Source organism: the organism of the source record quoted next, unplaced genomic scaffold (genome assembly GCF_019419815.1).
Source record: "Pyrus x bretschneideri cultivar Hongxiangsu unplaced genomic scaffold, Pyrus_bretschneideri_v1 Contig4, whole genome shotgun sequence".
NCBI lineage: Eukaryota > Viridiplantae > Streptophyta > Magnoliopsida > Rosales > Rosaceae > Pyrus > Pyrus x bretschneideri.
Genome location: NW_025999723.1, coordinates 7,886,207 through 8,029,098, shown reverse-complemented (window position 1 = coordinate 8,029,098; position 142,892 = coordinate 7,886,207). Strand labels below are relative to the sequence as shown.

The following is a 142,892-nucleotide window of genomic DNA, read 5'->3' as shown; positions in this document are numbered from 1 at the left end:
TTGTCAATTGCTACCTCAGGTATGCGTTACACTATGCTTGGGGAAATGCCCTGGTCATCTTCAAAATCTTAATGTGAATGATCATGCAATTCACTACTGCAAACTTGGTTGCTCGGTTGAGCAATGTTCCAAATATGCCAACGGTAATATTGTTTGTGTTAGCTTTAATTTACCAAATAGTGATTAAATTAATAGAGTGCTAACTATACCAAGTGTTTTATCACCTCAGATAAAGAAAAACTTCAAAGGTGTGTGGAACACTGCTCGAACAATCACTGCGCCATACCTCTTCCATGATGCTCCAACAAATGCTTCTCAAACATCAAAGCTCCTATCCCCCTAAAGGGGGCCCCATATCAATGTGGTTCCTCTATTAGCCTATGATTAAATAAAAGTGGGGGTTTTTATACAAAACGACATGAATAATATAAAAGTGGGGGTTTTCGTGTTAAATATATACTAGCCCTTTGGCAACTGAACTTTTTAATGTTAAGTTATATGCTTAGTTTTAGCTATGTCGTATGGAATTCCATTTTTATCTCATTTTGCCCATCCCTCACACCCTCCGTAATTCAAAAGTCATCATTTTATTTCTTGAAACTCAAAATTCGTTCTATTTTTCCTTGTGGACTATCTCTTTTCCTTGAAACTTACAAGTCATCTCCTAAAACATATGTGGGGCCCAACAACAATAAGACTACGCCACATGTACAACAAATTTGATTATAAATATCCATTATGTGTCAAAATTCAACAATAAATAAACTATTAAGTTTAAAAGAAATTGAAAAGATGAAAAAAAAATAAAAAATAAAATGATTAGCCTAGCTCACTCAAATCAAACCCATATAAGAAATTAGGAGATCTAAGGCAATGCAGAGCAAATTTTAAGTTTTATAGAGATGACTTTCAAGTTTTAGTAGGCAAACTGGGATCAAAATCGAGTCCAATGGGGTAAAATGAGCAAATTTTGATTTTTATGGAGTAAAATGACGATTTTTGAGTTACAGAGAGTAAAGAGAGATTAAAATCAAGTTCCATGAAGTGTAGCGAAAAATAAGCCTAAGTTATATATTTTATTTTAAAATAAAAGTATTAAACTAAGCAAATGAAAGTAACCACACACAAAGACCATTTATAATGGTGAGGTTTATTTATTTATTTATTTTTTTTTTTTGAGCAAATGATATTATCTATATTAAGAGGAGGGGATAAGCTTAACCTCACAATGGGCTAGCATAATGTAGTTCAAACCTCTCACTTACACATGATGAGAAATATCATTAGATCATAGTACTAAGTGGCAATGGTGAGGTTAAAACGCAAATTTTAGATTTTAAAGCCCCCTCCCAAAATTTCCTTCAACAATTGTGGCTAAAATTTGGGTTTGGGATATAACCTAAAATTGGGCTAGATTATGGCCAAAAAATAAACCAAGAATAAGTGGGAGCCCCACGAATGCGCATGAACATGCTCGAAAAAATCCCAAGGGTTGCGTTTTGACCTGCGCCACGCCCTTCACGTGAGGACCCCCGACAAGACAATCAGTGTTGGGACCTAGCGGGCTAACGCCTTTCAGACGGCTGCAACTAATGGATCATTGGTTGATCCAACAGTCTAGATTTAAAATTTTAAAATCTAACTTATAAATACAAGAAATCCAGTGGTTGAGATCGAATATGAAAAAAAGCTAATGGTAAAAAAAAAAAAAAAATTAATGATCCAAAATTAAATCCAACACTAAAACAATTTAAAAAAAAATTATTTAAATCAAATTTCACACAAACTCACTTATTTTATTTTTATTTTTAACAAAGAAAAACCAATACTGTAGCACACTTCATCTTAAGTTGTAAATAGTGAGTTTTTCCTATATATGACTAGTTAGTATAACTTTGCCCCTATACAATTAACTTACATGGATTGTCTACCAAAATTAATTCCATTGTGTATATTTAAAGGTGTAGATAGTGAGTTTTTCCTATATATAATTGGTTTGGATTTAGTTTAATCATGTCTAGTACCAATTTTCCTTGCTTCTGGAGGAATATCGACTTCAGTTTAAGTCCGTTCTAAAGTAAATTATTATCAAATTCCTTTTTCTGACCTTAGGACATTCCAACAAACACTAGTTCCCAGATTTTCTTTCGATGTTGTACTCGTCATTTCGATGAGTATAGGCATGAGAGTATGAGTTGTTATACCTTCGACTAGCAGAAATCCCAAAAGCAGTAATCAATTTCTCCTAGGATCAATGAAACCACCTCACTTGACCATTTCCTTACCAATCATCTGAAACCATCTACCCAAGCGGGCTCTAACCTCTAATCATTATACGGTGGCACTACTAATTAACAATACTATCTGATATCCAGGAACTGTCAACCAGTATTCAAGTGGTATGCTAGTATCTGGGAGTGATACCTTTATGCCGGAACGACAGTTCAAAGTTTTAGGGTAGCGAACAATATAAAAATATCATATGTGCGTTATTTAGCGGCACGATTGATAGATTGATTAACAGTCACTATCTGAGCCGAAGAAATTAAAATGTGGAAACTTCAGGGCAAGCCTTGTAGGAAAATAGTACACTCGTAGTTGTTTTAACCACATTACCCATTTAGGTAACCCAAACATTCTTGACCAGTCATCCCTGAGGTCACTTTCACAGACAAACATTAGAATTGGGGCACGAGTTAATTTCCACTATAAGAGCGAATTGAGTAGCTTGAAAGTTGTGAAGACCTATTAGTACATGTCGTAGAGAAAAGAAGTAGTATTGTACGTTCCCGTGACGTATACCTTTGGCGTCATTTCTCAAAATTTTACAAGGGATATCACCAAATGGTGAAGTAAAGTACACCATCAATCATCTTTCTTGTACTACACCAGTTTTTCTTGCGCCTTTTCAAACAATTCCTACATCATTGAGAGAACTTAGTTACAAAAACTTACCGATTAGGAATTTACCCAACCAAACACTTTATCTTAGGGAACCTTAAACCTAGTCATGCAGACGATAGACTGAACCTTAGGATCGTATCTAGATTTTAGCAACTCCATCAGGTGACAATTAAAACTATTAACCCCAACTTTGAATTGATGGTCTACCCGACCAACCTTTAGAGTTCGAGTTTTCTTCCATAGCCTGACAAATTTATAGTAGTCTTACAGATGATTTTCTGACATACTTCAGCAATGAGATAAAATTTTCTAAACACCTACAGTGAGCTTTATACCAAGTTCCCCAAATGTTAGCTTTGTTAGATTAGGTATCTTTTTTGGGAGACGTGATCTTAGCAGACGACATTCTTGTCAAATTCCAAAAAGGTTGCAAATGTAGAAAATTTCATATTCCCACAAATTGTTGTGAAATATGCAATATCCTTGGCCTTGTTGATTTTATCAGCAATTTGTTAGTGACTTTTCAGCAGTGGTGTTTTCCTTCCATGTCGGCCGAGGAAAATTAGTTTAGTTGAGACATGGAATATAATTAAAGTTGTGACAACTGAGATGACGTCGATTTCCTACCATTGTTCGTACGCTTTCCGATGACATCAATTATTTCAAAATCCAAGATGACGTTTCTCTGGATTTTTTGGCTGTGTAGATGTAGCATGACAACGTATCACTTATGTTTCCCCAGGGTTTAGATCCGTACAAAATGAACCACATTACTCATAACCTAGAGTCAACAATTATCATCTTTATTTGAAATATCGGATGACACTTCTCGGGAAGCATGTCTAGAACCTTTACCAACTTTAGACTTCTCAAATACATCCTCATTTAAAACAAGCTAAATTTATGACAGCGACAATGAAAGAACCAAATCAACGTCTACGATTGCACTATCGTGTATCGCCTCGATTGTGCAAAATACATATTTACCTTTGAACACTTTCAGCCTGTCCTACCTCATTTCAATTGGAATTCATGTGTATTGATATTGAGGTATCTTGCACATGTGGAAATTATGGTGATGTTTTGGTGATTATCGATTGACTTGACAAGCTAACTCATTTTTTCTTGGTCCAGAAGGACTACATTTTAGACCACTTGGTGAAATTTCTCATTTGTGAATTTATTGGATTTTATGGCATTTTGATCGACATCTACTTTAACCATGATTCCATAGTCACTTCCTTGAGCCTGAAGGCATTCCAGTCAACCTTGAGTACATGTATACCCTATTAGACATCGTATTGTTTCTAAAGTAGACAAATCATTTAGGAAAATTGCTCTGACATCTAATTTTTAGTTGTGACTATTCATTCTTCAATCACCCAACAAATACTCTACCGAACGAATATTTACCATCGGTGATTGAATATTCTGAAAGTTACCATTGCAGCGAGATGTTATGCATTCGATCAAGTTATCTTATGCTCTAGATTTGATGGACTTGTTTTGACCCTCAAATTCTTGAGTGTTCTTTTAGCCTTCTTGACATAGTTTTTCACTAAATCCAAGTGAAATTCAATATGAATATGCTCGCTAAGGCATTGTGAACTACATTGTTCGATTACATGGTATGCATGTCACTGTTGTACCTCATCATGATGCGCATTTCACTTCCAAGTTTTGGGAATGTAAACACGAATATTCTATAGGGAAGCCTTCTTGAAGGCTATGAGTACAAAGTTGTTATCTGATACCACACTTCATCCTAAGAGAGACAAATCCCATAAAATGCATGAGAGCTTACCCAACATAATTGCTCTATGGAACTCAAATGGGGTTATGCATCAATATCACCTAAAGAGAGATGGAGTAAAATGGTAAAGTAATATTTCTCAATTAGATTGTTGTGTGTTATCCATACTATATATTATGATAATATAATACAATTTTGGCTACTAACAATTTGATTAGTGTTGCAAATATAATACAATTTTAGCTACTAATTGTTTAATTAGTGTTGCAGATGTTATAGAGCATGTGATTATTGATATTCTTGTTACATGGAATATACATAAGCATTCTTGTAAAGTAAGAAAGAGAGTTGAGTTGTGTAAAGTGTTTGACTTATGAGGATATTCAAGGGCTGAAGTTTACCTTGAATATAAAATAAAGAACCTTGTATATATCAGGCGTCGGGGGAAGGGCTTGAATATACAATTAGGCGTCAGGGGAAATGTCTATATAAATAAAGTGGAAGTGGAGAAATAAATTTTGAAAATTGGGCTTAAGGGATGAACGAGAGTTAATTCATATTCTAAGGTATTCGGAGCCAAGTAGTATAAGCATGTGCTACTATTGTTTTTCTGCTGCGTATTTGATAAATTTTATGCAAGATTTTGTTATATGATGTATGGTATTTAATTTTATTTTCCACCATATCTTGGTTGTAGAAATTATTTCTATAACTAAGATATAGTTCACACCCTAGCTCGTGAATAGTTCTTGTTCGTGGGTTGGGGCGTGACATACATGGAGTAGGCTTCAGGATTTCAAAGCTCCAAATATCCATCCAATTATGTTTGTAGACTTCAAAAGTTACTTTATGGGCTTAACAAGCTCCAAGAGCATGGAATGAAAGGTTCACTAGCTTTTTACCAGGTTTGGATTTGATCCATCCTTGTTTATTCAACACTCTTCACAAGGCATCATAATGTTGCTTCTCTATGTTGATGATGCGATTTTAACTGGTAGTTCATCTCAGTTGATATCCCAGGTAATTAAAGAACTCACTACAGAGTTTGAAATGAAGGATTTAGGTACCCTGCATTATTTTTTAGGCCTGCAAATTAACTACACATCAAAAGGCTTATTTGTGTTATAGTCAAAATATATGAATGAGTTAGTTGACATAGTTGATTTGCAGGATTGTAAACCATGTGCTACTCCATGTCTTCCATATTGCAAATTGCTTAAAAATGATGGCAAACCATATCATAGCCTTGATCAATATCGAAGTGTAGTTGGAGCCCTACAATATCTCACCTTCACAAGGCTTGACTTAGCCTTCTCTGTAAAGAATGAGTCGGCACAAACAGGCCAAGCCTCGAATCCAACTTGTAGAAATCGGCTTGACTCTAAGTAAGCAAAGCCTCGAATCCAGCCTTCTTACCCTTCAACTGCTCATTCTCCTCGAGCAGATCAACACGAACGCGTTGCAGTTCCTTCACTTCCTTATTCAGAATTTCGTTGATCCTCAAAGCACCTTAGAGTTCCAACACTTAGGTTTCAAGCTTGTCAACGACCTTTTTGAAGTGGATCACTTGATTATAAGCAGCAATCAGATCTTCCTCCTTTGCATAAGTAGCGGAGTGAAGCTCATAGCACACTCAAGGTCTTAAATATGAGGTATATAACATATGATCTCCTTCTATGTACTTTCATACTTAACTTGGATAACGTCAAGCCTAGTCTTCAAATTCAAGATCTCTTGGCGAATGGTCTCAAGCTGCAGAGAAGTAGGGGCATAGATATTAGGCCCCTTCAAAGTAGCAAGCTCAAATTCCACCCCTTTCATCTTCTCAGTCGAGGAGTAAGCTTTGGCTGCCATAATCTTTACCACCTCCTTGGTAGCCTTGGTATCCTTTTGATCAAGGAGCATAAACTATGTTGCTAGAATCACAGTTTTTTACATCATGGTAAGCAGAACAATCTTCTTATACTCAATCGTATGCTTCGCAAAGGAACTTGGGCAAACAACCCCTTTAACGCCATCAACAAACTTGGCACACACATCCATGTCTTCAAGCTGATCTGGTTTCAAGAGCACACAAACCTCAGCAGCTTCCCCAGAAGTAGGCTTGGTTTATTTCTCACAGCTGCCCACACGAGCAGTCTCCTTACTCTCAGCAGACGAATCAGTCTCAGCAGTAAGGGGAATGAGTTTTGGCACCACTTTAGTAGGCGAGGGCACCTTGTTGCTCTTCATAATAACGAGTCTTTCCAAAGCTGAACCAAACTTAGCCTCAGATAAACGTTTTGGTACAAACTTCGGCATTGAGGGCACGACGGAACTTCTATGCTGAGCAATTTTATCAGCAATCGAACTAGCCACCTTTGGAACGGCAGACGTCACTAACACAGATCTAGCAGCCTAATCTTTCTCGCCCTTGGAAGAAGTCAAGTCAATCACAAGTCTAGGGACAGCCAGCGATCCCTCGCCAGCAGCAGAATAAGTTTTTGGCTTTTTCTCAACCGCATCTCTTGAGCAGACGAATAATATCTCTTTTTCCCACCTTCATTTGCAGCAGGCTTCACAACGACGATTGGATGAGCTAGTGTCTTCGCCTTGATCTGTTTTACCTCGTCTCTTGGGGACAACCCACCTTTATCCTGACGAAGAGGACTAAGCAACCAACGCCATTCACGGTACTTAGAAGGGATACCTAGTGCAACATGCACCTTCTTCATATCGAGAGAAGTCTTAGGAGTCGAGCTGAATTCCAAATCTACAAGAGCAGAGGAAGACAATCAGTAAATCAGAAGGCCGCTTAGCGAAAGTACAAAGCAGCCGAGGGATTGAGTAGTCTACTTACCGGGGATGAAAACTGTTGGAACACACAGCTGTGATTGCAAGAGCTATACTCATTCTTTGTGGATGATCTAGACATAATATGTTGCTTCTTTGATGAGTATAGAGCTCTTGCAATCACAGCAGCAGAACTTGCTTGGATAAGACAGTTGTTTTGTGACTTGTTTATCCCTTTCTTTTAACCACCATTGATTCACTATGATAATATCTCAGCCATAGCCCTTTCTACTAATCCTGTGTTTCATGCAAAGTCTAAACACATTAAGATTAACTATCATTTTGTAAGAGATAAATTAAGTAACAATGGGGTATCTCCAAGTGCAACATGTCTCATCTGCAGATCAATCAGCTGACATACTTACAAAGGGCTTATATACACCTTTGTTTCATCAATATTGTGGCAATCTGATGCTTAGTTCACTCGAGCATGAGATTGAGGTGGTATGTAATAGTATAAACAAGCATAAAGATGAGGATCGAAGTAGAGTGAACAAACACAAGGATAAGGATCCAAGTGAAAGAGAATCAAGGTCTAAATGTTGATAGATGTCACAAGTTGCAAGGGGAGTTATAAGGGTTGTTAAAACTGTTAGAATATGTTGTTAGTTAGTCAAGATATTATCTATATCTTAACTTATATTACAAGCTATGTAATAATATCAAAACATATAGATAAAGTGTAATACATTACTTCTCACTCAAGAAATACAAAAGAATCATCTTCCAAAACTCTCAATTTCTCTCTCTTCTGCAACTCATAGTTTCTTTGACTACTTCAACAGGGGCTTTGTCTTCAATCTTCACACAAACCCGCCCCATTCATTTACACTTGTCCATAACTATCTAATTAGAGTCAGATATCTACAGGGAACCAAACTCGGTCGTGGGACTTTTTCTAATCCTATTAACCGTTATCAACTTATCAAAGATGTCAATGAGGGTATGTTAAGTTGGTAAAGATCATTCGCTTCGCTAGAGTAAGGCTTAGAAATATGTATATTTATGTTGCATGCATTAATGGCACATGTATATACGTACATAATAGAAATATGTATATTTATGACTGTATACAAAGTAATAAGCACTTTTGTTTCCCAATTATACAGTGGCTGGTATTGAAAGGAAGAATAATATTTGTATTTTCCTTTAATTTGGGGATGAGCTTGTCCCTTTATATGCAAATAATGTATCTTCACCATGTAAATTTCATAATAAAATGCTAGGAAAACGAAAATTTTAGACTATATTTTGTAAACCAGATGACTTGGCAGTTAGTGGTTGGATTCCATTTTCAATGATTTAAAGAAGGATTCTAACAATCAACTGCCACATTATGTGATATACAAAATATAGTCTCTCTAACATCACCCAATTTCATTAATGAAACCCTTCAATTTCTTAATCTTCACTTGAAGATAATCCCTACACAATTCGCCCAGTTGCAAATGGCTTATATTCACCATAAAAATTTCGTAATCGGTATTTTTAGTTTCTTAATCTTCATTTGAAGATCATCCCTACAAAAAATTATTCGAATCAAATATCATTTACTCATTCAAATGTATCAAATAAATTAACAGTGTAAATGCCCAGTAACTTTTTAATAGAAAAATCAAAGTCAGCAATATACTATTGGAGAAAGAATTTTCATCCAAGAATTTCAGATTTTGGGTTGTTAAAACTACTTCCATAAAACATTTCTTACATTAGTACACGAGTGGCTGGAAAATAATCAATAAAGCAAATAAGCATTTAGCAAGGAACAAGTTCTCTGTAAATGCGTAGATTTAGTCGCTAAATGGTTTCACTGAAGAACACTAGGCATTGCGGGTTTCTCGCTATATCTTTGCCAGTGAATGTCCCCAACGAGAAATACCATTTCCTCACTGTAGCTAAACCCTTTAGTGAGGTAATGTTTACGTCTAAGAGCTGAAATGCTAGCTAGCTATAACCGGTTTCAATACAAATTGCATACATGATTTGGTTTCTATTAACAGTACTAATGGTGTAAATTTGTTGTTGATGACGAAGATGTCAATTATCTGGCTCCGAAGTATGTAATCACCGGACATCTAACGCTATACTCATACGTACACTGTTTTAGGGTGTTGATTTTTGAAATAGTCAGTGACGATGGATGGTTGAGATTGATATGGGACTTGGAGAACACAATCTTGTCAGAAAAGGTATGATTTTATATACGAATTCTACAAACACTAGTGCTAGTCGTATGCATGACTTTTTCTATTTGGAAATTAATTTTGCACTTTTAAAATCTCTAAATATTATCCAGGATTTATCATAAAACTTTGTATCGATGATGGATTGAGTAGACCATGAATAGTTTTCTGAAGAAAATTAAATCCTCACCCACTTCATGAAATAATTGATAGACCTTTCTTAAGCTCTTCTTCGCAACAGTATCCCAATGATCCAACGCTTATTTAAAATGATTATGCATATACAAGCTTTTCAAAACTCTTAATCTAGAATCGAAACTTGATCTATATATTATGCAGAAGTAAATTTTTTTTAACCATTTGAGTTACAAGAGCTTATTATATAACAAATCGATCGTATGATTAACTCTAGTTTTCCGACAAGAAAGTGATACATACACATATATGCATACATGCATGTATTCTCAAGAAAGTGACAAATTGGTATGGTAGGCACATTTCAAATCACAATTACGTACACGTATACCCAGAAAAGAGAAATAAATCACAAAGAACTGGCATTAAATTTGGATCCTAATTTAACTATATGTAGTATTAACCACACTTGAATTAGTGTAATTGCAATCAATTTGGCAAATCAATCAATTAATTTGGTAATTAATCAATTAACTTGTCAATTAATTCCAATTTGAAAAGAATAATTGGAAGTTACCTTATGGGGAGGATTTGATGAGGATTGTTGAGAGGGTTTTGAATAAATACCATTTCGATCACCTTTGACCTTGATTGAGCTGTTATTGTCCGTTGCATGTGCGTGGGAATCCGGATGTGCCTCAAGGGTAATTTTGTCTTTTTCACCCAAAAGTCCTATGTGTTGCCTCCATAATTTTCTTAATTATTTTTTGCTCTACAAATGCCCCCACACCAATTGGGCTACTCACAAGAAAAGGCAGCAGGTGTAGAGATCTTCCCTTGCTTTAGGAAACATAGTATTGTTTCCTATTTTGATGTAGATTCCCTCGTTAATAGGAAATTAGATCTTTCTAGGAAAGGGAAATAAATTACTTCTAAAGTCTATTTAAGTCTACCTTAAGTAGATTATTAAATCAACTTTAGAAAGCTAAGTAGATTATTAAATCAACTTTAGAAAGCAATTTATTCAACCCTACAAGAGAGAGAAAGCTAGAGGATATTTGTTCCCCTCCCTTAGCAATCTTCTACACTTGCCCGTGCAAATGACCGTCTTTCGTTGCTTTCTTCGTCTTCACGCCACACCAAGGTAAGAAAGAATTAATTTTCCTTATCTTCTTAATTTTTGGGAGCCTCGGGGCTTGAAATTTGGCTCGACAGGGGTCGAGGATGTGTGAAAAGTTGGTTGGAGAAGGACATGGCATGGCTGCAGTGGAGTTGTTTGGCGCGGTAATGGCTGGCTAGGCCAGCAGCAACTCAGCTCGGATCAAGCTGATAGGAGAACAGGGGCATTGAGCTAGGCCTGGCGCTGGCCAGGCTGGTAAAGTAGGTCTGGGCCTCGGCCCATGCAAGAAAAGAAAAGAGAAGGGACGCGGGGTGCCAGCCTTTTTCTATTTGATTTGGGTTGTGAGGCCTGCAGGCCGAGACGGTATCAAGCCAGGCCGTGGGGCCTAGTTCGGTTGCTGGGTTCCTACGACTTGGGCCGTGAGTTTTCTCTTTTTATTTTATTTTGCTGGCTCGGGCCCATGCACTTAAAAGAAAGAAAGAGAAATGCCTTGGGCCTTTGGTCTTGGCCTGTTTGTGCCGACTACTTCCTTTTTTTTTTTTTTTTGGGCAGCTGTTTAATGAATTTTCCTTGCGTCTTTGTAGAATTTCTTCTCGCATGTCTTCCTCGAGCAACAAGAGTGATGATGGTGTTCCACCATTGTATCGTCAAGGCGGGTCCTTGAGCAAGGTGGGTTACTTTAAGGCTGCTTACTTCAAAATTAGCTTCGATGATTCGTTTAGAGACTTCCTTAAGGCTTATAGGCATGTCATTCCGTCGGGGGTGCGTGTGAAATGTGTTAAGGAAAGTAGCAGCTGTGAACCATGCAGTGTGGGCTTGGAGAGCCATCAAGTTTCATCCTTATTACTTCGTGTTGGGATTTACTTTTCCCATGCCGCGTCACTTCCAAGATGTACTTTGCTCCATGAAGTGTGTCATTGCTCAATGTTTTCCCAATGCGGTCCATGTAATGGTGGGGTTCTTCAATCTAAGCCAATTCTTTGACTTGGATTTAACCGTTAACGAGTTTTGGTACTTCTTCGACATAGGCTACATTGAAGGAGTTGGCCAGTTGCATTCTCGTCATAGGCTCTTTAACCACTCGAGCAAGGGAAATCATGACTGGGCCAAGGAGACTTTGGAGATAAGTGGAGAATAGGAGTATGATTCTTCCCCCGAGCTGTGTGTTCCAACAGTTTTCATCCCCGGTAAGTAGACTACTCAGTCCCTCGGCTGCTTTGTACTTTCACTAAGCTGCCTTCTGATTTACTGATTGTCTTCCTCTGCTCTTGTAGATTTGGAATTCAGCTCAACTCCTAAGACTTCTCTCGATATGAAGAAGGTGCATGTTGCACTAGGTATCCTTTCTAAGTACCATGAATGGCGTTGGTTAGTTAGTCCTCTTTGTCAGGAGAAAGGTGGGTTGTCCCCAAGAGACGAGGTAAAGCAGATCAAGGCGAAGGCACTAGCTCATCCAATCGTCGTTGTGAAGCCTGCTGCAAATGAAGGTGGGAAAAAGAGATATTCTTCGTCTGCTCAAGAGATGCGGTTGAGAAAAAGCCAAAAACTTATTCTGCTGTTGGCGAGGGTTCGCTGGCTGTCCCTAGGCTTGTGATTGACTTGACTTCTTCCAAGGGCAAGAAAGATTAGGCTGCTAGATCTGTGTTAGTGACGTCTGCCGTTCCAAAGGTGGCTAGTTCGATTGCTGATAAAATTGCTCAGCTTAGAAGTTCGGTCGTGCCCTCAATGCCGAAGTTTGTACCAAAACGTTTATCTGAGGCTAAGTTTGGTTCAGCTTTGGAAAGACACGTTATTATGAAGAGCAACAAGGTGCCCTCGCCTACTAAAGTGGTGCCAAAACTCATTCCCCTTACTGCTGAGACTGATTCGTCTGCTGAGAGTAAGGAGACTGCTCGTGTGGGCAGCTGTGAGAAATAAACCAAGCCTACTTCTGGGGAAGCTGCTGAGGTTTGTGTGCTCTTGAAACTAGATCAGCTTGAAGACATGGATGTGTGTGCCAAGTTTGTTGATGGCGTTAAAGGGGTTGTTTGCCCAAGTTCCTTTGCGAAGCATACGATTGAGTATAAGAAGACTGTTCTGCTTGCCATGATGTAAAAAACTGTGATTCTAGCAACAGAGTCTATGCTCATTGAAGCTTACTCCTCGACCGAGAAGATGAAAGGGGTGGAATCTGAGCTTGCTACTTTGAAGGGGCCTAATATCTATGCCCCCACTTCTCTGCAGCTTGAGACCATTCGCCAAGAGATCTTGAATTTGAAGACTAGGCTTGACGCTATCCAAGTTAAGTATAAAAGTACATAGAAGGAGATCATATGTTATATACCTCATATTTAAGACCTTGAGTGTGTTATGAGCTTTACTCCGCTACTTATGCAAAGGAGGAAGATTTGATTGCTGCTTATAATCAAGTGATCCACTTCAAAAAGGTCGTTGACAAGCTTGAAACCTAAGTGTTGGAACTCTAAGGTGCTTTGAGGATCAACGAAATTCTGAATAAGGAAGTGAAGGAACTGCAACGCGTTCGTGTTGATCTGCTCGAGGAGAATGAGCAGTTGAAGGGTAAGAAGGCTGGATTCGAGGCTTTGCTTACTTAGAGTCAAGCCGATTTCTACAAGCTAGGTTATGTAGACCATCTCTTTCGTAGGCCATCTAACTTTGAGTTTGTTGAGAAAGACTTTGAGGCCTCTCTATTTCTCCAGAAAACTTGCTTGACCTTTACTTTTGAGGCTTTTATTGGTGAAGTAGTCGGAGAGGTTGATGCCCAAGCTGGAGCAGCCAGGGGTGCAACGTCGGATGATGCCGCTGTTAAGAACGTTGCGACTGCTGAAGGTGTGGCGACCAAGCAGTCATGGGATGTCCAAGCTGCTAAAGAGTAGTCTTCTAGGTATTCTTTAGGATTTTCTTTGTTTCCCTTGTTTCTTTTTGCTTTGCTTGAACTATTTCGGCCTTTTGCCTATTGTTTATCAATTTTGCTAGAAAATTTAATAAACTTGTCTCCTTTGCTTTTCTTCATCTTCGTTTCTTTTGTTCATGCCCAACCTTTAACTTCCAAACTAGCGGCATGCATGCTACTTTTTAATAAGAAGACAGGCCTGTGTAGCTTATGCAGAGGGTGTTGGTGTAGAACTTTGCAAAGTTGTTAGCCATAGGGTCGACAACTGGATGCCTTACTTACAGAAGTAGACAAATCCACATGACCACTAGGCTGTTAACCTTGGCTTTCTTCAATCCCTTGAGTTGTGTGGCCTCATCACAGCGTACTAAAGATTTTTGGGTTATGAAATTCACAAACCTTTCGTATCAAAAGTATACGGTTGTATGGAATTTCATAAGTAAAGGTTCGAGAAAACTCCTTGATTTTATGTAACCAATTTCGTAGGTTATGTAGCAAGTATCACAACACTTTAGGAATTAATGTAGATCCAAATTATCATTCCGCGCTTGGCAGAGGTGAAGCTTATTGACTGAGTAGCATGTCAGCGGTGGATAAAGCTTTGTATATGCATGCTAACTTGTTTAACCTTTCACAAAAATGTGCAGTTATGTAAGTTTAATGCGGCTTACTGCTTGAAGGGTAAGTCATAGGTAGTCTTTTGGAAACCATAGGCTACCGTAGTGCATTTGGTAGCAACTTTAGGGTTCCAGGACAGCTATCCATTAGGCGTACTGCGTAATGTGCCACATCCGTCTCTAGGGCCCGGTTCCCTGCGGATTAGGCCAAGAGACCTAATATCCTTCAGTTAGCTAAGCATTGAAAAAAAACCATTGTGGCTACTTCTAAGAATCCCGACGCAAGCCATCGTGCATCTAGTTATATTAAGGTAGCCTGACTCATCCACATCTGGATATTCAAAATATAGAGTTTATCCTCTCGCATTGGAGAGCGGACCCATGTGGGTGTCAGGGAATTGGTTTACCCTCTCACACTGGAGAGCATGGTTGGTCTATCGGGGGGGGGTGCAATTCCTACAATGAGTCCCTAAGAAGGACACGGTATTCTTTTGAAGTGCATAAGTGATCAGTTGTAAGCATGCAGTCAAGCCAAGTTGTAAATTACTTATAAATTCCTCATTGAAAAACAAGTAAACGAACGAAAACTTAGCTGTAAAGTAGAAAGTGCATAAAACTGGATAGTCCTCGGCTCGAGAGGTGGCGCCCGTTAAGCTGCTTGAGTCTTCGGGCTTTGGTGTAGCGGGAGGTCATGCATGGTACTTCATCAGATTGTAAGCGTTCTATAGCTTTTCGATCTCTTTGTTGTTCATGGTGGCGAGGTGTAGCTACCCTTGCAGTCTACTCTGTTGATCTTGTACGGACCTTACCAGATGAGATCCATCTTTTTAGAACCTTCTCTTCAGGCAATGATACCGAAACTACCAAACCGAATTTGGCTGGTTCGGTTTCGATTTTTGAGGTTTGGAAACCGAACCGGACTAAACCGAACCGAAAAAAAAATCATATATAAATACTAAAAAATACATGTTGCCGTCAAGGTTTGAACCATTTCCCTGCGGGTTGGGGTTGGTTTTTACAAGCCAACTTGACTGTAGGCTTTGTGTTGTTATAATTGTACCAGTAATTTATTTATAGGTTTCTTATGTTTAATGCTTTATAAAATTTCTTAACTTTACAAACCCTAGCCGTCTCACTCCCATTTCATTTCAGATCTCAAACATCTCTCTGTTCCGTCCGCTGCTTCCTCTTTGCCTTTGCTTCATCTCTCTCTCTCTCTCCCTCCCTCTCCCTCTCCTTCCTCTCTTCCTCCAAATCACTCTCTCCAGTCCTCTCTTGTCCTCCTCGTGGATTCCTTCTTCCAAACCATGATTTTCCCTCACCCTTTTCGAGATCCGACGAAAAGAGGAATTGAAAGAGCTTGCGACGATCATGGCGATATCGCTGCAACAAAGGTTGTGGTTTTATTTATTCGTCAGTTCATAGGTTTTTAATTGTATGGTTACCCATTTGAAATTTATGTAATTTAAGGTGAAAAAGTTTGTATTTTTCTCTGAATATGTTTTGGAATTTTCTAGATCTATTATGGACTTGACTATGAATTTGAATGTGGGCACTGGGCATGTGCTATTGAAGTCTGATTATGGTATTTAGAAGAACCCAATTGCTTTTTTTTTTTTTTTTTTGATTTGCATCGATCGGTTAATTTGTTGAGTTATTTCATGATTTTGTAAATTTTAAAGTTTTTGAATTTTGAATCCTGGATATGTACATTTCCTTGAAGAATATATGTTTATGTATTTGCTTAACTTTTGAAAATTTGAATTCGTTCTGCTTGATCACAAGTAGTTGAATTACTTGAATATATTCAGGATTTTGAGGCTCTTAATTATCTGATATATGAGAACTGGGAGGTTGATAGGTAGGTTCCTTCCATTTACATCATTTAAAAATAAAAATAAAAAACCGAAAAAAAAACAAAACCGAACCCGAAAAAATCGAAACCGAAAAAAATCGAACCGAAAAAAAATCGAAAAAAAATGAACCGAACCGAAATTTCGGTTCGGTTTCGGTTTTGGCAAAAAACCAATCCGTTTTGAACCGAACCAAGCCCTAGTTGGAATTATCAGATTTTAGCCTTTTTGTTGTAGCTAGAGAGTAGCTGCTGCTAGTAAGTTATGATACGAGTGATGACCTTCTCACGTTTCTCCTCTGCCAGATCTAGATTTATGGCCATCTCCTTTCCATTTTGCTCGATGCTTGGCAGTAGAGTGTTGATACTTGGCATGATAACATTGGGATAAATGATTGCTTCTTAACCAAATGCCAAAAACAAAGGAGTCTCACTGGTTGTTTGTCATTTGGTGGTGAGATACGCCCATATACATCCCGGGAGTTTGTCTGGCCATTTTCCCTTCTTGGCAGAGAGGGACTTATTGAGGTAGTCGAGAATCATCTTGTTGGATGCTTCGGTCTGCCCATTGCCTTAAGGATACCTTGGCGTGGACATGCACTGCTTGATGCCATATTTTTGGAAAAACTTCACCAAATATTTGCCTACGAATTGCAGGTCATTCTCTGTGACGATGGATTGAAGGATGCTAAATCAGCAAATGATGTCCCTTAATATGAAGCGCTCTATGTCCGTCTGAGTTGTGGTTGTCATGGGCTTTACTTCTACCTATTTGGTGAAGTAATCGGTTGCTATGATCATCATGCATCTGCCCCCAGTAGCGGGCGGCATTGGCCCTAGCAAGTCGATTCCCTACTGCATAAACGGCCAAGGACTCGTCTGTGGATGTAGTTCATTAGCAGGTAGTTTTGGTACCGGCTTGTAGCGTTGGCAGCGGTCGCACTTTTGTACTAACTCTTTATCATCTTGATGCATAGTAGGCTAATAGTAGCCTACGTTAAGAGCCTTCTATGCTAAGGATCAACCTCTATAGTGATTTCCATAAACGTCTTCGTGGATTGAGCTTAAAACCTTTAGGTCGTCAGGAGGCGCCAGGCAGCAGAGATGTGAACCAGTGTAGGATCTTCAGACAAGAATGCCATTCCACATGTAGAAGTGTGCTGCCTTTATTTGGAGCTTTCTTGACTCCAACCTTTCTATGGGGAGTGTGCCATTGACCAGGTAGTCTATAATGGAACTTTGCCAGTTTGGAGTTGTATTAACCTGTAACACTTCGGCTACTGGCTCCGCCTATATGCTTGGCTTGTCTAGATACTCCACCGAAATAAAGCGTTTGAGTTGGTGGTCAAGGGCAGAGATTAGGCCAGCTAGCGCGTCCGTGTGAGCGTTGTCTGCTCGCTGTACTTGAGTGAGAGTATAAGTCTGAAATGCCTCAAGCTGCTTTCGTACCTTTTCTAGGTATTGCGCCATCCTTGGATGTTTTGTCTTGTATTCCCCAATAGTCTGGCTGGTGATTAGCTAGGAATCGAAATGAATTACGAGCTTTTTCACCGCTAAGTCTTTTGCCATTCGGAGGTTTGCTGATATTGCCAAGTCTTTTGCGAGCTTTTTCACCACCAAATCTTTTGCCCCTCATACTCTGCTTCGTTGTTTGATACTTTGAAGCCTATAATGATCGCCTACTCAAGCATTGAACCGTTTGGGGTGCCAAGGACCATGCCTGCTCCCAAGCCTTTGTAGTTGAATAAGCCATCGACATGCAAATGCCAAAAGTCACATTAAGGTGGAGTAGGTGCATATAGGACGTGCTCGGTTACCTCCGGGACATGGTTGAGCTGTTATGTTGCGTCCCCTAAGCTAGCGTGAGTTCTGCTATGAAGTCTGCCAAGGCTTGGGCCTTTATCGCCGTGCGGGGTCGGAAAACTAAACAGTATTGGCCAAGTTCCAACGCTCATTTCATCATTCGTTGAGAAGCATCTGAACCATATAAGATTGATCGTAAACGATACTGAGTCGTGACGATGACTATGTGAGCTTGAAAATATGGTATGAGTTTTTGAGTCGTAACAACTAGCGCCAAAATTAATTTCTCAATCTTTGGATATCTAATTTCTGTATTGAGAAAAGTTTTAGAAATGTAGAATACCAATAATTGGGCCCCCAGCTTTTCTCGTATGAAGGGAGAGCTCACTGCTACTTTTGAGACTGCAAAGTAGATGTATAAGTCATCCGCCGCTTCTGGCTTGGATAGTAAGGGAGGTGATGTGAAATACTTCTTCAGGTCTTAGAAAGCTCTTTCGTACTCATCATCTCATTTGTCTCGTTGTGCCCTTTTGATGGCCTTGAAAAAAGGTTTGCATCGATCAATGGAGAAAAAGTGGTTAAGGACGGTTGCTCATCTAGTCAAGCCTTAGATCTTCTTCAAGGTAGTTGGAGATTTCATCTTTAGAATTGCTCGGATTTGCTTAGGATGTGCTTCGATTCCTTATTGGGTTTCTAGGTACCCAAAGAATCTTCCTGAAGATACTCCAAATGTGCATTTGGCAAGATTGAGCTTCATCTTGTATCTTCTAAGGATGTTGAAAGTTTTTGCCAAGTTATCGATATGGTCTGATCGCTGCTTGCCCTTCACCATGATATCATCGACATAGACTTCCTTGGTTACTCTAGTTTGCTTCTTGAACATCATGTTTACTAACCTTTGGTACGTGGCTCCCGTGTTCTTTAGGCCAAAAAGCATGACCTTGTAGCAGTAGGTGCCTCGCTCAATCACAAACGCAGTTTCTTGTCAGACTCATACATAGTTATTTGGTTATAGCCGGAGTATGCGTCCAAGAAACTGAGCAGCTGGTTCCCAGAAGTTGAATCTACTAGTAGATCGATTCGGGGAAGTGGATAAAGATCATTTGGGCATGCTTTGTTGAAGTCGGTGTAGTCTACGTAAACCCTCTATTTGCCACTCTTTCTTCTTTACTAGCACGACGTTGGCAAACCATGCTGAATGTGCTACATCTTCTACGATCGCCACCCTCTAATAGCTTGTCAATTTTCATTTCGATGGTCGTCACTCGCTCGAGTGCAAAATGTCTTATCTTTTGGATTACCAATTTAGTAAACGTGCAGCTTGTGGCAAGCTATCTCGAGGTCGATGTCAGGCATGTCAGAAGGTGACCACACGAAGATGTCATGATTTTCCTTTAGAAAAATCGTAAATTCTTCATTTTCCTTCGGGCTCAGGCATGAGCCTATTCTAGCAGTCTTCTCCGCCTATTGAGGATCAAAAATGATGTGTTCGACATCCTTTTACTGTTTTCATCCTGTCTCGTTTGTTGGCGCGTTGGTTTGGACACTATCTTTTTGATCCGCTTGCTGTAATTACTATTTGGTAGCTTCATCGTCCATTTGGACCTCAGTAGCCTCTACGAGGGTAAAGGTTTTCTTTCTTGACTCTTTGAGTACTTGCACAATGCATCGTCGAGATGTGGCCTAATCAAGCTTGATTTCTCCGACTCCTCGTCTTGGGATGCAGAATCAGATGTTTTAGTACTTGACGGAAGTGATGGCGTCCAACTTTATCAGCCAAGGTTAACCTATAATCCCATTGTGGAGAGATGGGTCGCTTACTATCGTGAACGTTTACTTTTAGACAACCGACGGTGTTTTCACGTCAAGTGAGATATGGCCGATGGCAATCGAGGTATGTCCATTGAATCCGGTGAATACCTCTGCTCGGTGTATGATTTTGTTTTCCAAGCCAATTTTCTAAATTACTAAGAGCTCAAGTAGGTTGACTGCACTTCCGTTATCAACCATCATTATGTCGGTTATGGCATGAGTCAATTGGACAGATACTATTAGCGCATCGTAGTTTGGGAAATCAACGCCTTAGGTATCCTGCTCGGTAAAGCTAACGATGGGTCTAGGTTGGGTATCTACTACCTGGACCTATAAGACTAGTAAAGCCTATTGGATCTTCCTCTTCTTTAAATTATTGGTGGCCCCCTATTGCTTAGATTTGGCGAAGATGTTGTTAATCTGAATCGTCTTGTTGGGCGATTCTTTGTCGCCATCCGCATTCCTTCTAAGTTGCGCAGTCGGCTTGTCCAAGTATCTGTCGACTTTGCCTTCGTTCATAAGCTTCTTTAGGTAGTTCTTCCAATGCAGCAGTCGTCAGTTGTGTGACCGGGACTTCGGTGGAATGCGCAGTACTTGGTGTGGTCCAACTTGGAAGTATCTTCATTTGATTGCTTCTGCAACTTAAACCATGGTTCGTTCTTGATATTGCGGAAGATTTGGTGAATCGGGATCGAGAACTTAGAGTAGTTCTTGGATGCTAAGCCTTCTTTAGCCGTGGGTCAATCCCTACGCTTAGCCTCCTGCTTACTTTTGTTGTACTGCTTCATGTACTCCTTATTTTGAGCCACTGCCAACTCTTTTCAAGGCTGCTCAGGCGTCTTGTTTGCTGGTCAAGCCTCGTCCTAAAGTGCATTCTTTTCTACCAGAGCAAAAGAGTCTGCCAGAGTTAAATCTTCTTTCATGATTAATTCTCCTAATAATGGGTGGTCTGCTAGAAGTCCTTTTTGGAAAGCTACACTCGCTATCGAGTCGTTTCATCCGATTATCTTTGCTTTCTCTGCTTTGAACCTCTTCACGTAGTCGCGGAACGACTCATTTGGGTTCTTCTTCACGTTGAACAAGCGGTCAGATTTTTTCTTGATCGAGCGGTAGGACGAATATTCTTTGGTGAAAAGCAAAGAAAGATCATCGAAACTCTAGATGGACCGTGGCGGCAAGGTGTGGAACCAATCTTGCGTTTCGCCTTGTAAAGTGGTGGCGAATATCTTGCACATAAGGGCATCTTTGTTCCGATAAATGACCATCGTGCTTCGATAGTGCTTCAAGTGTCTCTTCGAATCTTCATCTTCTTTGAAATATGTGAAATGTGGCATGCTGAACTTGCGTGGAGGCTCTACCTCCTTGATCTTATCCGTGAACGCTAACTTGCTCATGTTGGTCATGTCCCGTCATAACGCCTCATCGATGATCTCGTTGCGTTGGAAATCACGCAATCGCTCGGTCAAGAGCCTTTTTACTTCTTCTTGAATTTGCCTTTGTTGGGGGTAGCAGAGCTCTCGGCTATCCCTGGTCTTGACCTGTCGATCTAGGCTACTTTTCTATATGTTCGGCTCATCTTTGCTACCATTGCGGTGCATGTGGTATGTTCCTAGCAGGTGAGCGATTTCCTCGTAAGATGCCAGTTGAACTTGAGCCGAATTAAGTGACTACTTCTTTCCGTCCTTTATATTGCCTATTCAGAAATGAGGTGGATGACGCTCTTTACGGGTCTAGCCGCGAATAGACACTTCGCCTGGAAGGCTGCTCATGTTGATTGTCAGAGTATGGTCCTAACCGTAAGTGTATGCTCGTCCGTGGGCCTAATCGAGAGTGCACGGTTCTTCACGAACTAAGACGGGAGTATACGCTATCTTGGGGGCCTAGTCTGGAGTGTGCACTGCTGGAACGCTCGGTTCGTGGTTGGTCGAATGGCTGCTTACCGGGACATTGCTGGAGAGGTTCCTTGTCTGCTCTTGTCTTACTTTGGGACACCTCGTTAGGGGCACATTGCATCTTGGTGCCCTCCAAAAGTTGATTCACTAAGGTTGTCTGGTGTGGAAGGGCGCTTGTCAACTTTATGACTTTTCAAGACAAGTTTTGTTCTCTATTTGGGTTGGAAAAGCTTGGACAAAATGTGTCTTCTTGAGTAGTGGAAGTGTGGTACACTTCGGCCGCGAGATTTGAGTTGGGAAATGTCAAATCTGTAGAGAAATATGATGAAAATACCTCTGGTTCAATTGTCGGCCCAAAAATTTAGAGCCAGAATGGTTGAATCGGTTTTAGACCGGTTTGGGCTACTTGGGACACCACGGGAGTGGGTTAGGCCATAGGAATGGGTTGCGATGCACATGGAAGCTGGGTCTAGGCTCGGCTCGAGAGCGTACTAGGCTCGCGCTGGGTCGCGACTTGGGCTGATTCGCCTTGGGCTTGAGCCCGTGTAGGTTGGAATGGCACGGCTTGGGCTTGTGGGCCTTAGGTCGTTGTCTTGGCACCATGGGTATGGGCTTTGCCGAGGGTGGTCATGGCGGCTGCTGCCATGGTGGCTACTATGGTGGCACCATGTGGTGGTGGTGCTTCTCCACTTATTGTTGCATTGAGCCTTGTGGATCGTCGTGGTCCTAATTCTTGAACGTTGGAATTTTTGTTCGTCATGGTTTTCGAGTTTCTAGTCATTGTGCTTTTCTTTTACATTTTATCAAAGAATTTTTATAAATAAATAAAAATTCTTAACAATAAGAACGTACAAAAAATCTACAAATGAACAAGAAAACAAAAACCTTGAATGCAAGAGTCTTTTGTGAGCGTTTGAATCAAGACTCTCAATGAAAGCACTAATTTGTGGATGCAAATTTCTTCTTCTTGGACCAAATACACTTGCAAAACAATTAACACTTAAGGTTAAGGCCAAGAGCCTCACGCGCCCACAATGATTTTTTTTTGGGGGGGGGGGGGCCTTTGGCCGAAGAACCTCCGATGCCAAAGTTAGAATTTGAGGGGAGAAAGTGTTTAGAGAAATTTGGAGAATTTTAGAAGAGAATTGGACTTAGGTCTTTGGAGGAAATGAGGCTATATATAGGGGTGTGGCCAGCCCTATTTGGAGAAATAGGGACCGGTCACTTATGGTGGTGATTTGAGTGTAATTGCAATCAATTTGGCAAAAATAAATTTTATTTGAACCCATATAACCTCTTTCTATACCCAACTTAAATTTTAAATGTGAATTGTCTTTTTTACCCTATAACATAATTACCATTAAGTACAAGGTTAAGTTAACAATAAACTAAAATTTATGTATAAACTGACACCCAATAATCAAACACTCCACAATGTTTATCCTACATTCACCCCCTCATCAAACTGGTTGCGCGGCAAATGCAACCCCTAAACGCTTGGAAGATGTTGGCATATATTGTCTGGTAAACTACCACTTAAGTTGTTTAGGGCTAGAGCCAAAACTGTTAAAACATGACATGTTGAAGATAGCAGAAAGATGACCTGTTAAAAGATCATTAGCCTGCACAAACAACCACTCCACCTGATCTTTATTGCCAATCAAGTTTGGAATTCCTGAAAAATCAACACATACGTATATGTATTGGAATGGTTCCATTAAAGATTCAAGTCGTTGAACTAAAGCTAATCAACTTCAACATGTGTAGATGAGACAATTCCAGTGGCAAGGTACCACCAAAATTGTTGTTTTTGAATTCCAACTCAACAAGAAATGACAGGTTGCCTAGGTGGGGATTTGAGAGCAAGAAGAGCAGACTAGTTTATGCTGAAGTTGGCTTGTGCTGCTACTGAATCTATTCTTAAGATGGGTACTTATATACAGAAATATTGGACTAGTAGCAACAACATCGTCAACGAGGAGAAACAAGTTGTCACCAATATTCTGCTCTGTGAACCAAGAAATAAAAAGAAATAGGAACTCAAAGGTAGATCTTTGGCGGCAATGACATATTGTCAACCCGGTAAGTTTAAAAGTGTATTGAATTTTACGTGATTTTTAACGCTTTGAATGAGTGTAAAATAAATTTACATATTGAATTTGGTTGTGAGGGTGATTTAGGTAGTAAATTTGGGTTTAAAGAGATATCAATAGTTTAATTAAAAATAATATGGGTGTAGAAAGTAAGTTTGGTGTATAAAGAGGTTATATGAGTTCAAATAAAATTTCCCTTTGGCAAATCAATTAATTAATTTGCCAATTAATCCCAACTTGAAAAGAATAATTGGGAGTTACCTTGTAGGGAGAATTTGATGAGGATTGATGAGAGAGTTTTGAATAAATACCATTTTGATCACCTTTGACCTTAATTGAGTTGTTATTGTTTGTTGCATGTGCGTGGGAATCCTTATGTGCCTCGAGAGTAATTTTGCCTTTTTCACCCAAAAGTTCACATATCGCCTCTATAATTTTTTTTTATTATTTTTTGCTCCACATTTAATAACCCAAAGGACTGAGAGAAGCTCGCCGCTTAGCATAATCGCCAGCATCAAGCCCCCAACTACACTCTTTTAATTAGAAATTTAGATTAAGTGTAGGCTTAACGTGTATGATAACCATTTCATTGTTGATATTTGGTTTCTATTTTTTGTGCTCGAGAATTTGAGGAACGTATGTATTAATTAGAAAAGATGGATAAAGAATGATGATGAAAGAGAGGGTGATGTGTTGTATCGTTCGTTATAAGCCTAGCAACTACTAGTAGTGGTGCAGTTACATATAGTCATAGACATGAAGAATCTAACAGAATACGATCTCACATCTCGTAACATGGTGTAATAGGGTTTTTGCAGAGCCATCCAATCAATAAGCTCAGATATAGAAGCTTTTCCTATCCACCCCTCTCTAAATCTCATTTAAGTACTAATTGTTTTTGCTCGTGTGTGTGTGTGTGTGTATTTATATCATATCAGATCTTGTGTCTATGCTACATACGAAATCGGGAAAATATTAATAAATAAAAAAATCAACATTTTTAATGATACAAATTCATAATCGGATAACATATACATGTGTTAATGTTGTCAAACAATATCACGACAATAACATTTTTTATTTTATTTTATATGAATAAGTTGTTTCTCAATTACCTTGGAGCTAGCTGATAGAATCAATTTTAAAGGTTAAAAAAAAAAAAAATTAATTAATTAATCACTATTAGCATATATTTTGGGTTTTGACCAGTCCAAAAAGTATAGGTTTCTTTTTTCTGGTTTATGAACATGATATATATACACACACCTATAGAAAAAATTAGTATTTAGTCCCTACCTTTTAATGTGCATTGACTGAGACCTTCAGTGTTTAGATTTTGATTAAAGTTCCTAACATTAATGTATTAGTGAATTACATGTCGGTTACATAATTTTTGAAAATAAAAATTAGTAATTGATTTAGGATTTTAATACTCACACCCTTATTAAATTCGTAATTAATTTTCAATTTAAAACATTTCCAAAATATGAAAGATAAAATTAGAATAAGTTTGTATCCATTAATTCATATGTACCCATTCATATAATTTTTCAATTTTTTTTCTAATTTTAAATGTACCCATTCTTAAATATACCAATTCGTTATATGTAAAATGTACCCTTTTTCAATATAAAATGTACCCATTTTTTATATAAAATTCATTCAATCTTTTTTCTAATCCATTTTTTAAACTTAAATGGGTACATTCTATTTCGTTAATTTGATAATGTATTCATGTCATGTTTAATAGAAGATAATTAATAATGTTACTAAGCCTAATATCTTTTTTTTTTTTTTTTTTTTTGTGTTTTTGAAAATTGTATCCATGTTTTGGTACAACAATTTTTTGGTTAGTTTTGATGAACGTACCATGTATATACACACACATATACAATATATTGGAGAGTATAACTTATCTTTAATATTTTTAATCCCATAAATTATGGGTTTTATTTAAAATCTTATTAATATAAATAACTACAAATTTCATTTTTAATATAAAATTATAATAATCTATATAGAATACATTATTACATTAATGTTAGGGATTTCGATCAAAAATTAAAACCTACAAAGGTTTCAATCAAAGAACATTAGTAATTAGTATAGCAACCGTATCCAAAAGTCCCCCATATATGTATATGCATGAAATTATACTAATTAACCGATGCAATTAATTGGAGTTTTGGTCACCAATTCCATAAAAAGATAAAACATTGACCCCAAAGAAATAAAAAAGCCTCTGGAAAAAAAATAAATAAATAATCCAAAGATAATGATTAATCAACTGTGAGTTGGTTGCTCAGTGGTAAATGGCGGACTGCGAGGCTTCCTTCAATCATTACAAAAAATGTGTGGAGGTCTCGAGTTCGAAACCCGTTGCTGGTGTGGAAGTCAGACTTTATGATCAATGTGAGTCTTCATAACCCCTGAAAAGAGTGAATAACCGTGGTTTACCACTCATTACCCCTCATTTTGAAAAAAATAAAAAAAAACAGGGAGAGAGAAAATAAAGATAATGATCAATCAGAAGTTGGGAAAGAATCTTATTCCTGAGTTCCAGCGTACAACATATACACACATGCAACCCGGAAGGTAACCATGTAGGTGTCCACTAACCAATTCATGATGATGTACAAGTTAAAAATATATATACAAGTTAAAAATTTACTATTTTATTTCACATTTAAGCAACGGGCCCTGTGCCTCTGGGCTGGCCAATCCCAGAAGAATGTCGGTTGTGTAAAATTTAGGAGGGAGGGCATGGCACGGCAATGGCATGCGGTGAAATTTAAAATTAAAAAAAAAAAAAATATAGGAATCCAAGTAATTGATTTTGGTTTTGCGTTTCCCAGTAGAAAGCTCATCACGGTGGTCCACTCGAAATGTCCTTTTTCTTCTTGACCTGCTCTGACCTTATGCTGTATGTTAGATGCTACCCAATTATATATATATGGGGATCCCCTTCTTTTGTAAAAAATGGAGATTAGTTGTGGCGCTTACTCTATGTCGTACTTTAACAATTTGATTATTTTGTAAGTATCGATTTATAAATTATTTTTGAAAAAATTCAATCCAATGCAAAGTCATTTGTACAATTAATTATCATGATGAAATATGTCAATTTTTTAAATTGGATGCCTCATTATCTGGTTAATGTTTTATAAAGATGATTTATGAGATACAACTTAAAAAATAAATGGTTTAAATCGTTAAAGTTCAATGTGGTGTAGGCCCCACAACACTTCCATTTTTAAAAGTAAATAAAAACCCATCCCCCTTAAGGCTATATATTTTCACAAGAGAGAGGGGAGGAGGAGAGATAAGTGGTCCAGTCACCAGTGCTTGCAGTATGTATGAGATTCCCAGATTCCCAGACTCCCAGCTAATAGCATTATGATAATCCTCCCTGCTGCAGAAAACACTTTTGCTTTTCCTGTATCCTACATGCATACATTTCTTTCTTCAGGCCCCGGTCAGTCGTACATTTGTTTGTGTCTTGTGTTACTCTTTGGGTTTACAACTTTTGAGAGTGAGAGAGAGAGAGAGAGAGAGAGATAGAGATAGAGATAGAGATAGAGAGAGTAGCTGGATACATACAAGGCAGATGAGCCTAAACTTATATTCTCTTTTCTTCTCCTCTATACGTTCGTTCATTGTATAGCGCAGATGGGAAAATGAGCTCACTGATCCACTAGTTAACTGTGCGCATGCAGGACAAGGAATATTATTATTCTGATCATACTGTCTAGGAATTAGGAAAATCTTATGTATATAATCGGAAAATCTGGAGTACTCCACATTAATTATTGAAGAAGCAGCCACTTAAGAGTCTTTAGATCCAATTTAATAACTATCGACGAAAATTTATCACATATCTATTTTTTTTAAAAAGAAGATTACGATATTTCATTTATTGGTAAAATAGCATTACAAAAACATATCATGAAGAACTAGATTCGAAAGGGGTCCTTGCAAACTATAACTGAAATTATTACAATAAAGCATCACTAATCGCAAAGCAATGAGTAAACTTCAAGCACTCGTCCGAACTCATCAAGAACCGCACAATTGCACAGATCAATAAAATTGTTAAACTTCATATTACAAGGAGATCATGTGAGAACAAAATCTCCAACCATAAATTAGGATAGGGAGTACAATATATACGGGTCAATCACATCACCTAATAATCGACATGATCTTAGAACACCAAATGAAGCAGATCCAGCAAATCAAATAGCTCCACTATTCACACAAAGATCCAAAAGAGGTAGCTAGCACACCAAAACAAAAATCAAGTTCATGCACTCTTCTATAGAAGCAATCAAACTAGCAAACTCTTGTACAGAGAAAAATCAAACCAAACTCCAAGACAATTCTTGAAAATTATTAAACATAAACAAAATAAAAAGATAAAATTATGTCGCCACTCCATATCTTTTGGACATCAGAAAGTCATATCACTGAACTGGTTAAACCCAAAGTGACTAAACTCGATCCTGACACAATTGAACAACTTTTATGGCTTCCCGCTTCAACCCTATATCAAAGGTGTTAACTGAATCCAAAACCTTGTGTTAACTGTATGCGTGGGCCAAAAAATGATTACTATCACAGTGACTCCAGCGTTTCACGAAGACAATTCAACACCAAATAAAGTAAACATAAAGTGAAAGGGAAGAGAGAAATAATGATTTTCATTTTCAAGAAGACTATCGAGGATCCCAAAGCCAAAGACAGGAACCAACGGCAAAAAATATTTCCTTTGTTTTTTCGCTAAACGGCTAGGGTAAAAAACAAAAAAAAAAAAAAAAAACAAAACAAAAACAATCACATATCTATTTAGTTATATTATTGTTAGTTTTTTGGTTTCTTCAAAGTTTTTTCAATTTTTTGGTTTTTTTTTTCTTTTTTTTGTTTTTTTTTGGCATTTTTTACTTAATCTTTACTCATTTGATTTGTCATCTTAAAGAATCAAAGAAATAAAATCTCTAATTGTCTTGAAACTCTATGTTTTTACTTTGTCGAAAAAGAGAATTGATAATGGATAATGTTATGCAATCAAATCGCCAAGACCACAACTAAAAATTTAGGAAGCCCTAAATTTGTGTTAGATTTATGAACCAACGGTCTAAATTAAAATGTAATTTTGTCCGAATGGTTAGACAAACCATATGAGATATTCAACAGATGCTAGCTAGATTGGAATAATGGGATTTATCTGCAGGATTAAATATATATTAAAAAAATAAAAAAATAAAAAATAAGTTTCTTATTGTTTAAAGAATGTTTAAGCTTAGAAATTAGAAAATAATCATATAACTTCATGAATCTCTTGTGATAACAAAACGTAAGCGAATTAAAAGACAAAACACAGAGAAAAGAAATTATTCTAGCTCCTTTTGGGGTTATTAACCAGAGATCATGAGAAATATCCATGAGACAAGCGTGGAACAAGATGGATGGATTTTGGTGTCATGTGTCACGACTCATGAGAGAGCCGATGTTGTGTCAGGCTTCGACCTTCTTTTTAACCAGATCCAGCATCTAATTTTACCGTAATTTGGGCCAAAGCTATTTGCCACGGTTTGTTTTTTTCCAGTGCCCCTCGTTATATGTGTTATGGTGAAATGATTAAAGTCTCATGGAAAATAATACATGTGACAACCAGTAAAATGACAGAAACGCCATAATTAATCTCTCTGCAAAAGTAGAAGCATCTTATCTCATCACATCCATGTAGAATAAAAACCCTAAAACATCCACATGAAGAAGAAGAGAGAAAAAGATAAAGTACCTTTACAGATCAGAAACATCAGCCTCCATACTTTGTAAATTACAATGCTGCCCCTGTGGAATATGATTATAATTACCCAACATGACCATAATACCCTAGCTAGCTAGTTCTAGCTAAAATCTTTGGAAATGAGAAAAAACTAAAGCTTTGAAACTATCTGCAAAATTGAAGAGGATGAAGAAATAGAACAAGATGACGAGACGCAGGCATGGACATGGGTTTTATATGCTTGGCTCCTCATACGCCATCCACAGAGGCCATCGATGTTCGGTGGGACTCTGCAAATGGCATACAGGGAGCCAGGCACATATATATACATATATGCATATGTATGCATGCGTGAATCATGCTAGCTAGCTATAAATATATGCCACTAATTAACAAAACCTACATGGGTCAATTGATGAGGTATTTCTTACATATCTACCAGCTAGGGTTTTTAGAAAATATTCAATCCTAAAACCTAATCTAATGCTAACCCAACATCCTACCCTCCTTGAATATGAATACTATGCATATGTATGCTATAAAAATGAGTTATTTTGTATGCGACATGGGTTTTTGAGGGAGAGCAAATTATGCATGGACTTGGAGTGAAAAAGATTTTGTAGGGAAAGCTAGATCGGAGAAGCTTTGCCATGGCTATAGAGGGTAAGACAAGGAGAGGTTGCAGTGGTGGAGATTGAGAGAGAAGAGAGAGAAGAGAGAGAGAGAGAGAGAGAGAGAGAGAGAGAGAGAGGGTCATATATTGAGGAGAGAGAAGAGGGGAGCGAAAAATGGGATAATGATGGGAACTGGGTCATAATCAAAATGGAGTTTCAAAGCCCCACAGGCATAGAGGAAGACCCATTTGAATGGGCATAAAACAAGCAAACCAGACTCCAGAGGGTTAAACTTAGGGATTTAAAGGGGTAAAGCCTAATACTTTGTGGGGTTTTCTTTTTCTTTTTTTCTTGTGTGTGTGGGATTTTCAGAGTGGAAGGAGGAGAATGTGGGGTTGGACTTGCACCCCCAGCTATTGCCCTCTAAATATAGGCACCAAACCAACCAGGAGAGAGCAACAAAGACATGGGACCGAGAGAGAGAGAGAGAGAGAGAGAGAGAGAGAATAGGGTGGGTTGGGTTAATAACCACGCAATTTCCTAAGCTAGGCCTTATGCTGTTTGAAATCTCCTTTTCTGGGTCGTAAAGCAAACTTTACTTTTCTCTTCTCTGAAGCTCACTTTGTCTGGGAGTGCTTGGAAGACATGGATTCCTTCATCCCTCGCCCTACTTTCATTTCCTTTTTAAATAAAAAAAGATAAAGTGACCTAAAAGAGAAAAAGGAAAGAATACCATAATTTTATCATCTTTTTCTTTTTGTACCATCACCTCTTTAATCTTTATATTCCTTTTTCCTTTTTCATACCCTTCACACATATTTTATTACTAAATTTCATTATATAATACTATTTTGCTTCACCAACAGATATTTGTACTTAACCTCACCTTTTGTTAGATATTAAAATTAGAATAATCCATGACATGTTGCTGGCTTTACCTAATTCGACCTTACTTCCGTCTGATGTCCATACAGGTTGCATCCCACAGTCAACACTTTGAAGAACAATATTGGGCTAAAGGTTTTGAAGAAGTATCCTCGAAGCTATACCAAAATTCATGTTTATATGATTGGAACTATTCGTATTATAAATTACTATGTAAAGATTATCATAATAAAAAAAAATCAATAAAATATAAGATAGTTTAGTCACTAAAGTATATAAAAACAGATGGTCGACACCGGTAAAATATTACGGGTGTTCTATCTATTTGCTACAACTAATTGATTAAACAATCATACCTTTAATTAATCTTTTGCATAATAATTTATAATACGATTAATTTCAATTATAAATACGAAAATCCATGAACCGATCACGAACTACTTTAAGGAGAATTTGCTACATTATCTTGTGGAGCCAAGTAGTGCTCCACTTAGAATTACCCTTTTAATATTATCTATTTTATAATCTAATATAATATAATGTACATGTTATAGATATATAAAATAAATAATTTGGAGCACAACCATCAATCTATATATAATCAATCAAAGAGTAATGCTCTCCTAAGGACCTAAAAATGAGGTCATGTGAGACGAATCAAGGCTCAGGAAGAGGGCATTGTCACGTTATCTAGCACGATGATGAAATCCCTAGTGCAACAAATCAAGCTCTCACACACTAACGTTAACACTAGTAGAAAAAACAGCTTGCGCAACGAAAAATATTTCGTCACACAAGACGTACTTACGTGATCGAAAAACAAATTTGTTGCGCAAAACAAAAAGGATAGGGAAAGAAAAAAAAATTGCACAACAAAAATATTCGTCGCACAAGAATACTTAGCATGATGACTAAACGATGTCGTCGTGTAAAGTCAACAAGAAAAGAAAGGGTAATTTTTTTTGGTGCAAGAAATTTGTGCGACGAAAAAGGGGCCTTTGCGCGACCAATTATTCGTCGTGCAAGTTCCTGTCAGTTTTGACCATTTATTGCATGTGAATCAAAGGAATTAATACGGCATTTAATACAGATGTTTGCGCGGCAAAGCCTTTGTCGCGCAAAGGTCCAAACTTTCCTATAAATATGTGCTTCTGCTGTCCTTTTCTTCACAATTATGTTCTCCTTTCGTACTGGGATGGTGGATAAAAACAAGGTTGAAAGTGTGCGCGACGCCAACCTACATGATTTGAGGGACCATTTTGAGTTTTCGCATGCGATTGTTGTAGCCATGGGGAATAATTGTCTCATTGCTGAGTGGCGTTCTTAGGAAGATGTGCCCGGAAATGTGAAGAAGGTTGTGATGGATGAACTATTAGTAAGTCTATTGTTGATGATCAATAATTATGTGAAATTTTTAGTTATATGTTGGAATTAATTATTTGCATATATGTGTAACAGTGTAAGTATACTCTTGATGATGATACGAACGAACAATTGATGAAGTTGAAGGATGGTGCATTGGAGGGAGGTTTCAATCAGTGGTGTTATGAAGTCTTGAGGAATGGACCAGGACCATCCAAATAGTAGTTGTAAATTTATGTTTTGTATGACAATATTTAAATTTAAGGTTTTTTTTTATAAGTTATGTATTTGGACTTAATTAGGTTTCAATTCTTGTTGGATTTTTTTATTGAGACCTAATGTAAGCACCTTATCCTCGGTTTATATGTGTTTTCAATCTTCAATGAATATCATACTTATGCTGAAAATAATTGTATGAATTAAGGCATTAATTATTTACAAAATAAATATTTAAAGTATTAATTATTTATAGAATAATATTTCAGGTATTAATTATTTATAGAATAAATATTTTTTGAACATTTGTTTGTAATTATAAAGTTTACGTAAATATAGATATCTATGTTTACATAAACTTTATAATTACAATTATTTTATTTGTCACGTAAGACAACTTTGGGCGACGAAAACATTTGTTTGTCGCGCAAAGAACAGTCAGACTGTGTTCAAACCTTCCCATTTATTGGGCATTTAGGACGCATTTTGAGCGACGAACATGGAGATTTGGGCGACGAGCAAAGGTGTCCTAGTGCTATATAAACACAGTTTCAAAGCCCTAGTTTTCAAAAAAAAAAAAAATTGTTTCAAAAGAATGGCCGATTCTGGAGAAGGTTTTGGCAAAAAGAAACTTGTAGTGCGATTAGAGAGGCATCAACGGAAGCAAGTGCCGTACTTTGAAGGCAAAAATATGGCTGAGGCGTATGCCGAATTTAAGTATGACATTGGGAATTTGGTGCGGATTGGGAATTTGGTGCGGATGGATTGTTTTGCTGAGTTTGAGTCTTGGAAAAGGTCTCTGAGGAGTTGAAGAAGTCCATGTTGGGAGGTTATCGTTAAGTTTGTAGAAAATAATGAACAATTATTTTTGTTAAAACGTAATATTTTTTAAATTACTAATTTATTGTTATTGGCATTAATTTAGGTTCATTAGGATGTTGATGAAACCGATGAGAAGCAACAGATTTATGTGGATGGGCTTTTCAAGCAGAGTTTCCAGTAGTGGAAGTTTGATGTGCTGCGAGCAAGAAAGGATTGAAGTTGATGAGGGTTGTTTTTATTTTTTATTTTTTAAATAAGATTTTGTGGACTTTATATTTAATTTAATGAATAAATATATGTTACGTGGATGAGTACTAATATTTACATTAATTATAATTTCTATTTAGGGTAGTAAATTAGTTTTGTTAATTAATTTAATGTTTAATTAGGTTTGAGTTTTTTATTTATAATAAAATAAAATATACAATACATACAAATAAAACATAAAAACATAAAAAAATAAAAAATATGCATTGCGCGACGGTACATGTTTTCGTCACGCAATTTGTTGAAAAGAATAAATTGTAAAGTAAAGGAAATAAAATAAAAAAAAGGGTAAACTAGCGCGACGAATACCATGTTTGTCGCTCAAAGGTTATTTGCGCGACAAAGACTTGTTCAACCATGTGTAGAGGGAAACTGCAAAAAGGAATTGCAGATTGTGCCTCTGCACTCATCCCTTCGATTTTGCTCAATCCGACATCAATCATTTCCATTTTCTCTCAATTTCATCATCTAATACTCCTTCCATCTTCTTTTCTAGGTTGATCGAGCTATCTCGGTATGTCTGGTAAGCGTTTTTTGTCATTAAGGTAAAAGTATTAATGTAAATTCATACTAATGCCATTAATTTCGTTATCCATAGGGATATTGTGTGTGATTAGCGATTGGTGGAAAGCGATTGAGATTCTTCGTTCTATTTTGTTAAAAATATAAAATTAATTAAATTATGTTGAACTTAGTTTGTTATGTTTATATTGTGTAGTGAAGCTATATTTATATTATGTTATTAAATTTGTGCATGACGTACAAATATGTGTTGTGATGTACGGAGTTAATTGAAATTAACTTCGTACCTGTTTTTTTATTTTTAGTAAAACTTAGTTTCCCGTTCGAGGATTAGTTAGATTTCGCGCATGGATGCGAAAGCATGACTACGGTCCAATTAATTCTTAAATTGTCCCATTATTTGGACAGTTTGGGAATGCACAGTTATGATGCGTAGTTTATGGTTGAAGGATTAGGTTTCAATTGTGGAGATTTTGGTGTCATCTCTGTACATTATTCGGGTCGTACACCTGAAGAACTGTATCAAGATGTTGCCAAAATTCATCCACATCGAAATCTAATCTGATGTAGCCGTAAATTGCGTAACATGACTATGCATTCCCAAATGGGATAGGGCATTTACCCGAAGCATAAGGTGACATTATGATTTTGTATGAAGTTGTTGTGATTGTTGTATTGTTATTGTGGTTCCAGGAATTATGAACATGACGTGGATACAGAACCTAAATAGATGCGCGAATGAATACTTAGATGGAATCGAGGATTTTATTGACTTTGCACGTACACACAACCCGGGTGCAACTAGAATCTGGTGTCCTTGTAGGAGGTGTAACAACATGTTAAGGGAGACAATTGAAAATGTTCGATTTCATTTAGTAAGAAATGGAATGATTGAGACATATAATACTTGGAACCATCATGGGGAACAATTAGACAATGCTTCGTCTTCAAACGCCATAAGAGTGGAGAATGTTAAACCTATTGTGGATCCTAATGAACAAGTCATGGATATTATAAATGATGCTTTTCCATTTGCATCAACAAACACCAATCAGGAAGGGGAAGTTGACGTGGCTACACCAATGGACAGTGCAGAGTTCGAACAATATGAAAAACTATTAAAAAAATGTCAACCAAGGGTTATACCCGGGGTGCAAGAGCTTTGCCGTTCTCACGGAACTAATGCATAGAAAAATAAAGTATCGTATGTCGAACCACTGTTTCAATTACTTTTTGGGGGGTTTTCAAGAGAATGCTTCTGAAAGACAATTGTTTGCCGAAAGACCATAGACATGTGCAAAAGGTATTGAATGGTCTTGGATTAGGTAATGAAAAAATTCACGCTTGCAAAAACAATTGTATTTTATTCTACAAAGAGAATAAAGCATTAGATAAATGCCCTGTATACAATGAGTCACGATTCAAAATAACATCTCAAAATAGAACGATAAAGATCCCACAAAAAGTCATGCGTTATCTGCCCCTGAAACCTAGGTTGCAGCGATTGTATATGTCGACGCATACTGCCACAGACATGAGATGACATAAGGAAAAATGGGTAGACGACGATGTGATGAGGCACCCTGCAAATGGGGAGGCATGGAAAGAGTTCAATCGAACGTTCCCCGAGTTTGATGCTCATCCCTAAAATGTTAGATTGAGACTGTCCACTGATAGATTCAATCCGTTTGGGTTTTTAAACGAATTGAATCTTCCCATATAATTTACCGTCTTGAAAATGCATGAAAAAAGAATACATGATGATGACTCTTTTGATAACTGAGGATCCTGACAGGTCAATCGATGTTTACTTAAGGTCGTTGGTTGATGAGCTAAAGGATTTATGGACAAACGGTGTGCGCACGTACGACAAGTCCACTGGGAAGATGTTCACTTTGCGGGTAGCAGTTATGTGAACTGTGAATGATTTCCCAGCATATGCAATGGTTTCTAAGTGGAGCACTAAGGGTTATATGGCATACCTTGTATGCAAGGATGACGTAACATCTGGTTAGCACGCGGGAAAAGGATAAAGAGTTCGACGGGAACACAGAGCATCACCTCAGACCTAGAAAAAGGTCCGGTGATCAGATTTTGGAACAACTTAACCGTTTGGATTTTGCTCCGTTCGGGAAAACAATGAGTCGGACCAGACCTTCTACACATATGAAATGAACGCACAAGCCTATGTTTTTTGAGCTCCCGTATTAGTTGAAACTAAAATTGAGACACAACCTTAACGTTATGCATGTTGAGAAAAATATCTTTGACACATTGGTGGGCACCATTCTAGATATCGAGGGCAAGACAAAGGACACGATCAAAGCTCGCCTTGATTTGGAAAGAATGGGCATGCGAAAGGGTTTATGGATGAATAAGTACAGTGATAAAGCCAGAAGAGATCTTGCCTTTTTTTTTCCATGAAACCGAATAACCAAAAAGAGTTTTTAAAGTTTATATCATATGTAAAGTTTCCCGATGGGTATGATTTTAATATCGCGCATTGCATGAATGTTGATGGGGGTAAATTTGCTGGACTAAAGAGCCATGACTGCCATGTGTTTATGCAACACCTACTTCCTGTGGGTATTCGACACCTATTGTTGAAAGATGTAATGAAGCCAATCATGTTGTTGTCTAGATTTTTTTCACAACTAATGGCAAGAACGTTGCGAAAGACGGACATTGCTTGTTGGTCCTGTCAACTATCGCTAGATGTATCCAATAGAAAGGTATACAATCCTCATCATTTGTTTATGCATCATGAGCCCACGCTTACTAATTTGTATTGTATCATTTTATTTTGGCATTCTTCTCGAGGATCTGAAAAAAAGTGTATGCAACAGGGCAAAGCTCAAAGGATTAATTATAGAGGTTTGGGTTCAATATAAATCACTTACTTTTTGTGGAATGTATTTAAAAGATGTGGAGATGGCTTTCAATCGTCCTCGGTGCAATAATGACAAGGGTGTGACAAAGGAGAAACTTTATGTTTTTAACTAAAGCACACGACCCTTTAGAGATCTTGTATGAGGAGAGTTGTTTTCTAGAAATGACATGAAGGTAGTGCATTGGTTTGTACTGAACAATTATTATGAGATAATGGCATACTTAGATGAGCATAAAGAGATGATGAAATAAGAACATCCATCACATTTGTATGCCAAGAAACACCGAGAATTGTTTCTACAGTGGTTTCTCGAATATGTAAGTTATAAGTGTTTTGTATTTGACATATATATTGTAGTATTTAATTTTCTCAAACTAACATGTGTATGTTTTTGTATAATATTAGGTGAACAAATGGAAAGCATTGAATTCCCCCGCTTATAGTGAAAAGTTATATAAAGTAGCGTTGGGCCCGATTCGCACTGAATTGTTCTCGGGATGCCATGTTAACGGCATCAAGTTTTTAGGGACTACACAAGATGACAAGTTGTGTACACAAAATAGCGATGTCCATGTCCTAGGTGGAGGCGAAAGTACGAACATTGAATTCTATGGCAAACTAATAACTGTCATGCAATTGCTTTACAAAGACCGATACCAAGTGATCATGTTTAAGTGTCGATTGTTTGAAATCGACCATGACTTACTATCTGTGAACATTAAAAGAACTTGGTACGATGACGACCTTTACATTTTGGCAAACATGGCAAAACAGATTGTGTATCTAGATGACCCTAAAGTCGGGAAAGGTTGGAAAGTTGTTCAAAAGATGGATCAAATGAATGTGTATGGTATACCAGAACAAGACCCAACTGACTACGACGTCGACAACGTCGCTAACCAACATTTAGAATCTTCAATGGAAAATGATGCGAAAACACTTTGAGATACAAATCTTATTCAATAACCGTTTCAGATATAAGAAGTGTCTTCAAAATACTGATTCAGTCAATTACAATTAACCTCGATGATCTTCTGCGATACAATGTTGCAGTAAGCCCAAACGACGACGGTGATGTAGTTATGAAGGAGGAAGATTAGGATACCAAAAATGATGATAGCGACGATAGCGAAAGTTATTATAGTTCAGATGATGAATAATGCAATTTATTTGCGACTTGCCATGTAAAACATAGTAAATGAAATTTTTTGTAATGTAATTATCTTATGTCATAAATAAATTGGTTTTATTTCAATAAATATAAATTTTTAAAAATTTACCCAGGTAAATTAAATTTTCAACTCATTGCATGATGAACAAAATTTTATTCGTTGCGCGAATGTCATTTGTACAACAATTAATTACTATTCGTCGAACAATGGGCTGAAAATTGGACGCGGACGAAAATAATTTCGTGAAAATTTGAATTTATTGTGCGACGAATATCTTCTGTTCATCGCGCAATAACCTCAACATTAAACTAAAATCACAAGCACTTTCTCCTCACCTCTCTTCTCTGTAAACTCTCCCTCTGATGACTATCTCCCTCAGCTCTCCCTCACACTATCTCTTCCTCCTCTAGCACCCCATCTCTTTTCCTCCACAGACAACCCTATCTCTTCCTCCTTCGACAGCGCTCTCCCTCTGAGGTAAATTTCAATTTTCTTAACTCTAGTCAATTTAGGAATTAGGTTATACACTTTGGGTTCTAATGTTTTGAATAATTGCTTTGATTTGATAATTGCTTTGATTTGATGACTGCTTTGAATTAGAGTTCTAATTTGTTTTAGGGTTCTAATATGCTTTTGGGTGGTTTTTGGTTCGTGGGTTGGGAAATGGACTAGAGTATTTTTGCTGTGCATTGTTTATAGTTGATGAAGCTCACTGAAAAGATAGTAAGAAATGGCATTGACTACAATTGTTAAGAAACAAAAGCTAACTTTAACAATTCTGAAGTTTCAGGATTATGAATTCTAGGACAACTATTTCTTAGAAACTGAACCATAATCACAAGTTACTGATTCATGGAATTCTTTATCTTATGAATTCTAGGACTGAAGTGAAATAACTTTCTTTTAACAAGGGAAAAGGGAGTAAAATAGTAGCTGGGCAAATGTATTACTAAATCCCTTGCACTAATATACCTACACTTTATAAGTGATGATATTCACTTTTTTTTCCACAAGAGATTACCATTGGAGAATATAGAAAACATTAAACTACGGAGAACAAAGTAATAGAGAATATTAAAGGAGCCAAAGTACTAAAGTAATAAGGGCTGAACTGCATCATCTATAGAAAAGCCTTTCATCCACTTAATAAGGGTCCCCGAATTAATTGATGATTGTAGCACAGGGAATGAGAAGGTAAAACCTAGTTCTCTTTGCCTGCCAGGAAGGGGTTGCTGATCTTCACCTTCTTTAGCAACAAACTTAGCAAGTTCTGCCACAATGTAGTCAAAGAGTGCCTGAAATCATAATCATTCTTTAGATTTGAGAGGTGTTTTCACATAAAAACATTAATTTACATTGGCTTAGTTAGCGATAATCTACTTACGTCTGAAGTCCCAACCATAAGATTTTCAGGAATTGAGACCTCAATAAATTCTTAACTAATAATTCCACGACCCTTTCCCCCCAAATGCACCCTCAGCACACGGAAGTTTGTTCCTCTGAGATGCAATGCATAAAACAACCCTTTCTCATTCCTGAAATAGGAAATATATGTATATACATATTAAGAGGATGTCAAAATCTGACAACAGAAAATTTTGATATGACACAACAGTCCAAGTACTATGAAACAAACACAATGTACAATTCACACATCAAATTCTACACCAAAATTGACCAAGAAGAGATCAACTTTCAAAAACAAGATTTGGTTCGTGTGGTATGGTTGCTCATATATTTTATGAAGTGCAACCTAACCTAAACTATCCTACACAAGTAGTCTTACCATGATGCTTTTATGGGGTTGATGTCAGTGATATGCCATAGAATTTCGAGGCCTACATAAGGCAGCTGCTACGAAAGTCAATTGGCTCTAAGTACCGTATGTATTTTTGTTTTCTTGTTGTTTAATTCAATGGGGAAATACATATAGGTAAGTGGATTGGTTTTTTCTTTCTCCTTTAATGAAATGCATATAGGTAAGTGGATTGGTTTTTTGTTTCTCCTTTAATGAAATACATATAGGTCTAGATGCTTTTATGGTTTAATTGTTTGTTTTATGTTTAATGGTATATATATCGTTCAAATGCTTGATTTAGTTATGCGTGGGGTTGGTGTGAGTGATATGCTACATAATTTGGCATATGATGGGAATTATGTATGCTTACTGAATTTTTTTTTTCTAATTGTCCAGATGTCAAACCTTATTAGAAGTCGTAAAGCGGTGATGACTACACCCCGTTCGCCTTCCCCGGCTCATCCGTCAGCAACTACTGCTCCTGCATAAGTGGACCACTTGCCGGTTGGTCCCAGAGTCTTCCAGGCGCCAACGTCATCAGCCTCATCAGAGGCGCTACCTATTAGCGCCAGGCTTGGTCACCACTGCCCCCGCAAGCCCGACACACCATCAGCATCCACTACTAATGCCTCGGGATCATAACAAGGTAAAGTTTAATATTTCCCCGCATGTTAATAACTATTTTTTTCCCTATAGTGCCTTGGTGATTTCTCCATATAGACTGTTGTACATGATATTGGATTGCGTAATGATGCTAGGATGGTGGTCATTATTTCTTTGTAGAGAACGTGTCTCTAAAAAATTTTGTTCAAATTTTCTACTAAATTCCGAGTTTTACTAGTTTAATTTTGTTCAAAAATTTGAGCTCCAGCTGCTTTAAGTTCGATCTTTAGTTATTTAGGTAAGTAGAAAGAAAATGTGTAAAACGGACGTATCATTGTGCTTTTCAAATGCACTTCCTTGAACTGAAAGTAATTGTTGTTTACTTAGTTACCAATCTCATTTACATTGCATCACAAAGTAAAGTTTTAATTTTTTTTATTTGATTGAACTTGTTGGTTAGTTTCTAGATTGAAAATTACATTGCATCACAAAGTAAAGTTTTATTTTTTATTTTTATTTGATTGAACTTGTTGGTTAGTTTCTAGATTGAAAATTGATGATGTTGGTGTTATGTATAACTTGTTTTCTGGTGTTTGTTGAAATGTGGGACTTCCCCCCCCCCCCCCCCCCCCCCCCCCCCCCGCCCTCTTTCTCTTAGCTTCTTGTAGAGAAATTTGTTATGGAATTTTTGGAGTTGCTCTTGTATGCTTATTCTTTTTGGTTTCTGTTTATCTTGAGCAAAAATAGTTCAAATTAGAGTATTTTCAAAGGTACATTAATTTCTTTGTTATTATATATAATGCTCATTGTTAACAGTCATTCTAGCTTTTTAGATCCCTCAAATGCCAATTGTAGTTGAGATAAAGGCTAAAATAAGTAAAAGGCTAAAATGGTATCCAAAAACGAATTCAAAATTCTCACGTACTATAAAAGTTCCAAGATATCTGGGAAAAATAAAACAAGCTTAGAGTATGTACGGGACAAAGGGAAGTTTTTAACTTTCTCCTCATATTCCAGGAAGCAAAATTAGCAAACTTAGGTCCTAGCAAGCAATTTATTCTTTAAATAAATGGATAAATCATAAATCGCGGAGTTGGATTGTATTTACATTTTGTAATAGTGCATACAATGTTGGCAAAAGTACAAACCTTATAAGGAATACCAAATATGAAATATGATAAGAATTTGGTTAACTTAGTTTTGTTATTTTAGGTTCAGTTTGTTAAGTTATGTCATTTAAGGATTAAACAATTATTATATATATTGTTTATTGTTGTCATCGTTCTGAACCCATTATTAAACAATTGTGATCATTCTGTTGGATACATATATTGTTTATGTTATTTTCAGGTTTTTGGGAAATGTTTTAATTATAGGGAGGTTATGCTAAAATTTTAGTAGGATTTGTTATTAGTTTAGGGTTAATGTTAATTTTATATATCTTTGCAGCCAAGAAAAATACCCGAGGACCTTGTCGCCAGTTGAAGACAGCAAAGATCACCCGGGTGACCAACAGACATATCACTATCGGATACGATGAGCAGTATCGGGTTGCACCAACGGCGGAGCAGCATAGTGCATTGGGCCACGACATTGGTCACGTCATTCGGGCCTATTGCCCTATGCAGCGGAAGTTTTGAAAGGTGATGCTAGACGAGGTGAGGAACAAGGTGCGCACACAGTTGTCGGTAAGTATCGTACCTTTTAATTGTTTTTCCTTCAAATTTTATATATTTATATTACTTAATGTATGTAATTACTTTGTTACATTGCAAACAAACTACAATTTCGAGGACATCAACGACGATATGTTGGCGTACGTCAACAGGCTCTTCTTTGAACGGTACAAGCAGTGGAAGAGCGACATGCACCAATATTTTCAGATATTTGATGATTCGCAGGTCGCTCTTTAGGAAGGTTGCCCAAAGGAGTTTGAGGGTCAGGAGGATAATTGGGCGTGGCTCTGCAATCATTTTTAGGAGCCCGGCTATGTGGTATTTTTTTATATTAAGCGTTGAAGGGATCATGATAGGATCGCCTGTATGTTGTCCACAAGTGGACGAACAAAACAATGACGCGACCTTTCAAAAGGACCAAGCGTTGAAGGGATCATGATAGGATCGCCTGTAATTTGATTACCTGATATTACCATGCATTGATGTGGATTGCAGACAGCCATCATGAACATGACCACGAATAAAACCGTGCTTTTCAAGAAAATATTTTCTTGTTCTCTTTTATAACTTTTTAAGGGTTATTAATAGTGGCTGTCACAAAAAGAACGAAAGAACCATTACGATATAAAGAAATGAGAATATGAAGAATTCGATATGCGATATAGAAAACATTCATGTTAATTTTATATCTTGATTTTTCATGTCCAGGAAGGTATGAGATACCCATTAGTGAGAATCACATAAATGAGAATCATATTTGATCGTTTCAAATCCTTAATTGTTAGTAAACACAAGAATTAAATCACACACATTACTTATAAGAGTAACGTTAGAGAGATTAAATTTGTAAATAATATTTAGTATACCAAAAGACTTGAAAGTTGGTGATTGAATTATTACTTAAGCGTTGATAAACATGCTCATTTTCTATTTGTGACATATAATTTAGTTTGCAAATTTTAGAAGGAAGGAAATGATGAATATATGTGGAAAGAAATCATGAAGTAAACTTTAACTTGTAGCAAACTCATTGGCTATTTCATGAATACTTTTTTCTAGAAAACTCGATTGGTCCATGGAAAAGTTATAGTCATCGAAATATTCTTCTAGCTAGGGTAACATTACATAACTAGGCTTTAAATATTATATTTGGTAATGTTAACCTAATAGAAGGAAAAAAAATTAATCTAATATATGGCCTACACAAAACCTTTGTAAACGAAGACACTATTCTCATAACTAGCGACAAATTGTTGTCTTGAAACAAAGATATTATGGATGTAAATTTATGCATTCTCCTTCTTGGACAAAATTGCACTTACAAAACAAATCACACATTTGGTCAAGGCCAAAAAGCTTCACGCGCCCACGATGAATGTTTGGGGGGGGCGGGGGAGGGGGTGTGTGGGGTGCTTTCACCAAAGAACCTCCGATGCCAAAGTTAGAATTTTGAGGGAAGAGTGTTTGGAGAATTTTGTAGAGTTTTTGCAAGAGACTTGGAAGTAGTTTTTGGAGAGAATGGAGAGCTATTTATAGGGATATGGCATGCCCTATTAGGAGAATAGGGACCAGCCATTTGTGGTATTTTTTTTGACGTAATTTGTAGTTAATTAGCCATTAATAGATTAATTAGGTAATAAACCCATTAATTGACTAATTAACATAATTTAAAAGAAATGTTTTGGGGGTTATGGAATAATTACCTTGTGGAGAATATAGGATGAGGGTGGATGAAATAGTTTTGAATTTGTTACCTATTTTGGGCACTTTTGACTTGGTTGAGTGATGATTGCCCGCTGCTCGCGCGTAGGAATCCCAGTATGCCTCAAGGGTATTTTTGTTCTCTTGTATCCAAAAATTCACGTGTCACCTTGTGATTATTTTTGGCTCCACAAGTGCCACCACACCTGTTGGGCTACTCACAGAAAAGGGCAACAAGTGTAAAGATTTTCTTGCTTCAAAAAACTTTGGACTGCTTCCTATTTTGATATAGATTCCCTCTTTAATAGGAAATTAGATCCTTCTAGGAAAGGGAAATAAATTTCTCTTGAAGCCTATTTAAGTCCACCTTAAGTGGGTTATTAAATCAACTTTGAAGAGCGATTTATTCTACCCTAGAAGAGAGAGAGAGAGAGAGAGCTTAGAGAATATTTGTTCCCCTTCTCTAGCAATATTATACATTTTGCCCGTGCAAAGGGCCGTCTTTCGTTGCTTTCTTCATTTTCTTCGTGCCGCACTGATGTAAGAAAATTTTCATTTTTCTTGTCTTCTTCATGGATAGTGTTGTCATGGGGAAGCCGTCAAGGTGGTGCGACACGTCGGCTGGCAGGGGCCTGAAGTTAGCTTGGCATGGGACAAGGATGTGGTTTGGCAGGGGCCATTGCTTGTGCTGCTTAGCTTGATTGAAGCCAAGGATTGGCTCGGCATGGGCCTAGGAAATGGCATGGCATAGGCAATGGTTTGGGCTGCCAAGATTGGAGTTGCTAAAGATGAAGTGTCAGATGAGCAAATTGTTAAGTGTAAAAGTGGTTGCTGCCCCCTAACCATTTGTTACCTAGTTGATCTTCAAGCATTCAATCTTTTGAGCTATATGGCCTCACTGGAGAGCTTACCCAGATGCGTGTTAGGGATCTAGTTTACCATCTCATACTGGAGAGCAATTAGTTTACCCTTTCGCACTAGAGATCAATTAGTTTATCCTCTCACACTGGAGAGCAAACCCATATGGGTGATGGGGAATTAGTTTACCCTCTCACAATGAAGAGCAATAGTTTATCCTCTCGCACTAGAGAGCAAACCCTTTTGGATGTCGGGGAATTTGTTTACCCTCTCGCACTGGAGAGCAATTAGCTTATCCTTTCATGCTGGAGAGCAGACCTTTTTGGATGTTAGGGAATTGGTTTACCCTCTCGCATTAGAGAGCGATTAGTTTATCCTCTCGCGCTGGAAAGCAGACCCTTTTGGGTGTCGGGGAATTGGTTTACCTTCTCGCACTGGAGAGCACTTAGTTTATCATCTCATGCTGGAGAGCAAACCCATATAAGTGTCGGGGAATTGGTTTACCCTTTCATACTAGAGAGCATGGAAATCATTGTCATGAGTGCAGCTGAGAAAAGCTGGACTGCTGGGACAACCGAAATAATCCTTAGCCTGCCCCCGATTCTTGGTAGTTGGGCTGGTGTGTCCTTTTGGTACTCGTCTGCCCCCGGCGTGCCATTAGGCTGAGCTGTTACATTTGTCGGAACAGAAGTAGTCTTTATATCCAGCAATCTATATAGGTAGTCTCGTTCGTTCAATCTTGTCATTGAAATATAACTCGCTTATGTTGGTCATGTCTCATCAGAACGCCTTGTCAGTAGCTTCATTGCGCAGGAAATTGCGCAATCGCTCGGTCATGAGCCTTTCTACTTCTTCTTGAATTTGCCTTTGTTGGGGTGGTAGAGCTATCGGCTGCCCCCGGTTGTGACATGTTGGTCTAGGCTGCTCTTTCATGTGTTCGGCTCATCTATGCCACGGCTGCGGTGGGTGTGGTATGTTCCTAGCAAGCGAGCGGGTAACTTGCAGGCTGCTGGTTGAACTTGAACCGGCTTGAGTGACTGTTTCTCTTCGTCTGCTGTGCTGCCTACGCCGATGTGAGGTGGATGATGCTTCTTGCGGGCCTTGTCGCGAATGAACACTTCACCTCGAAGGTTGCTCATGTTGATTATCAGAGTGTGGCCCCAACAGTGAGTGTATGTTTATCCGTGAGCCTAACTAAGAGTGCACGCTCTTCCACGTGCTAAGATGGGAATATACGCTATCTTGGGTGTCCAGTCGGAAGTATACTCCATTAAAACACTCGGTTCGTGACTAGTCAAGTAGTTGTTTACCAGGACGTTGGTGGAGAGGTTTATCTGCCCTTGTCCTTTTTCGGGACACCTCGTCCAGGGCACGTTGGATCTCGGTGCGTTGCAAAAGTTGATTCACTAAGGTTGTCTGTTGTGCAAGGGCGTTCGTCAACTCTATAACTTGTCGAGACAAGTGTTGTTTTTCATTTGGATTGGAAGAGCTTAGAAGGAATATGCCTCCTTGAGCAGTGGAAGTGTGGTAGGCTCCGGACACAAGATTTGAATTGGGAAATGTCAAATCTGCGGAGAAACATGGTGAAAATGCCCTGCGCTCGATGGTTGGTCCAGATGGTTGAGATACTCTTAGGCCGATTTGGGCTACTTGGAATGCCGTTGGAGCAGGCTGGGCCACGGGAGCAAGCTGGGTACCAAGAGTGGGCTGCTCGGTGGGAGCAGGTGGAGCCACGGGAGCAGGGTGGGCCACAAGAGTAGGCTGCTCGGTGGGAGCAGGCTGCTTGGCGGGAGCAGGCTAGGCCACGGGAGTGGGCTGCTCGGCGTATGATGCACACGGGTGTTAGGCTTAGGCTCGGCTTAGCAACGCCTTGGGCGTGGAGTGACATGGCTTGGGCCGTGGCCTTAGTGCCGTAAGCCATCTTGGATGGCACGGCTCGAGCCGTGGTGGTGACATTATGGACCTTGCCGCGGGTGGCTACCATGGTAGCCACCGCGGTGGTTCCAGTGGTGGAAACTTGTGGTGGTTGTGCCGCTTCACCTATTGTCACATTTAGCCTCGTGGATCGCCATGGTCCCAGCTCTTGAGTGTTGAAATTTTCATTTGTTGAATTTTCTAAATTTCTAATCATTTTACTTCTCTTTTATGTTTTATCAAAGAATTTTTGCAAACAAAAAATTCTAATAATAAGAACGTACAAGAAATCTACAAATGGACAAGAAAATAGAAAACCTTGGATGCGAGAGTCTTCTACGAGTGTAGGACTTAACTCTCAATGAAAGCACCAATTTGTGGATGCAAATTTCCGCCTTCTACTTCTTGGACAAAATTGCAACTACAAAACAAATCACACCTTTGGTGGGGGGGCGGCTTTGGCCGAAAAAACTCCGATGCCAAAGTTAGAATTTTGAGGGAAGAGTGTTTGGAGAATTTTGTAGAGTTTTTGCAAGAGACTTGGAAGTAGTTTTTGGAGAGAATGGAGAGCTATTTATAGGGATATGGCCGGCCCTATTAGGAGAATAGGGACCGGCCATTTGTGGTATTTTTTGGGTGTAATTTGTTGTTAATTAGCCATTAATAGATTAATTAGGTAATAAATCCATTAATTGACTAATTAACAAAATTTAAAAGAAATGTTTTGGGGGTTATGAAATAATTACCTTGTGGAGAATATAGGATGAGGGCGGATGAAATAGTTTTGAATTTGTTACCTATTTTGGGCACTTTTGACTTGGTTGAGGGATGATTGCCTGCTCGCGCGTAGGAATCCCGGTATACCTCAAGGGTATTTTTATCCTCTTCTATCCAAAAATTCACGTGTCGTCTTGTGATTATTTTTTACTCCATAGATATGCTCTCCTTTAGAAAAAGAAAGAACAAAGATAAAACCCTTATTATTTCTCACTAAGTAGAACGTTCACTGGGATTTGTTGGCTTGAAAATCATGAGAAACCCATTAGGCTGTAGATAAAAGGCGCGAATTAGGGCATTCACATACAAAAGCATATGTACATGCACCTTCAAGGCATAATTTCAAAAGTAAGAACACGTATAAGAGACGGGTCTTGCGAAACGTACTTGTTCAAACGAGAGGACAAAAGAATTAGGGCATTCACATGCAAAAGCATCTGTATATGCACCTTTAAGGCATAATTTCAAAAGTAAGAACACATATAAGAGATAGGTCTTGCAAAACGTACAAACGAGAGGATGATCGATCATATACATGCTACTGAAAATATGACTTTAGCCTTTGAAATTTAATTTTTTTCACATAAAATCCGACATAAGTTTTTTACTCAAATAAAATTTATTAACTAGATTCCACATCAACAAATTCATTAATTATATTTGACTTTACACGTTTAAAAAAATTTTGATGCCCTAAACACCCCTATTTGAATGTTTGATTTACATAATTAATTCCATACAAATTGTAAGGGAGAATTAATGATTTCACAAAAATTAAAAAATAATAAATCATTGCCTAATATATAATAACAATAAAACATGCCTAATAAATGTAGTAATACATGCTTAGTTAAGTCAATAAAATTATATTTTACATATAAGTGTAGGTAAATTATTTCACACGCACATATATATAACCAAAAAAATGCCTGATATACAAAAAAATTCATGCAAAATAATGTACCTACATAATAAAGCAAACCCAATGTATGCAAAAAAATATAACTACATAAAAAATGTTATTATTTTATTCAATACTAGTTTACCTATTATTTGTACATATAATAATAAAATGTGCCCAACATATATGATGATACATGCAAAATAAAATACCTACATAATGAAGAAATGTTATTTGATTCAAAATTAATTTACTTACAAAATAAAGCAAATGTATTTTATTCAAGATTAATTTACCTATTATTTATACATATATCTTATAATAATAAAATGTGCCAAATATATGAAATAATACATGGAAAATAAATTACCTACAAAATAAAAGAATGTTATTTGATTCAATATTAATTTACCTACAAAATATATGTTATTTGCTCATCATAAATTTAAATATAGGTAGATTAATTAGTTTAATATGTTTGATCATATATGTAGTACTGTGCATGTGTGTGTGTGTGTGAACGTATAATAGTATACCATATATATAGTACTACTATACGTTCATATAGGTAAACTCTATACACATATATATTGAGCTTATGGTAGTAATATATACATTTGAACGTATATATGTGTGTGTTAGGGGTAATAATATGTGAGTAGTGACATTTATTGATCTTATTTTGAATATTGTGGTACAAATTGTAAATATTTTGTAATAATAGGTCAATTACTTTTGTACTTGGCAATCATTTTTAAATTTGTGTTTTATTTGGATGTTTATAACTAGGTGGGTTTTTGTCTAGAAAATATGAGTTGTAAGGGTCTATATCTAAAGAACCCTATATTCTATTATGGTGATTTTGTTGTGCAAAAGCAAGTGACAAGAGGAGTAATTTCATTTCTTATACTACTGTTCCATCTATCTTGTTTGCCTTCGTGCTTCTAATAATTAAGGTCTTGTATGGACGTTTTTCAAGTTAAAAATCCTTTGAAATGAACGTGACCGAGCTGGAACAAGATTTTCATTTGGTTATGGATATACAGGTTTCTTGTTTAATAAGGATGATAATTGAATATTACGCTAAATAAATACATAATAATTCATTGTCATTCTGCGTAGTACTTCATATTTATGCATGTTAGAGCAATTCCAACGTTGCAAAGGTCCCCCTAGGGCAACTCACTATTGAATAGCCTCTAGTGAACAGTAAATGCCTTTAATGAACAGTAATTGTTTTTTGCATCTCCACCTCTAACTAAATAACCATGGCAATAGGCAATAAAATATTAGTATTTTTTTTATTTTATAAAATAATAAAAATTAATTTTATTTGTAATTTCAGATACGATTTTTAATCGGTCTTGTTGTACCACGTGTCATTAAATAAGAAATTACAACCCAAAGTATTTGAGAAAATATAAAATTGTGGTGTAAGTTGGAAGATAATGATAACATATTTATTGAAAAATTAAATCAATTTTTTTAATTTTTAATTTAATAATTGAAATTAATTTAAAAAGTCTCTCTCTCCCCAGAACCTCATCTTCCTTCTCCTTGCCGAGAACCTCCACACCCCTTGCAATTGCCCGATACCCTCCCTAACCTCATATACATTGATCTTTTCAATTCCTTTTCACTTATTCTCAAATCTCAGGCCTCCTTTCAATTGCTCTCAAACCTAGAAAATCAAGCTATCCCAAACCAAACCCAAAAAATGTATTTCCAGACCCTAAAAATCACCCCATCTCATCCCAAACCCAAACCTATAAATCTATTTCCAAGTTCAAACCAAATAATTCCATTAAATATATATATATATCAAATCAGCTCACATCCCACCTTCCCCGTATCCTCCACCTATTCCCTCCATCACCAGAACTCCGACTTTCCGAAGCACTATCCGAAGAAAGAGAAGAAGTCGTTTCCAGTGCCCATTGTAGAGCTAAGGTGGCGGCATGTGGGGGTTCCCCTGCGTGTGGGTTTTTCAGTGACAAAGGAGTTGGAAAGAAAGAAGAAGAAGGCGCACTGGAGGTGGAGTGGTCGAAGGTCGGGGATCGAGTGTGGTGGGGTGGCAGTGGAGACGAAGCTGGGGAATGAAAGGCTCGAATTGATTTTTTTTTTTTTTTTTTATAAATTTTTTATTAGTTTTTTTTTAATTTTTTTTTTTTCGGATTTTTATTAATTTTTTACATTTTTTTTTAATTTTTTACTTTTTTTTATTAATTTTTTATATTTTTTTATTAATCTTTTTTATTTTTTATTAATTTTATAATGTGGTTGACGTCAACCTTGCATCAGCTCGCCTCAGGCTCTCAAGCTATGGATTCCCGCCTCCCCTCTCACTCGAGCCTCCCCCAAGCCCAATCGCCCGCATGGGCTGGAGCAAGGGAGGGAGGCTATTGGATGTTTTGGGTCGCCAGTCCATCGGGCTAAAGCCTCTGGTGGAGTTGCTCTTATACGGTACCAACAAATAATTAAACACAAAATTGGCGTATTTTTTTGTTTGAAATCCGCATTACATAAAAAAGTTGTGCTCATCAACTTAATAATCCTGCAATCTAACCAATTGTCGCTCTGTCTAAACAATATACTAGAATTCAAAATTAGTAAGCCAGCGTGATACTTGAAATAGGGCACAGAAAGCAGAAGCCCTACTCTTCCTCTTCTACATATATATGCTTCTTCAGTATACAAGACCATAACAAAAGTTAAACCATATAAGGACAACGGTTAATACCTAGAACATGTCACTGTGAACATTAAACAAAAACATATCAAACCTTGCTAAAAACAAGACTAAGATTGTGCAACTATTGTAAAAGACACAATCAAAACGAATGCTAGCTAGCTAGCTAGGGATGGGAAAAATTAATATTCAAATGTTGCCAGCTAGTTAGAACTTTGAACTCACCTATTTGCCCTCTTCGAATGCAACAAAAATGCATGTATTATTTAGAGAGATATGCTAGTCAAAAAGCAAAAGTGGGTGGGTAGGGGGAGGGGGAGGGTGGGGTGGAGAGATTCTGTGGTTCGGAACCGGTCCACATGTTTCCAACAGCTATAGACTCAAAAACCACCTCATATCTCTCACCCCCAGCTACTGAAGCCCACCGCTATCCCCACCTGGTCTCACACCCCCCCTCTCACAAACACACTACTCTGGCTCCCGCACCGAAGAATCTCTCGACGGGGTTGGGGGTGCGAAAGAAGGAGAGCTAGCGATCTATCTTTCTACGTCTAGGAAAGGCTGCAAGAACTTTCTTCCTTTTAAGGCTTCACTTTCCTTTTTTGGTAAACTAGGGCTTCACTTTCCTTGTATGGATAAGTTGGTAAATGAAGGAAAAAAAAGTGAGAAAAAAATCATACATTAAAAGTGGAAAAAATAATGGAAAAAATAAATAAAACTTTATCGTGTAGAGTGTTGGAAGCAACGAGTGTGGGAATCCTATTGTCAGAAATATTGAGCCTTTTGTTTTGTGCAGTGATCAGAGGAAAGATTTTTCACTGTGATCATCATATAAGGTGATACATCACGTGTCTTTATATAAATGGTGGGATATGTGTGTTAAAAGGTTAATAACTTAAAATTTTAAAATTTTCACCACTTACATAAAAACACATGATGTATCATTCGTGTTCCCGTCACAACCTAAACCCGTCACAACTAAAAATTTCTCTGATCAAAGGCCTCAGTCCCTTCCTCCTGTGCTTTCTTGTGGTTTAATTTGCTTGCCCCTTCCTGTTTGTATGTTACTTTGTGTCTCACTGTTAGGTTGATAGATCCTACTCCAACCCTAGTGTTCTTTATACTAATTTACATGGACGGTACTAGTACTTGGTCTCGCTCTGTAGTCTGTTCTATTGCACAAACACAGACATTTGACCATAATAATATTGAGATTCTTCTATAATTTATAGATTTTGTATTGTATCCAAGCATGGTTATAGCAGTTTGATCGACTGATTAATCATCCTTGCTTTATATTACTTTTGGGTTATACAACTTGTTTTGTACGATTGTAAAGTAATTAAGTATGATCTCTTGTGTCGACTTATTAGTTTCCGGATCACACAAGAAGATATTTCTCATAAATTCTCTCAAATAATTGAATTGGAATGAAAGAAATAGGTTTTACAGCAAACCAATTTATAAACAATATTCAAAAGATATCATTCAACATAAATGGACGTTGTAACGCTTACAAAGGGATCGATGTAACCCTTGTTTAAAGGTTGCACTCTCTTCATTCATTATATATGGTTGATATATCGAAATGATGTAGTTCTTCATTGTAGTTCTTTACCATAAAATGATGTTACTTTTTCTTAAGATCAGGTCTTTTAGCGAATAGATGTACGTATTTTTCTGAATGAAACTCTATCACATGAATTATTTACTTCTTCCTTTAATTATAGCAATTAGATTGCGTGTTTATAATTCCTTATTAGGATATACGAATCGGTCATAATTTATCATAATACTTTGGCATTATATAATTAATATCTCGCACGATCGACCGACCAAACTTACACATTCAAAAAACTAAAAATAAACTGGAACCTATTAGCTCAAGTAATTAGTGGTGGCATGGAGTTGAGTGGGTGGGATTAATTTGATCATTGATCAGGGCTTCTACACGCCTCGAACTACACACATTCACATTCACGCACGCAGCGGCAGCTATTGGGGTTGAGACTTTCTGCGGTGCCCAAAGTATAAACTGTTAGATGTTTATTTAAAAATGAAAAAAATTAAGATATAACGTTTAAAATCCGTAGAATATTTGACACTTCGGAGCCCAGCACCGTAGGGTTTCTACTTGGGTTTTTAGTGTACATTGAGGGATCACCATCCTCCATCATGAGCCTGCTGCTTCCTCCTGCGCTACAGCTGCTGCTGCTGCTGCTGCTACACAATGTCATGTGCTTCTTTCTCTTTCTCCTTCTCTTCATTTTTTAACTATATGTATATATGAAAATAACAATAAACAGGTTAGACCTACTCCAACTCTTCGAGTAAAACTCAAATTTTAGGTTTTAAACTTAAACCAACTTACTCCAACCCTTGGGATAAATATGAGTTAAAACTCAAAATTCATTTATGAGCCAAATTTAGTTCATGATTCCCTTGGGTTAATGGGGTTGGTCCACCATATACGTATATTTTTTTTAGTTTTACATTTACAAATTCATTGAATCCAATGGTTAAGATCTAATTTAATGAAATCCAACGGTAAAAAAAATATCTAACAGTCCAAATTTAAATCCAACGGTTAAAGTATTTAAAAAAAAATCTTTTATCTGTTTTATATTCTTTCATAATGTTTCATGAGTTTCATGGTGTCAGTTAGTGATTTTTCAATATTTGTTGGAATCTAAATATTTTTAAATTAAAATGTTCATAAAATTAAATTAGGATACATAATTTTTTTTCTTTTAAAAAAGTTACTTTAAGAAAAAAAATTAGCCTAAATTCATTCTTTAATGATATAGGGTTAAAATTGAAGCAAAAAAATTGTTTCTGAATTAAAACTTAAAAAAATTTAGGCTACAAATTTTAAGTTTTAGTCCAAAGATTGGAAATGATTTTAAGAAAATATTATATATTTGTTGTTCTCGAATTGAACACACATAGAACAATTACTACTACTACTACGCATGATGTTGTAGTTGTTGACATATTGTTGTTGTTGTACTATATATTCTTGCCGCCGCGCCTCCTCCTCTTAATCAGCACGCCTTGTGTTTGTCCGCCTATCTCTCTCTCTCTCTGCATGTCTCAAAACCCTAGCTAATTTTCCCTCTCATTATATAAATACATATTTATTCAATTAATATTAAAACTTTAATACTATCATCATGCACTTCAAATTTATAAAACACAAGAAAAAGTGTGTATAAGATATACATATGACATTTTCCAAGGAAATGCGCATATATATCTTACCCCATACTAGTAATGTATTTCATCGTATAAATTTCATGAATCAAAACCCTCAATTTATAAATTTTCATTTGGAGATCATTGCTACTAAAGATCATTCGTATTTATTACATATATGGAACAGATCAATGATATAATTAATTTATTTGATATGTTTAGATGACTAAACGATCCCCAATTTGACTGGTGTTTTGTAAAAATGATCTTCAAGTGAGGATTAAAAAAATTAAATAGTTTGAGTATGAATATATATAATAAAAATATGTTATATGCATATCAATAGTGTTGTAACTACTATTATTATTTTGAGTAAATATTAGTTTACTACCCTCAAGTTTCGTGGTATCCAACATTTGGTACATGGAATTTTTTTGGTCCCAGAGTTATACCTAAAGTGTTAATTTTGGGACAGTCTCATACATCCATTAGTCTGACTCTTAAGTCTTCTGTTAATTGATAACTTTGCGCCAAGGTGGACAATGATTGGGCGCCACATGTCATTAAGGGGTCCACGTAGAAATTAAAAATTCAAGCTGGCCCCACTTGGACATTAAAAAATAAAAAATAATTAAAACTTAAAAATACTTGAGAGTAGTAAACTGATATTTATCGTATTTTTTTTTTTCTAAATAGCTTTTGTACATATGAGAGCCCAAATTTGAAGGAACGAGATTGGTGACCACGAGGGGGCAGGCCATCCATAATCCCATTAGCCCAAAACGAAACTTAAGAGCAGGAGGACCATTGCTGTGTGTTACAATCATATGAAACTTACCACATAAAATCACATCAAATATCAATCTTCACAACATAAATTGATCGAGCAAACATGTCTAGCAAGTCCAAATGTCTCTCATTGTTGCTGTGTTTACCTTTTTCGACAAACAATAGGACAATCTTTACATTAAATTCATCTAAATTACAGAAAAGAGGATTCAAACTTAAATGCAAGGTGTATAACAGTAGCCAATTTGGTTAAGCACACGTCTGTGTCAGCAACATCCTTCACAAGTTTTAAAATCACATTCAGAATAAATGGTTGGAAAAAAAATTTCAAGATAATAACGCAGGCAAGTGAACCATCATCACTCGTATAATCAAAGCATAAAATGTAATGCGCAGATTAAACAGAAGGAACCAGTATTCAACTGTTCTACATATGATAGGAATGATCGTTAACTCGGAAAACAGAAAAAGGAAAGGATTTATCCACAAAAGGTGCAGAATTTTAGCTTACAAGGGCAAACCCTGGGAAGATGCAGATTATTATCCGAAACCCCGAATGCAAGCCCAGTTTTGATTTGAATAACCAAAAGCTCATATAACAAAAGTATTAAGACAATAATAGCAGGGTCGTGTTACTGCTGTGAAGACCCCGTTGGTGCCGACCCAGATCCAGATGGAGTAGGTTCCGAAGGTCCAGACCTTGAAGGTGCAGATCCCGAGGGTGTAGAACCTGTGGGTGCTGGCCCTGGTGTTGCAGAATTCTGGTACTGTTTATTCATTGGCAAGGATGGTGGTGGCGGCACTGCAGAATGATATTGCGGAGGGTATTGCTGGTACTGTGGTGCTGGTGGAGGCATATACCCATATGCAGGAGGATAAAACTGCTGACGATATTGGCCATGTGGTTGAGCCATGTTCTGAAAAGCATAATGCTGACTATGTTGCTGCCTCTCTGAAGCAGAACTGCGCTCTCCTGACCCTGTGGTCCCACTAGGAGCCCCTTCCTTGGATGGAATAAGGGCACCCATTCTTTGAGGATCCATGGACGGATAGAATGATCTCTCCTGTGAAGGTGGAGGTGGCATGTTGTAGTAGTTCACAGGCGCAGCTGGGTCTTGTGATTGGTTCTGTTGTTGAGATATGACTGCTCGAGGCAACAAACCACCATGAGCCACCGCCTGCTGTGTAGCTTCAGCAGTGCCCTCTGATTCCTGTTTTGGTGCTTGGGGCCTACCCCACATTAACTTCAACCTCAAACCCTTTATTACCAGTTTGTTAGAGAGTTCTTCTGCAGCCTTTTCTGCACCTTCTCTTGTTGTGTAGGTTACGAAGGCACATGCTCGTTGGAGTACCATCCTAACGGATTCTATTTCACCATGAGCATAAAACTGATCCCTTAAATCCTGCTCAGAAATTCTCGCATCAAGCCCACCCACATATAAGGTTCTTATGCTTCCATCCTCAGGAGGTTCCAAGGAGGGCATCTCTCCGGCCTTGTTAAGAAGCTTCATAGCCACTGGATCATTGACTCTGCAGATTTTAGAGATGAAGCATGAGCACCACAAACTTAAGAAATCCATAGGATTACAGTACAGACATGTGCAAAGATGTGACGGCAAAATTGGGACATAATTTTTGAAAGAAATAATGTTGGTTGAAATGCTTGCAAGAAGCTGAAGTTATTACACAAAATAACCAAAACGGAGAGACTTCTTCTACTTGTTTAATCTACCACTTTCTAATACAAGAATTTTCTCAACTGAAATTAGGTAGACTTTCAACCCGAACAAAAAAATGAGCAAAACCATTACACATCAGAAAAAAGTGCTCATCAACAAACAAGTTCACAAGTTTAACTAGCCAACAGTTGTCAGTTAACTATAAGCATAGAACATGCAACCACAAACCCATGCTTCCTTATCACCTTGAGAAGAGTAAAGTATGAAGCATTGGACATACCCATAGTAACGATCTTTGATGTTTTGCTGCGACAACTCCCCAGTTATGGGCATCTCGTGTCTGTAAGGGCACTCAGCACCTCTTGTGCACTCACCACGAATGTAAAAACTGCAGACATGTGCTCTGTTCCTTTTGTAATAGGGCGTTGTTCTTTGAAGCTTCAGAATAGTGTCACTGGGCCGTGCCTTTCCATATGAAGATTCGTAATCTATACCAGCTCTAGCCTGCACTCACCAAAAAAAATTAAAATTAGATGCTAAAGTATTCCATAACATTTACGTAAACTGGTGCCATAACCCAGACTGATTCTTCGAGGAAATGACAGAAAAGTTACCTTACGGTCGTGCTCCTCAGCGAAAAACTCCCTATTTACATCACTCTTTGGAATGGCATCATCAGAACCGATGGCTAGTGCTGTATCTCGAACCTGAACTGGCAAACCATATTCCAGATCCAAGAGGCAAACTTGACAAACGTTTTTCAACTTACTGCACGTCTGGCAAATCTCCGACTTCTTAAATCGCGCATCACGACCAGGCCTCCACCTGAAAACTGTGAACGGACGCGTGCAAATCTTGCACTCCTTGTCATAATCAGCTCGTGTCATCCGGACGTAGGGATTGTCACCCAAGCATGACTCGCAGATGATGGGAAAATCTGATCGTTCCCAACCATCCGCCTCCACATTCCTAAGCAACCTGTGTGCCATATTACCTAACCAACAAAATTTCCCCTTAGAATTTCATGATATAATTGGAACCTAATCACCCCATACCCCAAAATCCCTAATCATGCGGAAACTCAAATCAAATGCCTCCCAATTGCCTGAAGTTTCAAATTTTCAATTATTGTCGAGTCTAAAGTTGAAAAATTACAATCCTTTCTCGACTAACTCTATCCAAAGATTCGAAATACCAGAAAACAAATAATTGTACTAAAAATTAAGTAAATTTGGTATAAATTCAAATCAACTTAACAAAAATCAACAGAGCTACCGTGTTTATCTAACTCGATGAATAATCAATCAGAAGCAAAAGATAACGAGAAATCTACCTGGAGATGAGATTGGCTAACTGCTATCGGCAACGAGAAGGCCGGAGATGGCCGGCGGTTGCAGCTGATGGTCGGCGGCTAGGTTTTGGGTTGAAAGGTGCAAGCTGAAGCGCAAGGGATACACGATTTTACAGGTGCGAGCAAGGAGATCACATGGATTCACAGACCAAAACCCAATCCCTCTCTCCCTCTCGCTGTTTCGCGCTTTGGTTCCCACAACTTCGTTGCTTTCAGATAACAAGGCTCTCGTAGCTGGACTCCCGGAGACTTAACGGCCCAATTTCTTGTAACTTCTTTTTACGCCCTTTAGAGGCCCATTAAAAGTTGGAATTTTTTTTTTTATTTTTCCCGGGTTAACCACAAAAAATATTAAAATAAAACTAATGAAAAAGACTTGAAAACTTTGAGTTTTAATGATAAGGACAAAATAAAGGGTAAAGTGAATAGTAACAGGATTGAATTTTTAGTGTTAAAATTTGGTTTTTCGTTAAAATAAACAGTACCCCAGGCTTTTTGTTAAAACTCCCAAATATTAACCACTATTACAAATCTTTACACCATTCATTTAGCTTAATTGTCGGATTATTATTACTACTATTATTTTTTACATAATATTCAGACAACTCAATATTTTAATACATAGACGACAGATTGATGACACGTCTAGGAGATGAAAAATTGCATATGTGACTTCAATCTACTGTCTCCTTCAATATAAATACTTAGACCACAGAGTACGCAGTAAAAAAAGAAGATAATTTAACCATATATGCTATATAGTAACTAATGAGTCTGCAACTCGAAACTCATGTGAGAGAGTTGTGAAACTAATAATCAACATTCTAGAATTTTTTAATGATTTTGTAACTGAAGGTAGACATATTTGGTAATTAATCTCGGATTTAAATCCACCAAATAGGATTACCTTCCATATTATATCCTATCTAACTCCTACAAAAAGGGTCCTTAGAGTGAAGAAAATTTCACACTTGAAGTATTGCAGCAAACTGAAATCCATCACGAGAAAGAGGCTCAATCAACAATTCGATTTCATTTTTCCAGATGGAAAGAAGAGCTGCAATGCGTTCGACACTCGTGTTTGCTTTGGTGGTGCTGACATTCATGGCGGCAAACGAACACACTGTTGTCGTTGAGGGTTCGCGCTCTCCATCGTCGTTCAAAGTCCATCAAAGCCCGAGCCCTTCTCCTGGTTCATCCGACTGCCCTCCACAAGAATGTGAAGCTTCATGCAGGGCTGAACTGCTGGGGGATTACATAGGCTTCCAATGCATGCCTATTGGCGACGCAACTGTTTGGGTGTGTTTTGCCAAAGATACTGTAATTAGCCCTGCGCCTAATAATGTGGTATCGTAATTAGCCTCTAATAATAATGCATGCATGCATAAATAAAGGGAAAAAAAATTCATATTTAAGTTGGTGATCTTCGGTTTCTACGGACAAACATTTGTGCCTCTTCATCACTTTAACATTGGTTTTTCCATAAAATATAAAAAGAAACATCACAATTTAACATTAGATCCCAATTTTTGTTCAAAGAAATAAAAATAAAAATATTAGATCCCAATTTGTAATAACCTTTTCTATCCAAGAGGAATATCACTATATCAATCTAGTTAGTTTTCTTTATCTATTTAATACACTTAACAACATAATTGTAGCCAACATTATATCTTTTCGGCTATGATTAAAGACGAAAGTTACGAAAATTGGCTATCAATAAGTACCAAAACCGAGAACCACAAAACCAAATCATTAAGGCAACAGAAAAACGTCACCAAAGATTGCGTCCAAGTGATTAATTTCCTTGCACCAGATCGATTTTACAGGTTAAACGTGACCTTAATAGAACTGCCTCCGCGAGCACTGGTTTCAGAGGCCACCTCCTTCTGAGAAAATCCAAACCATTGCCACAATTTACACTGTTGATATGCATGAAATTATTCAAAATTTATTAAGAAATTGACTGGTTTAATGATTCTATAAAATTCAAGCGATTAACTAACTAATTTAAATATGATGATTCCATGTGAGAAAACTGTTTTGTCTATACAGTTAATATGAGAGGTCTATAAGAACGCACGATTAGTTTGCTTTTACAACAATTAACATAAAATTGACAAAAACTACAAGCATTGATCTCACAAAGCACTGGTTTCAAAAATGTGTTCCACCTTCTTTTCAGAAAAATTGAAACCAGTGAGTTAGGCTTCACTTCGTTCTCACAATCAGTCTGCCTATATATGTCAAAGATGACCAACCGACCATTATCTAAGTAAATGCTGAATATATCACAATAAAATATAAATTAAAAAAAATGCTAGATCACACGTGCATAAGTTGACTCTCATTCAAATATGTATGTATGCACTTACAAGGCGCAAAAAAGGAGTCGGATTACTATGAATTTATAATACCATGAAAGAGTAAACAAAGGAAACGTACTTACATTAATATATGGCGATATTGTACATCGAATACATTAGTATAGATAATAAGGAACTGTCATGAAAATGGTTTGGACTATATTTATCTTAATAAAACAACCATGCTATAATTTTATTTTATGAAAAAGATTTAAATTTTAATGAAAAACTCTTAATTTTAATAAAAATGACAAAAAAGACATAATTTTAATGTTTAAAAAAAAATTTGACGCACAGACCCACGCCCCCGTACACAAACTATTTATGAAACTTAATGGTACTATACTATTTATGAAACTTACTACACTTTTTATGAAACTTAATGGTACGACACTGTTTATGAAATTTAACGATACTAAACTATTTATGAAACTTAACGGTAGATGCTAGTCCCAGATTTTCAAATTCTTTCACCATAATGCAATAAAAAGATTATAAAAAAAAAAAACATGATAGAGATCAACGTCTACGCCGTTAAAGTTATGCATGGCTAACAACTCAATACCATTACTAGAAAAATGGGTAATGAGTCTAACAATGTTGTCAATGATGTTGCCCCACCCCTACCCCCGACCATCCCAACCCATACCTGACCGACTCCCTCCCAACCATACCACCCAAGATGTGGTTTTGAATCGAATGGAACCCACTTCAATTTAAAGTTTTAATTTTATAGGAACAAAATATGCTTGGATTATGTCAAAAGGTTATGCAACTAAAGGATTGGTTGGGTGCTCTTTGCACGCACCTTTAGTTAGGTTTTTTTTGTTTTTTGTTTTCTTTCTCGTCTTTATCATTAAATAAAGTTATATGATGGTTTTTTGTTAAAACTCAAAGTTTTGATACCATTTTCATTAGTTTTTCTTATATAATATCATTTGTTAAAAAAATAATAAAAAAAAAAAAACCTAAATTCTAATCTTAGTACTCTCTCTCTCTCTCTCTCTCTCTCTCTCTCTCTCTCTCTCTCTCCCCGTGCTACAAAGGCTACAAAATTACACTTACCAATTAATAATGTTGTTAGTGCAAATTTGGTAATTCCAGATTTAATTCCACCAAATATTACATAGCTTTCCATATTAGCATCTATATCAAATCCTATACATATCCTTTCGCTTAAGTCCACTCACATAGCAATTGAAAACTCATCAAGGAAGTCTCCCAGTATTCCGTCATATACATATATAACATTGTATTTGAAATGGAAGGAAGAGCTACAATGCGTATGACAGGACCGTCTTTGAGATTTCAGGGGTCCTGTGCCAAATTTATAAAAGGGGCCCTTCTTAAGACAATCTTAAAAATAAAAAAATAAAAATTGAACAAAGTATTGATGCTAAAGAGCAATATCGAAACAAACTTTAAAACTCAAACTAATCATCAGTTTCTAAATATCATTAAATGTAAAGAAAGGTACAAAAATAACCATATTATTAAATAATCAACAATCAGTTCAATTTTAAGAAGCCAAATAAACAAAACTTAAAAAAGTCTAGTATTGAAGTTTCACTTAAAGATGCTTCTTCGTGCATTCTTTGCTGCAAAATCATCAATTAAACCTTCATCAACTCATTTCTCATTGTCAATGTGTTGTTCATTAACTAAATCATCCACTAAATTTTGTGGTTCTTTTTCTTTAACAAAAAACCTATCAATAGCTCCTCTTTGAGACTGAGTCAATTGTTCAACCCTTCTTTTTTTTTTCACGCTTCAAGTAGCCAGATGGATGTTTTCTAGTAGATGTCATCTTTTATATCTCAAACAAGATCACAATTAAATTATAGTAAGTATGAACAATAAAACCTGATAGTCCGCAATGCGTGTGCGTCTAATATTTTTTGCGATTGCTCACTCTTGTTGTGATGATTACTTAATTAATTTCTATGAGTTTTGTCCTGAAAAGTATAAAAGAAAAAAATTCATTATAGATGAGAAATATCTAAATTTTCAAATTCCAACTTCATATACTTAAATTTATAAGTTACTTACTTTAATCAAAGTTTTGCATCACTTTGATCACTTGAATTGTCTTCGAAATTTGAAATTTCTATTCAATTGGATGAAATTATGAACTAGGGTTTAGTGGTTTGTGGGGGAAAAAAGCAGTGGAGAGAGAACTCGGACGCAACGGGAGGGATGAGGCGTCAGAGAAAGAAAAAGACTCTTGAGTCTCTGATTAGACTTTAGCGTGAAAAATAAGGAAAAAAGTGAGATATAGCTTTAGAAAATATATAATTTCATACGGAATTGATGGGTGTGTGGGATTATAGGCATGTAGCCAGTAGCCTTGTGGGCCTACTCCTATTTATATATATTATACCTTTTGTGTTGATTAGATTTTTATATAATATTTTTTTTATATAACTACATTTAATATAAAATTATTCTGGGGGCCCTCAAATTTTGGGGCCCTGTGCAAAGAACCTATCAGACTCCTCCAAAGCCGGCACTGGTGTATGACATTGGTATTAGCTTTGTGCTTCTTGACATTCTTGGCTTCCAAGCAACACTATATTGGTGCTGACGCCCGCACTGCTCCAAGCCCAGGCAGCGCGGGTGGTGGTGGTGGTGGTGGTGTCCTTACAGTGTTCACTCCAAGCCCTTCTCTTGATGTGTCCATCTGCAGCGATGCTGACTGTAAAGCAGACTGTATTGATGAGCTCCAGGGTGAATAACCGGGTTCTCAATGTGTGGAGGTTGATCAAGGAGTCGTTTGTGTGTGTTTTACCAAAGATTAATTACAACTAAAAGAGCTGATCTAATTAATCCCCTAATATAATGCAAGATGGATAAATAAAATAACATCTTCACATTGTATTGTGATCTATTTTCTAAGCACATTTAGTTGGGAGTGAAACTTCGTTTGTTTTGGATACGAGACGATATAAATACGGTAACAAAACAAACGCGTTAGTGTAGCCTCATACGAACAAAATTTCACGACACAAGGAAAACGCTAACTTAAAATGGACCCTTAGTTATTCAATTATTCATATCAATTATGTGATAATCTGATGTTCCAAAATTACAACCCTCGGTTTATTGCTCCCACAAAAGAAATCATCCTACACCATTTGGCTATACCTGCTTTCTTTGTTATGCATTTCAAGCATCCAAGTTATTCTTTTTATACCAACAATGCTGAGCATGCGGGAATCGAACTTGCGGCCGGGCCTCGATGATCAGGTGCAGAGGTGAATGCTCGGCATCACTTCAGTCACAACCCCCCAACCCAAATGTGGTACATAGTTAGACTAACTAGAAAGTCATCATTATAGGAACTGAAATATACTTGACAAGAACTAACTGATATATTCAGTATTGATGTTTAAGTACAGTTCTTTATCAATACTAAAATATGAAGGCGATGGTAAAGTTTGCTTGTAAACTCACTCACACAACATGACCAGAACTTCGGATTCATTGAAGATGGCTACATGGAATTTTAATTTTTACAGTGGGTGTAAAATCGATACTGCACGAAATAATCAAGGCAAAATCCCTTTGGGGATGAGGACATCCCCGATGTTGTTGTGCCATGGGTCAGCCAAGTGAGTAGCCAGGTTCTCCAATGGTCCTGTGCCAGGGTATGCCGATTGTTGAACAACAAACCCAACGAAAGCCAACAACGCAAGCCGGCCTACACACTCATCAATCAATAATTAGATCATCTGTAATTTTGTATAAAATGTGACATAAGAACGTAACGTCTTTGTACTCACCATTTTTTATCTCTTTGACTTTGTACTCCTCGAACTTCTTGGGGTCCTTGGAGTAGCCCAAGGGGTCAAAAGCCCCGCCAGGGTACTTCTTCTTTTCAGTGTCCTTCTCCATGCTGCGTTGGTGTTCTACAAAGGCAATGGAAACGAATTCGATGACCAAAATTGTAGGCAAAGTGCCCCATGGAACTGGGTTGCCTAAGTACGTGGCTTGGCCTCCTGGAACGGCAGCCCACTCTTGTGCTTTTACCCAGTTGCCCAATCCCAAAGCCTCTGGTACAAGAATCCCTGGCTGCAAAAGTGTGTTTACAAGGTTAATTTAGTCACTGCAAAGTAAATAAACTGGATGCAATTTTTAAGTTACAATTGTATGATACTTACTACAGCAAGCATTGCCCATCTGCAGTGAATAAGCTCAGACTCCTTGAACCTCTCCAAGTTCTCGGGCACTTCTCCTAGCCGAAGTGGGTCAAATCCAAAGTCACTGAAAACCCCCAAGCACCAAATCTTAACACAATGTCACCAAATTATAATATGATTTCTTTTCCAAACTAATCAACGTCAGAAGCTAATTAATATCGCATAATCATCTATTTTACTAAATAGTATCTTAGGCTTACGAAATTTTGATCACCAAATGATGTCTCACTGTGAAATTTAATTCAAATTTAGGTCTACACTTAATCTTACTTTTTTTTAACAAGATACGTACGTAATAACATATTATTTGATTAATAATTTTGGTGGCTGTAACATTATTAAAGTAGTATATTTCGTTACCCGGGTGCAGAGCCATCAAGGTAAGGAGGCCGGGGCTCGCCGGGCATCCAGTCGGCGGACATGGAGAACCTTGAGGAGGCATTGGCACCAACACTTGGGAGCTGGACTGCACTGGTCGCAAATTTAGACTTTGAGGATGACAGGACTGAGGGGAAGGTAGTGGTGGCGATGCCACAGCTCATCAAAGTGTTGGAAGCCATTTGATTAACTAATGCCTGCAAGACTTAGGGTTTGTGGGGAGGGGAAAGGAGGCGACTGAGATTATGGAAGGTGGAAGGAGTGGCGAGGAATACTAGTAGTATCAGGATATAGAAGAATCCAAATGTGGATTGTGATTGGCTAATATATCTGGCTGGTCTTCTGTCATTGGGCTACGTGGATTCTGTTAATCCAAATAGGTGGCTTAGGTGGCAAGGAATATCCAACCGATAGGTGAAATCTGATATATGTGGTGCATGTTGAGTTGTTAGGGGAGGAAACTCTAACCTACCAGTTTCTGCAGGCAAAAAAAAAAAAAAATATATTATTGTAAAATATTAGGTTGTAATTGAGGAAGAAATATGGTTGGATTTTAGAACTATATGGATCACAAATAATTTACAAGTAATGTTAAGTAGGCTAATTTTTTAGACCAAATTTATACATCATGTAATGTGTTACTAATAGTATTTTAAAATACTCACATCGGGAGCGCCTAGGCGGGTGGCTTGCCGCCTCTGTTTTGTGGGAAAGGATGAAAAACTTGCCTAGGGTTGTGAGGGCGCGCCTAGGCGGCTGGGGACCTCGAAGTCAAAGGTTAGGCAGGTTGCAGCAGCTGCTCGCTAGTTTTTTTTCAAGTTTCAGCGACAGCATCTTCACAAAGAAGACGACCGTGAAGAAGAGAAATGGCTTCTTTTTTTTTTTTTTTTTTTAAGGAAAACTAATGAAAAAGGCTTGAAAACTTTGAGTTTTAACGAAAATGACAAAATAAAGGGTAAAGTGAATAGTACCAGGATTGACATTTTAGTGTAAAAATGTGGTTTTTCGTTAAGTAAACAGTACCAGAAACTTTTCGTTAAAGTTCCCTTTTTTTTTATCTCAGACTTGGCTCAAAACGACATCGTTTTGGCCAAGTCTTTTAACTTTTTTTCAAATGATTTGAAGCAAAACGATGTCGTTTGGCCGAGTCTAATATTTTTTTTAATTATTTTTAAAATACAAGGCCAAGTCTAATTTTATTTTATTTTTTAAAATTATAACCCCCAGTTCTCTTCTTCCCCATCCCATTCCCGACCATAGTTCACCCAATCTCATCCCCAATTCCTCAAAATTGTCAATCTCAATCCCATATTTCAATTTTGCCCAAATCTTATACTTCAATTTCTTTCAAAATTCTCCACAACACCACAATTGTTTTAAAATTCAAGTAAGTTTTTTAGTATTTCAATCTCAATTTTGCCTTGGTTGCTTGTTTTATTGTTAATTAATTGTTTTACAAAGTATTATATTTTATATATACAAAAATTTAGGTCCCGACGGTGCTATCCATGGAACGTCTCGTCCACGCCTTTGCCTTTTAATACATTGGTTACTAATAAAAAATAAGGGGTGTGATATTCACACATCCCTTTTTACTTCTCACACACCTTTCTAATTTCCGGCCGTCGGATCAGATAAAATGAAGAAGATCAACGGACAGAAATTAACAAGGGGTGTGTGAGAAGTAAAAATCTACACACCCCAAAAATAAGCACGTTAATTAACATTTATGCAATAATTCAATAATCAACAACTACGTCATATGGTTTACATTATATAATTTAAATAGATAATCTCTCTAGCGTTATCCATATTTTAGCGGAAGACAAGATATTTTTGGATCGCCAATATCGAAGGCATTGGCTTAAGAAACAGAAGGCTAAAGCTAGTGTGAAGTCTTTACTCGATCTTGGCATATTATCCATCAAGAAACAGCTTAAATTATGAAAAATGCACATACGCAATTCTTTAAGCATGTAACATGCAAAGGTTAGTCGTCGATGCGCATTAAATTATGTAGATTGGACATTGAGTTTTAATAAAGGCTTAAAATTTCTACTTTATGTTGACTGCAAAACCCACATTTCATCTGTTGAACTGCATATTTTCTTACTTCCATTTATATTCTCAATCACCAAGAGAGAGAAATCAAGAAACGACACCCAAATAGAAAAGTGGAAATTCTTTTAAGTTAGACTTTACTCTCAAAGCAAACAAATAAGTTGGACTTTACTCTCAAAGCAAACAAATAAGTTGGACTTTACACTTTACTTAACGCCAAACATTTGTCACCACGTACACTTTTGATATAGATTCTATACATGTATGTAAGGTTTAGGGTTTAAGACTTACTTACACATCAAGGATGCTATCATGACATTTCAAACTTGCGTTTTAACCTTTTTACATAACATCGCATGATTGGTTTGAGATATCGTTATCTTGACGCATCTGTTTCATATAAGTAATCCTTAAATTTAATTAATTTAGCCTAGATACTAATTAACTTCCTAATCTCTTAAATTAAGCCATGTCGATTCCAACAAAGATCATCTTCGGATACTTTTGGTAAGGATTCTGGAGATTCGTAAATCGTGTCTGTTCATCGTACATCGTGTGGTCAGTTTTTATCAGGTACTTTTTGTATTTAATTTAAAATAATTTCTGACAGCACAATATACGATGAACGGATATGATTCACGGATTTCCAGAATCCTCGTAGAGAAATCCGGCGAGTATCCGGATTCATGTCAATTGTCAGGCTTTAGAACTTCAACTCCTGTCTTTTCTTTGGTGAACATGTTTTAGATACTCTTTCTTTTGCACGTACACATGTATGGATAATCCATCAACGGTAACGTAAGTAAAAAACTCACAACTGTTTACACCCAAAAAGAAAGTTATACTGTGTAAGTTCGTGAACTCCCCCACGTTTCAATACCCCACTCGCTAAAACAGATTGGAACCAACCAACACTTCCCGCGCCTTAGAGCTCATCGTAAACCTCGACGCACCGGATTGCCCCTCTCCACCCGCTTGCTTTACTATGGCCACGAGGCGCACACAACGCATCCTCCACTGCCACTCGTTCTTCTCTTGTTCGTCATCACCACTCCGATACCTTCACAAATCCCAAACACCAATGACAGAGTTAATCAAATTAATTAACAACTAATTAATCCAAAATTAACCGCCATTTTCCGTTGGGAGCCAGCTATCACTCTCCGGCCAGCGATGGCGGCGATAACGGGACCGGCATCGTCGTCGTTGATGATATCGTTGTCGTTTAAGCCGGCGTGCGTGCTGAGATCGACGAGGCCCGCCAAAACGACGCCGAAGATCAAGCGAGAGAGGCAGGGGCGGGCAGTGGTGGGGGACTTCGGACACTTGGGTCAGGTGGTTCGGAAGGACCTGGAGTTTCTGAAGACGGGGATTGGCAGAGGGATTGAGTGGGCGAATAAGGCTTTTCGAATTCCTGAGGTTTCCAAAGCCGTAGACGACGTCGTGTGGCTTCGCAACCTCGAAGACCCCGATGCGCCGCCATCACCAGCTCCTTCTTGGCCTCAGCCTGCCTATCCAGGTGAAGTACCTTCTTCCTATGTGTATGTAAATTTTGAGAATTTTTTATTGGAAGTTAGGGAAATATGCAAAAATAAAACCTTGTTACAAATTTTTAAATGCGGGGCTAAAGCAGCGGTGATTTATATACGATTTATTATCTGTTTAGTGTCGCGCAATTTTTTTTTATTAAAAGTTTGTAACGAGTTCTATCTGCACATATTTCCCGAGAAGTTAAGATAGTTTGCTTAATTTGACAAATTGGTTGTGGTTTTATTAATACACCGCCGCAAATGTGGAATCTTTCAAGTCTTACCCTTCATGTAATTGCAAGGCCTTAACAAAATCTAAAGTTCATCACTTGGTTAGAGATGTTGTCGAATTATTCTGTGAGTGCTCCCATCAGTTTACTACTGTGAGGACTAGATTGGTCTTGTGTCTTATTAGGGTTCCTTTGATTGTTGTTCAAGGAAAATGGAGGTTTTCTCTCAAGTATTCATGTACGTATTATATTTTTCCAATGACATTTTAATAAATAAGGACAGAAAGAAATCAAATCTAGCAGATTTGTGGTTGCAGATATACTAAATCAAAAATATGTAACCGTTCTTCGTGTGATTCTTTAATTCATTAATTATCATTTTGTGTGCTCCCGTCCCAAATTTGGGAAATGCAATGAGGCTTGCAATTGGGTTGATTGAAAAAATTAAAACTTTTGGGGTTGACATCTGTAGAAAACGATTCTGTAAACGGCAACAGCTTAAAGTATTGCTTGCTTGCATGGTTTCTTGCAAAATGATGACATAGATTCAGAGCACTTCAAATTTCCTTGTACCTTGTTTAGTTGAAACTGATGTTGGAAATCCATCATCTGACACTGACAGAGCTGTCCGGCGTGGATTTGCTCGTGGCTGATCTTAAAGCTTTGGAGACGTACGCTCTTTATTTCTATTATCTGTCTAAGATTTGGTCTAAGCCACTTCCTGAAGTCTATGATCCAGAAAGTGTTGCTGAATATTTTAGCTGTAGGCCCCATGTAGTGGCCTTGAGACTTCTTGAGGTAGGATTCAATATCTACAAATACTATTTTTTCATCCAAAGATCCGCCACATTTTCTTGGATTGTGGAATTGTAAATTGGAAAACTATGACAACCCTTGTTCTTAGGTTTTACCTACTCCTTACATGTAGTTCAGGGTCTGTCATCTTATTGTTGATCAAAAGCTTTTACTTATCGTGTTTTATAGAATAGATCCTTATTAGATTCACTACGTTGTCTACTGTAAGGTATTTTCCTCCTTTGCTTCTGCTGCAATCAGAATTCGGACCACAGGGATCAAAAAGTTCTTAAGGCTAAGTTCGGACGTGGATATTAATGAGAACATATCACAGTACAATTTCGGAATGGTGTTAAAGGAGACTATGCTAAGTCTGGGTCCCACTTTTATCAAAGGTGAGGAAGACTTTCTAGTTGAAGTTTCTGATCATTTAAGCTCTAGTTCTCATCTTTTTTGTTATGCTCCACTTAACTAAAAGTTTACTCTATTGTTGTTTTGCGTATTGCCCTTTAAATTATATACTGGGATTCCTATTTTCTCTAGCAGTCGCAAGATTACAAATTTGCTAGTTACATGCGTTTGCTTGCTGATGCAGTTGGTCAGTCCCTTTCCACCAGGCCGGACATTATTGGTGCTGAGATGGCCAAGGTTAGATTATACTGATCTTGTATCTTTATTTTTAATTTGAACATCAGTACATTATCTGCCACCAATGTGAAAGCCTAATATGCTCCACTTTTACATATAAAAAAGCTTAATATGCATCCATACTGTGTTCATGTGAAAAGTGATCCATCAATGTCCATTTACAATGTCAAATAAAAAAGTTTTACTACAAATCTTCAAATACTTTTTATCCTGTCCTGCAATAATATGTGTAGATTTTAATCTTCTGATCTTTATATATGTGTTTGTATGTTGGCTTGCTTCGCATCTTTATGCAAGTGGCTTCTATAATTTCAATACTGTTGTATTCATGGTTTTTCGTTCTCTGATGTGAAAGTCGTATTATATCTTTGCATGCAAGATTTTTTTTTTTTTTGTTTCGTCATCTTTACCTTGAAATAAGTTAACCTGCTCTATTTTCTGCTCATCCTTCCTCTTTGGTTGCAGCCATTGTCTGAGCTGCATGATCAAATTCCTCCATTTCCCAGGGCTATGGCTATGAAAATTATCAAAGAAGAATTAGGATCTCCTGCAGAGTCATTATTTAGCTACATTTCTGAGGAACCTGAGGCTGCTGCATCATTTGGTCAGGTGGCTTAAATATGATTAATCGAATCATCCTGCAGCATATAAGACTGTAGAATTTATTTCTTATTTTCTTGATGTTTAACACATTTTAGGTCTACCGTGGGCGTACCCTTGAGGGGTTTGATGTTGCTATCAAAGTTCAACGGCCTAATTTGCATCACACTGTAGTGCGCGATATATATATTCTTCGCCTAGGGGTTTGTACTGGAATCAATTAATCTTGTGTTATTTAATTGTGACTTTCTGTATATGTTTTTTAATTAAGCTTGTACTCAGTTGTGGTAACCATTTCAGCTTGGGCTATTTCAAAACATAGCTAATAGAAAAAGTGACCTGCGTCTATACGCTGATGAGCTCGGGAAAGGTTTAGTTGGGGAATTGGATTATACTTTAGAGGCTGCAAATGCTTCCAAGTTTCAGGTAATGAATGCATATCTCAATTGAATTGAATGAATATACTGATCAATTAAAAAAGGTTATAAAAGTATTAATTACACTTATAGCCACCTCGTCTTCTAGATGTACCCAGTTTAATGAATATGTTTGCAGGAGTTGGGGTGGTTATAGGACAGGTTAGTGGTTAGCATCCTAATCCTGATCCGGATGGGATCGGCTGTATACAGTTTTTACCAGTAAGCAACATGATAGGGTTAGAATGAAATTCCAACCATCAATTGACATCAGTACTAGATAGGTGGAGGATATTTTTACATTCCAAAATAATTCGTTATTTGTGTGATGGGTAGCTTCTTGTCATAAAATAAAAAAACTTTTCAATAGTGAAAGGTTATTTTTGGGAACAAGAACCAAAGGAGAAAGGAAACTTGAAGAAGTAGACCTTTATTGTTTAGAGGATCAAGATTTATTTGTTTTGCAGTTTCTTTTCAGGTAAGAGATCGGTAGAAGAATGAATTTGGGTGTTGCTTTTAGCATGGAAGTGAAAGTCATGTGGGAACATATGAAGCTTTCCTTCTCTGTGACGAGACATATTTATAAAAGTTCTTGTTTCCAGGGTTAGATGCTTTTTTCCTTTTAGTGACTGTTTGTTGTTTTATGTACAGGAAGCTCATTCCTCCTTTCCGTTCATGCTAGTGCCAAAAGTTTATCAACATTTAAGTCGAAAGAGAGTTCTAACTATGGAGTGGATTGTTGGTGAGAGTCCAACTGATTTACTCTCTGTGTCTGCAGCTGGAAGCCCTGTTGAAAGTGGCTCTACATATTCAGAGAGGCAAATACTTGATGCCAAAAGACGTCTTCTTGATCTGGTCTGCAATCTGAATTGCAAGATTCTACTTCGCTTAAATTCTTGTTAATTTCAGATTCCTTGCACAATCCAAATATAATAGCTATCAATGTTGACAAAACTGACGTGAACTCTGAGAGGATAATGAATTTGAAATATTGTATGTTGGTGAGAACATACAGGCTCGAAGGCACTAGAAGGTGAAACTTTGGGGCCAAAAGAACACTGTTATTTAATAAGAAAACAGCTTTAGCATGAGGCAGTGAGATTACACGTTCTTTCTACTTTAAATAAACTGAAAGTTGCAAATCTTTTCTTGAGTAAATAAAATAACGCTATAAATGTGGTTTCTGAATTTAGTGAATTAGTGATTCCAATAAAATAAGATGTTGAATTATCCTTCTAAGTGCTTTAGTTGAGTGACAGATCGTTGTGCTTTGAATGGTGTAGGTTAAGAAAGGAGTGGAGGCATGCTTAGCTCAGCTCCTCGAAACAGGCTTATTGCATGCTGATCCACATCCTGGAAACTTGCGTTACACATCCTCTGGACAAATTGGGTACCTCTTTAGTCGCCATTATGCAGAACTAAGCTTGACTATCTATATCAGAAGATCTAGGTATATATCTATAGCTCTTATTCACTTCTGGTGATTTCTATCCTATGCCAGGTTTTTGGATTTTGGCTTGCTTTGTCAGATGAAAAAGAAGCACCAATTTGCTATGCTTGCATCCATAGTGCACATAGTAAATGGAGATTGGGAATCCCTTGTTAATTCTTTGACTGAAATGGACGTTTCAAGGCCAGGGACTAATCTCAGGCGTGTGACTATGGTATCATCAGCCTCTCTGTTTTCAGTTTTATATATAGTTTTGGTATATTAAATGTTATTTGGGTTACTGAAAAGTATGTTTTTACGGAAAGCAATGAGATTGTACCGTCTTTATAAGTATAGGGTTTAGGATCTGGAATATGAACTGGGAACTAATTGAGCTGTAAAAATGTTTCAGGATCTGGAATATGAACTGGGAGAAGTAGAATTTAGAGATGGAATTCCCGATGTCAAGTTCAGTAGGGTGAGAATCATGTCTCGATCTCAATCTGTACAAATGATAGACATAATATTTCTTGGTGCCTATAATAATAGTTAGTAGAGGCTGATTGTAACTGTAATTTTTCTGAAGGTTCTGAGTAAAATCTGGTCCGTGGCCTTCAAGTATCATTTTCGCATGCCACCTTACTATTCGCTTGTTCTACGTTCTCTTGCTTCATTTGAAGGTAGGGTTCACTTGCCATAGGGTATCCAATCTCATTTACTCATATTTTTTGTATCTTTATTCTTTAGGACACTCGGTAGGCTGTGTTAATTTGCCATACATCACTATCCTGTAATATCAAGATACTGATGTATGATCGCTATCTAGATGCCCTGGATGCCTCCATATAGTTTAGGTGCATCCAAGCCTTGTCAAAACTTGATGTATGATCACTTTAAACGTGTTTTTTCTGTTTTCCAGGATTAGCTGTAGCTGCAGACAAAAATTTTAAGACATTTGAAGCTGCATACCCTTATGTTGTTCGGAAACTTCTCACTGAAAATTCAGCTGCGACAAGGAAAATATTACATTCGGTATGAAGTGCTCAAGAACCATAGGCTACGCTGTTACTTTTTGTGGTTTACTACATGTCCTACGGCATTCCCATCCATATCTATATGCACATAGTAATGACAACCATTTTGTTTGTTTCTTTCTTCGCATACGTATAAATGTAAAATCTATTGTGTAAAACATGTTAGTTTAGGCTTGATAGGTATCGGTATAGCACATACAGGAAACTTTGGACCCTTCATTTGATTTCTTTCATGATTCTGATTAATGAAAAGATAACCTGTTTGATGATCAAAGGCATTGGGGTACTTTTTGAAGGACAAAACCGTACGTTATTTTGCTAATCATCATCACAATGGGATGCCTGAAACTGTTTTCATCTTGAATGAAACTTCCAGTCAGATTTTCAGCATGTTTGTTGTTTATTTACTTTGTTCGCTCGGTTCAGGTGGTTTTTAACAAGAAGAAGGAGTTCCAGTGGCAGAGGCTCTCTCTTTTCTTAAAAGTAGGTGCAACTAGGTATGTTAACTTTTATCTCTTAAAGTTAATTTCCTACAGTACAAGCTTATCTTTGTAAATGTCTTGGAACTTTTAGAACTTTCAAATCTTGACCAGCTAGCTGATAAACTTTTGCACGCTTCTGTTGTGGATATTCGTCTTGCACAGCTACCTTATCCTTGATTACCAAACATAAAATTTTCATGTTTTTTACATTTGCTTGCAGGAAAGGTTTACATGAGATCCTAGCACCTGAAGCTGATACTTCCGTCGGTTATTTACCATCAAGGGACGGTGGTGCAGTTGATGTTGCAAATTTTGTCTTGAGGATTTTACCATCCAAAGATGGTGTTGTGCTGAGAAGACTCTTGATGACTGCAGTGAGTTCCCTTATGCTGGGCTCTTTTCTTCGTTGTATTTATGATATCATAACGATCGATACTCTCTTTGTCAAAATTAAATATAAAGATGAAATTTTAATGCAGGATGGAGCTTCACTGGTCCAAGCAATGGTATCCAAGGAGGCAAAGGTATACCGCCAGCAGTTTTGCAGGGTCATTGCAGATGTTCTATATCAATGGATGTATGCAGCTAATGGACGGGGCATTACAAAAACTCAGTATAGTTCCGATCTGAAAATGGCAGGCGGGCCTGAAAACAGAGAGAGAGGTCCATCTTCCAGAGCTCCCATTTATGATTATCGTGCCATCTACAGAGATCGGCGGCTCAGAGTGATTGTCTCGAATGTGCTAAACTCCGCAAGGAAAAATCCAATTCTAATGCTGAGGCTCTATTGGACTTCCTTCGTCATGTTTGCCACAGCGTTCGCTCTGGCTTGTCATCGTGCTTTATTATCCTTCGCCGAAGACCACTTAGGCCCGATATCTTTTGCTCCAAAGCAATATGCCATCCAGTGATGTTCATATTGAACTCTCCCACAGAGCCATTTTCAAAGAATATAAGAGTGTGGGCTTCCACTTAACAGCATTCTTTGGAGCAAATATGATTACACCGGTCCATTAGATCTTCGTCTTCTCGGCCATCGTTGTATTTACAAAAACGAAGCCAGAAATGAGAGGACGGTGGTGGATCAAAGATGGCATTGCAAGCTGTCGAAAGGTATAAAACGGCGAGGTTTGTGCACAATCCATATGTAACCTAATCCGTATGGCGATCTGCATACACATTGTCTGTCAAGTGGTACGACGTTGGAACGTGTTTTAGGGTTGAATGCATCAGATGGGATGTAATGTAAGAGATCTCGGCATCTCATTAACGCCGTCTGGAATTAGAAGCCAGACAAAACAGAGGATCCTTTTCCATGTTGTAATACATCTATTTTTTTTGGTTGGTAGTTGATATGACAAGTGAAATTCCCATCTCAATATTCTTGTTGAATGTTTGCAATCATGGGACTGTTGAGCAGAAAATGTCTCTTGCTTACAACCTAAGACTTCTCACTTAATACCACTGAATCGTAATGCTAATCGACTGTGAATTTTTTTTTTTTTTTTTTGTCAAAGTGAAAGTTTCATTTGAATGTGACATTTTTGCATGGAACACATGCGAAAGATTCTTTCAAAATTGTTTCAAGCGTTGTGTATTTATTTGAATGTGACATTTTTGCATGGAAGATGCGATTACGAGATAGAGACTCAAGGTCGGAAAGGTAGAGGAAGACTTGGAAATACTCTAAGAAAAGACTTGGATTACTTGGATTTAACGGAAGACATGAAACAAAACTGAGCGCAGTGACGTTTTAGGATTCATATAGCTGACCCCACTTAGTGGGATAAGCTTTGTTGTTGTTGTTGTGACATTTTTGCATGGAACACATGTGAAAGATTATGTCAAAGTTGTTTTAAGGATGGTTATATTGATGGACAGGAATTCGATCAATCTCATAAGCAATGATATAAATGCTCTTAACCACACGATTTGATCACAAAATCTCGTGAGCTCGTATCAAAAGATCATAGAAAAACAAACTGCCCAAATTAAGAGAAAAACTTTCTTACAAGACATAGTTTAAAGTGTATCACTTCTGCAATAAACACTTATCATGTGCTCAAAAATTATATCATCCGTCCAATACATGCTTGCCACATAATTTCTTTGATTACACGAGAGTTTCTCTCCTATTTTGTACAACCTTGTAACCTCAATCCAAGTACACTTTTATGAAAAAGCCAAAATAACAAGCCAACTAATTTTAACATTTGGGCGAAGTAAACTCCAAAGAACCCATTTTTGTATTTAATATTCACCGGCTGATCAAACACTCCTCCTCCGATCGGGCCGATCCGCTATCCTTACGATCCCAAACCTTCCCTTCACCCAAAATCCGATTCTCCGATCTCTTATCGCCGCCCCAAATCCACCGGGCAAACCGACCGCCGCCCATGAGCACTCCATCACTCTCAGGGGTAAAGCTTTTGAATTTTCTTCAATTTCCTTCCGATTTGCGTTTTCCAATTCGAATTTTTTACTGTGGGTGTTGCAGAGCGCGGGTGCGTTCTCTGGGTTCACTCGGCTATGCAAGGGCTTGGCGGTGGTTCTTATTGGAGGCCACATTGTGGTTCAGCTTCTCCCTCACGCCGTTGATTACCTCGCTCTCATTCCCGCCAGGTATCTTTTTCTCGGTTCGGACACCTGCACCGTTCGATTTTGGGTTTGTTGACTTTTTTTTTTTTTTTTTTTTGGAAACCTCGACGGTACGAGGGAAATTTTGGGTTTGTTGACTTGTGAATTGGGAATTTGCTAAAATGAATGGTGAAATATTGCGTAAATCTGTGTACAGGAATGGGTTTTGTGAAAATTTTGTGAGGTTGTAGCAGGGGATGCTGATGTTAACTCTTTTGTATATTTGTATTACAATTTACTAGGGATGCAGTGTATGGGATCACAGACTTCGTTTTTGTGTAGATTCTGTATTTCCGAAACTTAGAACTTGATTTTCCAAGTGAAGCTTAGCGCCTCCTCCTTAAATTTTTTGAATCAGATCCATTTTAGGCCCGGTTCTGTGTATGCACTCTATGCTCCTTGTTCTTTGGGTCTTTTTGGGTTTCTCCATTGGTCTTAATATCTGTGCCTTCATTACACTATGCCTTAGTTTTTCTTCGTAAATTTGTTTAACTGAATTCCAGTTGAGCAGGTTTATAATCTGACTATGTTGAGGTTTACATGATTGATATTGCATCCCTATGTGTGTTCACTCTATCTAATGAAGAGCGAGAGCAAGCTCATATTTTTGAATTTGGAACCTCTAACTTAATTCTAATCCAACCTTCTGCTTTGTAGGACGATTCCTTTTGTCTGGAACCTCATTACATCCGGTTACATTGAACAATCAATATATGGGGTATGCGCTTCTGATTCCATAAACAATTTTTCTGTGATGTAGTCATATACTGGAGGAGATTTCTTGACCCGCCACAGTCTACTTTTAATGAAAAATACTACTGACTTCCACACTTATTTAACAGGTTGTTATCAGCACTCTTGGTCTTCTTTTTATAGGGAAGCTGCTTGAACCTGTGTGGGGTTCTAGGGAGTTCTTCAAGTTCATCTTTGTAGTTAACTTCCTAACTTCCATATGCACTTTCGTCACTGCTATCGCTATGTATTACATTACAATGACGGAATTTTACCTGTAAGTACTAAGAAATCGGTTAACAGTCTGAGAAATAAAAGTTTTTGCAATGCTAGTGGTTCATGTTTTTGTCCTTGTTTTCGTTGCTTCCTACATTTTCAGCTTTATTGCTTCTGTCTACCTCTTGTAGCATGTTGGTTTATTAGTAATACGAAAGTCAAGATGAGTAAATGGAAGTGAATGATGAACTTGGTAAATTTGAATCTAACTCTAAACTCGAACAGCACACAAATGTTTAAACAGATCATTCTGCAACTGTCAATACATATATTCCATTGTTCATCTATTTTATAGTACATAATAATTTTTGTACATGTGGTAGCCTGGTTTGTTTGCTCTCTTATCTTATTCTAAATATTGTTGCTTTATTTGGTTCATTTGTGCTAGATATATGCCTGTTTCTGGCTTCCACGGAGTCCTTTCAGGTTTCTTAGTTGGCATCAAGCAAATCATCCCCGACCAGGAGTTGCCTTTATTGAAAATAAAAGCTAAGGTTTGGACTTTTGGTGAAAATTTCTGCAGGTTATTAAATATTCCTAAAACTCTCTGTTTGGTGTTGGTTTCAATCATGTGCAGTGGTTACCATCTATCTTGCTATTGTTGTCCATTGCCATAAGCTTCTGGACAGAAAAGTCAGCAACACATCTTCCAATCTTAATATTTGGAACCTATACGAGTTGGATTTACCTAAGATACTGGCAGAGTAAACCAGAAACAAAACTCAAGGGTGATCCAAGTGAAGATTTTGCATTTTCTACATTCTTCCCTGAATTTTTGAGGTACATAATTACCATTATTTTCAAACTCTTCAATTCAAGATAGAATATCCGTAGTTTCCATTGCTCTTAAGTGTTTCTTGTTAATTCTTGCAGGCCAGTCATCGATCCTGTTGCATCTATATTCCATCGGATGCTCTGTGGAAGATCTGAAGCTTCCAATGAATCCCAAGGTCACACCCTGGGCAGTACGTCATTGCCTGGATCTGACCCCATTGAAGCATCAAGAAGAAGGTGACGTTTCTGGTCTCAAACAGCATCCAGCTTGAATGTTAAATGTTACATCTCCGAAACAAAATTGATAGGTTCCTCGTTCGGATGAACTGTGGAGGGTAACCTTCCCATCATAAATCACACCCTTACTGTTTACACAGGCTTGAACATGGGATCTTTGAACTCCGGATCCTTAAGGATGAATACATGCCACTAGATAGCCAACATGTTATTAGCTAAGGAGATTAATAATCAAATAATTGGGGAAAAAGATATTCATTTTTGTTGCTGTCTCTTGCAGAGAAAGAGGTGCTCGAGCTCTCGAAGAAAGATTGGCAGCTGAGAGGCTGGCTGCAGCGCACGGTACAGAAGAGTCAGGAAGAGATGCCGCGGAGAATGTTTAATTGCTTGGGAACTCGTGTCGTTTCTGTTCTTTGAAGAGGAGGCTTTTCTATTTTTTTCTGTGTGTTCCCGCTCTCCGTAGAAATTCGAAAGAGGCATGCGCTGTCGATCTCTCTTGAAACATTTGGGGCCATTTTTTCATGTTGTACAAATACATCTTCTAGCATATATATATTTGTATCTTGGATTTAAAAGGATGCTTGTTTGATGGGACGCTGTTTATTCCCGAATTAGTCTCATGTGGAAAACTTTTATTCACCAAAATTCTCAGTACAAACACTCTTTTAATAACCTTTCACTTTCATATAATTACAACTTGCCACTCCCTCTCTTCTACCGGAGAAAACTTCCTCAATTAGTATACCAACCTTTGTTCCTAGCATCGCTCTTTAGAAAATGGAAAACCCTTTTCTTCCTCGTGGTTTGTGACATAACCAGCGGCACAGCAACCTCCGTTGTGGCAGAAAGACTTGCATGACATGAGTTCATTATCACGCGACAAATGATTGCATTGTTATGGTCTATGCAAGGATCGTCGTCAGACAGCATTTTTTTGTACTTCGTAGAGATACAACATGGACTTCTGTTGATCGAAAGTGGTCCTTCATTGGACAAGTGGTTTCTTTTGATATTACTACTCAATCTAGTTCAGACATAAAAAGAATCACTACACTACATCACTATCCACTACCCAATAGACATGGAGAAATGATAAGGAGTCTCTCTCAAAAGTATGACTCTCGATCGACTCGCTGTCACCTCACAGTTTAAGGTCAATTCTTATGCCAAAATTATAAACATCGTGCCAAAAACATGATAACAGCAATAAACCAATTGGAGAAGTTAAGAAAGATGCAGGAATGGTGCCTCCAGTCATTAGACAAACAGTTTTCACCTTCATTTGATTCAACCAAATTTACAACTTCTTAATGCCTTTATTTAGCAAAGATATCAGAGAGGACAGGCAGTATAAACAACTTGGCCAGGGTTTCCATCACCCCGGGATTCCATGAGAAAGAAACTATACTTTCCGTTGCAGAATTTCACCTCACCGGAGCTGCACACAAATCAAGGGGCCACATAACAATTTTGTCATCTGTCGTGAGTTCTATGTACAAATCAGCTCTCCAATGATTCTCCAGCAAAGTACTGTCGGTGGACCATTTTTTTGTAATCTGTAAAAGAAAAATATAAGAACAAGAGTTTTATAAGAGGTCTGCACAATCCAGATCAGGAAGAATACGCACTTCATCATTGGGAATCATATTTCATGATGTTCAACTACGAAACATTAGTTTACCAGGTTGACATTTTACAGCTTGTGGAAAGTAACAAATCTCATGGTGAATTCGTAAGCTACAAAGTCTTGAAACTAGGATGGACTGGAAGGTGGTTGAAATAAAGGACATCTAACGATAAGTTTTTGAATCCCAGTTTAAAAAACATTAGATAAGAATTATAGGGAGTAACTAACCTTCCTTATTACTCCACAGTGCAGCAGCATAGCTGTTGAGGGGACTCTCCGGGTTTGGCTCTGCAGGTAAGAACTAAATCGTCAGGCAAGAACAAATGAAATCTACGAGAAAGTTCATGCATATAAGAGCAAGCTTACCTCCCAACAGACTTTGAATGGACAGAAGTATAGTCCTGCAGTCATATGCTGAAGACCACTTGTCCTGTGCCACATATAGCAAAGGAACAATATCAGCTTTTTGAAAATACATGAAACTGAAAGAAAGGAAACTCAATCAACAATAGACTTATAGACCGACACTATCACCCCCCCTCCATGATAATAAAATAATATTTGTATTCCGCAACCCTTCCATCAATGTTCTCAAATTACCCATATGATCCTGATCTGATTTTTTTTTTTTTTTCTATAGTTCTGCATGAAGATGGTCATGGCAGCCATGAGAACTACTCTGGCTGCTGTGACGTTGTCAAGGTTGGCACATTCATGTGGGCACCGCAACGCCCCTGGGTAAGGGGCACTGGCATACTGCCATCTAAGCAGCGCTCCTGAATCAGGGCATTTACATGTGGGCAACACCCTGAATGGAAAAAGCATCACAATTCGAATTATCCAACTGAAACTAATTTATATACCCTCTCTTCTACACAACTATGTGAGCAAACATTTAGATTTATCCCACCGATACTAATTTTCCATAAGGTCCCTCATGTAATCATATGGTGGACCAAATTCCTCGATACAAAAAACACTGTGACCATCATATGATCAATTTTAACTTCTCCATATTACAGTCATAGACAGTTAGCAGTTTATCCTATTGGAGTTTAGTATCTCAAAGCTTGATACCAGTTTCTTTATTGTAAATGTAATGATAGATACCTGCAGGATATCAAGACATATGTTGCCAAACTGATCAACATTTGGATGGAAGCACATTGTCTCAAACTTGACTTGCGGCGGCTTGAAAGGATAGTCCAGAGGAAAACGCAAAGAAAGCTTGTATGATAAACCCTCATACATAGTTCCTTTTCCACCTTCGATTGTGCCAACCCATGTAAAAATGCTCTCGCCTTCAGGAAAAGCCGATACTCCAAGATCTCCTCCACTCATCTGAAAACAAGAACCAGTAGATGTTGAACAAACAAACATCAGTAATACAATCGTTACTAGTCTCATAACAAGAAATACGGTCATGCATTCATCATTAAAATCTGTCTAGTAAAGAATAAAACTTCAATGTCAAACAGACTACTTTTAGGCCTTGAACTTCAAGACGATATTATTCGGCTGAGAAAATTTTACTAACACAACAATATATCCTTCCAATGAGCAACTGCCTACAAGTGAAAAGTGTGATAATGGTGGAGACTTCCCGAATCACCACACATGCAGTCATAATTTGAAGCTTTGCAGTCGACAGGCTCCACACACCTACCTAACCTCTGCATCATACATACCCATCATCCCATGATTACCAATAAGCAATAAATTCCCTCTTTTTCTTCTCGATTATGCTTCAAGTTTTCAACTTATGAACTTAAATTTGCTTCCACATAAAACCCAATTCGAGATTTCAACAAAAATCAACAACGACAGCAAGAAATCGAAAAAATAAGTACACAAATTTGAAAATTTGAGGAAAAATAAAAAACAAAGAATTGAGAGAGAGAGAGAGAGAGAGAGAGAGAGAGAGAGAGAGAGAGAGCATACCATGAGAGACATCAACTCCTTCTGAAGCCTACAGCACAATTGAAACAAAAGCCATCTGAAGTTAGGACTTGAATTTTCTCGGGGCTGATTAAAAAAAAAAAAAAAAAAAAAAAAGAAGAAGAGAATTTTCTCGGGATCCAAACAGAAACTAAAGATATAAGGACTGACCTTTGAGAAACGGAGGTGGTGTCGACGGGGACGGAAGAAGCAGGAGGCTTTTTCTGACTAGTTGCTGCTGTATGGCGCTGACGCTGCTGGTGCGTGGCCGATGAGTTGTCGGCCGTCTGATTAGGTCGGACCTCCATGGCTCACGATGATCAATCGCCTCCTGATCAACGGTTGCTATTCAATATCTGATTTAACGGCTTCTGGTAGCGGTGGTGGCGATGAGGCTGTCTTTCTGTTTTTTCGTTTCTGTATCCTTCTTTTAATTCCTTTTATTGAGACTTCAATGGATGCACGACATTAGCTGTTGATGACAAGATTAGAATCACACCCCATAATAATTTATAGTTTAATCCAACAAAAATGATATAATTATAATCTAAAACAAACAAGAAAATTTTATTGATCCATACAACACTTATAGAGTGATTTATTAGAACATCATTAGAGGTGAGTCTGCCTTATTAATGAGAGAGTATTTTTTTTTTTTTTTTTTTTTTTAAGTATCGAGCTTTGTTATGACAGTCTTTTAAAGATCGCAAAGATTTATAGAGACATTTTAGCCGTTTCTAACCACGGTCTTGTGATCCATTGCACAAAGAATTCAACTCAAGATGTGCGATATGAAATATGGGTCTAAATTCGTCTCTAACCACAGAGACACGCCGTGATTATTATTAATTAGAAAGTTTTTTTTTTGTCGATATTAATTAGAGAGTTTCAAATGTGCTTAATTTGATCTCAATTGAGAGTTTAAGGTGTGTTCTCACTTACTCAACATATCTTTTTAAGTATCCTACTTAATTACAAATTCAACAAGTTCCAAAAAAAAAAAAAAAAAGTTATACTTAATTAATAAGAATATAATATCAAACATTATAAGTTAAACTTAAATAATAAGAAGATAATATCAAAATTTTGATTGGAGGTGGTGTGCAATCATAGCATTCACCTTGTTGGAATTAGATTGAAAAAGATGGTGATGTGATCATTACGAATCTTTTTTGATGCCATATATCCATGCAAAAGGATTTTAATAAAAATTAAAATTGAAGCATTTAGCAATAATTGTGAATTAAATGATACCATACAAGGACAGAAAGGAACCTGAGACTAAAGTGCATATTACAAATTCAAACATCATATCAATCAAGCATCTTAGTAAGTGGAATGATCTGCGGTAGGCAAGCCAAAACAGTAAAAGCATAATTCAAACTCTTAAAATGTTACATTCAGTCGTGTTTGTGAGCATGAAATGTCTCTAATTACTTATGACTTTAATACTGTATAACACTTACACGTGATTGATAAATCAAAATCTTGATTTCACCCCTGCTTTACATCCTAACTTTTGAGATGAACTCTCAAATAACAGAGATATATCTTAACAAGCGAGAAGAAAGTAAGGGAAATGAATTGTTGAAGAAGTATATTTTTAGTAAAAGTGAAAGTGTGTGTAAAGTACAATGTGTGGTGCCTAAAAGAGCAAAAAATTCACATTACCATCATATGCATCTGCAGTAAACTTTTCTACATACAATACAATTGAATGGAAACATCCTACTCCTTGCCACTATATACTGCTGCAATGCTCAACCAAATATAGCGTACCAAAATAGGAAGGAAAAATGGAGAGAAATAAGTGGCTAGCAACATGTCCTATGATCCAACTCCATCTACTTGTTCAGTTGGCTTTTGCAAATGAAAAGTCAGATGACCTAAAGGCAACTTCATGCTGAGACTGGGTACGACGAACTGGAAGCGGAGATCGAGGCAATTCCGTTGAGCCAGGCTCTTGATCCAGATCCCTAACGTTGGTCATTTGCCTAATCTCATCCCCGTCACTAGGTCCAACATTGTTGTTTGGTGAATGTGAGGACCCTTCAGTGCCCCAATGACCCATTTCAATGTTTGCTTGGCTCGGAGATACGTAAAATTGATCGTCATTGCTGCGGTAGTTGTGGTTGTGCAGCAGATGAACTGGGGACGTGCCGCGCAAGGGACTTGGCGGCATGCTTGAGAATGGGGTGGTTGAAGGTGAATGGCGGCTGTGTTTTGTGTTCTTTTTGGCTTTGTGGTGCCAATCTTTCAGTGCTGCTGCCACTCCCTCATTGAAAACGGTAGGTTTCATGGTCGAACCCATCTATTTGATCAAACAAAACAAAGTAAATCGAAGTTAAATCAAGGCTTCATCACTCTAGTACCCCCTGGAAAATCAAAACGAAGCGAGATCATTTTTACCTGAGTTACTAGAGCATAGAGAGGCAGAGTCACATAACTGCATAAAACTTGTACAATGACCCTGTGGAGATCACCAATTTAGTATTGTGTGCACTAGTAAAATATTTGTACTCATTGACTAAGTTTGTCACGCCCCAAAACCCCGAACACACGTGATAGTGTCACTTACATCCGGATCACCAAGCTACGTGCTGCAGTCACATGTTCGGGATTTTTGGCCGAGATAGAAGTAATAGCAGGTCATATAAGAAAGTGAAAGTTCAAATATTGATAAGTGTGTAAAGCTCAGTGCTCACCCGAATGAGAGCCTGACGACAATGTCTTCAGTGCTCCGGTGGAAGCAAGAAGTTATCCCAAACTCATACTGGAGGAGAAAAGAACAATTGATTAGGATACGAGACGCAGATAGACGAGGGGTTTTTTCCTCCAATTGCTCGTGAAGTGTTTTTGTATAAAACTTTTAGTCGTCGGAGTGTTTTTTTAATTTGCTAAATAAAACTGGATGTTTAATTAAAAATCTTAATTAGAGAGGAAATGTGCTTACTGTACTCCATGCAAAGAAGGCCATTTGAAATGCATTCTGCAATGAAGAGGAAAAGATCACAGAAAAGCAGCATGTGAGCATATAATATCAGTGAATTGAAGAAACAATACACATGAAATTTCGATGCGTTTTGATGTACCTGAAAGAGAACAAAGTGGAGGAGATAGAGCATGAAGCGGGGGCTTCCGAACCAAAAGAGGTGATCACTGGGTTGAACAAGAGGTGCACCCTTTACCACATCCCCGCTCTCCTGAATTCTCAGCCCCATCTTTGTTATAGTCACTTGTAGTTTGGTTCCAACCATTAGGACTATCTGCAAGGTTTTTAATTACCATCAGGATCTTCTTTGTTGCTCACGACCTTAAGGCCTCGTTCGGTGTTTAGGATTGGATAACTCACTACCCACCAGGCGAGGCCTAAACGTATGTAGCATGCATGAAACTTGAATGATATGTTTTATGTGGAACTTACAATTAAAGGGATGGTTGGTAGCCAAATATAAGAATACCATCCTGTCCAAAGAGGAAACAATTCTTGGTCAGTAAATTAAGGTTCATCACATTTTCGGAATCAATATGAAACCGTAGAGGTTCACTATAAGTTTATAACAGTAGAAACAGATGAGACCAAATTGAGTTCTTTTCTTTCCTTCGAAAATATTCAAGATGTATGGGAATCAAATTTGCACAAAATCATGGTTAAGCAGATTGAGAGCCTTGTCAGACAAGAAAAGTTCATCAATGGATTTATCAAAAGGAAGCCTTAATTGATTCGGTTCATCGTGAGTACTCCGTTAGGTTACAATCAAACCGAGATTCGTATCCAGATTAATTCCGAAGAATATCTCACTTACCATAAGTGTTGGACAGCAAGAACAGCACTGCAGAGAACCATATAATTGGACTGCATTAATCAATGAAATAAAAGTTAGGTTTATAAGACAAGTATTTGACTGAAGAACCTAATGAGTTTAGATGCTTCAATTAAGAACACCAACCTAATCCCCACAATAACTTTGAAATCCTCTTCAACTGATCTGTTTATGTACTTCTGAAAATCAAATGTTGACTCACTTCCTGGTGCCAAATGTGCCTGAAATCACAACGCATAGAAATTGAATCCCTTTACGACTGGCATCAATCGCGGATGCAAAAAACTTGGGCAGATGTTGGACTCACCATGATAAATCCATGCCTCAGAGTTAAGTAATCAACCTTTGTAACTGAGTGGGAAAATTGTCTAAAGAAAGAGACCTGAGGAAGAAGAAGGAGAAACAATTAGAACACCCTTAAATCATGCCCAATCCAATGTCTCGAAACTCCATTTCATATTAAATAACACTTAAAGCACTATTTTGAAGAAAAACCCTAACGTTACTATTATTGCGTCCAACTGTTATTGCATTGCACTATACGTGAGGGTTTTTTTATTTTTTTTATTTTTTTATTTTTAAAGAAGCTTAACACTGAGTTTTAAAGTTGACTTGTTGATCAAGAAACAAGGTTGAACCTCATAGTGACATGTTACTTACAATCCAAAGGGAGACTGGTGACTTGCTCCAGAAGTTCAAATGTCTTCGTCCAAATGATGTATCCCTTGCAAACCTAAACCTTTCTGAATCTGCAATGGAAATAATTGTGAAAAAAAAAGGGGTCAACAGAAAGATTCCAGAAAGATTATGTATTGAGGACTTGAAAGTCAATCTGGGCACCAATTAATCGTTCTTTAAGAACGAAAAACATGAACTAGAAAATCAATCATATGATAAAGAATGATTTGGATGCTTAAACCATTCATAATCTGGGATAGGGCCCACATAGCTTTGAAGTTAATAAAAGGGTTTGGTAAATAAATTAAATTGAAGTGAATTACAAACCATTATAGAACTGGCGGTAATCAATTGATTTTGTCTCTTTCTCCCAAACCTTCCACGTTCTCATCTGTAAATCCAAAACAACAATGAAAAGATGAGAGAGAGAGAGAGAGAGAGAGAGATTCCAAGACCGTAAAAAAATTGCTAGTTTTACCTTGTATCTTCCCAAACCCAAGGTAAGGATGCAGTAGAGCACATGAAAAACTGCTAACACAAAGATAAAAATATGGAGTTGGTGAATCCCATATGAAGACACAAAGGCTACTTTTCCCTGCAGAAAAAGTTCAGTCAATTATATCCCTCACAAACACATGGTAAAAAGATAATAGTAACTAACTATCCCTTAGTTTTTACCTTCTCTGTGCAGTAATCATATCCTTTTACTGCTAATCTGCGCCTGGGATTGAAGATCTCAAGAAGTTTCCTACCATTCTTTCCAGATTTTGATGACTTATTATATTTGCAGGGATGCCAAGTGGCTCCAATACTTTTTGATATGCATATATCAGAGATTGGTCCTTGCAGCACAGTTAGGAGCAAGGATAAAAATCCCAACAGCATAAGCTCTTCAAAGAATACAAAGACAACAAAGAAAATGGTTAGGCCATGAACCAAAATAACTCTTTATAAATCCAAAAAAAAAAAAAAAGGAAAATAAATGACCACAATTAGATGGTTATATACCGGATTTGATCTTCTCAAGTGCTTCAACTAGAGCTCTCTTGTCTTTCCTTGCTAGCCACTAAAAATGATGCAAGAAGAACAATAGCAGTTGCAAATTAGTCCCAATTCGGAAACTTGAGAGTTGCAGTATAAGTGGAAGCAGGAAACGGCGAAAGTGAAATACCACTACGTTATTTTACTTATTCCGTAATTCAAACGCAGGGGATCACCCTTACTACATTGGATTTGGTTGCATTTGTATGCATAATCTGTATATTTGAATTTCTCCAGAGATAATCTTAAATAATTTATGAATTGAGAATATTAATTACCTTTCCTATGAGGTGGATCGTATGTTCAATGAAGATTGAAACTGCAAGCAACACAAAACAGACCACAGCAACAGCCCATGTCGGTGTTTCCTCTAGTGTACGCTCTTTAGCGAGTTCAGCCATTACAACTTAATTCTACTGAAAAAAGCTCGCTACCAAAAAGTGCTTTTGCATCCAAAATAATGATTCGTCCTTGTCATTTATAAGGGAAAAGGGAAAAGGTAAGGACAAAAAATTCAAGATTTCTTTTAAGACTTATTCAAGTGAGTGTAAGTGTAGCATATCAGTCAGGCTCTGTCAATGTGTGCCACCTTTATCTCCAAGTACTTATCAAAATTACGTAAACAAATCAGCAAACTTTTACTTGGTAATACTTGGCGTGCAAATTTAGAAACATTTCTCAGAAGATTGGATTTGTTAGAAATTATTATTGACTTGACTTAACATGTGTAAGAGCACTTCCACCAAGGGTGGGATAGGTTGGCACACAGCCAAAAAAATGGCCCAGCACCTAGGGAAGTTTCTCCAGCCCACGGGATTGCCTGGCTCCCAGCCCAAGCTGGTCTCTAGGCCAGCCCAAAATTGACCGAACTTGGGACCAGCCTACATGACGTCAGGTTGAAGCTGGCGATGCAACTGAAGGTCAGGGCATAGGTCCAGAGGCGGCGGGTTTGGAGCTAGCGAGCCCGAGCGCCAATGTAGACTAGTTTGGGGCGAGTCAAACCGCAGAGGGCGGCGGAGAGGAAGCGGAGAGTGAAGGAGAGGTGGGGATTTGATGGAGGGTGGAGATTTGGGGGGGGGGGTGTTGTTGGCGTGCTCTGGTCCGAGGAGTAGTTGTGGGGAGAAACTCAGAAATTAAAAATCAGATTATTAAATTTTATTATTTTATAATAAAAATTAATAATATTTTAATAAAATTGACTAGGCTATTTTGTTTTAGGGGTGGAGATGCTTTGGCCTATTACTGTTCACTGGGATCTATCACTGTTCACTTGAGTGGATAAATGCACTGGGTGCTGGCACAAAGTCTTTAGGGGTGGAATTGCTCTAAGGAATATGACGGATTTGAAAGAAAAAAAAATTGAGGTTTAACTACAAATTTAATTGATAATATGAGGAGTAATCTAATTACTTATAAGCACATGCAAATTCCTCATTTTTCTCGATGTGGGATTTATCATCTCAACTGAATTTTGTATTCGTAAAACTTTGATTCATTTGGTTACTGACATGTTATCTATCAATATTATCAACAACTTGTTAACATTATATTGAAAATCCGACTTTCTTTTTAGGAAACTTTAACAAAAAGCTCCCAATACTGTTCATTTTAAGGAAAAACCACATTTTTACACTAAAAAATCAATTCTAGTACTATTCAGTTTACCCTTTATTTTATTCTTATTGTTAAAACTCAAAATTTTCAAGTATTTTTCATTAGTTTTCCTATTTTATTTTTTAAATACATAACAATTCCATATCTTTGGAATTAGAAAATGACCAAAACCCAAAATGGCATAGTCAAAAGGGAAATTACGTGCTCATCATATATTTTTGTTATACTTTTCAACTGCGGGTCAATCACAAAGAAGATGGACATGTGGCGGGGAGAGAGCTCAAGATTATTCCTTTTACAAACTAACAACTTACAAGATACAAAAGGGTATTTTCAGTTACGTACAACGTCAAAATTCAAGTAAAAAAATTGTGATCTTTTTATGGTCAATTGTTATTTTGGTAATAAAAAAACTCGTTGAGAGTCGATATATTAACCAGGAAGTCCAGAGGGGATAAGAGAAAACTCATTCCACGCAATCAATAGTGACCGTGCAAGTGGTTCATGATGTTTGGTATATCAGACAAAATTAATCTTGAGGGCCAAAGGGTTACCTACTTTGCAGTCAATATTTAAGCTGCACAAAATTAATTAAAAGATGAGAAATATCAGAGGGTTTTATGTGTGGTTCTCGTTGTGGCAAACCAAACAAGGATCTTGGTTTTAAAGTCTAATGGATTCCCATGGGGGCAAATGTCAAGAGGCATGGGCCATATGGTGTGGACTGCTAATAATTTTGAAGAAAATGTATGAATATCCTTTCCCGGAACTTTCAATGTCCTTGAATTTAATCGCTGGGGCTGGTGGTTGAAATTAAAGAAAACTAACCATCAACTGAGCTTTATGCATGTCGATCAAGGTTCCTTACCATGCATTAAGCGACTAAATATATGCATGTATGTATACAAGAAAAACCTAGCAGTAATGCATGGGATGGACCGTCACCACCTAATGGATCATACTTATCAACAAACCTATCACATATATATGTTATTGCATTGTAAGGATCTAAACACCATGGTTGAAATTAACAGTTGAGAAGCTAGTTATTTGGGAATTCTTTTCCAATCCAATTTGTATGGACGTTCTCTTATCTTGACGTTAATGTCTAGTTTTCATCTTAACCGACAAAGTTTTAATGTTTTTCCCTTTGACAGGCAATTAGCATTCATTTCTTGCATAGGTTTTAGAGTTTTAACTCCCGGACTTTAGGTTTTACTAGCAGGACTGTCCGCGCTTTGCGGGTTTTCAAATCATGAATAATATTCATAGAAAATTTAACTGAAAATGCTACAGCGATATAATCGCATTCTTAAATGTAACAATTTAGAGAACGCATGTTTTACATGAGTAACGCTCACAAAACCACACATTTACACAATTATCTCCAAATGAAAGAAAAAGCAAGAGATATGTGAATTGATCCATAAAATACGTAGTTTAATTTACATCGCTACTCATTAAGTCGACATCAAATAGAAGCTTCACATCACAATAATTAACCACAATCCTCTGTTTTTGTAAGTGCAAAATGAAAAACGGAATCAAATATTAAACCCAATATCTTCACAGCACAATGTTCAACCCAAAATCTTCACATTAGCTCAAGAACTATATTGTTTCCAGAGCTTTCCAATTTCCCAGCACGGAACGACAAACATAAAAGCATTAAAATAGCTCTAAATTAACACAATAGGATGAACTACAAAACGATAGAGGAAAGATTAAGAGTTTACCCTCACAAAATCAAAGCTCACCAAAATGCTTACCCTAACCAGATAATCGTAGAGAATAAATCTGCATCAACATGTAAATCATAGAAAAAAAAATTAAAATTTATAAATACCATCATTTCACTACTAATTTGAATAAATCCAGAAACAATACATTGGAATAATCTTTTAGGTCTTCCAATATTAATAGGTTAGAAATTCAGAAGATAAAACACCACAATTCATTGAATTCAAAGTTGAACAATTCATTAAATTCAGAGCTTACCCACTGTAACATCAAATGATAGAAGCAAGACTTGTGTTAAAAGTCATGTGATGTGTGCATTTACAGACACCAAGATTTTACATGCCCAAGAAAGGGAACCACTCCATTAAAAAGAGAGGAACTACTGATACTGCAGGTACATTAACCAGACCACTAATTTTAAATGACAGCATATGCTCGAGTAAGCGAAAGACTAAAAGACGAAAAGAAGAGGGTTATATACCCGTTTCAATGTCATTGTCAGGGGCCTCTTAAACCTGGTTCCAGAATGAGGATAGTCCAACACTCTCGTAGTGACTAATACTTATTGTGACCTTCACTCAGTTTGTGAATTAGAAACTTGAAATACACCAAAAATTATATTAATAGCCATTCCCCTAATTTTAACTACTAACAGCGTAAAGAATTGGAAATTACAATTAAGACCAATGTTTTCCCCCTTTTTTTTCATTGCCATAAAAGGCAGAAAAACAAAGGCTTCTAAAACTCAAACCAACCGTCTCATTTCTTCCCAAAAATAAACACATTTTAATCCAACATTCATAAATGCGTGGTCAAACAGGGGAGAAAATTATGTTAATTTGGGCTTCAAATTTACAAACATAACTGTTTACAATAAGCATATATAACATGATTTGGTCTGCAGTGCTTTCACCAATAGTTATAAAAAACAAAGATTCTAAAGATATGCATGCAATAGAATGACTATTACCTCCAAGTAAGCAATTGCATGGTTGCAATCTAAGTTGCACACATCATGTTCAATCTGATAGCTTCAGTATAGCACTTGACAACATTATTTCAGGCTTTTCCTTAAATGAAGTATTTCCCTGGGAAAAGATTAGCAAACATAGAAATTGAAACAATACACATAAGTACATTGGTATCCCATTTCTTTGCTAATAGAAAATGAAATTAAGGGGATGAAGAGACCTAATTTCAACTTTTTGAAGGAGAACACCACACTTCATTCATATCAAAGAACATCATGATTCCAATTTCAATTTTGAACATAATAAATCACATAGCATTCATATATTACTTCAACTTCTTTCAAATTTACTTTTGTATTTAAAGATTGTATATTTTAATGAGTCTAAATTGACTATATATAAATTATACCTTTTTATATTTAAATAATAATGTACATTGTATAATTACAGTTATAGTCCATGAATACAATTAGAGGCCTTTGAATTCTTTGAAAGAGAAGATTTACACGGAAAAGCAACTGCAAATATACAGAATGAGGGAATTTGAGTTTTGTAGTCCATCTACTCAGCAATTTCTTAATATAGATACAACTGAGCAGTGGGAGAGCTTTAGCTAATACTATTCAATTCCACAGGTAATTATAAAAAAATAATCACATAATTTCTCACAATAAAAATCAATGTGACTAAAAACAAATGATATGTATCAACTTTGATGATTTGCCTTATTTTCCCTCTCCTTCCCAGCAACCAAACAGGGGCAAAAATTACCAAAAACTGAAAAGATTGAAGCACCTGAGCAAGTTGGAATGCCTGGGTTGCCATATACACTTGGTGTAAAAAAAATATGGGTGGGCATTTTCAGAGCACCTAAACCCTTCATCCACAAACGTATGTAAAAAATCATACAAAATAATATTTTGAATGCATTAATCCGTAGAAACAAATAAGCTAAAATCAAACTTCTCTATCAGAAAGTAAAGACACGATCCAAAAATCCATTAACATAAAAAAGATGTCAATGTCCATTAGCAGCAAGTTTCTCACCTGGAAGACAAATCTCGTTTTCATTCCTTGAACTGATAGAAGACCTTTCATACGATATATGTCTTCACTTCGTTTCAACAACAGTGTACCAAGCCATATGTTAGCCTGAAAAAATAAAAACGAAATCAGTAGCCTTTGTCAAGTTTTCTTTCATACATGCCTGGACAAAGACTCTGGATGCAACTGGCCCTCAAATGTGTACTTGTCTCATTCAAAGGCAACAGGTCCACATGGAAGACACAGAAGAAATTATCAAATATATTGCAAAATACGACAAAACAGAGATCCTACCTTTTCAAGTTCTAAGTTCCCTTCACAAACTATGCTGACAGAAGAAACACCAGGATCATGAACATGATCATGGGTGTGGTGATCCTCATGATGGTCTGCACATCAGTTTCAAATGTGTGAATATCAGTTCATAAATCAAATCACAATTATAGTGGAAGATCAGAACTCTTAAAGCAAATCAAAATATTATCCAATCAAAAACCAAACTAAAGCAAATCACATACGTAACAGAAGCCGAACACAAATCCCACATTTCACAACCAAATCATCATATTAGTTCGAAACATTATATTCTAAGAACTAAAAATAATAATAACAGTACCTTAAACCGAATCTTGAGGTGAGAACCTCTTGCTTTGCAACCTGCAACAAACCATAGAAATTAAAACCCACGAATCCACAATCAGATAAAAACAATTTTCCAAGAAAAACAAAACCAAGATTGGTATACAAAAGAGCATTAGATCTATAACCTGGAAAACAAAAAGGAAAAAAAAAAAAAAAAAAGCCATACAAAAAACCCCCAAAAAAAAAAAAAAAAAAAAAAGAACCGACCTTAAGACAGAGAACAAACAGGCAGACATAGAGATGAATGTGCAAAATGAGAGAAAAGCAAACTAATAAGGGAAATTAATATCTCTGATGATTCCCCCAAAATCTGACCTAACACACTAAAAAATTCGAAAATAATCCACTTATCTTTCGAAATCACTTATCTTTCTAAGCTGATAGAAAAAAAAAAAAAAAAAAAAATTTAAAAAGCACTTATCTTTCGAAATCCAGGCATGCAGCGGTAGATCCGGATAACCCGTATGGTTTTCTCTGACCATCCCCACTCTCCCACTTCTGAAATCCATGACTCATACCTCTCCCCTTCGCTCTCTTTCCATCATCATCTCTCTCTCTCTCTCTCTCTCTCTCTCTTTCTTCCGCTCTCTGTCAGAGTCTCCATCCCCCCCAAACCCTCATTCAAGGACAGCAAATGAAACTGTACACAACAACCCTCGAATTCAGTCAAAACCGAGAAGACAAAACCCACTTTCCCAGTTTTGAAATCCATCACCCATACCTCTCCCCTGCGCTGTCTTCCCATCGGCATCTCTCTCTCTTTCTCTCTCTCTCTCTCTCTCTCTCTGTTTCTTTCGCTCTCTGTCAGAGCCTCAATTCCCCGAAACCATCAATGAAGGGCAGCAAATGCAACCCTACACAGCAACCCCAAAATTTAGCCAAAACCGACAGGACAAAATTGCCCTTCCAACCTAGTCCACATATAATGGGTTTTCTTGCAAATAAGGTGAAATAAAGGGGTAATTCGTCCTAAACCCTCCGGAAAAAATTACCCTTCTCAGTTCAAATAAATATCCTTCAAACCCAGCCCAAATCTCATGGTTTTATTGTAAATAAGATGAAATCAAGAGGCAAACAATTGACTGTAGCCGAATAAACAGTCAATTGCTCCTCAATTTTTTTTTTTTTTTGAAAACAAGAACCATATCATTAAATAAAAGGCCTACAGAGAGGCAAACATAATAACAATACCAAGCAGTGCCAAGGGATAAACCACAACGACCCCTCCACCAAGTAGAGGCGTCACCCCCAGCACCACCATAACCCCATTAATGAGGGCAAGGTAATCCGTCATTGTTCAATACATAGACCAACGAAGATGGGGGCCTAACGACCCAAACGACATCACTCATCTCCGAAAAACCAATCGATGCAATCTTGTGAGCCACGCCATTAGCAGACCGTGGCACCCAAGACCATCGGCAATCAATGAATTCCCCTCCCCCCAACTGTTTAACCCGAGCCAGCACTGGGTATGCCTCCCAACTACCCATAGACAGCGAGCTAGAAAGACATTTAATCGCATCCAAAGAGTCTGATTCCAGAATTACATACCTTACACCCAACTCTGCACCTAGCATGCACCCGTGCAACAACGCAGAAGCCTCCGCTGCTGCAGCAGAAGGAGCAGTAATAGGATGCCGCGCAGCAGCCACGAATTTACTCTCCATGTCCCTCACAATCAATCCAACAAAACCCATCTTTGATGCCTTGGACCAGCTAGCATCCACATTAATCTTCACAAAAGGGTAGGCCGGAGCACACCATCTCGTAACCTGCAAGTTCCTCCTGCCGTCGCCCCTTCCTCTATCCCCAGCCTTTGCCTTTGCACCACAAAACGAGCTCACCGCCGCAGAGACAGCAGCCAGGACCTTTAAGGGGTTAATGGGCACCCCTTTGAAAACAAAATCACAGCGAGCCTTCCATATGCACCAACAGGTAAACACAATATAAGATTGTCTCCACATTATATCTCCAGAGTTGCATAAATTCGGAGAGAAAACCCCCTGAATCCAGTCCGACCAAGAAGGGAGAGAAAGACGATCCACTTTATAACCCAACGCCCCTCCAAACCAAATTGGCTCAACCCAAGAGCAGGAAAGGAAAATGTGCTCAATGGTTTCATCATGGCAGCAGCAAATAGGACAAGTAGAGGTTTGAGAGGACCTCCGTCGGAACAGTGCATCCCGAGTAGGAAGACAATTGTGAACAGTAAGCCACAAGAAATGCCGCAACTTGGGGGGCACCTCCAGCTTCCAAATCCTCTTCCAAAACGCTTTGGGAACCCCACGAACAGAAGGCCGATGCAAATCCCTTCTCGCCAGCGATCTTCCTTGCAGCCATCTGTATCCCGACTTGACCGAATAAGAACCGTTCTTACTCATATCCCAGATAAGCCTATCGTTACAACTTAAATCCCCAAGAGGCGTCTCCTCAATAGCCTGCATAGCCTCCCCCGATATGAAAGGCTGTAAAAAGCTAATATTCCACCGCCCCGACTCCGGACAGATAAGTGCACTGACCCTTAAACTGGGAGTAACCGTAACCTGGCCAACCGGCACCGGGTGTCCAAGGGGCAAGGATGGAAGCCACCTATCCTGCCACACCCGCACCTCCTGACCACCCAAAATCTGCCAATGGGAGCCCTCCCTAATCAAGTCCTTGCCACAGATGAGGCTGCTCCACGCCCAAGAGGCCCGCCCACCCTTCTTCGCATCCCAGATTGAGTTATGTGGAAAATACCGAGCCTTAATCACCTTAGCCCACAACGAATCCGGTTCCGTGATTAAACGCCAACACTGTTTAGCAAGCAGAGCATCATTAAATTCCTGAAAATTTCTGAAGCCTAAACCACCCATGTCTTTGGGCAAACCCAAAACCTCCTTTGAAACCCAGTGAATCTTGTGGGCTCCCTCCTTGCATCCCCACCAAAACCCAGCCACCAACGCATCCAATTCCTTACAAACAGCGGCTGGGAATTTGAAAATGCACATTGGGTATGCCGGGATAGCTTGGATAACAGCCTTAATTAAAACCTCTTTACCGGCACGGGAAAGAGTATTTTGTTTCCACCCTTGTAGCTTTTCCATTACTCTTCCTTTCACATAAGCAAGACCACGCTTTTTCGACCGACCCCATATGGCAGGGACCCCCAAATATGTTCCCGGATTGATTACTACCGTCATACCAAGGGCGTTCCCCATCTGATCAGCATTCACCTTCGGAACATTAGCCCCAAAATATACACTGGATTTCTCCAAATTTACCTTCTGCCCCGACGCCACACAAAAATTGTCCAGCAGATGTCTCAAATTCCGGCAGTTTTTCATATCAGCCCGCAAAAACAGAAGGGTATCATCTGCAAAGAAAAGGTGAGAAATCACGGGTCCGGATCCACCTATCTTAACACCCTCCAACCTACCTTGGTCAACCGCACCCTGAATCAGTTTGGATAGAACTTCCCCCACCAAAATAAATAAATAAGGAGAAAGAGGATCCCCCTGACGGAGACCCCGCGAGGGAACAAAAGACTTTCCAGCCTGCCCATTTAGGAGAACAGCGAACTTCACAGACGAAACACAACCACTAATTATCGATCTCCAGCTACTGCAAAAACCCATTCTTTCCATTACCGCATCCAAAAAATCCCATTCAACCCTATCATACGCCTTCTGCATATCAAGTTTAATCCCCATTTCCAATCTATTCCGAGCTTTCCTTCCCTTCAGATAATGAAACATCTCATGGGCTATGCCAATACAATCCTGAATTTGTCTACCCGCCACAAAAGCATTATGAGAAGGAGAGATGATTTTAGGTAATAATACCTTCAACCGGTTAGCAAGAATCTTTGACAGAATTTTGTACGAGTAGTTGCACAGGCTAATCGGCCTGAATTGCGACACAACTTCCGGATTCGGGACTTTGGGAATCAGCACCACATGAGTCTGATTTATCAAACTCGAACCCGCAGCATCCTGAATCAAATCTCTAACCAAAGCAGAAACACCCTCCCTCACAATCTCCCAGTATGTCTGATAAAAGATCCCCTGGAAACCATCGGGGCCAGGAGCCTTTAGCCCTCCCATATTCCCAGCCGCCACCTTTATCTCCTCCTCCGTGACTGGTGCAATTAGCGCCTCATTCATTTCTGGCGAGACCGAGGGATTAATGCAATCTAGCAGCGACCCCCAGTTACGATCCCCTGCCGAGCTAAAAACTGAAGTGAAGTGATTATCCACCAATTGGCGCACCTGAGACAGACTCTCCACCCAGCTCCCATTCTCATCCCTAAGCTTCACTATCTTATTTCTCCTCCGCCTCTGAAGGGTTGAAGAGTGAAAAAACTGAGTGTTAGCATCCCCCTCCCTCAACCATTTTACCCTCGATCGCTGGCACCAATAACTCTCCTCTTGGAGTCTTAACTCATCAATCCGCCGAGATATCTCCCTTATCTCATCATAGTTTGGACCCCAGTCCCGCTGGAGCAAATCTAACTGGGAAAGAAGATCATGGATCCTGCTACCTCGCCCCATAAACTTAGTGCGATTCCACCTGCTTAAACGATAACGACAATCGTTTAAAGATCTCACCCACCTATTCACAGGGCTGCCAATATGCCGCCGATCCCAGCACTTTTCCACCAAATTCTTACGCTCTTCCTCCGAGACCCAATACGCCTCAAACCTGAACATCTTCCTTCCTTTCTGCCCTTCAATATTAGAATTAAGAATAACTGGGCAGTGGTCCGATGCTAAAACCGTTTCATGCATAACTTGAGAGTTCGGCCAGAGTTGCTGCCACTTCTCATTCGCCATGACCCTGTCTAATCTCTCCTCCACCCAATCCCCTTTTCTCAGCCCTCTCCACGTAAAAGCCGGCCCATTGAACCCCAAGTCCATCAACTGAGAGGAACACAGAAACTCTTCTAAGAACCTTGGCCTGTTGTACAAAACCTCAACTCCTCCAGACTTCTCATGATCCCACAGGAATTCGTTGAAGTCCCCGCCACAAATCCAAGGAATGTCCGTGGGGGTAAAGTGGTTAACCATCCATTCCCAAAACAGATTTTTCTCAACTCTATACGGCGTTCCGTACACACCCGTAATCCGACTCCAATGTGTTTGCCCTTTAATTCTCATCACAGCATCAATAATATGCTTGGACGAAAAGATAATATTAACCTCCAGATTGTCCTCCCACCACAAGCTCAATCCTCCAGAACTTCCAACTGGCGAAACATCAAAGCCATGAACATAACCCAATCTCCTCCTCACCCCTAGAATTCTATGATCTTTCATCTTAGTCTCCGATAAAAAGATCATAGAGGGTCTCTTTTTGCGAATAAGCCCATGGAGAGCCCTGACTGTCGTGTCCGACCCTAGCCCACGACAGTTCCAGAAGATATAACTCATGGCTGGCCTGCGGCTGTTGAAGGCCAGCCGCCACCGCCCCGAGCCCACTTGCCCGCCTTCCGTGTCACCATCCTACCTTTATCAAAGTCCGACCCCCCTTCCATTACATCCCGTCTTCCAGTATTCTCACTTATTTCTTCCTTATTCTCCTCCGCCGTACGGTTCGCGCTTTCCATCGTTAGCCCTCCATCCTTGCTGTTTAACCTCCTTCCTATCTCTGCCGCCCTACCTTGGAAGTTCTCCTCCGTAACCGGGCCCTTGAGTTTCTTCTGTGGAGCTTGAGTTAGCACCAAATCTTGTGCTTCCCCACTTCTTTTGCTGCCCCAGAGTGGGTCATCACCCTGGGCGGACAGAGTGTCATTGCCCCCTGTACATCGCCCGATTGTCCTTCACCCACTGTTTTTATGCTTTCCATTTCAGAGCAGGAAGACGAATCCTCTCCCTCCACCCGCATTCTTCTACGCCATTTTTTTTGACCTGTGCCACGACTCTTAGATGCTCCCCCAATCTCAATGGTTTGATTACGCTCCATTCTTTGTAAGTTTGACATCCGTAATCTACCTTGATTCTGTGCAGACGTGAAGCCCGGTCCGCGCACCGCCCTGGCCTGCCGGCGTTCCCCCCTGCCCACACACTCCACTCTCGTTGGTATCACCACCTCTCTTATCGGCGGCGCCTTAATCCACTCGCCATACGCCACCTCCCCTTCTCCAGACATCTCAGCGGAGCATTCTGTATTTATATGCCCAATCCGTCCACACTTGTAGCAGAAATCTTGAAGCCGTTCATACCGAAATTTCACCCAGGTTTCCTTATTTGACTCCCTTCGAATCCAGCATCCCTTAAATAATGGCTTCTCCGTATCAACTAAGATTCTTACTCGTACAAATCCACGAGCGTGTCCGGGATCCTCCATGGCTATAAATTCCCCAGCCTCTTTGATTACACGCTGAACGTTCTCAACAGAGGCTAAGCCCAGTGGAATTCCCCTTATTTGAGTCCAAAATGGAACAGCATTCAACTCCAGCTCCTCTAATGCGAGCTCCGGAGGCCATTTCACGATCGAGAACACCTTCTTCATCACTGCCCAGGGGACCTGCTCAATGATCTTTGAAGCCACATTTTCATCTTTGACCGAAATAATAAAGACATTCTCCCTTACCCATTTTATTTCCACCTCACCCAACTCTTTCCAAGCCGCTCTAAGAATATTCCTGACTCCCCATTTGTTCACTGGTTTCTGCGTAAAGACTTTCCCAACCAATTTAACTCCCTGCTCCATAGTTGATAACTCCAGTGTTTGGTTCAGTTGAACCACCAGTTCATCCACCCCACTAGTCGCCATCACTCTGTAAACACCGCTGCCCCACTCGCCCAGCCTGAGACGTAGAGAAACCTTTACTTTCTGTAAACAACCTCAGACCACACTTATAAGCCACCCAGTGTACCAGCTGATTTCTTTCTTCAACTCGGCCAATTAGTCAACACATCGTTAGTATCCTCATAACTGCAACCAATCGACCAAACTTAATGCTGGTACACCACTCCTCCCAATCGAATCGGAGTTATCACCCCCGCTATAATCACCCCAGCAATCCCCACCACCCTCGATACGGAAATTGTCAAAATATGAAACCCCACCCCTTTCCACCCACAGACCCAGCCCCCGCAACCCAGACTGACAGACTTTATAACCCCCAACCCAATCACAGCGCCCACCCCAGCACCCCCCGAAGAGAGAGTCACCCTAAATTGATAAACCCCAACCCACCCCAGTCCCCCTCGATGAGATAATCACCCTAAAATTGAGAAGCCCCACCCCCTTACCGTCACCCTAAACCCTTACAGCACCCCCTACTACCTACCAGAATGATAGAAGCCCACCGCCCCATATAAGAATCACCACAGCTGAAGCCCCAAACCGCACCGATCCCACAACTCCAAATTGACAGAAGCAAACCCCCCAATCAGATCAGCGCAACATCCCCTGCAGCCCTCGTGGGGTAGATCGACCTAGGTTGAAAAGCCCCAATCCCATTCCGTCACCCTAGGCCCTATCTCCACCAACCTTCCTGCTTCCAGAGACTCAGTTGCCCTCCACCCAGTAGATCCAAGCCCAAGAGCTTGACCTGAAAAACACATAACACAGATCGAACACTAACCTGTAACCACACGCACAGAGGCGGAACTCACGAAGGTCACCCCAGGAGAGAAAGTTTTGGGTTGTTGAGGGAGTTGAAGGCGTCAGAAGGTTGGTCAATGAATTAAAGACAGGAACTGAAATGTGTTCAAGGTTTCTCGATCAGACTCTCACCAAGAAGAGAAATACGCTCACAGAGGAGGGCTCTCACGGCGGAGAGAAAGCTCTCACAGAGGAGAGAAAACATTGCTCCTCAATTTTAGAATAGGTAATTTCTCATCATTTCAACCCTCAAAGTTCGTTGAAATAGCCTATATATAAAGTTAAAACTAAATAAATACCAGATTTCATTGTCACATGCAGACTGTCGTCCACTTTGATGCAACCCATTCTTTTTCAAACTTGGCCAATCCAGTATTAGACTCATGCACTATTATAAGCAAGTAGTCCAAGTTTCATATACTTCAACCTCCTTTAGTAGCTTTCCGTTTAATAAAAAAACTACACTACCACTACCACCATGTTGGAGTATAAGATCATATGATAATTAAAATAATATACAATTAATATATAGGAGCTTGCACATCTAATATCATCGAAAGTTTTGTAAAAATCAAACATTTAATAATTGATTGTTAAGTTGGGACAATATTGATGACTTTGGTGGCCATAGGCCTAAATAGTTTATCACCTCAAAAGGCAGTGAGATAGGAAAAGAAAGGAAATGGTTCAAAAAGTTTATCACCTCGAAAGGCAGTGAGGCAGGGAAAGAAACGAAATGACATACATTGGCAATGGCATCAAATAAAAGTAAAACCATCTTTTTACAGAAAGCAGCGAAATTAAAAAAGTCTGTGCCAAAACGAAGGAAAATTTGAGACCTCTCCAATAAACAACTGAATTGTCCCATCTTTAGAGCACACCTAAGAACAAGATTTAGAATAACCAGTAAAGGATAGAGTTTCTTTCAACTAATAAAGCTGTTCTCTTCTGTGGTGCCACCATCTCCACCTGCATAAATATATAAAAATAAAAAAAATAAATCACCAAAAGCAATATTGCTTGGCAACTTAAAAGAGAAGGTCGATAGCTTTAAGTGGGGCTGCATTTTTAAAGCTGTCTTGATAAGCACTTTAGACCAAACACTTACCAAATTTCAGAATTACACATCTTTTTCAGCCCTAATTTGATGGGTTTTTTTTTTAATGGCAACTAAAGTTCCTTTTGGAAACTTAGAACTTTTTTCATAATTTTCGCATTAATATTTGTAATCTTCAAAAAAACAAAGGGAAAAGCCCAATGGTTACGAGTTTGGTGGAAGAGTGTTATTAACTCTTAGGGTTACGGTTTTTTGTTTGACTTAGTTACCTAAATCTACAAGTCATGTATTCAGATAAAAATTAGTATAATCAATTATTCAAATTCATGGTCTCGCAATGTATATATATTATATGCACTTAAGTCTAAACTCACCAGTGTTTGTTCAAAAAATAAAAATAAAAACTAAAAAACTCTAAACTCACCAGTGGTAATCCCAACGGGGACGAACTTTGCTCATCCGGTTCTGACCATACGGGTGATCCGTTTCAGCTCGTTGTGTGTTTCGGAAAGCACAGCAACCGATTGAATATACTCCAATGAGGACCACAAGCATGACAATGTTCAACACAGAGAGCTTGTGCCAGTCCCTCTTGATATCTTCAAGAACTCCAGCTTTGCACGAATCGCACTCGTAACATAACATATTAGGCGCATTATTCCACCGGTAGCAATCTTGGTCTTGACTCACTGTAGTTGCCATGTTGTAATTGCATAAAGTTGGGGGCTTGCAACAACCAGACTGCATATATGCACCCAAAATATAACTTAATTACTACAAGCTTTAATTAGACCCAAAATTATTTAATTAATTATTACAAGCTTTAACACCAAAAAGAAAAGCTATTTCTATAAATTTTCATTCTTTTGCTAAGAAATACGATCATAAACATGGGAAGCGTATTTCATTAAGTTTAAATCTTCAAAATCGGCTAAACAAAATCAGTTCGTGCTGCTTTGTTTTCTTTAGATGAATTAAACTGTGATTATCTCTAAAAAAAAACTATATGATTTCATATTTTTATATTCTAATTAATTATTCTTCAACCCTAAATCCTACCCTTTTTTTTTTTAACAAACGACTATACTAAGGGGGTGGGGGTGGGAGAGTGGGTTAATTCATACAATGTGCTAGCAATAATGTGGTTCAAATTCGCTGTGAGAATCGAACATAAAACCTCTCACTTACCAATAAAGAGTAATACCATATCAGACCGTAGTAGTAAGTGGCAACCCTAAATCATACGTAAAACAATATAGTCCTTAATTAATTTTGAATAAATAAATAAGCTATTATTAAGAATAAATATATGAATAAAGGAAACAAGCATTAACAATTTTATTGCTATTGAGAAACAAATAAATAAATAATAAAACAAGAACCAAAGTTGAAGAAAAATATCTTGCAATTGATATTAATTGTACATAGTAGGTGTGGAAAAACGTAATCCAAAAGAATTTGAGTAGCCAGCAATTGTAGATTACCATTTAACAAATATATATATATATATATATATATATATATATGTATGTGTGTATGTATGCATGCATGTATGTATGTATGTATATGTGTATACATATGCACTTAAATTACCTGTATTGGAGACATGTCTCTTTCAAGATAATCAAGAGGTGTCCAAGCAATAAGCTCAGCACAAGTTTTAGACCCCAAGATGCAACTCCTAATCTTACTCCAATAATTAGGATCGTTAACCCTATTCCTTAACCATGGTGAGTAATCCTCAAGGTGGTACTCCTTATAGACCCTACCAGGCACCTCCACTCCAGCACCTTGGCTTGTAACCACAAACCCAAACACAGTCAAACCCATTAGGGTTGCAATAATCAGCAGCATCACCACCAAGTACACCCAGAGTGCCCAGGCCACATGGAAGCAGGCACCAATAAACCCAGCTAGGGATACTATGAGCACCACAAAACCCACCACCAAAAGTGGGGTTTGGAGGAAAGTTTCACATGTGGTACTGCTCCTTGCCATCCATAGACCTCCGGCGATTATTGGTATTGATGCTAAGAGACTGAAGAGGTTCAAGAACCCTATCACTGTGTTGCTGAACCTGTACATCTCTCTCTCTCTCTCTCTCTCTCTCTCTCTCTCTCTCTCTCTCTGTGCACAATCTTTTTGTGTGTTTTTCTTGTGTGTTTGTGTATTAGTACTCTTAGTTTCTTTCACTTTAAATGGGTGGAAATGGCATTGCCTTGCTTTGTGTTTGGTGCAGGAAAAGCTTCAACAATTCAAATGCTTATCCCAATTGCACTATTTGCTTTCCATATATATATATATATATATGTATTCATAAACTTTAATTAGTCAGTGACTACAGTGTCCTTCTAGTGTTTGATTTGGCGTGAGTACAAGCCTACGATATTGTGTTAAGAAAATTTATTCTTGTATCATTGACGCTAAACACTACAAGCCTACGATAACGCTATACCGGTGTCATTGAAGTTGCTCTCCAATCTTCTAAGCAACACATAGCTGATGAGTTGAAGAGGAATCAGTTCCTTATACATTGTCCAACGGCAAGCAAGGAATATATCTAATTGGTCGACATGCATTGGGGTATGTTGTGCATGACGTGAGTGAGGTGCTTTTGCTTTTGTGTGGTGCATGGGACCCCCTTTTGAGCTTCTTTTTGAAGCATGATCACATTGATCTGAAGCAGGATTAGGCAGGCCATGCCATGACTTTGGCGCCAAGGAATAGAATATTAGAATATTAATCAGAATAATAATCAGAATACTAATCAGAATATTAATCAGAATATAATGGAAGGAAATTTCCTCTCTTCTTATCCTCTAGTTATTCAACATTTTTGTTTGATTCTCTTTACGGCTCCAATTGACACCAGTTTTTTGAATGGAAAAGTTTCCCAATTAATTAACTTTCTAATAATATTTAGTTTGGTACGTCAATTATAGGATAATGATGATCTACTTTTGAAGTTTATAATCCTTAAGTACCTCAATGATAGAAGCATAATGATACTTCTAAAATGAACATGTATGGTACAGATAGACTGTCACAATGGTGTCCCAATGAAATAAAATACGTATAAATTTTTGTTCACTTATTTTTATTTTATTAGCACTAAACGTTATGTGACAATATAACCGTATCATGTACATTATTCTCCATTTGAATCCCTCACAAACGCTTAGCATAAGCCTTGATGTAGGCTCCACAATCCACATAGATATGCCTTAATAAACAAGTAGAAGTACAGAGCGCAACTAGCCATAGGTTGGCCATGGTTATATAGCCCGATTCTGAGAATGAGGTTTAAGTTTGCTGGTCACTGGTGATCCGTAGGAGCTAATAGGTGCTTTCATAAGAGCAAGTTCATTTTACTAAGGCAATTACTGGTCAGACAATTAAGGTAATTACTTTCGTAGTGAATATTAATTGTTGAAGTGCATCTCTATTCTGTAAATGAATTGTCAGACAAATTGGTATTAAAAAAATTATTTTTCTAAAAGATAATTTTATGTTTAATTTCATATAGAGATTTTTAACCAATTTCGTCACGCTATGTGTCATCATTTGAAATTTCTTTAAATCTCATTTAGATTGTTAACCAATCTCGTAGCGCTACATGTTGTTTTAAAATGAGGTGTAGGATGGAAGAGAATAGTTGAGTATTTATATAAAAAATTATAAATCTTTTAAATATTTTATGGTTTTTTTGTATAATTCTTATCTTACATAATTAATATGGACCGTTGTATTACATTTTTTTACAATCCAACAGCCCAGATTTTAACACATGGCCCCAACGGTAATAATAGAATTTTTGCTGATTTTTTCTTTTTTTTTTTAAATTTTCAAGTCTGAAAAATCAAGACTGTTGATCAAAAAATCCAACGGCTCATAAACGAGCCACGTTGTAAGGGTTGAGTGCGCCTGCAACACGGGCCCCAACTATGTTAATGTTGTCGTCAGGATTTACATGACTAACGTCAGCCTGACTTCAGATCCACTCAGTCATAAGCTCTCGTGGGGTTTATTTTTGGGATTTTGGGGAATTGGATTGCCCAATTGCCCAATCAATTTGTTAGGGATGGAGTTGTTCTAAGAGGTGGGTTATAATTATTTAGTTTCAAGAATCATGATCTAATTTTTACACAAATTCTCTCTCGCCATGTTTTTTTCTCAGTGAGGGATTGAAATTCTACTAAACAAACTTCTTTCTATCCTTTTATCAAAGGAGAGCAATGTTCCTAAATTCCTAATATTTAAAATAAAATTAAACTAGCCTTATTGTGTGTGTATGTACATTATGAAGGGGTCTCACAAAAACGTGCGTCCAAAGTTGTAAAAAGAATGATGCCATGGATTCGTATAATATATATATATATATATATTTTCATTTGTCAACTGATTGCTTAACTTGATTTTCTTAGGGGAACAAACTGGCTGCTATAACATGTCCATGAGATCTTCATTGTAATAAACAAATTCAAGTTTTGAGATACAGGTAAAAGTGTAAACTTTAATCTCTCTTTGACTTGTCTAACATGGCCACCGCGGATTTAACTGATGTAATCTGAACCGTCCAAAATAATATGCATTATTTCTTGGATCCGAAGAAACCAAGCATCTAATTCCGCCGTTAACTTTGGGCATTGCTTTGAACTCAAAGAAACATCATCCTTTTCAAACAAAAATCAATTCTGCAATCCCACCAAATCAAATACCAATATAAAGAATATATATCTGTAATACAAAACGTATAGAACAATTCCAATGTTTACTCTTAACTGTTGGTACTTGTCGCTAAAACGGACTATTAAATGGCGCTGCTCGGAGCAAGAATGGTGGGGCACTCGAGATGAATGCTGCTTTTATTTTGCGTTTTCTAGGTCCCTGTGTATGAACAATTGCTGCAATTCCAGGTGTTTGTGTGCTTATTCATCAAGAATATGTGAATAAGATCAAATCGATCTAACTTGGCATTGGCTTGCTCTCCAAGAACGATCGGAAAAGAATGAAAGCTAGGCGAGGCCGATGGAGTGGAACCTCATGCCCAGCTCCGGTCACGGTGACAAATGTCAGACCCTTGTATATTTGGCTCCGGCCGCCAACCTATATAAACAAGAGAACAAGAGCTTTTGAGAAGATGAAATAGTAGGGCTCCTAGGACAAAACCAGTGCCCAACTAAAGATCACTAAATTTTCAAGGTTGACGTGCATTGGCATGCTAATTTACGGATCCCTGTGTAACAATAGAAGCCACCCCCGTGTATTTAACATGAAAGTGTCCAGCAGATACTAGGGTTCATACATTTGGGAACTCATCCAACAAATTCGCAGTGCCAAACAAGTAACAACAGAAGATGGCAATATGTGTGCAGTGAGTCAGTGACACAAATAACCGGTACCAAATGCGACAACGGAGATTTAACCACAGTTGCAGAAACAGTTCTGACCATTGATAGTCAGTGACACAAATAACCAGTACCAAATACGACAACGGAGATTTAACCACAGTTGCAGAAACAGTTCTGACCATTGTTGTTATCAACTTAGGACAACCCTATAGTAAACACCTCAAAAGTATCATCATAAAACATTATAGAAGAGAGATGTTGGTGACTATTTACGGTGATTACCACACCAACTTCTTTTTTATACCAATGCTATATTGTATGGATTATACAATATACTGCAGAATTACCAAGTTTAAGGGAGAAAAAGGCTATGTCCAGTTAACGGAAGATATGATTGTTAGAAGCACAGTCCATGGCCCAAAGAAATCAAATATGAGAAAAATATTGGATGCAAAAGGCTACCATGCTATTGACTGAAATTACAATGAAAACATGAAATTGCAATTGAAGTTTCAGTCTCTAAAGAACATTTTTCCGATAGCACTAACCTTGCCATTGTCGTTCCATGGAAACCAGTTGGTAATGGTTGGTAGCTTCAGAGCATCTATGGAGTAACGAGTTGCAGTCACAGGAACCACTGAATCAGTGTCTCCACTGGACAAAGAGTTCATAAATAAAAATGTCAGCTACAGGCCGCACAGTAAAACCAAGAAAAGAAGAATGATGAAAGAAATCTGTGATTCTACCCAGATACACAATGCAAATTTAAGCACTAGAAAGCATAAAACACAAACCAAAAAAATAATATAATATTGATAAATAGCCTCTTTAAACTTTAAATCTTGCAATGAAAAGAAGCATAATAACAGTGGCAGTCAGGTTCCTTTTGTAAATAAACATGATAAGTAATTTTGATTCAGCAAAATGATTATATTCATTTACTTAGCCAATAAATTTAAAGGAGAACGCTTCTGGAAAAACTGATTTTCAGTCAGCAAAGTAAATTTTATAAGTTAATATCATTTTCTCACATATAATTGATCATTCAACTACTAAATACAATAAAAAGTCCAAAAAATAAAATTTTCTATTTTCATCTTCCTAGTCCCTCTTTAACCAACCTACAGTTCCAAAAACTACATCCACAACATACACGTGTACACACAAAATCTATACACAGCATCTTTATGATTGGTCAGCATTGCACAATATAATGAAACGCCCAGTGAGCTGTTGCAAGTAAATTCTTAATGAACGTAAAAAACAGGACTGCCTCTAGGGAATATCTAGAGGCAATGCACATCCAATATCGGCCACCATTACCACTACTATGTGCTAGTATTTTAGCATCAAGTTTCCAAACATTCAGCCAAACAAATGTCACTTGAATCATATATATTCAGGGAGCTGAGGATAATGAGTTGGTAATGTGGTCAGCCTACCTGAATACCCATATCTTAAGACCAGCAGCTATGAGCTCCTTGTAAATCGGAAGCATGGACAGAGGAGAATCGGCCCAGTAGTTTCCAACAATATCACTGTGGAAAGCAGTTATGTAAGATTGCTATTACAGAAAGTGCAAGAAAACCGGTGAATATTGAGAAGAAAATACATACCTGCATGTTTGCCATGGATAAGAAACTTTAGTTACATTGGCATGGAGTGCCTTTTGAACGTCTGGACGGTTGAAATAAACTTCAGAATACCTCTCAGTGCAGGGATCATATGCTCTGGACATCCATGGCTGAGTTTAAACATAGTAAGATTAATTAACAGATCTTCTGAATGATTGAAAAGAAAAGAGATGCAATTGAGAAACTCTAAGGCTATGAGGAGCATATTGATGATGCTAATGTGGTAATGAAACGCAAGCAACCAAATTTTAACTACTTGTGCCACCACTGACGAAATTTAGAATCAGAACTTTCATCTTTATAGAATCTAGAGATGTTGCAAACCGTTACCAAATTAACAAATAATTAGAGAATGATGACTGTCGGGATGAATCGCCAGTAAGGGAGAGAAAGTTTAAATCAGAACTTACGTAATGACCCCTCAAATTATGCTTTAGGGAACCAGTGCTATTGCAAGGACGAGTATAAATGCTGTATGGATCAATGTTTCCCTGCTCCATTTCTGCTAGTTTAAGCACCCTCATGCATTCCACTGACGGATGCTGAGAGGATCCAGAGTCACAGGTTACACGTAGCAATCGATAGGTAGAATCAGAAATTAAACCATGGTTCCACCAGTATTCAAATGTGCCAACATAATCATGGTAATCATCAGTCACAGCATTTCCCACCTGGCAAAAAGAAATAAATCAACATGATAAATACATCTATATAAATAGGTCTCTTTTTTTTCTGAAACTTGAGAAGGTATTCCATAGAAGAAGAACTGTGTGTAAAATTGGGCACTTACTCACATTTCAGATTCTATAAGTTCTCATAAAATATAGGGACATTGTAAGTAATAAAAAATATAGAACATAAGAATTGTGTGTTTAAATTGAGTGTCAAAATATTGTATGAAATAAATTAGTCTCAAAATAATGCTTGAATTTTACAATGTACTTCATTTGATTAAAAAAAAAAAATGAAGTACTTCATTGATTTGCTCGGTTGCACTTAAAATATTTAATATTCTATTAGCTAACAAAGTTACCACAAGGTTAGTTTCAGCACTTTTCATATCAAAATAGAGAAAAATTAAAAACAAACAGAAATAAAATTAAGCTGTAGTTTACACTTTAAAGTCAATTTTATAAGTTGCTTAATTTGAAAGGGTGATAGACACATATATTTAAAAAATTTAAATTTACAAATTTAACAAAAATAATAAATCAAATACTACTTCGATTGTGAAAAAAGTAAAGTGTCACTGTTTATTAGTATTCTTCAAATAAAAAGTCAAAGCATTTATGTTGTACCAAGCACCCCTTGCTTTAGGAAAGATGCAGAATGTATTTGCACAGAATTGCAATTCAAAAGAATCCTGCATTCTTACCATAAATCCCTTGAAACTAATAATTGGGTTCTTCTTTCCCTTATTTCTCTCATAAATGATTTGAGACAACTGGGGAACATAATGACCTGAAAATGAAATTTTAAAACGAACTCGTCATCATCATATCAAGTACACAAAGAACCGAGCAAAAATGAATTATAAGACGAAAGGAGGCAAACAGGTTGAGGTACTTTAAATAAGTACCTGCATAACTTTCTCCAGCAATGTAGAAATCTCTGTGCTTGTACTGTGGGAACCTTTCGAACCAATTGACTAGAAATGCATACGCATCTTCAGCTACACAAGACAACCAGATACCAAAGAATATACAGCAGTGTCAAACTAAACTAATATATAAACAGAGAAACATGATTCACACAACTCAAGAATCTTCTAATTTCTAGACTTACCAATTTAGAAACTAAAGATTCAAAAAAGTTACAAAACTAAAGTGAACAACCACCTGTTCTCTGGTCTCCGGCTGTATACAAATCTGAGCTCGTATTCGTATATGAAAAACCGACACCAGCTGGTGATTCAAGGAATAGCAAATTTGCCACTGCCAAGTATTTGTAAATCAATTAGAACTAACAAACAAAGAAATGACAACTGTGTAGCTAAAGTAGATAATATGCATTTGTACGTACAGTTGTTCCAAGCATAGGGATTCAAGTAAAGGGTCTTTCCATCAGGTCTAATATGAAATGGTCCAATCTCTTCAGCTGCTCCATAAGCAACAGAAGAGCAACCAGGGCCACCATTAAGCCACAACATTAGTGGTCTAGACTCGGGCCGACGATTTGCCGGGGATTCAGTCAACCAGTAAAACAATGCTCTACCAGCTTTCCTATTGACAGTCACATAACCAGAGTACTGAGCAAACCCCACAGTTGGCTGTCCTGGCAATTGTGTGATTCGATCCCTCACTTGATCTTGAACAGAAGCAAAACAACCCCCCAAGAAAAGAAGCAAAATGCAAGGAAAAGCAAATGGAGAGTGGCCACCCATTACTCAAATCAGTCAAACAATGACAAAGAAGGGCAACAAAACACTAAACATAAAGATTCAATCAATGTAAGCAGAAAGAATAGATCAATTGCAATGAAACCCAGAAGCACAAATCCCAAAGCAATAATGGGTTGGGGGGTTTCGGGGAAGACCTAAGTGGGGTACCTTTTGGGTGGCCAGATCCCAGTATTTATCTGGGTCTGCAAAGAATTACCTAAAAGACTTAAAAAAACAACTGCAAGACTGAGAAGACAGAGTGGTTGATATTTATAGAGACTTGGGGGGCTCTCAGGCAGAATGCCAATGCCAATGCCAATGATTGTGATTAGCTGTAATGATGTGTGTGAAAGCTCTGCAAACCATGCAATTGTTTTATGGGTTTAAAAATCCAAACTTTGGAATTTCTTCCGTCTCTCTCACCCCCACTGCGTTTGCCTCACTGAGACATTTGACCAAACAGGTGGTGTGCGCACATGGGGTTACTCTGGATCTTCTTCTAGTCTGCAGGTAACATCTGAAAACGGAATCCAGACCCAAAAAAGCATAAGAGCTTTTCAAAGTGTATTAATTGAAGCCTGATTAGGCAGTGGTGGCTTTGACTTTGAATGTGATTAATTAATGTAATTAGTGATAATAATGGTGAAAAAAGTTCACAAACAGATAAATAAAAGGATAAATAAAATAGAAAAGCAGGAGGAGGAGAGCGTGGGTGGCTGTAAACATTTGTGGGCTGCTGGTGTGTCCTGTAGTTTGGTGGTGACCCCATGGAATACTCAGTCCAGGGCAGGGAGAAATCAACGGGGTGCGCTTTTGCGGTAGCTTGACTTGGTCTCTCCTTAAAGAAAAATTGAAAATTGCTTGTCATCATTACCCTTCTGAGTCATGGGGCCATGGGCTGTCAGCTGGAATTCTCATCCGTGTTTTTTAATTTACTTTAGCTTTATGGTAAAAAGTTGGAAATACAGAATTCTCATGAAATGGTTTACTTTCATCTCTTATTCAATAATACATTGTTACATATAAGTGTTTTTTAACATGGCGATGTATTATTGAATAGAAAACTCATTCGGGGTAAATTACTCTCCTAATTGAGATAGATGGAAAAAAATTATTAAAACTCGAAATAGTTATCAATTATTATTTTATCATTTTACACTAGTTACCAAGTTATTTTATCATTTTCTTCACATAACAATGTATTATTGATCATATTACAAACTATTTTACGGTGGATGTCAAACTATAATTTTTTTGCCGCTAACATGTGACACTCCAGATGGCGAGAATGGTCGGAATGTCCACAACACATAGCACTCAAACGATTAGACGATCTGAATCAGAACGAGAGGCTTAGTTTGATAGGAGTAAATTACTTTGATGAGCTTAGTTTGAGTATACTCTGATTGGAGTAGTCATGCTGCTTAGTCTGGATAAGAGTAAGCTAGTCAGATCGGAGTAGTCAACCTTCTTAGTCTAGATCAGAGTAGTCAGGCTACTACGATGGAGTGACTAGTCAGAACATTAGGCATAGTTAGACAACCGTAGTCAGTTAAACTAGGCTCAGGCACATTATATGTTGACTTGTCTCCCAAGTAAGAAAAACCTAATTCATGTTAAATTAGGATATCTTAGGGATTAGGCAACGTAATCATATCCTAGGAGGATTGTGTATTTTGTATTTCTTCACCGTTGACGCACCTGGAGTGAGGCAATTAGTTTATTAACTAAGTTAGGAGTGAATGTGAGTGAATCAGAATCTCGTTCAGAGTGAGGAGTCAATGAAGGTTTGTTTGTGGTTCTATTCCCATACAAGAACTCTCAAGATCTATATATAAACCCTAACTTGGATATTCTCTACAATTATTTGATAGGATCTAATCATCTAATAATCTTAATACGCATTCTCTCGATGAGAATTCATATTCCCTACACGTAGACATATTCATGAAGACTTCTCTTTCATGCATGCCTTGCCATAGCCTTATTTGATAGTTCACATGTAACAGACACACCACTCTTACTCCAGAATCTTACCCGTGATTTGATTCTTCTTGGAAATATATAGGCAGTCCCTTAAGGATTCAATCACACTCTCTAAACAATCTCTATTCACCGCTCGCCATTGTTCATGGGAGATTCCGATCAACCATAGATGTCATTAGTGAGTATGCACCAAATTGATTCCAACAGTGAACTCTCAACTTAGTCATTACAAAATACAAATTAGTAAACATATTAGATCTGAAAGAGTATGGCTTTTAATGGAGAAAGATAAGATTGGAGGATTTGTAAGAGTATGGGATTTAGTTTTCAACAGTTGCGGCATGGATGGTGGACGAGTCAGTCATTCCAGGTGGGTAGGGTTTCCGACTTCAAGCCTCCAAAAAGTGGTACGAAGACTGAAAGCTACATAGATACTCAAGCAATAGTAAACACCAAACCAAGAGAGGGGGGAAAGACAGAGAGAGAGAGAGAGAGAATGGCCTACCATGTTCGGAGAGAAGAAAGCAGAGAGAAAGAGAGAAAGAGAGAGAGTAGTAACCATGAAAATGATGGCCTTCACTTCAAGTTTTATTATTTACATGATTGATTGATTGAACATGGAAGCTTGCATTAAAACATGGTTCCACATTCATTTGTTTTGTTTTTTCTCACGGATATTTTCTTTTATCCATCTTCTTTGTGTGTGTTTTTTTGGAATAAATAAATATCACCGAAAAGAATATGAAATAGTTGAACAATGAGTGTCGTATCGAAAACTTTAGCAAACATACAAGCCACATCGAATCGTTTCCTTACAAATTGGAGGGGAATTCTCTCTTCATTTAATTTCACTTTCATTTTCTCCCCTCTTAATCTCTCTCTCTCTTTCCTCTTTTCATACTCGACCAATTATAATTAAATCATGTTAGCATCTTCTATTGATTTTTTAAAAGAGACAAAAATACAAAAAACAAAGTGTGAGAGAAGATAAGGGGAGGGAGGGGCAATAATTCTACTCCCTACGAATTGCACTTTAGCCTTGTTTGTAAAAAAATAAAATAAAATAAAATAAAAATCACATACTTATTAGTTATCAATATTAGATTACACATATGGTTAAGTTTAAGAATTGAGATACCTTTTTAAGTGTCTATGATTCAAGTGAAAATATTAGCTATAGCTTACAATAAGTCATTTTTATATAGCATTAAAAATCTTTTTGGTCACTTTTTTAATAGTCAAAGTCTATCTTGGTTGTTGTGTTTCTAATTTAGCTAATTTGGTCGCTTCTGTTAATTTTCAGTGTAAAAAATTAATAAAAGGGAGCTTTATGTATAAAGACAAAAACTTTCACTATATTTCAAGGAGTTCCATTAGTTTTTAGACATGTCAAGAAGAGACAAAAACATAAAAACAACTAAAGCCCAGCCTAAAAACATGAAAACAATGTTTTAAAATACCAGTCATACCCCTAACGCTTTAGGTTAAACAGAACACAACCCTCACAACTCTAACAAAATTATATGTTCCATAAGTTTAACTCATCCTCGACTATTTGTGCAGAATCAATTTTGAAACTATATGCAGAATCAGTTTGTATCATATATTACTAAAATCAGTTCAATATGTCCTTGACCATTTTTGCAAAATCAGTTCAACTCGTCTTCGAACATTTTTACAGAACCAATTCAAACAATCCTCGACCATTTTTGCAGAATCGGTTCAACCCGTCTTCGACTATATTTGCAAAATCAGTTCAATCAGTTGTCAACCATTTTTGCAGAATTAGTTCAATTCAACAATTTTTGCTGAATCAATTCAACCCATCTTCGACTATATTTGTAGAATCAATTCAATCAGTCATCCACAATTTTTGCAGAATCAGTTCAACTCGTCCCCAACCATTTTTGCAGAATCAATTCAATCAATCATCCACCATTTTTTCAAAATCAGTTCAACCTGTCATTGACCATTTTTTCAAAATCAATTCAACCCGTTCTCGACCATTTTTGCATAATCAATTCAACCAGTTTTGCAAAATCAGTTCGATCAGTCATCGACCATTTTTGCACAATTAGCTCAATCCGTCCTCGATCATTTTTTACAGAATTAGTTTAACACATCTCAACTATTTTTGTAAATCAGTTTTAAATATATGTCAAATCATTTTTGTATTTCCTTTTTAAAGTAAAACCAATTTATATAATTTGTTAGTATAATCATTTTATATTTTTTTCAAAAGAAAATAATTTAAAAAAAAAACTTAAAAAATTAAGTGGGAAGTGGGCCCCACCCATCCCTTCCACCTACCATCCCACATCCTGACCTCTCATTCCTCTTCGTCACCCCTAAACTCACAATCCCTCATTATTTACGACTTCATCTTCTCCAATTTGTTTCTTCTTCTTCGGACAAATTTCATAAAGAAAATTTCAGAACTTTCAATCTACAAGTCGGTTTGACAAACAGTTTTTTGCTATGGAATCAGTGAATCTAACCCAACTAGCGAAGGTAATTTTTAGAAACGTGCGTTCTGGTTTGAAAACCTTGAGGTTTGAGATTCTTTGACTAATTAGGCTCAAATTCTCATGTTCTCTAGTTTTCTTAGGTTTGTTTCTAACATTCAAATTTTCATAGGTGCAACTAAAAATTATTAGAAGGATTAAGAACCACTTTTGACTTATCATTCTTCGTTCTTCTTCCTCCGTAGGTCTGAAATTGAGAAACAAAAAGAACAAAACCAGTGGTGGCCATGAGTCCATGATTGTTCAAGATTTTTTGCAGATAAACTTCAGGATCAGACTCACGTTTCTTGCTTGCATCGACGATGCCAACTTGCCCTTTGAAGTCATTTAATCTGAATCTCCGGAATCGATGATGACTCGCCCAGTGAAATCCGAATTCAAACATGGGTTTTAGTTGGAATACCTTCCTTCATAACGCAATCAAGCCCACACCGTCCTTTCTCCTCCTCCCGTCTTCTTCCGCAAACCGCATCGCCCTCCGTCCTCAAATTGTCCCTTGCTGCAATTGCAGTTGCAACATTGTAATGGAAAACATCCATTAATTTCCTAACACATAAGATATACTACCTAAATTTAAACCAGTTTATATAATTCAATTCACTATATTTATGCTTTCAACTGTTGTGAATAGTATTATTAATTAGGAATGTGATTACATAAACTAGAATCTTAATAGGCTTTGGAGATCAAATCCTCATATGCGTGGTATTACTCACTGTTCAAAAAATTCCCACCTAGCGCCGTCTATGTCCCGCCTAGGCGCTAGGCGGCAGACCACTTTCCCAATTAATCTCTAGGAGTTTGAAAATTAAGAAAGAGTGCCTAGAAGCGCCCGCCTAGATCGCGACTCTCATTTAGACAAAAATTAGATATCTTTCATTTTGATTTTATTTTTTCAATAAATTGTAAGAGACTTGTTGAATACTTGGATAAAAACTCATTATACGTTTGTTCTTCATGTTTTCAATATGTTCTAATACTTTATATATATATATATATATATATATATATCATTTTATTTTGTAATTTATTTATTTCGATACAATTATATATATATATATATATATATATATATATATATTTAAGTATTTTTTATTTTATATACTAAATTTAAGGGTAAATTACACTTTACCACATCAAGTTTGAGGTCTATTACAACCTCATACAACATCTTCAAAACATTTCACTTTCATACCTCAAGTACTATTTTATTTCAATATAATACATTCGTTACACTTTCATACCTCAAATTAAATTTTTTACCACGTGGCACAAATGTGACAACCACGTCAGCACAAATGGGGACCCTACATTTACCATGTCCTTATTTAACGGTTTACTTAACGGATTTTCTAACGGATGTATGAAATTGAAATAAAATGATAAGTAAATATATGAAATTGAAATGTTTTAAAGATGTTGTAAGAAGTTGAAATCGACCCCAATGACACACCCCGACCTGGGATGTCCACTAGGACTCTGAATCGAGCTGTGTTGGCCGACACCTGGAAGGTGACGAAGCCATAAAGTGTATTGATGTGGAAGATGTGAATAAATTTAAACCTAAAAGTGCCTAAGTACAAGAATGCGTGGTGAGCGGGTATGAACCCATTTCACACGTGATGACAGAGCATAAGTACAGTAAAATAGGGTGAGAATTATACCGTCGATGGTAATCGTCTACCCCAAGATTTGCCGATAATCCTCGTCGGTACAAAAACTCTACTACTAGAGCCTAGAGGGGCGAAAAATAAGGGTGAGTGGACCTGAAAATAAAGTTTTAATAAAAACCTTTTGAAAGCGTTATAACCCCTCGCCATAAAACCCGTATAGTTTCCAGAAAATAATACTATGTAGGTACGAAAAATGAATGCACAAGTGCAGTAAAAACAGAAGCATGCCATGCCAGAATATCTCAGCAATAATAAATGTAAGCCAGGTGTGAGGTCAGTCTAAACTAAAATACGAGTCGGAGTCACCTTAATGTGACATGTACGACTGGAACTATTGCTCATCAATCTATGCTAGCACACGAGTCAGAGTCACCTAGTGTGACCTGTACAACATGTTGGGTGTAAATATATACACTCTAGTGTTACGATCACGTGAAAGCTAGCGCCATGCACGGGTCACCTACGAGTCGAAGTCGCCTAATGCAAACTGTACAACAGGCTAGCACCTAACTTGGAACCAAGGCGAACGTGCGGTGTGGGAGGTGAACAATCACGTGAAAGTTGTGCCCTAACCCAGGGCGGGAGCACTAACATCGGGGTGCAGCAATGATGAGCTCTAAATAAATATATGCATGCTTATATAATTCAACCATTTCAATCACATAATAACTCACCTGAACTTACATGCGCCTCCGTAGGATCATTTGGCATAACCACAAATCTCATCTCAATGCAATATTTAAATATAACACATTTAAATCATGGCATGATATTCATAATCAATTTAAAACATTTCTGGAAAACCGTAAGATGTGTGTGTGTGTGTGTGTGTGTGTGTGTGTGTAAACTATAAAAAGGAAACAAACCAACTCACCTGAGGTCTGCGTTACAACTCCCTAACACGAATATTGAGGCGTCACGAACGATCGGCACCTAAAACAATTATCAAATCACATCTCATAATTTTTATCAATAGAACACGTAACTTATATATATATATATTATTCAGGAAGATCCGTAAGTCGGATTCTCGATCCGTAAGTTTCTAATATTCTCAAATATTACGTAATATAACGTATCAAAATTTGGTGACGATCCAACGGTCGGATCGTTGATTACTATAATAATCAAGCGATGGACCTTAATGGAACTAGGTTCATACTACGGAAATTCGTCAATTGAACTTTATGTATGGAATTGGAGAATCAAATTTAGCCTAGGAAGGTCAGGGGATGCCTCGGCCCACGCACAGCCATACACGGTGGTCGGCCGTCCCTACTTGTCAGAAAAAATTAATTATCTCTAAAAATTCTCTAACTTCACAGAAATGAAGATCTCAGTGAGTAGAATGAGTTTTATACCTGTGGCCAAGTCCAATTTGACCGGGAAAAGCCTCAAATCACCATGAACTCGTCGGGACCCTAAAATTTAAGTGTTTCGTGATTCGTCATCAAATCGACTTCGACGCTCCAACCAATTATTGGGCATTGTTCCTGAGCTCAAGGGAATTACATTGGTGGTGGAAATTGAGAGGAATTGTTTCACAAATGGTGGGTCAAAGTCGAGACCCACCCGGACCCGTCGATGGGTTTTCTCACCACATCGGGTTTGGTTAGAATTAGATGATGGGGTGTTGTGGTGAGGTTTGGTGGTGATGGAAGGTTGAAGAAGGTTGAAAAATTGGACGGAAAACCGTCAGAAAGCTTCAAGGAAGTCGGGTCATCGTACGGGTTAAGGGAAACCTAACCGATTCCCTCTATCTCCTTTTCCCTCATTTCCCTTCTTGGTCTTTCTTCCCATTGGTCACTCATTTTTCTCTCTTCTTTCGATTGGGTAACGCCCATCCTCCTTCCTCTCTTTTATCTTTCATCTCCACTACCCAACTTTTCTTCCCTTTAATTTGGGCCACACACGTGGCTTTCCAGATTTTGCTTGAAAATTTTGGAGCATTCCAGAAAATAATGAATTTACAATTTTACCCTCAACTTTATTTGTTAATAACTCCTTCGTTATAAGTCAAAATTACGTTCTTTTTACAGCCACATGTTCGTAGCGACGAGTACTACAAAAATACGCCAAGAAAACGAACCTTACGTGTCATGACAAAACAATCAACAAAAGTCAACGTCTTTGCCTCAAAGGGCATTTTCGTAAATTCACATTTAAAAATTATAAAGACTATAATTTTTAGGGATGGGTCGTTACACCCAAACCTAAGGGGATAAAATGTAATTTACCCTAAATTTAATTAAAAATAAAAAAATTGCCTAGGCACTAGGCTCATGCCCGCTGCCTGACTAGCGCCTAACGCTTTTTAGAACCTTAGTATTACTTTTAAGGTAAGAAAATTCATCATGATTAGTATAAATAAAAGGTAAATTACATTTTACCATCTCAACTATGAGTCAAATAACAAACTCATACCTTATTTTTTAAACATTGTAATGTTATACATCAACTTACGAATTCGTTGTAATGTCATACATCCGTTAAATTTTCTATCAATTTGGATGCTAAATGATGAGATGGCAGGAGTGAGCTCTACTCCCTCGAACAGAGATCCCAGCCAAATCTCACCCCACCAAATACTAAGGATCCGGAAATCCGGACCGTTGAAATTTGATCAAATGACTACAAACAGGGGGCCCTACTAAAAGTGATAATAATTATAGCCGTTAGATCAAATTTCAAAAATCCTAATCTCTAGATCTTTAGGATTTGATGGGGTGAGATCCGGTTGGGATCTCTGTCCTACTCCCTCACCTAATTGGTTAAGAAATTAATTAGATATTAATAAACTAAGGATTTTTTAGTCTGAACAAAATAAAATTCGTGAAAAAGAAACTCTTTCTCTCTCTCCGGGTTTCTCTACTCCCTAGATCGAACCAGCAGAAGCTTAAGACCAACCATCAGCCCCCGGATCTTCTCCGCCTTCACCTTCATCAACACACTGCAGCACCACGAAGCCCCGAGCTTCAGCAATCCACGAGTTCAACAACGCATTAAAGCCCCACGAATCCCAGGAATCAACGACATTGCTGCAGCCCCGTGTTTTTCTTCTGCAATCTGAGCCTCTACAATCAGCAGCCACGATGTCGTTCATAATTTATCCCGCGAGCCCTCGCCAAGACGTCGTCCACAATTGCTGCTGCTACAACTCATATGAACACGACATTCACGGTCTTTGGATCTGAAGTCGCCGGCGATAAAACTTTCGTTGTTCAACAGCCGAAGATAAAGACGAACCCGGAAAAAGCAATTGTTCTTATGTTAGGAACATCCCAGAAAAATTAGGTAAGAGATTTCAAAATAATGTAACCTCATTTACTTTTGCTTGTCCCTCTCTAGATTCACCATCGGTAATACGATTTGGAGTTCTATTTTTTTGGGTTTCGTCCTTTGAAAATTTCAGTCAGGATTATATGGTGTGTTTGAAATTGCAGAAAGAGATTGGAAAATTTGGGAACGCCAACATTTGCTGCGACATCAGTGACAGTGGAGACGAAGAGAAAGAAGAAGAAGAGAAGAAGGAGAAGGCGCGGGAGGCGGAGTGGTCGACGTTGGGGATCGAGGTGGTGTGGTCGAAGCTGGGGATTACATTTGCCTTGGGATGGGTTTTGGGCTGCAGGTGGTGCCCAATCACAACCAGAAGGTCCAGAACGAGAAGATAAGAGAAGATGGAGAGAGTTTTTTTGTTTAATTGATTTTAATTTTGTTTAGACAAAAAATTATTAATTTATCAATATTTAATTAATTTTTAACTTAAAGTGGCCACCTACCACGTCATCACTAACTAGACAGAAAATTTAACGAAAGCTTGACATTACAAAGGTTATGACAAAGGTTTCATAAGATAAAATATAAGGAAAATTAATGAAAAATATTTGAAAATTTTGAGTTTTAACAATAAGGATAAAATAAAGGATAAAGTGAATAGTATCATGTTTGACTTTTTAGTGTAAAAATGTGTTTTTTCGTTAAAGTGAACAGTATTATAAGCTTTTCGTTAAAACTTCCTAAATATAATATTACAATGTTTAAAACATGAAGTATGAAATTATGATGTGGGGTGGTTTCGTGCCATTTACTCTAAATAAAAATACAAGGCTCTCATCCCCTTCTCACCCACTTTTTAAATTTAGTTTACAACACACTATCAACCACGTGTCTATGCGAAACTCAAATGGTGGACCTAGCACTATGTGGAAGTTGAAATTCACCATAATCTTTCCCTTTTGTTGTTTACGGTTCTACCTCTCCCCTGCATCTGTCCCTACCAAGGCAATCCACCGAATTCTTTATTCAACTTTGACATGCTTCAAATCTAACTAATTATTCTTTGTGTAAATATCATTTTTCAAAAGTTTCAGCAATATGCTTTGACTTATTCGGCAGCGAAGGAAAGGCCAAAATAAATTCGATAGCTAGCTATTAATTTAAGTTAATCATAACGGTGTGGCTCAGTGACTAATGACATATTTTAGATCTGTATTTTACACTACATGCTCTGAATTTAATTTCTGACGCTGATGAATCACACGATGGTAATCAGAAGTAGGTTAATGCTTCTATGAGTTTTTCTCATCCCCGAAAAAATAAACTGTTATGATGAAGCCACTACATAATTTCTTTTTTAAAAGAAAAAAGTCACTCATTTAAGTTGAAATAGACTAATATTATGTGCCTTTTCAGAGTAGTAGAGTTACACTATTGACTGTGAAAACAACAAAGCAACCTTATTTTTGAGTGATGATTCTCGTCGGATTCTCTTTGTGACGATTCCGAGAATCTTCAAATCACATCCATTCATCATATATCGTGCGGTCAGAAATCATGTAAATTTTTTTATTTAAAATTGAATATAAATAGTGTCTGACGAAAACTGACCGCATGTTGTATGATGAACAAATGTGATTGGAGGATTTTCAGGATCCTCACAAAGAGGATCCGGCGAGGATCCGGCGAGGATCTTCTCTCCTTATTTTTCGCTCTTCTTGTCATCCCACAAGTTTTTTTTTAATAAGACCAGTAACTAAAGAATATATAATTTCAAGTGATACTTTACGCTAATTACACTAAAAATAAAAGAAGTTTAAACTCACGACGACATGAGTTAAAGAAAAAGACTCTAACAATACACTATTTGCAGTAGTAAATGAATGATTAAAGGTTCCATCTGGTTCAACATAAACTTAAGCGTAATAAAATTATATTTAAGGTTAAACGTTGCTGCACTTCTTTCAATTGGATCAAGATCTCATTTCATTGGATTGAAATAATCAACCATAATAGTTTTTGGAAAATATTATTGTCACAACCAAAATTTATGTTAAGGTTTTGACTTATACACATTAATGACGTTAAGTTTTTTGGTTCGGTCATGCTGGCCTCGATTGTTAGCATTTATAATTGTTAGCTATTGCATGGACTTTTTGAGCTTTCAAACTTAATTCGGTTAGCACATTTGACACACCCCCCCCCCCCCCCCCCCCTCAAAATAGAGTTGTGTTGTCCGACACATGGAAGGTGACGAAGTCATAGAGTGTGATAGTGTATAAAATATGAATAAATTTGAACCTAAAGGTATCTAAATACTAGAGTGCGCTACGAGTGGGAGCAAACCCATTTCACACGCGATGTCAAAGCATAAAGAAAGTACAGTAGTGTGGGTAAGAATCATACCCTTAAAAGTAGCCACCAATACTAAGATTAGCCATATATCCTCGTCGATACGAACTCAGCAGTTAAAACATGAAGGGGTACAAAACAGAAAGTGTGAGTAAGCAGTAAAACCAAGCTTTCCAAAACTATTACCTTTTTAACAGTAATAACCCCTCACTGTAATTCCCTTATCGTTTTCTATAGGACAGTACTACACACACACACACACACACACACACACATATATATATATATATATATATATATATATATATATATATATTTATCCACCCATGCTCAAAAATGGCCAAAACCATGGGTATGCCATGTCTATAGACTCTACAATGCATTAACAAGTAGGCCAAATGAACTTATTCAATATAAAATGATACATCAGCCGGAATCACCTAACGTGACCCGTACGACTGTACTCATATCTCATCAATCAATGCTAGCATATAAGTTGGGAGTCACCTCTAGTGACCTGTACGACTTATCCACATCTCATCAATCATCCCTGCACACGAGTCGGAACCACCTCTAGTGGTCTGTACGACATGACTGGGTGTAAATAAGTACGCTCAAGTGCTACGATCACGTGAAGACTGTGCGAATAATTGCGGGTCACCTACCAGTCGGAACCACCTATAATGGTTTGTACGACAGGCCTGTGCACCTACCTTGAGGCCAAGGTGAGTGTAAGGTGCGGGAGGTGAACATCACGTGAAGGACTGTGCCCTGGCCACGTGTGGGAGCACTAACACCAGGGTGCAGGTATCCACATCTCATCAATCAATACTAGCATACAAGTCGGGAGTCACCTATAATGACCTATACGACTTAATCTATAGCTCATCAAACATCCTTGCACACGAGTCGGAACCACCGCTAGTGGTCTGTACGACAGGACTGGGTGTAAATAAGTACGCTCAAGTGCTACGATCACGTGAAGACTTTGCGAATAATCGCGAGTCACCTACGACTCGGAACCACCTATAGTAGTTTGTACGACATGCATGTGCACCTACCTTGAGTCCAAGGTGAGCGTAAGGTGCGGGAGGTGAACATCACGTGAAGGATTGTACTCTGGCTACAGACGGGAGCACTAACACCGGGTTGCAGGTTTATGAGCTCTCAATGCATCTCAATATAACATGTACAACTCATGGCAACCAGTACGACAGTATCGGAGTTGCCTAACACATAAATGTAGTCATGCTATAACTCCATCGATTCAACTAATACCATAAACTCACCTGAACTTACCTAGGTGTCCTGCGTTCACCTTCGCACTTAAAAGCATTCCCAATAATTATATGCAAGTAATATACATATAGATATACCATGATGCAATCTAATACTCAACCATGTCGTAGCATTTTCAATTATATACAATACGGTATAAAATGTACAATCAATAACGCCCTACTCCCGAACTACTTATTTTCAGGGATAATTATCCGTGACAAACCCAATTAACACTAATTTAACTAACTAATTCACAAAACTAAAACTTGGCTTTACCAATTTCCTTCGCATTACTCAATTTCTCAAATAAGGCTTTTGTCTCAAATATATTATGGTTGCATCTAACGTCTCGTTAGACTGCCTACGTACCCTAAACAAAGATCAAGCCATTCGTAGTTCATATTAGTACTTCAAGCATTCGCAATAATTATATGAAGGTAATATGCCTAATCAATTTAAAAGTGTCAATGGAACTATCAATAATATGTACGATAAAAGGAAAAGATCCACTCATCTGGAGTCCACGCTATGATTCCTAGCGCACACATCGAGGCGTCCCAAATGATTGGTGCATGTGACCAATTATCGAATCACATCCCAGAACTCTTATCAATAGAATACATAATTCACGTAAAACACATCCTCAAAGACATTTTAAAATAGTTCGAGACCCATTGACCACAAGTCAATCGTCGATCAAAGATCAACGGTAGGGTCTACACCCTATATAACTCGACCCGAAAGATCCGCATATCAGATTTCAAATCCACAACTCCCAACGATCCACAATATGCTTCTAGAATAACATATTAAAATTTCATTACGATCCAACGGTCGGATCTCTGCCAATTGCCCAAAACAAGTAACCGTGAACATTTATTTTACTAACTTACAAATCCAATTCGGGAAGATCTGTACCTCGGATTCCCGATCCATAAATTCCTATGATCTTTAAATATTACGTATTATAATGTATCCAATTTTGGTGACGATCCAACAGTCGGATCGTCGATTCATATTTTTATCAAGTAACGTATAGTAACGAATTCAGGTTCCAACGATCACCCTACGTCATTCAAATATCAAAACTAAATTCAAGACATTCGACATAGCCTAAAAATAGTATTGGCGGCCCACTGGCCATGCGCCGCCGTACGCGCCATCATGGGTGGCGGTTGGCCACCCCGACTTGCCGGAAAATCCAACTATTTCCAAAAATTTTCAAACTTCACAGAAATGAAGATCTCAATGAGTGGAGCAACTTTCATACCTGCCATGAAGTCCAAAAGTGGACGGAAGATGGTCAATTTTTCCCACAAAAGCCGGCGGGTGCCTAAAACTTCTCGGTGTCGATTCATCTTCTACAGTGGTCCAACGGGGTCAAGGTTGGTTGGATTTTGCTCCTGGGATTATAGGCTACAAAGCCCAAGTGGTGGCATCGGCCATCGCTTTTCCGATTTGCCGGAAAATTGAAAAGAGTGGCCAGAGCACTGTTGATTTTTGTCGAATTTCGTGGCCTCCAACCGCCATATACCATGGTTAATCAAGGTGGTTCTTGGGTGAGTTTTGTAGAGGGGAATGAGAGCTTCAAGATGGTGGTGGTGGCGTCGAAAAACTCCATCGAAGTTGGCCGGAATCGGCCTTGGAAAATGGGTGGTCATGCTGGATTGGGCACGGGTGCACGGGAAGCTTTCCCATTTTTTTTTTTCTTTCTTTTCTGATTGGGTCTCACCCTCTCCCTCTAATTCTAATTGGTGCCTTGACCTTATACTTGATTGGTCCTTCCTATTTGTGCCTAAAATCTGATTGGCCACTTTCCCACAAGGTGGGAATTCAAATAATTTATAACTAAACTTTAAATAACCATTTTCAAATGTTCATAACTATACCGTTATAATCCGGACTCACAAATGACTTTCGCCTATGCGTTCACACCAACGAGTACTACGAAAATATGTTAAAAGAATAAGTCATACGTCTCTTTAGACGATGGTGAACATAAGTCAAAATCTTTGCCTCTAGGGCATTTTCGTAAATTCACGCTTTTAAAATAAAATAAAAACGTAAAATTTGGAACGGATTGTCACAATCTACCCACCTTAAGAAAATTTCGTCCTCGAAATTTAAAATAATCAGTTAAATGTAGAATACTCAAAATTAAAGAGAGATATGTACGTAAATGCATACACGAGGAAGACATCAAGTTATAGCGACTACATAAAAGAGGATGACATTCTGTCGTGATCGGAGTGTAGTGACTCTTCTTTCATGCCTCCAAATTCCTACTTTCTTTCTCCTTCAGTACCATGCCAAAATATAATATTTTTTCATAAACGTGTTCAAAGCGTAACGCACTTCGAAATTAAGCATGTAATATTTTTGGGTCAAGCCCAACCAACAATTAACTAATTAAATAAGTAAATACAAATATTAACGTAGAATAATCTACTTGTTTACTTGCTTAACAACCCAACGAATAAGTTATTAATATTACGATCTACAGCCCACAATACCAACAATTCACTGTTGTCTTGATAAGCAAGTAACAATTCTCAAGGGTGCAATATTACCATCTTGCCCCTCAATGGGAAATACACATACAAGCCTCGATCGTACTCATTCACTACCTTCTTAGGCAACATTGTCAATAACATAAATTTTCTACATCACAATCTCAATCAATCAAATATTTGTTCACAATATTCTTCTGTAAATCACAAGCTACACATACAATATTTATATTATATTTCAAATGATACCATACTCCTAAACAGGAATGTAACCGTCGTTACCCATAATTCTAACAAAAGTAAGCGTCTATTAAATATACATTGTGCGTAAAATCTCTATACATCAACTCCAATGATGCCATAGTTAACCCAAAATTGTAACCGTGGTTACAAGTGACTAGAATAGAGATAAAGATATACTGCAACCATGCTAATGGTGGGACAAACAAGATGCAACTCGTCCACAAAGGTCTAAGTAACTCATTTCAAACTAATCGTTAATCTAGGGGTAGAAATGCAATACTGAACAACTTCTAATACTCAAAACCTTCATAACGACTTCCAAAGGCTTGGAAGTGAAACATGTAACACGATGAAATATAAATACACCAAGATGATAATCGTGTCGGGTTTCTATTTGCTAAATTTGTATAGAAGTCTAGGAGTAGTTTTTTCAAAAAGTCATCATCCTTTAGACGCAATTAGAAAATTGTAGTTGTCCAGGAAGTTTGAACTCTATATCCTCAATATCCCCACAACATTAATCAAAAGCGGGGTGCATCTAGAGTGAGGATTCATTTAAAACACATCAAAGGGAGCCTCGATTTTATCTCTTCCTTACTTCCACATTTGAACACATCACAAAGAGCACTTCTAGATCACATCACCCGAAGAGGTTGACTACATCCCACTTCTATCTTAGTGGTCTTCACAAGTGTCTTGTTGAAATTTCAACACCCATTTTAAGGAAATAACTATTGCCAATACTTCAATTTTTAGGGCAAGAAGAATATTGTTTTCTACTTAAGTAAAACAACCACCAATCGAAATACTACATGAGCGTAATCTTGGTTCAGCATCATAATTATTGAGCGTAATCTTGGTTCAGCATCACAATTATTGACTTTCACATTCTCTACACATACAAAATATCCCGAATTGATAGTGAACAATGATACTTCCCAACTTTCACTTGTATAACAAAATGATCAGTCATTCAAACCATATTCGAACCATTTCTTGATATGTTAAAGGTAACTCCATGTCGATACTCATAATTGCTGATTAAATTCTTCCACTACCACTGTCAAAAACTTAGTCCATTTCAAAAATTTGAGCGTATCAAAGAAGTTCTAAGGTCAATAAAGGTTTCGGACACGTTCTCCACCGAGAAATATCATCTAAGTAAAAATAATAAATGTTAACTTCAAGTCATGGATAAAATAACTCATTCCAAATGGTTCTCGCTAGCATCGATGCGAAAGTGGCGCATACACCCGCCAAATCTATCTGTCATGAATTCCTCACTAACCGAGCGTAAAACCATGTCATAAAGGTTAAAAGAACATTGAAGAAATTAAGGGTCAAAATAGTTCATGAAATCTAAAGTACAAGATATCCGGATTAAATATACGATTTCAATGTCTAAGTGGTCCTCCTGAACAGTTTTTCCCTATCCAACTGACATGGGAAATAGGCCGGTGACTCTAAATCAACCCAACTACTTTTAATACCAGGAGGTGAAGTTAAGGGTACGAACAAAGTTGATGTAGATTAATATTAAAAAGTCAAACGATTCCAAAAGTGATGAGTTATGTTAAAAAAAACTGAACAATTCCAATGTTATCCCAAGCCAAAAAAATAGAGAGGTAAAATTTAAAATAATCTAACAAGATTTCTTAATGATCAAAAAGTAATGTCACAAAATATTAAACTACCAGGGACCAAAAGAAATTTCCCAACATGTTCTTCCGTCGAGGGTTACCACTTTAGCACCACGTTGCCACATGAGACATTTCCAGAGTCCTAACTAAAAAGGGACTTCACAAGATTTCTATTAAGTGATATTCTAACAATACTACCAAGAAATCAAAACTAGCTGAGATTTCCAATCTCAAGAGGATCAATTCTAACAACGGAAGAATGATGATGGAATTATTTGGTAAAATCTCTGGTGATACACGATTATCAATACATTAACTTGGGCTATCAACTTGCCTCAAATCTACACCTTTCCCCCTTAAGGGAAATCTTCGTTTTAATTCTAAGGACATTGCCAAAATGATCATCTAAAATGTCGTGAAGACAACATAACTGTCCAAAACTTAAGAAAAGTTAGCATATTTTTCCATATTCAACGAGGTGGCATCATTCGAACGTTAAACACAAGAACCAAGAATGCTCACATCATGCGTGTGATGAACAAAATATTGCCCAACTTATGCTCTGATACCAAACTGACACCCCCCGACCCAGAATGTCCACTAGGACCCCAAATCGAGCTGTGTTGGCCGACACATGGAAGGTGACGAAGTCATAAAGTGTGATAGTGTATAAAATGTGAATAAATTTGAACCTAAAAGTGCCTAAATACTAGAGTGCGCTACGAGTGGGATCGAACCCATTTCACACGCGATGTCAGAACATAAATAAAGTACAGTAGCGTGGGTAAGAATCATACCCTTAAAAGTAGCCACCAATACTAAGATTAGCCATATATCCTCGTCGATACGAACTCAGCAGTTAAAACCTGAAGGGGTACAAAACAGAAAGTATGAGTAATTAGTAAAACCAAGCTTCAGAAAACTATTACCTTTCTAACAGTAATAACCCCTCACTGTAATTCCCTTATTGTTTTCTATAGGACAGTACTATATATATATATATATATCCACCCATGCTAAAAAATGGCCAAAACCATGGGTATGCCATGTCCATAGACTCTACAATGCATTAACAAGTAGGCCAAATGAACTTATTCAATATAAAATGATAAATCAGCCGGAATCACCAAACGTGACCCATACGACTGTACTCATATCTCATCAATCAATGCTGGCATATAAGTCGGGAGTCACTTCTAGTGACTTGTACGACTTATCCATATCACATCAATCATCCCTGCACACGAGTCGGAACCACCTATAGTGGTCTTTACGACAGGACTGGGTGTAAGTAAGTACGCTCAAGTGCTACGATCACGTGAAGACTGTGCGAATAATCGCGGGTCACCTACGAGTCGGAACCATCTATAGTTGTTTGTACGACAGGCCTGTGCACCTACCTTGAGTCCAAGGTGAGCGTAAGGTGCGAGATGTGAACATCACGTGAAGGACTTTGCCCTGGCCACGGGCGAGAGCACTAACACCGGGGTGCAGGTATCCATATCTCATCAATCAATACTAGCATACAAGTCGGGAGTCACCTATAGTGACCTATACGACTTAATCTATAGCTCATCAAACATCCTTGCACATGAGTCGGAACCACCTTTAGTGGTCTGTACGACAGGACTGAGTGTAAATAAGTACGGTCAAGTACTACGATCACGTAAAGACTGTGCGAATAATCGCGGGTCACCTACGAGTCAGAACCACATATAGTGGTTTGTACGACAGGCCTGTGCACCTACCTTGAGTCCAAGGTGAGCGTAAGGTGTGGGAGGTGAACATCACATGAAAGATTGTGCCCTGGCCATGAACGGGAGCACTAACACCGGGGTGCAGGTTTATGAGCTCTCAATGCATCTCAATATAACATGTACAACTCATGGCAACCAGTACGACAATATCAGAGTTGCCTAACACATAAATGTAGTCATGCTATAACTCCATCGATTCAACTAATACCATAAACTTACCTAAACTTACCTGGGTGTCCTGCGTTCACCTTTGCACTTGAAAGCATTCCCAATAATTATATGCAAGTCAACCGTACATATTATTGATAGTTTCATTGACACTTTTAAATTGATTAGGTATATTATCTAGCAACCGTCAACCGTCAATCGTCAATCAAAGATCAACGGTAGGGTCTACACCGTATATAACTCGACCCGAAAGATCCGCATATCAGATTTCAAATCCACAACTCCCAAAGATCCAGAATATGCTTCTAGAATAACATATTAAAATTTAATTACGATCCAACGGCCGGATCTCCGCCAATTGCCCAACAAGTAGCCATGAACATTTATTTTACTAACTTACAAATCCAATTCGGGAAGATCCGTAAATTCCTATGATCTTTAAATATTAAGTATTATAATGTATCCAATTTTGGTGACGATCCAACGGTCGGATTGTCGATTCATATTTTTATCAAGTAACGTATCGTAACGAATTTAGGTTCCAACGATCACCCTACGTCATTCAAATATCAAAACTGAATTCAAGACATTCGACATAGCCTAAAAATAGCATTGGCGGCCCACTGGCCACGCGCCGCCGTACGCGCCACCGTGGGTGGCGGTCGACCATCCCGACTCGCCGGAAAATCCAACTATTTCCAAAAATTCTCAAACTTCACAGAAATGAAGATCTCAGTGAGTGGAGCAACTTTCATACCTACCACGAAGTCCAAAAGTGGACGGAAGATGGTCAATTTTGTCCACAAAAGCTAGCGGGTGCCTAAAACTTCCCGGTGTTGATTCGTCTTCTACAGTGGTCCAACGGGGTCAAGGTTGGTTGGGTTTTGGTCCTGGGATTATGGGCTACAAAGCCCAAGTGGTGGCATCGGCCATCGCTTTGCCGAAAAATTGAAAAGAGTGGCCGGAGTGTTGATTTTCGTCGACTTTCGTGGCCTCCAACCGCCATATACCATGGTTAATCAAGGTGGTTCTTGGGTGAGTTTTGTAGAGGGGAATGAGAGCTTCAAGATGGTGGTGGTGGCGTCGAAAAACTCCATCAAAGTTGGCCGAAATTGGCCTTGGAAAATGGGTGATCACACAGGGTTGGGCACGGGTGCACGGGAAGCTTTCCCATTTTTTCTTTTTTCTTTCTTTTCTAATTGGGTCTCACCCTCTCCCTCTAATTCTAATTGGTTCCTTGACCTTATACTTGATGGTCCTTCCTATTTGTGCCTAAAATCTGATTGGCCACTTTCCCACAAGGTGGGAATTCAAATAATTTATAACTAAACTTTAAATAACCATTTTCAAATGTCCATAACTATACTGTTATAATCCGTACTCGCAAACGGCTTTCGCCTATACGTTCACACCAACGAGTACTACGAGAATATGTTAAAAGAATAAGTCATACGTCTCTTTAGACAATGGTCAACGTAAGTCAAAATCTTTGCCTGTAGGGCATTTTAGTAAATTCACGCTTTTAAAATAAAATAAAACGTAAAATTTGGAACGGGTTGTCACAACATTCCTTGTTTATAATAACTCACAATATCGTATGACATATCTCAATATATGGTTCAACGCTTAATCTAGCAACAACATTATAGTTCTTACTTTGTCAACAAACAAAGTTACCACCAATAATTGTAAAATAACATGAGTGTTGAAAACATTGGCAATGTTGAATGCAGTGTTGAAAACATTAGCATGGTTATGAATACCCACACAGATTTTCAATACCCACACAAAGGGATGTAGACTTTGGAAATAAAGGTGATCGTATTTTCAAAGTCATGTACTGTAAATTTCAAAATGTTTGTTTGGAGTTGCTCTATAAATAGAGCACTCCGACTACTATCAAGATACACAGAGTAAGAAAGGAAATATCAATAACATCAGTATCTATTCCTACCTCTTTTATTTGACATCCTCTTGTAATATAATTACAGTGTAATATTTTACACATCCTTCGCTCCTGTCAGTAGTAAAGGTTATCTCTCTAACTTTGACATATTTACAACACATTATCAGCACGACTCTCTAAATATAGCCATTTCTCATTTCTCTTTGCCGAAAGAAATCATTCATGTTTCCTCTAAGGATTTTACTGTTCATCTTATTTCTCTGCCTTAACTGATGGATATACCCTCACGAAGAACTGTTTACATCATGCATGCTTTTAGTTCTTAACCTAACAGTTACATGTATCTTTGATTTCTTGTTTGGTGTAGATCTTGATTACTAACCCAGTGTTTATTTATGTTAATTTTACTGCAATCCAAGATGGTGTGGTACAATCGTCCATCTTGAACTGTAAATTTAATCTTACTGTAATCTAAGATGGTGTGGTACAATCGCCCATCTTAAACTGCAAATTTAATCCTACTGCAATCCAAGATGGTGCGGTATCATTGCCTATCTTGGACTGCAGATTTAATTTTACTGCAAATTTTAGGTGGAGCAGTATAATCGCCCACCCTACCCTGCATATTTAAATTTCCCTGATGTTTAATTTCATTACAATTTTAGGTGGTGTGGTATAATCGTCCACCCTACTATTTGTATTTAAATTTCCCTATTACTTGAGTGGTTTAGAATAATCACCCATCCTATGTTATGTTATTTCAATGAAAATGGTGCGGTACAATCGTTCTCCTCATTCATCATGTAAATCTCGAGCCTAAAGTTTCGAGTGCTTATCATTTTGGCTTGAAGATCAAAATGAAGAATTTGTAAGAACCAGAAATTCTAACACTATATTCCCTAGATTACATATTATTGCAAGTTCTTACATATCTCAGTTTTCTTTCAGAAAAGAAAATGGTAAACTTAGCAAAACTTGATTTTGTTGCCCTATACATTACTGGGAAAAACTACCCTAGCAGGGTAATGGATGTCAAGGACAGGGAATCTTGCAGAGACAATCAAGGAGGAGAACATTGCATCTTCTCAAGATCGGGCGAAGGCCATGATCTTTATTCGTCGTCACCTTGATGAAGGATTAAAAAGTGAGTACCTAACTGTTGAAGATCCGTTAACTCTTTGGAAGATATTAAGAAACAGATACAATCATCAGAAAACGGTGATTTTTCCAAGAGCTCATTATGAGTGGATCCAGGATTTCAAGTCAGTGGCTGAGTACAATTCTGCGATGTTCAAAATTAGTTCCCAGATGAAACTCTATGAGGAAACCATCACTGAGTAAGATATGCTGGAAAAGACTTTCAACACCTTTTATGCTTCCAACGTGCTCTTGCAGCAACGGTATAGAGTGCAAGGTTTCACTGAATATAACCAACTGATCTCTGTACTCCTGGTTGCTGAACAAAACAATAAGCTCCTACTGAAAAATCATCATTCCTGACCTACTGGATCTACACCATTCCCAAAAGTGAATGTTATTTCCCTCGAAGTAAACGACACATCCTCTGATGGCAATAATCATAAACGAGGACGTGGTCACATGCGAGGACGGTGGAACGGGAAAGGCAAGAACATGGTATCCAGTTTCACAACCAGGTTCCAAGGTATAATTCAGGCCGAGCTTCAAAAATGTAAATTATCACAAAGGTAGAGCTTATATGAACAATGCTCCTAGAAACTCTGAATGAGCTTGTCATAGGTATGGTGGCAATGGGCAATGGACGCGTACTTGTCGTACCCTAAAACATCTGGTGAATCTGTATCAAGCCTCCCTCAAGGATAAGGGTGTTGAGAACAATTTTCTCGACCAGGCTAAACCACTGGATATACCTGACCCAGTATGTGACTTATCATGGTAGTTGAACACAACCCACCTAGATGTCTCAGACTTCATTGTGGAAAGGGGGAATGAAGTTTATCGGTCCGACTGAATCGTTTATGTTTGATGTACTGAACTTATAGTTTAAAACTAGCATTTCATATTCAATAAAAGTGACATTTAAATTTTCTGTTATAACTTGCTTTTAACTGTATGGATAAAAACTATGGTCATTCTTAAAACATGAGAAATAGCAGAGATATTTTTCTTGCAGACAGCGCAACCACGCATACAATACTTCAAGATCGAAAATATTTCTCAAGATTGATGCTTACAAAAGTAAGGGTAACAACAATATCAGTGCAATCAGATGTGATTGAAGGCTCATGGAAAGCCCAGATTATGTTACCAAATGGAACATTATTGTCCATACAGAATGTGTTGTACGCTACCCGATCTACTCGAAATTTGTTAAGTTTTAAAGACATACGTTTAAATGGATACCATATTGAAACAAAAAGTGCAGAAAATGTAGAGTATTTATGCATTACCTCCAATGATACCTATAAGCGTATTTTGGAGAAGTTGCATGGTTTGTTGAGTGGATTGTATTATACATACATAAAGACAGTTGAATCACATACTGTCATGAACCAAAAGTTCATTGATCCAAAAGTTTACATTCTTTGGCATGACCGTCTAGGTCACCCAGGATCTAGCATGATTCGTAGAATCATTACCAACTCTAATAGACATCCATTATTGAAGAGACACATTGTTATCTCAAATGATAACCCTTGTAAGGCTTGTTCTCAAGGGAAGTTGATAATTAAACCATCACAACTAAAGGTTGATGCTGAATCCCCATCACTTCTGCAAAGAATTTAAGGGGATATTTGTGGGCATATTCAACTATCCTATGGACCATTTCAATATTTTATAGTTCTGGTTTATGCATCTACCCGATGGTCACATGTTTGTCTCTTGTCTACTCGGAATGCAGCTTTTGCGAGACTTCTTACTCAGATAATTAAGTTGCGAGCACAGTTCCCAGATTACCCCATTAAGTCAATCCAACTTGATAACGTTGGTGAATTTACGTCTCAAACTTTTGATGATTATTGCATGACATTGGGCATTGATTCCTCATGTCCATACTTAAAATGGTTTAGCAGAAGCATTGATCAAACGACTTCAGTTAATAGCTCGCATTCTGCTCATGAAAACAAAATTGCCAGTTTTTGCATGGGGACATGCCATCTCACATGCTGTATCATTGGTTCGATTGAGACCTATAGCCAACCACAAATACTCTTCAGTACAACTCGTGTTTGGGCATCAGCCAAACATTTCACATTTACAAGTTTTTGGTTGTGCTATTTATGTACCTATTACACCACCACAACGAACTAAAATGGGACCTCAACGCAGACTGGGAATTTACGTGGGTTTTGATTCACCATCTATCATTAGATATTTGGAACCCTTAACAGGTGATATGTTTACAGCTCGTTTTGCTGATTGTCACTTTGATGAGACAGTCTTCCCTTCGTTAAGGGGGGAAAAGATAGTTCCAGAAGAACGGAAAGAGCTGACATGGGTTGTTCCCACCTTATTTTATTTTGATCCACGTAGCACTTAATGTGAAAATGATCGTTCATCTTCAAAGTATTGATAATCAAATGCCAAATGCATTTAATGATGCTATAAAAGTGACAAAATCACATATACCAGCTGCAAATGCACTTGCAAGAATCGATATCCCTGTTAGAAAAAATAAAGTGGCAGCGAATGATTCATCTGGTGCATGCTTGAAGCGTGGTAGACCCCCAGGTTCAAAAGATTCAGCCCCTCGAAAGAAAAAGTCGAGAGCACAACTGAATCCAAATGAAATCATTCAAGAAAAAAAAAATGAATGACACATCCACAATTCATAATTCTGTACTTTCAGAAAAAGAAAATGTCCTTGATGAGACTATAGACATCGAAATTTCAGTGAAATAAATGTTAACCAATGTATTAAAATTACAACATTTATTCATTTCACCTACATCACACATTCATTTCACCTACAACTTCCATTTATTTCACCTACATCGCACACTCATTTCACCTACAACTTCCACTTACTTCACCAACCTCACACAGTTACTTCACCTACCAACTCCATTTATTTCACCTACAACATTCACTCACTTCACCAAAAAAAATGGATGGTGGTGATTCACTCTCAAAACCTATAAATAGGCTTCTCCATCAAGAGAAAATGGGAGGAATTTATATCACACCAAAACCTTGAAGCCTTGAAACTCTAAAGCTCTCAAGCAAATCCCGAATGATCAAGAAATCACTATTTGTTCTTCGTCAAATCCTCCTTCAAGATCAAGCCCCAACGGCCCTTGAAGAACTTCCACCAACTCAAGATCAAGCCCCGACGGCCCTTGAAGAACTTCCACCAACTCAAGATCAAGCCCCGACGGCCCTTGAAGAAAGTGTTCATCGTTCATCATCCGTTCATCCTAAGATCAAACCCCAACGGTCCTTTGGATCAACAACCTCAACAAATCCACACATCCAATCGTTCTTCAAGATTCAGCCCAAAAACCCTTAAAGATCCGCTCATCCATCAACCTTCAAGATCAAGCCCAAAAGCCCTTGAAGAAATCCACACAACCATTATTCAAGATCAAGCCCAAAAGCCCCCCTTGAAGAACTTTCACCAACTCAAGATCAAGCCTCGACGGCCTTTGAAGAAAGTGTTCATCGTTCATCATCTGTTCATCCTAAGATCAAGCCCCAATGGCCCTTTGGATCAAGAACCTCAACAAATCCACACATTCAATCGTTCTTCAAGATTAAGCCCAAAAGCCCTTGAAGATCCACTCATCCATCAACCTTCAAGATCAAGCCCAAAAGCCCCCTTGAAGACCTGTTCATCAACCTTCAAAGATCAAGCCCTGAAGACCCCTTGAAGAAACTTCCCTCAACCTTCAAGATCAAGCCCCAACGGCCCTTAAAGAAACTTCAAACTGTTCATCCAAGATCAAGCCTCGACGGCCCTTGGATCAATCGCACATCCACAAATCAACACCTTACAGAGATCGAATCAGAGGATCAAATTACAAAGAGATTGTAACCCCAAAATCATTAATTAATACAAAATATATTTTGTACACGTGTTCTTGTTTCAGGAATTTTTCGTGTTTACAGAGACATATGTACCTGAAGAAACAGAGGTATATGAAAGCAAAGAAATCTCCATAAATTATGTTTGTACTAATGAATTGTGGGATCAGAATGAAATAATCATTGACGACATGTTCGCATTCGCGGTAACCACTTAAATCATATTAAGTGATGATCTTGAGCCCCACTATGTTGATGAATACAAACAGAGACAAGATTGGTCTAAGTGGAAAGATGCAATCCAAGCAGAATTAAATTCCTTGGAAAGGCGAAATATTTTTGGACCAATAGTCCAAACCCTGCCTGGTGTAAACCCCAAGGAAATGCAATGGGAACAACGAGATTGTAAGATATAAAGCACGACTCGTTGTACAAAGTTTTTCGCAAAGACCTGTAATTGATTATGAGGAGACATACTCTCCTGTAATTGACGCAATTACGTTCCGTTACTTAATAAGTTTAGTGGTTTCAGAAAAATTTGACATGCAACTTATGGATGTCATCACCGCGTATCTATATGGAGAATTAGATGCTGACATATATATGAAAGTCCCAAAATGACTTAAGTTACCTAAAACAACTAACAAACCACGAGGTATGCTCTCAATTAAATTAAGGCGATCATTATATTGGCTGAAACAATCTGGACGAATGTGGTATAATCGTTTCAGTTAGTATTTGATTAAAGAAAGATATATCAACAATGTCATTTGCCCTTGTGTGTTCATTAAGAAATCCAAATCTGGATTTACTATAGTGACAGTATATGTCGATGATATGAACTTAGTTGGAACCCCTAAAGAGCTCAATAAAATTGTTGAATATCTAAAAAACGAATTTGAAATGAAAGACTTTGGAAAAACAAAATTTTGTCCTGGCCTGCAAATCGAGCATTGTGCTAGTGGAATTTTGGTCCACCAATCAGCTTACATTGAAAAAACTCTGAAGCGATTTAGCATGGACAAGGCTTATTCACTCAGCATACCAATGATTGTTTGTTCTCTGGACATTAAGAAATATCCATTCCGTCCAAAAAAAGATGATGAAATGGTCATTGGTCTAGAAGTACCATATCTAAGTGCAATAGGTGCTTTATTGTATTCAGCACAATGTATTAGACCAGATATAGCCTTTTCAATCAACCTGTTAGTAAGGTATAGCTCTGCTCCAATAATTCGTCATTGGAAGGGAGTCAAAGATGTATTGCGATACCTTCGTGGGACAACAGACATGAGTCTCTTCTACTCAAAGAAATCCACAAATGACCAAGTCCTTGTTGGATATGTAAATGCTGGTTTTCGCTCTGATCTGCATAAAGCTCGCTCACAAACTGGATATGTGTTCAAGAATGGAGATACAACAATCTCATGACACTCAACAAAGCAAACATTAGTTGTTACATCTTCAAATCATTCAGAAATATTTGTTTTACATGAAGCAAATCGTGAATGTTCTTGGTTAAGATCAATGATCCATCATATTCAGAATTCTTATGGTTTACCCTCAAAGACAGATACTCCAACTGTCTGCAGCATGTGTTGTCCAAATGAATAAAGGATTCATCAAGGGCGATAAGACTAAACACATATCTCCAAAAATTTTCTGTGCACATGAGCTTCAAAATGCTAAAGTTATTGAAATCAAACAAATTCATTCCAATGAAAATCTGGCAGACTTGTTCACCAAATCTCTACCAAAATGCACATTTCAGAAGATAGTGCAAAGTATCGGATTATGTCGACTTACCAAATAGCTAAATTTGGAAAATGCGGAATCAGGAGGAGCATCCATGATACATGCATATTGTACTCTTTTTCCTTCGATTAGGATTTTTCCCACTGGGTTTTTCCTATCAAGGTTTTAACGAGGCAACATAAGCATAACAATCCAAGTAAATTTGTACTCTTTTTCCTTCGCTATGGTTTTTTCCCACTGGATATTTCCAAACAAGGTTTCAACGAGGCAACTGATGTTGATATGTAGGCATCCAATGGGGAGTCTTGAAAACATTGGCAATGTTGAATACAGTGTTGAAAACATTGGCAATGTTGAATGCAGTATTGAAAACATTAGCACTGTTATGAATGCCCACACATATTTTCAATACCCACACAAAGGGATGTAGACTTTGGAAATAAAGGTGATCATATTTTCAAGGTCATGTACTGTAAATTTCAAAATGTTTGTCTGGAGTTGTTCTATAAATAGAGCACTCCAACTACTATCAAGATACATAGAGTAAGAAAGGAAAGATCAATAACATTAGTATCTATTCTTACCTTTTTTATTTGTCATCCTCTTGTGCTATAGTTACAGTGTAATATTTTACACCTGCTTCACTCCTATCATTAGTAAAGGTTATCTCTCTAACTTTGACATATTTATAACAATGAGATAGATAGTTTGTCTATAATAGATTCGGCCCAATCTGCATATGAATAACTCTCAACATGAAGGTGTAGATTTTTTTCTTTACTAGAAACAATAGTTTGATATTTCGTTAATCACAAAACAAATACGGAGGTGTTAATTTGGTACAATGCTCTAGTGACCAAGAAAATGATAAAGAATGAATTTGCTCAAAAGACAACTGAAGTAAACCCCTAAACGGTTACCGCATGTACTAAATCTACAAATGCCACCAATAATAATCTGTCACAAAACGATACGCGCAACATATATGTATTAACGACTACAACAAATCACTGCCGAATAGTGAGGCCACTTAAAGTCATCGCGGAGGTGTGAGACCACAAAAAGTCATCGTTGATAGATAAGACCAATAATTTGTTGCTCAAGGCGAAAACCACACTCAGCCATCACTATAAAGCGACCACAACACTCGCTAGGCGAGATAACAAAACTACCCCTATGCCAACAAGGGACCCACCAAATAACTCATGAAGTAACAACTACCTGCAACATCATCGCTCAACCAATTTGAAGCTCAACACGGTGAAGCCGCCATACCTTCACGCCTAAGGCAGCGAAACTGACACAATTGATCACCAAAGGAAGCGCAAGCGCTCAATCCCAATGGCTAGGGCGTACAGCCGTCAAGTCCAGTCACCAAGGCAGTTAGCCATCAAATCAGGCCACAATATGAAGTGGGACGCCATTTATGAACGCCTAAGATGGCAGAGATGAAAGATCTGGTCGCCCAAGGCGGCTTAAATGCCAGATCTCATTGCCTAGGGCGACAACCTTCAAAAATCCAGTCACCCAAAGATGGAAAACATCTGATCTAATGGCGTAAGACAGCACAACCATAAAAGCAAGTCGATGAGGTTGTCACCACTACGGTTTCCAAGCAAATGGGGTGGATTCGACCCCCCTAAAACCAAAAACCATCCCAAAATCATAAATCTATCTCCAAATCAAACGAAAAGGCCTTGTGATGATGGAAAATTTGATTTTGGGTAGAGGCTCCAATAAAGCCATGAAAAAGTGGTTGCCCACAAAAAGATGGTGGAGATGAGATGTGTAAAATTTTTGAATAGAGATGAAAGAGATACGCTGGAGAAAAGGAACAGACAGGGGAGGGGAGTGGATGCGACATTGGGAACTGGGAATGAGAGGGTATATGGAAGGTCTAGAAGAAGTAGAAATATGGGGATATGCTTAGGGGGAGGAAAAGAGAGGCTATTGCTAACCCAAGCCGAAGCAAGGGCCCGTGATGCTTGAGATTTCAATTAGGGTTGGTTTTTGGTAGGGGTGGCAATTGGGTGGGTTGATCAAGTTGGACTTCAACTTGTTGGCCAATCCTAATAAACTTGAATTGGCATTATTGAACCATTTTCACCCAAGAAAATGGGCAAAGCAACCCACCCAAACCATTTTAAGGCGGGTTGTGTTGGACTGATTTTACGAGTTGAGATTATTTACTTTCTTTCTTATACCTAAAGGGAGTATGAGTGACAAAAATCTACAATACATATCATATTAGTCTTAAGTCACATGCACATTTGGTGGTGTAGCCACTACTTATTACTTAATATTTAAATTTTATTATTGAAATAAAGTATAAATAAATAAGTGTGTTTAATAACTATAAGATTTTATGTATTCTTACATGTAATATACATTATATTTAAGAAATTTTGATATTTGGGAAAGTCGGTTTCTACCGGGTTAATAATACTTTAACCCACATGTGGAGCAAAAAATAATCAAGAAAAATACGGAGGTGACAC

At 37.8% G+C, this 142,892-nt stretch overlaps 9 protein-coding genes and 5 long non-coding RNA genes across 17 annotated transcripts; 5 read left to right on the top strand and 9 right to left on the bottom strand.

Moving 5' to 3' along the window:
* Positions 1–27,080: 27,080 nt before the first annotated feature.
* Positions 27,081–30,785, bottom strand: LOC125468708. Its single transcript, XR_007251073.1, has 2 exons — positions 29,690–30,785; positions 27,081–27,591 (listed from the first exon to the last, which is right to left on the bottom strand). It is a non-coding gene; the product is annotated as an uncharacterized LOC125468708 (long non-coding RNA).
* A 24,892-nt stretch (positions 30,786–55,677) lies between these two features.
* On the bottom strand, positions 55,678–58,520 carry LOC103926625 (zinc finger CCCH domain-containing protein 40). The gene is made up of 4 exons (XM_009335432.3): positions 58,341–58,520; positions 57,622–58,001; positions 57,288–57,511; positions 55,678–56,858 (listed from the first exon to the last, which is right to left on the bottom strand). Exons 2-4 carry the CDS (start codon positions 57,994–57,996, stop codon positions 55,961–55,963), a joined length of 1,497 nt encoding a protein of 498 aa, XP_009333707.2. The 5' UTR covers positions 57,997–58,001; positions 58,341–58,520; the 3' UTR covers positions 55,678–55,960.
* A 5,536-nt stretch (positions 58,521–64,056) lies between these two features.
* LOC103926626 (chlorophyll a-b binding protein 6, chloroplastic) lies at positions 64,057–65,527 on the bottom strand. The gene is made up of 4 exons (XM_018642384.2): positions 65,284–65,527; positions 64,885–64,987; positions 64,507–64,795; positions 64,057–64,424 (listed from the first exon to the last, which is right to left on the bottom strand). Exons 1-4 carry the CDS (start codon positions 65,481–65,483, stop codon positions 64,273–64,275), a joined length of 744 nt encoding a protein of 247 aa, XP_018497900.2. The 5' UTR covers positions 65,484–65,527; the 3' UTR covers positions 64,057–64,272.
* A 2,840-nt stretch (positions 65,528–68,367) lies between these two features.
* On the top strand, positions 68,368–75,904 carry LOC103926627 (uncharacterized protein slr1919). The gene is made up of 16 exons (XM_009335434.3): positions 68,368–68,881; positions 69,744–69,919; positions 70,146–70,311; positions 70,512–70,564; positions 71,030–71,173; positions 71,263–71,367; positions 71,465–71,590; positions 72,232–72,435; positions 72,864–72,970; positions 73,082–73,244; positions 73,422–73,487; positions 73,596–73,689; positions 73,929–74,041; positions 74,470–74,540; positions 74,746–74,899; positions 75,005–75,904. Exons 1-16 carry the CDS (start codon positions 68,536–68,538, stop codon positions 75,434–75,436), a joined length of 2,520 nt encoding a protein of 839 aa, XP_009333709.2. The 5' UTR covers positions 68,368–68,535; the 3' UTR covers positions 75,437–75,904.
* An 879-nt stretch (positions 75,905–76,783) lies between these two features.
* LOC103926628 (rhomboid-like protein 19) lies at positions 76,784–79,615 on the top strand. Its single transcript, XM_009335435.3, has 8 exons — positions 76,784–76,945; positions 77,023–77,147; positions 77,820–77,880; positions 78,005–78,171; positions 78,559–78,664; positions 78,748–78,950; positions 79,044–79,181; positions 79,462–79,615. Exons 1-8 carry the CDS (start codon positions 76,922–76,924, stop codon positions 79,562–79,564), a joined length of 927 nt encoding a protein of 308 aa, XP_009333710.2. The 5' UTR covers positions 76,784–76,921; the 3' UTR covers positions 79,565–79,615.
* Positions 79,616–80,415: 800 nt separating this feature from the next.
* LOC103926629 (probable ubiquitin-conjugating enzyme E2 C) lies at positions 80,416–83,330 on the bottom strand. The gene is made up of 6 exons (XM_009335436.3): positions 82,918–83,330; positions 82,750–82,777; positions 81,919–82,149; positions 81,175–81,238; positions 81,037–81,096; positions 80,416–80,737 (listed from the first exon to the last, which is right to left on the bottom strand). The coding sequence occupies exons 1-6, from the start codon at positions 83,052–83,054 to the stop codon at positions 80,682–80,684; spliced, it is 576 nt and encodes a 191-aa protein (XP_009333711.2). The 5' UTR covers positions 83,055–83,330; the 3' UTR covers positions 80,416–80,681.
* A 1,055-nt stretch (positions 83,331–84,385) lies between these two features.
* LOC103926630 (MLO-like protein 6) lies at positions 84,386–88,953 on the bottom strand. 2 transcript variants are annotated; one of them, XM_048564972.1, is made up of 16 exons: positions 88,568–88,953; positions 88,257–88,314; positions 87,927–88,138; positions 87,727–87,843; positions 87,576–87,639; positions 87,231–87,319; positions 86,878–86,952; positions 86,697–86,791; positions 86,553–86,602; positions 86,171–86,211; positions 85,839–86,012; positions 85,700–85,735; positions 85,452–85,519; positions 85,156–85,216; positions 84,943–85,057; positions 84,386–84,900 (listed from the first exon to the last, which is right to left on the bottom strand). In XM_048564972.1, exons 1-16 carry the CDS (start codon positions 88,688–88,690, stop codon positions 84,599–84,601), a joined length of 1,680 nt encoding a protein of 559 aa, XP_048420929.1. In that variant the 5' UTR covers positions 88,691–88,953; the 3' UTR covers positions 84,386–84,598. The 2 variants fall into 2 exon arrangements, with proteins under 2 accessions (XP_048420929.1, XP_009333712.2); XM_009335437.3 differs by having other exon boundaries at positions 84,386–85,057; positions 88,568–88,861.
* Positions 88,954–91,295: 2,342 nt separating this feature from the next.
* On the bottom strand, positions 91,296–95,099 carry LOC125468891. 2 transcript variants are annotated; one of them, XR_007251252.1, is made up of 7 exons: positions 94,275–95,099; positions 93,953–94,047; positions 93,662–93,766; positions 93,410–93,491; positions 92,614–92,731; positions 91,640–91,700; positions 91,296–91,531 (listed from the first exon to the last, which is right to left on the bottom strand). It is a non-coding gene; the product is annotated as an uncharacterized LOC125468891 (long non-coding RNA). The 2 variants fall into 2 exon arrangements; XR_007251251.1 differs by lacking the exon at positions 94,275–95,099 and having other exon boundaries at positions 93,953–94,171.
* Positions 95,100–99,710: 4,611 nt separating this feature from the next.
* On the bottom strand, positions 99,711–102,101 carry LOC103936395. Its single transcript, XM_048565234.1, has 4 exons — positions 102,029–102,101; positions 101,783–101,843; positions 100,192–101,093; positions 99,711–100,081 (listed from the first exon to the last, which is right to left on the bottom strand). Exons 1-4 carry the CDS (start codon positions 102,099–102,101, stop codon positions 99,711–99,713), a joined length of 1,407 nt encoding a protein of 468 aa, XP_048421191.1.
* A 523-nt stretch (positions 102,102–102,624) lies between these two features.
* Positions 102,625–105,186, bottom strand: LOC103926631 (tetraspanin-6). The gene is made up of 3 exons (XM_009335438.3): positions 104,547–105,186; positions 103,378–103,694; positions 102,625–102,865 (listed from the first exon to the last, which is right to left on the bottom strand). Exons 1-3 carry the CDS (start codon positions 105,036–105,038, stop codon positions 102,826–102,828), a joined length of 849 nt encoding a protein of 282 aa, XP_009333713.2. The 5' UTR covers positions 105,039–105,186; the 3' UTR covers positions 102,625–102,825.
* On the top strand, positions 104,891–107,470 carry LOC125468859. Of its 2 annotated transcripts, none has more exons than XR_007251210.1 (2): positions 104,891–105,032; positions 105,193–106,790. It is a non-coding gene; the product is annotated as an uncharacterized LOC125468859 (long non-coding RNA). The 2 variants fall into 2 exon arrangements; XR_007251209.1 differs by lacking the exon at positions 105,193–106,790 and adding an exon at positions 107,378–107,470 and having other exon boundaries at positions 104,895–105,032.
* Positions 107,471–107,645: 175 nt separating this feature from the next.
* Positions 107,646–113,173, bottom strand: LOC103926632 (serine carboxypeptidase-like 27). Its single transcript, XM_009335440.3, has 9 exons — positions 111,961–113,173; positions 111,777–111,872; positions 111,518–111,610; positions 111,314–111,399; positions 110,349–110,609; positions 109,921–110,048; positions 109,747–109,842; positions 108,853–108,958; positions 107,646–108,059 (listed from the first exon to the last, which is right to left on the bottom strand). Exons 1-9 carry the CDS (start codon positions 112,319–112,321, stop codon positions 107,919–107,921), a joined length of 1,368 nt encoding a protein of 455 aa, XP_009333715.2. The 5' UTR covers positions 112,322–113,173; the 3' UTR covers positions 107,646–107,918.
* Positions 113,174–116,673: 3,500 nt separating this feature from the next.
* On the top strand, positions 116,674–117,410 carry LOC125468721. The gene is made up of 2 exons (XR_007251093.1): positions 116,674–116,815; positions 117,015–117,410. It is a non-coding gene; the product is annotated as an uncharacterized LOC125468721 (long non-coding RNA).
* A 3,491-nt stretch (positions 117,411–120,901) lies between these two features.
* On the top strand, positions 120,902–122,263 carry LOC125468915. The gene is made up of 2 exons (XR_007251269.1): positions 120,902–121,796; positions 121,946–122,263. It is a non-coding gene; the product is annotated as an uncharacterized LOC125468915 (long non-coding RNA).
* The last annotated feature ends 20,629 nt before the right edge of the window (positions 122,264–142,892 follow it).

What these genes read in the sequence shown, in the direction of transcription:
- LOC103926625 (XM_009335432.3), bottom strand. Translation starts at nt 57,996, where the DNA reads ATGGCACACAGGTTGCTTAGGAATGTGGAGGCGGATGGTTGGGAACGA. An exon ending in CTGAGGAGCACGACCGTAAG is followed by an intron (nt 57,512 to 57,621) that starts GTAACTTTTCTG and finishes TGGTGAGTGCAG; the next exon opens with GCTAGAGCTGGTATAGATTA. An exon ending in ATCAAAGATCGTTACTATGG is followed by an intron (nt 56,859 to 57,287) that starts GTATGTCCAATG and finishes TAAAATCTGCAG; the next exon opens with AGTCAATGATCCAGTGGCTA.
- LOC103926626 (XM_018642384.2), bottom strand. Translation starts at nt 65,483, where the DNA reads ATGGCTTCCAACACTTTGATGAGCTGTGGCATCGCCACCACTACCTTC. An exon ending in CTTGATGGCTCTGCACCCGG is followed by an intron (nt 64,988 to 65,283) that starts GTAACGAAATAT and finishes GGGGGTTTTCAG; the next exon opens with TGACTTTGGATTTGACCCAC. An exon ending in GATGGGCAATGCTTGCTGTA is followed by an intron (nt 64,796 to 64,884) that starts GTAAGTATCATA and finishes ACACTTTTGCAG; the next exon opens with CCAGGGATTCTTGTACCAGA.
- LOC103926627 (XM_009335434.3), top strand. Translation starts at nt 68,536, where the DNA reads ATGGCGGCGATAACGGGACCGGCATCGTCGTCGTTGATGATATCGTTG. An exon ending in TGGCCTTGAGACTTCTTGAG is followed by an intron (nt 69,920 to 70,145) that starts GTAGGATTCAAT and finishes GTCTACTGTAAG; the next exon opens with GTATTTTCCTCCTTTGCTTC. An exon ending in CAAGGAAAATATTACATTCG is followed by an intron (nt 74,042 to 74,469) that starts GTATGAAGTGCT and finishes CGCTCGGTTCAG; the next exon opens with GTGGTTTTTAACAAGAAGAA.
- LOC103926628 (XM_009335435.3), top strand. Translation starts at nt 76,922, where the DNA reads ATGAGCACTCCATCACTCTCAGGG. An exon ending in GCACTCCATCACTCTCAGGG is followed by an intron (nt 76,946 to 77,022) that starts GTAAAGCTTTTG and finishes TGGGTGTTGCAG; the next exon opens with AGCGCGGGTGCGTTCTCTGG. An exon ending in ACAATGACGGAATTTTACCT is followed by an intron (nt 78,172 to 78,558) that starts GTAAGTACTAAG and finishes CATTTGTGCTAG; the next exon opens with ATATATGCCTGTTTCTGGCT.
- LOC103926629 (XM_009335436.3), bottom strand. Translation starts at nt 83,054, where the DNA reads ATGGAGGTCCGACCTAATCAGACGGCCGACAACTCATCGGCCACGCAC. An exon ending in ACCACCTCCGTTTCTCAAAG is followed by an intron (nt 82,778 to 82,917) that starts GTCAGTCCTTAT and finishes ATTGTGCTGTAG; the next exon opens with GCTTCAGAAGGAGTTGATGT. An exon ending in CATTCAAAGTCTGTTGGGAG is followed by an intron (nt 81,097 to 81,174) that starts GTAAGCTTGCTC and finishes TCTTACCTGCAG; the next exon opens with AGCCAAACCCGGAGAGTCCC.
- LOC103926630 (XM_009335437.3), bottom strand. Translation starts at nt 88,690, where the DNA reads ATGGCTGAACTCGCTAAAGAGCGTACACTAGAGGAAACACCGACATGG. An exon ending in ACTTGAGAAGATCAAATCCG is followed by an intron (nt 88,139 to 88,256) that starts GTATATAACCAT and finishes TATTCTTTGAAG; the next exon opens with AGCTTATGCTGTTGGGATTT. An exon ending in TTACCGCCAGTTCTATAATG is followed by an intron (nt 87,320 to 87,575) that starts GTTTGTAATTCA and finishes TTTCCATTGCAG; the next exon opens with ATTCAGAAAGGTTTAGGTTT.
- LOC103936395 (XM_048565234.1), bottom strand. Translation starts at nt 102,101, where the DNA reads ATGTTTTCTCTCCTCTGTGAGAGCTTTCTCTCCGCCGTGAGAGCCCTC. An exon ending in GAGTCTCTGGAAGCAGGAAG is followed by an intron (nt 101,094 to 101,782) that starts GTTGGTGGAGAT and finishes TCTACGTCTCAG; the next exon opens with GCTGGGCGAGTGGGGCAGCG. An exon ending in ATCTAAGAGTCGTGGCACAG is followed by an intron (nt 100,082 to 100,191) that starts GTCAAAAAAAAT and finishes GGCGATGTACAG; the next exon opens with GGGGCAATGACACTCTGTCC.
- LOC103926631 (XM_009335438.3), bottom strand. Translation starts at nt 105,038, where the DNA reads ATGTACAGGTTCAGCAACACAGTGATAGGGTTCTTGAACCTCTTCAGT. An exon ending in GAGACATGTCTCCAATACAG is followed by an intron (nt 103,695 to 104,546) that starts GTAATTTAAGTG and finishes GCATATATGCAG; the next exon opens with TCTGGTTGTTGCAAGCCCCC. An exon ending in CCCCGTTGGGATTACCACTG is followed by an intron (nt 102,866 to 103,377) that starts GTGAGTTTAGAG and finishes ATATTTATGCAG; the next exon opens with GTGGAGATGGTGGCACCACA.
- LOC103926632 (XM_009335440.3), bottom strand. Translation starts at nt 112,321, where the DNA reads ATGGGTGGCCACTCTCCATTTGCTTTTCCTTGCATTTTGCTTCTTTTC. An exon ending in CTTAAGATATGGGTATTCAG is followed by an intron (nt 108,959 to 109,746) that starts GTAGGCTGACCA and finishes CTCTTTGTCCAG; the next exon opens with TGGAGACACTGATTCAGTGG. An exon ending in CATGGAACGACAATGGCAAG is followed by an intron (nt 108,060 to 108,852) that starts GTTAGTGCTATC and finishes TTGTTTATATAG; the next exon opens with GTTGGCGGCCGGAGCCAAAT.